At 43.0% G+C, this 144,179-nt stretch overlaps 1 protein-coding gene across 1 annotated transcript; it reads left to right on the top strand.

Moving 5' to 3' along the window:
- Positions 1-23,614: 23,614 nt before the first annotated feature.
- On the top strand, positions 23,615-143,481 carry atp6v0a1b (ATPase H+ transporting V0 subunit a1b). The gene is made up of 22 exons (XM_060900110.1): positions 23,615-23,661; positions 30,220-30,415; positions 45,646-45,724; positions 45,939-46,036; positions 46,200-46,328; positions 54,308-54,390; positions 56,680-56,806; positions 56,986-57,068; positions 67,989-68,082; positions 69,941-70,153; positions 88,924-89,074; positions 89,273-89,412; positions 89,741-89,901; positions 96,980-97,070; positions 97,175-97,293; positions 97,467-97,683; positions 100,145-100,252; positions 103,355-103,549; positions 130,891-130,908; positions 131,964-132,081; positions 132,160-132,331; positions 143,359-143,481. The coding sequence occupies exons 2-22, from the start codon at positions 30,299-30,301 to the stop codon at positions 143,450-143,452; spliced, it is 2,607 nt and encodes an 868-aa protein (XP_060756093.1). The 5' UTR covers positions 23,615-23,661; positions 30,220-30,298; the 3' UTR covers positions 143,453-143,481.
- The last annotated feature ends 698 nt before the right edge of the window (positions 143,482-144,179 follow it).

Genomic DNA, 144,179 nt, shown 5'->3' with positions numbered 1-144,179 from the left:
CCTGCATCCTCTGACCATTCCCCGGCGTCCTTGGTCCCACGTGGCAGTCGACTTCATCACGGGTCTCCCTGAGTCACAAGGTAATACTGTCATTTTGGTCATAGTAGACAGATTCTCTAAGGCCTGCCGCTTCATACCATTGTGCAAACTCCCTTCTGCCCTGGAAACTGCCAAACTCATGTTCACTCATGTCTTCCGAGTTTTTGGTCTCCCACAGGACATCGTTTCTGACCGGGGGCCCCAGTTCTCCTCCCGAGTGTGGCACGGGCTTTGCAAGGTCATCGGAGCCACTGCCAGCCTCTCCTCTGGGTTCCACCCACAGTCCAATGGCCAGACAGAGGGGCTCAACCAGGACCTGGAAGCCACCCTGCGAGGCCTGGCTATGGATAACCTGACATCGTGGAGCACCTGGCTGCCATGGGCAGAGTACGCCCACAACACCCTGCAGTCATCGCCACTGAGCTGTCGCCATTCCAGTGCCAATTCGGGTTCCAGCCACCTCTGTTCCTGGACCAGGAGGAGGATGCGGGGGTGCCCTCGGTCAACCAATATGTGAGACGGTGTTGCAAGACCTGGAGCAAGGTCAGGAAGACCCTCATCCAGACCTCCAGAACCAACCAGACTCAGGCCAACCGCCATAGAAGACCTGCCCTCGCTTTCCGCCCTGGGCAGCAGGTTTGGCTGTCCACCACGGACCTTCTGCTGCGGGTGGAGAACCGCAAGCTTGCTCCTCACTACATTGGCCCCTTCAAGGTGGTGCGCAGGGTGAACCCTGTCGCCTACCGGCTCCAGTTGCCCCGGACTCTGAGGATCAACCCCACATTCCATGTTTCCCTGTTGCGGCCCGTACTGACATCCATGTATGCCCCTGCCCCTAGGAATCCCCCACCCCCCCGCATCTTCCAGGGTCAGACTGTGTTCACCGTGCATCGCCTGCTTGACTTCCGCCGGGTCCGCGGCGGGCTTCAATACCTGGTAGATTGGGAGGGTTATGGCCCTGAGGAACACTGTTGGGTCCCCGCCCGGGACATTTTAGATAAAGGACTGTGCCAGGACTTCCATTCGGCCCATCCGGATCGCCCTGGGAATGTCAGGAGATGCTCCTGGGGGGGGGGGGGGGTCCTGTTAGGACTGGGATTGTTTTGGCCTCTAGAGGCCACTGTTATGTTTATCTTGTCATGTTTGTTTTGGCCTCTAGAGGCCGCCACTGTGTTTTGTGTTTGTCTTGATTGCCTGTTTCCTGCCCCGCCCTGTTCCTTAATTAATTTGTGTATAAATACCCCTCTGTTTGTTCCCTTGTCATGGAGTCTTTATGCTATGTTGTCTAGTGCTAGTTTCCTCTGTCCTACGTATCTTGCCTGTGCCCTTGTGTTTTTGATGTTTTTGCTTTCTTTGGACTTTGTATTTTTGATCTTCTGAGCATTCTGCATTTTTGCCTTTCCTTTTGTTTTTTGGGACTTTGAACCTTTGGATATTTTTATTTTTGGTCATCTTCTGAGCTTTTGGATTTTCTTTTGTTTTTTCCATTGGATTGTATATATTGTAAATAAACTGTTTTTTGATACTCTACCTATGCCTCATGCCTGTGTACTTGAGTCATCCCCCTGGTGGCCTAGTGGGGATTTGCTGGATTATCACACCAGTGACCTGGGTTCAAATCCCAGCAAAACCCTAACACCCCTGACCTAAACATCATTGAAAATCTGTGGATAGATCTCAAAAGAGCTAATAATCTTTCATTTCTTACCTGGGGGATTTTCACACATTTGTCCTTGCAAAAAGCTTCCAGTTCTACAAGTTTCTTGGGCTGTTTTGCATGCACTATGCAAAACAGCCCAAGAAACTTATAGAACTGGAAGCTTTTTGCAAGGACAAATGTGTGAAAATCCCCCAGGTAAGAAATGAAAGATTATTAGGTGGCTACAAAAAGTGTTTACAAGCTGTGATACTTGCCAAAGGGAGTGTTACTAGGTACTAACCATGCAGGGTGCCCAAACTTTTGCTTCGGGCCCTTTTCCTTTTTTTGTCATTTTGAAAATGTAAAAGATGAAAATAAAAAATTGTTTTTGCTTAAAATATAAAGGGAATGAGTCATCTTTAACTTTATGCCTTTTGGAGATCATTTCATCTTCAACTTGCTTAACTGTTCACAGTAACAGCAATTTTGACCAGGGGTGCCCAAACTTTTGCATACCACTGTATGTAATGTACACAAAAAAATAAGAATGGAACTTAAATAAGAGTAGTACTTCACCTGAAGTAGAAATATAAAATACTGGCAACTGAAATAGAAATATTTCACTAGGTAGAGAATTCACAGCATAACATAAATAGCAAGGATGGAATGTGTGTGTAAAGTAACCAGTAAATGACAAAAAAAAACAAAAAAACAAACCACAGACTATGAACATAATTGTACACAACAATTATGAGAGTGAGGCATTAATAAGAAAATACTTGCAAATGAAAGGATATTGCACCAAAATAATAATATTGTTGCACAACATAAGTAGATGATGGTGATGAGATGTGAATAAAGTGACAAAAAGATGATAGTGACATTGAGAAACAGTGCTACATTACACCAGGCTGTCACTGAAAAGTCTGGCAGCAGTTGGGATGAAAGACCTCTGGTAGCGTTCCTTCTTGCACTGTGGGTGTAGCAGTCTGCTGCTGAAGGAGCTGCTTAGAGTGCCAACAGTCTCGTGTAGGGGGTAAGAGGTGCTATCCATGATTGACATTAACTTAGCTAACATCCTCCTCTCACATACCTCTTCAATGGATTTCAGAAGGCAGTGCAGGACAGAGCTGGCCCTTTTCATCGGCTTGTTAAGCCTTTTCCTGTCCTCCTCAGAGCTTCCACATCCCCAACAGACCACAGCGAAGAAGATAGCAGATGCTACCACAGTGTCATAGAATATCCTCAACAGTGTCTTGCACAGTCTGAAGGACCTCAGTCTCCTCAGCAGGTGGAGACAACTTTAGCCCTTCTTGTATAAAGCATCTGTGTTAGTAGTCCAGTCCAGTCCATTTTATTAAGGTGAACACCCAGGTATTTATATTCCCTCGCAGTCTCAATGTCCGTACCCAGGATGTTCACTGATGCACTCTCTGGTGCTCTCCTGTGGAACTCAATCACCAACTCCCTTGTCTTCCTGGTGTTGATGTGGAGGTTGTTATTTCCACACCACTTGACTCCCCCCCCCCCCCCCCCCCCGGTATTCCTGTTCGTTCCCCTCTGACACACATCCAACAATGGCTGTATTGTTGGAGAACTTCTGGAGATGGCAGAGGTGTGTGTGTATCTGAAGTCCGAGGTATACAGGGTAGAGGAAGGGGGAGAGTACTGTACCCTGGGGGGGGCTCCTGTGCTGCAGACTACCATGTCAGACACACAGTCATGAAGTTGACATACTGTGGTTTGTTATTGAGGTAGTCTATGGTCCATACAGCCAGGTAACAGTCAACTCCAGCTCTTTCCAGTTTCCACCTGAGCAGAGATGGCTGAATCATGCTGAAAGCACTGGAGAAATAAAAAAAAACATGACCCTCACAGTGCTTCCAGTGTCCTCCAGGTGTAACAGGGATCTGTGCAGCATGTAGATAACAGCATCCTCCACACTGATGCCTGGTTGGGACATGAACTAAGGGGGTCCAATTCCGCACTCACGATGGGTCTGAGGTGGTTGAGGATGATCCTCTCCATAATCTTCATCAGGTGAGAGGTCAAGGCTACAGGTCTAAAGTGGTTTGGCTCCCTGGGGTGTGCAGTCTTTGGAACCGGAACCACATACTGTAGGAGGTTTTCCACAGGACAGGAACCCTTTTCAGACTGAGACTCAAGTTGAAGATGTGCAGAATCACTTCACAGAGCTGGTCTGCACAGGAACAGCAATGATAAAACACAGGTTCAGTCCAGTTCAAGAATTTCCAGCAAATGTTTATTTACATTATTATCCTTTTCAGGAGTTATTCTTCACATAAACAGATTCAAGAATGTTTAACAACAATGCTTTGTTGCAACTGACAAACTGGCAGAATCTGTTTCTCTGTGTGTCATACTGCTGCCTTTCTATAAGCTGTGGGGAGCAGAGCAAGAACGTGGATGGAAAATAAGTTCCTAACCTAAACATCAATTAAAAAAGAAATAAAATGAAGTTAACAAAATCACTACTTAAAGACAGTACCTGTTATCAGTTTTTTAACATGGGGATCAGTTCTCAAAACTGAGCCATCAGGACCGGAAGTATCAATACTTTATCCATCCATCCATCCTTAGTGTTCAGATTCCAGTAAGATGAAGGTCACCTTGTAATTATGAATGTGAACTGTGAAAATAGATAAATTTAATCTGAGCAAAAATTCATTGTAGGGTGGCACGGTGGTGTAGTGGTTAGCGCTGTCACCTCACAGCAAGAAGGTCCGGGTTCGAGCCCCGTGGCCGGCGAGGGCCTTTCTGTGCGGAGTTTGCATGTTCTCCCCGTGTCCGCGTGGGTTTCCTCCGGGTGCTCCGGTTTCCCCCACAGTCCAAAGACATGCAGGTCAGGTTAACTGGTGACTCTAAATTGACCGTAGGTGTGAATTGTTGTCTGTGTCTATGTGTCAGCCCTGTGATGACCTGGCGACTTGTCCAGGGTGTACCCCGCCTTTCGCCCGTAGTCAGCTGGGATAGGCTCCAGCTCGCCTGCGACCCTGTAGAACAGGATAAAGCGGCTAGAGATAATGAGATGAGATGAGATGAAAAATTCATTGTGGCAGCGGGGGCGTGGTCAAGCGTCGGTCTGTGACCGGAGGGCGGAGTCAGGGAAGGTAAGTGGCAGAATCACTGCACCTGATGTTGATTAACGTGTGTTTGTGTGTCTTCCCCAGTGACCACGCCCTATTTAAGGAGAGAGCGAGAGCAGAGGAGGAGCTCTCTCCCCAACCAGACACCTGATGTGTGTGCACGTGTCTGTGTGTGTACGAGAGTGTGCAAGAGACAACTGAAAAGTGTCAAAATAAAATAGAGTTACGAAACTCAGTTCTGGCCTGCCGTCTTCTGTGCTCCTCCCACTCCTACAAACTGCCACAGTGGTGCCGAAACCCGGGACTGGAGCGCAGAAGAAGAACAGCCCCATGGAGTCCTCCCCTTTCGCCGACCTGGTCCACGCCCTCGCCATGGCCCAGCAGAGCCAGCACCAGGCGCTAGTCGCCCTCCGGAAGGAGCAAGAGCAACGGTTCAAGGCTCTGGTGTTGGCACAGCAGGAAGATCGACAGGCGTTCCAGCACCTCCTCGTGTCGGCGGGGTCCACCACCTCCACCGCCGCGGGCCCTTCCCCCCTCACCCTAACAAAGATGGGCCCGCATGACGACCCCGAGGCCTTCCTCACGCTCTTCGAGCAGGTAGCAGAGGCCTCGGGCTGGCCGGTGGAACAGCGCACGGCGCGCCTCCTCCCCCTGCTAACGGGCGAGGTGCAGCTGGCTGCACTACAGCTCCCCACTGACCGCCGGCTGGTCTACGCGGACCTCCGCTGGGCCGTCCTCCAGCGTGTGGGGCGCACCCCTGAACAGCAGCGACAGCGCTTCTGCGCTCTGCGCTTAGAGGAAGTCGGCCGGCCGTTCGCGTTTGGCCAGCAACTCTGGGACGCCTGTTGGTGGTGGTTGAGGGCCGACAACCGCGATGCCGAGGGAATCATCGATCAGGTGATACTGGAGCAGTTCATCGCTCGCCTACCAGCAGGAACCGCAGAGTGTGTCCAGTGCCACTGCCCAGTGTCGCTGGATCAGGCCATCGAGCTGGCGGAGGACCATTTGGCAACTGTCCTGATGGCAGGACAGCAGACAACCTCTTCTTCCCTCTCCTCTCTCTATCTCTCCCCTCCTGTGTCTCGTCCTCGCCCCGTTCCCCCACCATGGAGGCGGGGTCCTGCGCTACTCCAGTCAGCCCGCCGCACCCACGGTGCCCTCCTGTTTCTCCCTTCTGTGTCTGTCTCTCCCCCCCCTCAGGTGAGTGAGCCCCAGAGCGCCAGTGCAGAGAGGAAGCCCGGGCCGGTTTACTGGCGCTGCAGGGAGCCGGGCCACCTCCAACAGCAGTGCTCGGCAATGGAGATGGGCACGGTGGTTCGGATCCCCGACGCGCCAGGAGCCGCCCTTGATCAGGCCAGAGTGTATAGCATACCGATGAGTGTCCAAGGGGATACATATCAGGCATTGGTGGACTCCGGCAGTAATCAGACCTCAATCCACCAAAGCCTGATGCAAAACGAGGCATTGGGGGAGCACAATTGGTGAAGGTATTGTGTGTGCATGGGGATGTTCACAACTACCCTTTAGTGTCGGTCCACATTCTTTTTCGAGGGGAAAAATTTAGAGTAAAGGTGGCGGTTAATCCTCGCCTTACCCACTCAATAATTTTGGGGACTGATTGGCTGGGATTTGGGGAATTAATGAGTAATTTAGTGAAGGGTGGGTCCTGCTGTAGTTCCGCAGGGGGAGGTCCCAGTGTCGCATTGGCGGGAGCAGCTGTCACAGAGCTGTCTACGTCATCTCCGCGTCAGAGTGAGGAGCCGCAGGCTCCTCCTCCTTCTATTAGGGAATCCCTTGCGGATTTCCCATTGGAGCAGTCGTGAGACGAGACTCTGTGGCATGCGTTTGGCCAAGTGAGAGTAATCGATGGTCAAACACTCCAGTCAAACGCCACCCCATCCTTCCCCTACTTCTCAATTATGAAGGATAGATTATACCGAGTGATGCAGGACACTCAGATTAAAGAACAAATCACGCAGCTTTTGATTCCAAAAAGCCGCCGGGAATTGGTATTCCAGGCGGCTCACTTTAATCCCATGGCTGGACACTTGGGGCAGGATAAAATACTAGCCCACATAATGGCCCGGTTCTATTGGCCAGGAATTCGCGGCGATGTCCTTAAGTGGTGTATGGCATGCCACGAATGCCAGTTAGTAAATCCAGCGGCCATTCCAAAAGTGCCTTTGCGCCCTCTCCCATTAATCGAGACCCTGTTCGAAAGGATTGGGATGGATCTCGTCAGGCCATTAGATCGGTCAACACGAGGGTATCACTTTATATTAGTTCTAGTAGACTATGCAACGCGATACCCGGAAGCAGTGCCTCTTTGCAATATCTCAGCACGCAGTATTGCGGAAGCACTCTTCCACGTCATCTCCCAAGTTGGAATCTCCAAAGAGATTCTGACTGATCAAGGCACCTCGTTTATGTCACGAACACTGAACGAACTGTATGGGTTATTAGGAATTAAGCCGATCTGCACCAGTGTTTATCACCCACAAACGGACGGTTTAGTCGAACGATTCAATCGCACCCTCAAAAATATAATTAAGAGATTCGTAAGCGAGGATGCATGTAATTGGGATAAATGGCTCGAACCCTTGTTATTTGCAGTGCGAGAGGTCCCACAAGCCTCCACGGGGTTCTCCCCGTTCAAATTGTTATATGGGCGTAAGCCGCGTGGCATTTTAGACGTGCTGCGAGAAAATTAGGAGGATGGACCTTCACCAAGTAAAAATGAGATTCAATACGTTATTGACCTGCGTGCAAAACTCCACACACTCACCCACCTAACCCAGGAGAATTTGCAGCAGGCTCAAGAATGGCAAACCTGCCTGTATGACAAGGGTATGTGCCTTAGGGAGTTCGTACTGGGAGATAAAGTAAGGGAAAGGGACATTGGCATCGCGTACCTCTCCGGTCCCCTGTGGAGACCACCTCTCCCTGGCCCAACTCGCGGAGGTTGCCCAGTTACAGACCGAATTTTTGGACGTGTTCTCACCCCTGCCCGGCCGCACCGACCTCATAGAGCACCACATTGAGACACCCCTGGGGGTGATAGTGCGCAGCCGCCCTTACCGGCTACCCGAACACAAGAAAAAAGTGGTTTGGGAAGAACTCAAGGCCATGCTCAAAATGGGCATCGTCGAGGAGTCCCACAGTGACTGGAGCAGCCTGGTGGTTTTGGTACCCAAGGCTGACGGGTCGGTCCAGTTCTGGGTTTGTGTCTGATTTGACTTCATTGATTGTGGGTTGACTCTCTTTAAAACAGGATAGGTGTTATAACTTATGCAACATACATGTACATGCATGCATTTTCACTGATATAATGTAAAAGGCTAATTAAATAACTGAGACAATCACATTCTGAAGCAAATTAAATAATCTTATACCGGTAACTTAAACACACAATACAAGTTACATGTATTAATTAGGGGTGAGACATTAACATGTTAATTAAGATGAATTAATTTCAAACAAATTAATTCGTTAAAAATATTAACGCATTTTATCGCAGTTTGCATGCCAAACAACCCGGAACCGTTGTTAAGGCCCGGTCCCACTGGCCGATGGACACAAAACGTATGCAAAAAGGACACAGCGGACGAGCAAAATTTCGGGGGTGACTCTATCCGTTTTCATCCGCTCCAGAAATGGACAAAATTGGTGAAAATTTGCGAAAACAGAACGGAAAAGAACGGACGTGGGTAGTATATAGCGGGGATGTTAAATGCATGTTCATAGGAAGCCTAGCGGATGGAAGCGGATGGAAGTGGATGACAGCTCCGAAGGGGTTACCGGTGATAACTGAGAAGCGGACGCATAGCGGATGAAGGGGATGCATCACGTACGCCTAACGGAAACAAAGGGGATGTTGCGCGGATGTATATTGGATGCAGACCGTTCACTGCACTAGGTGTCCTTCTACATACTCTAGACATACTCCAGACATCCTAAATATACGAGATACATCCCAGATATAAACGCTTTGTCCGTTTTGAATCTTTATATACGAGATGCATACGCTTACATCCTTTCTATTTCCGTGCTACTAACGATGAATAGACGTTTCATGTACCTTATCTTTCCTCCCTCTTTCCGTTTTCAGCTGCAGCGGATGTGAGTTGCGAGGATGCCCAGAGGATGCAGAGAGGATACAGCAGACGTTTAACGGATGATAACGGACATAGAACGTTTGTTGCTCGTATATGTCGCGGATTTACATCGTACACGGCGGAAAGTTCATCCGTTCTAAAAGTTTTGTGCAGCTCAAAACTTTTTGCGCGGATGAAATCACAGTGGATGGATGCTCGATGGATAGAGCGTATGAAGCACGTATACAATGAGTACACAACGGATGCATAGCGTTTTCCAACGGATGGCAAAGATTTTTTTACGTTTTACATCCTCTTTGCATCCGTAAGTGCAGTGGGACCGGGCCTTTAGTGCACCGTGTTATGGTGCGACAAATAACACGGTTCCAGTTACAGCAATGGAGCTTGAAAGCGTGCCGGGTCTGCTGGACGGTAAATTTATATTCAAAAAACGACCCAATGGAACTGTTGATAAAACCACAGTTTATTGCAAACTGTGCAGAAAGGAGTTTGCTTATCACAGAAGCTCGTCAACTTTACGGTACCATTTAAATGCCAAGCATGTCACCACGATTACTTAAACAGCTGCAGCTCGAGGTAGCAGTTCTGGTCAGCAGTGCAAACTCAAAGAAATGGCTGGATTCCAGAAGAAAATGAGCAGGGCAACGTCGGAAAATTTAACGAACACGCTGGCCAAGTGGATTGCCCTGAACTGCAGACCGCTATCGGTGGTAGAAGACAAGGGTCTACGAGATGTACTGCAGATTGCGGCGTGTGATCCATCATTTCAAATGCCGTGCAGAAGAACAATTTCCAACAAAATTGTGCAACTGTACGACAGTGAAAAGCAGACGAAGGTGGACGCTTTGGAGAAAGCTACATTCGTAGCTCTGACAGGGGATCATTGGACCTCTGTGAGTAATTCTAACTACCTTGGTGTTACTGCTCACTTTGTCTGTATCTCAGACAGTTCATGGCATCTGCAGTCTTTTGCCCTGACAGTGCAGAAGACTGAAACAAGGCACTGTGCTGAGCAATTTCTGTCTGTGGCAGAGGAATGGGGGATCCAACGAAAGGTCACCACGATTGGAACAGACAGTGCGCGGGCCATGATTGCAGCGGCACGACATCTCCCGTTCGAGCATATGCCGTGTGTTGCTCATATGTTGCAGAGAACAATTACTGTCAGCCTCGCAGACAGCGGTTTTAGTGATGCTTTAGCTAAGTGCTGCAAAATAGTGGGGCACTTCAAACACAGCCCTGCCAACACAAATGAGCTACATCAGGAGCAAACAAGACTGGGCCAAGAAAAAGAGTCATTTATACAGGATGTGCCTACAAGGTGGAATTCCACCTTGGACATGATATCTCGCCTTCTGAAGAATGAAGAGGCTGTTTTTGCTGCTTTAGGCAATTAAAACACAAGCTGGCCCTCTTAACTCCATCAGAGCTGGTGAAACTTCAGAAGTTGGCGACTGTCCTTGAGCCATGCAGGTAAATAAAACTATTTTAATGGGATTTGTTCTTTGTTACTGTTCTTTACAAAGGTCTGTATTTGACAATTATTCTGTAAATTAATGATTATTTATTTCCTGAACTGTCTACTACAGGTTTGTGACTGAGCTCCTTGGAGGTGAGACATATGTCTCATGTTCAGTGAGTTTACCTGCTCTCTGCCACCTGCACCACACCATGGGGGTCTCAGAAGATGACTCAACCTACATGGTAAAATTCAAGACGACCTTCACAAGGGACTTAGTCCAACGTGCAGCTACACTCAACCACGATTGGCTCAAGATGGCTACTGTGCTTGACCCGCGCTTTAAGGATTTAAAGTGTCTTGCAAGGGGGGAGCGAGAAGATGTTTGGAACAGCCTAGAGGCCTTGCTGCGGCAGCAGAGTAAAGAGGCTACCAAACAGGAGCCAGCAAAGAAAAAGAGCTACCTGCTGTCTTCACTGTCTTCTGACTCTGACTCAGATGATGAAGACCTGTGTAATAGGGCCCTGAGTTTGTACAGAGCAGAAGCCACCATCGACGAGATGGACTGCCCACTGCAGTGGTGGTCCAGGCGAGCACGGACCCACCCTCAGCTGTCTGTCCTTGCCAGCAAGTATTTGATTAGCCCTGCCACTTCTGTCCCATGTGAGAGGCTGTTCTCACTTGCAGGTCACATAGTAACAAAGAAAAGAGCTGCCTTGAACTCTGAAAATATGAACAGGCTAGTTTGTCTGAGTAACTGGCTGAAAGAGGAGAAAAAATAGAAATGGAGGTATTGTGAGGCAATTATTTTCTTTGTGCACTGTTGCTGTGCCCTGTTATGCACTTTTGTTGTGCACTGTTATGCACTGTTGTTGTGCACTTTTCTAAGATTTACACTATGTTAAGAAGTGAAGATATACATTACGTTCAGAAGGTAACTAAAATGGTTAGTAAAATGGCACTGAAACTTTAGTCTCTTCAATTTTGGACAGGGACCATACCTTTGTTTACTATTTTGAAATGAAATGCAATTTGTTTTTTCCAAGACACTTTTTAAAGCCACTTAAACCTTAGTCTCTTCAATTTTGGACAGAGACCTTACCTTTGTTTACTATTGCAAAATGAAATGCAATTTATTGTTTACAGCCATTAAATGAGCTTGAATCTAAAAATCATGTCTGTGTATTATTTGAACTCTTCACATATTATTTAGTTACATAAAATAAATGTTGCTTTTTGGGCAAATACGGTAGTGTGATTAATTGAGATTAATTAAGATTAATTAATTACAAAGCCTGTAATTAATTAGATTTTTTTTAATCTAGTCCCACCCCTAGTATTAATCTAAATGCAGGTAAACAACATGTTGTTTTTGTTGTTGTTTTTTATCCAAATGAGAGTTGGAGCTTACCTGTCTGTGTTCTTGCTTCTTGAAGGTCGATCTTGTAGCCGATTATTTTGAAACAGTCTGACTTTCAGTTGTTCATTCAGTTCTTCATTCATTCGCTTCTTCCATGTAAGGGCGAGATGGCAGCAATATCCAGTGGAGAAAATCAGACGGCTGCTACACTCATTCTCTCCATACAGAGTACTCCGCCATTACTGCTCAGCTCAGGCAATTACTAAAACCTGGGACAGAACGGGATGCCACCGGTTTTAGCAACAACCGTGGGGAGGTCACTGCCCAAGCGATATGTCCCATCCCGTTCCGTCCCAGGTTTTACCAACAACCCTCCACTCATGCTCCTGGAGAACTGGTGCAACTGAACTCACTTAAAAAAAAAACTTTCCTTTTCTTGTTTTCTTTTTCTTTAATTGTTGGTACTGCACCCTCTTTCAATATGGGCTTATAGCCAATGCTCCTCAACAGATCAGAGGTTTTGTACGAGTCTTCAGTAAAATGTGCAGAGCAGAGGAGAGACCACTTCGTAGGCACCCAATGTACCCGTGAACAACTCGCAAAACACGTCCAAATCTTTGCAGTTTGAACATTCTTGGGCCACGAATGCAACGTAAATCCACCTTCTGTCATTACTGCATCCGCCAAAAACACATCTACATGGCATGGCGATAAATTAGCTCAAAATGGAGGACTGGAGTTGCAGTCAGCTGTTAGATGAGACCGATAGACTTCCTGCTGTGACGTTATAGACATCAAGGTCATTCACTCAGACCGCTACCTATATAAATCACTTTAATCGTAAAAATTACGATATTAAATTTATTGTTAATGCTTAAAACTATTCCTGTGCCATTCTTGAGGTCTCAAGGCATTTATAAATGAAAGTGAGGCCATGGCTCTGTGTATATGCTTTAAGGCATGATCCATCATCAACCAATTTTTCCATACCATTCATGAACACTAAACTATTAAGTAACATTTTTTAGTTTTTTATAAACAGCAATATTGTGCATTTGTTTGGCTTTATGGACGGTTTTGTCATCCAATCCTGACAAATAAATATAGTGCAAAAAAAAGAAATTCATTTATTATTCAATAGTTGTTTTTTTCCAGTAAAGAATTTGATTCAACTATATGTAGCATCCAGTCCCCTCTGAAAGTATTAGAATGGCAAGGCAATTTTTTTATTTTTTTTTTGCCAGACACTAAAGGCATTTTGGTTTGAGATCAAATGATGAAGAGATGATAGATCAGGATTTCAGCTTTCATTTCCTGATAATTAGGTCTAGATGTGTTATACAACTTAGAACATGGTACCTTTGGTGGAGGTTTGAACCTTGCAGTCAACCAGAGCCTTTCTGTGTGGAATTTGCATGTTCTACCTGTCCCGGTGTGAATTTCCATTTCTTCTCACAGTCAAAAGACATGTGAATAAGGTCAACTACTCTAAATTGTCCATAAGTGTGAATGGTTGTTCATCTTTTTGTGTCATTCGTGGATCAATGGATGGATGGATGGAACACTTAATTATTTGGTTGCTCATTCCAGAAACAGGCATACAAGCCCAAGACATGACATTACCCCCCACTATACTTGACCATTGAGCTTGTATGTTTTGGATTATGAGCAGATCCTTTTTCCATATTGCAGCTCTTTAACCACTTTGGTAGAGCTTAATATTGGTTCCATAATTTATGGGATTCAATTTATATATATATATATATATATATATATATATATATATATATATATATATATATATATATATATATATATATATTAAAATCAGCAATTCTTATTGCTGATTAGTTTTTTGTATCTTGTGATATTTCTGCTCTTGAAATATCCTTTAAATGATGGCTTGTGATAACCTCACCCCTAGTGGAGTTTTTGCCCAGTGGAGGTTGTTGATGATGTAACTGACTGTTGTCAGTCAGGTGCTGTTGTTGGCTGACCTGTTCAGTGTCTGGTTTTTTAGCACACCAGAGATTTCTTTATTTTTCAGGAAATTCCAAATGGGCAAATTGGACCCAATATACCCGATGCTTGTGCAATGGATCTGACCAATTTTCACCCTTTTTCTTAGCTTTAAAATGGCATAATTTTCTCCCATAGAAAATCAAACAGGGCACACCTGGGTAAAAAAAAAAAAAAAAACACCTGTTACTCAAAAATCAAATTCAAATCAAATCATTTGTATAGCACTTTTAACAATAGACATTGTCATAAAAACTGTTCATGACAACTGCAGTCCTAAAGTTATCAAGGCAATTGTAGTCCTAAGCCATCATAACAAAACTGTAAGTGTCCAGAGCCATCTTCTAAGTGTATCTTTAGGCTGCCCATATGGGGCCATCCTTGACAGGAGTGAAGCGATGAGAACCATAGCCAGAAGTAGGGCATCAGGATGGATCAGGCAAGTCTGGAGAGCAGGAAAGGTATCACTGGTATACAGTGCATTGCAAAAGTATTCATCTCCCTTGGTGTTTGTCCTGGTTTATTGCATTACAAACTGGAATTAAAATGGATTTTTGGAGGGTTAGCACCATTTGATTTACACAATACGCCGACCACTTTAAAGATGCACATTGTTTTTTATTGTGACACAAACAATAATTAAGATGAAAAAAACAGAACTCTGGAGTGTGCATAAGTATTCACCCCTTTTGTATGAAACCCCTAAATAAGAGCTGGTCCAACCAATTCACTCACATAATTAGTTGATTAAGATTCACCTGTATGCAATCAGAGTGTCACATGATCTGTCACATGATGTCTGTATAAATCAACCTGTTCTGGAAGGACCCTGACTCTGCAACACTACTAAGCAAGCAACATGAGAACCAAGGAGCACTCCAAACAGGCCAGAGACAAACTTGTGGAGAAGTATAGATCAGGGTTGGGTTCTAAAAAAAAAATTCCAAACTTTGAATATCCCAGGGAGCACCATTAAATCCATTATAGCAAAATGGAAATAACATGGCACCACTAAAAACCTGACAAGAGAAGGCTGCCCACCAAAACTCACAGACCAGGCAAGGAGGGCATTAATCAGAGATGCAACAAAGACACCAAAGATAACAATGAAGGAGCTGCAAAGGTCCATAGCAGATATGGGAGTATCTGTCCATAGGACCACTTTAAGCTGTACACCCCACAGAGTGGGGCTTGATGGAAGATTGGCCAGAAAAAAGCCATTGCTGAAGAAAACACATTTGGACTTTGCCCAACAGCATGTGGCAGACTCCCCAAACTCATGGAAGAGCATTTTCTGGTCAAATAAGACAAAAACTGAACTTTTTGGCCATCATGGATAATGCCAAGTGTGGCGCAAACCCAACACCATGAGAACACCATCCCTGCAATGAAGCATGGTGGTGGCAGCATCATGCTGTGGGGATGTTTTTCATCTGCAGGGACAGGAAAGCTGGTTAGGACTGAAGGAAAGATGGATGGCACTAAATACAGGGCAATTCTGGGGGAAAACCTGTTTGAGTCAGCCAGAGGTTTGAGGCTGGGACGAAGGTTCACGGTCCAGCAGGACAATGACCCTAAACAAACTGCTAAAGCTACACTGGAGTGGTTTAAAGGGAAACATTTAAATGTCTTGGAATGGCCTAGTCAAAGCCCAGACCAGTTGAGAATCTGTCGCATAACTTGAAGATTGCTGTACACCAATGCAACCCATCTAACTTGAAGGAGCTGGAGCAGTTTTGCCTTGAGGAATGGGCAAAAATCCCAGTGGCTAGATGAGACATACTAAGCTAATAGAGACATACCCCAAAAGACTTGCAGCTGTAATTGTAGCAAAAGGTGGCTCTATAAAGTATTGACTTTGGGGATGAATATTTATGCACACTCCAGATTTCTGTTTTTTCATTTTAATTATTGTTTGTGTCAAAATAAAAAAAAAACAATGTGCATCTTTAAAGTGGTAGGCATGTTGTGTAAATCAAGTGGTGCTATCCCTCCAAAAATTAATTTTGATTCCAGCTTGTAATGTGACAAAACAGGACAAACACCAAGGAGGATGAATACTTTTGCAAGGCACTGTATCAGGAGTGATATATGTGACTTGCCAGAGAGAGAGAGAGAGAGAGAGAGAGACAGAGAGAGAAAGAAAGAAACACATTGTTAGGTATGCCCGTTTTCACCTAATGGTTAAGAACAATGTGCATTGTGCACTGAGTGCAAGCAGGGACTCTGGCAAGACTTACTATGACAGCATTACTAAAAGGGAGAGCAAGAAGTTAACACAAAGCAGGGACTCTGGCAAGACTTACTATGACAGCATTACTAAAAGGGAGAGCAAGAAGTTAACACAGACATGAAGGCACCCTGGGACATAAAGAGACCAGCCACTCCACCTTCAACAAATCTGGGTGAATGTTTGGGATTGGGAGGGGTGACAGCATCCATACATCCCACTTTACCAAAACAATCTATGCCCAAGGACCCTCCAGATCTGCTCCTTTACCTCATAAGAAGCTATTAACAAAAGGCTTGACTAGACAAATATGGTTTCAGTCTAGACTTAAACACCGAGACAGTGTCTGAGTTCTTAACACTACTTGGAATGTTGTTCCATAACTGTGGGACTTTGTAAGAGAAGGCTCTGCCCCCTTGCTGTAGCCTCCACTATTTGAAGTCCCAACAAATAGCCTGCACCTTTTTGTCTAAGTTTGCATGGCAGGTCATAAAAGACCAGAAGTTTGCTCAGGTACTCTGGTGCGAAACTGTTCAGTGCTTTATAGGTCAAGAGTAGTATTTTATAATCAATACAAAATTTGATTGTGAGCAATGCAAGTTTGATAGGATAGGGGTGATGTGGTCCCTGTTAGACATATGAAGTGGAGAGGAGTGGTGCTCAGGTAGGTGAGCCTTAGTGTTAGCTTTGGCTCTGTGATCATGCCTTCAAGTCATCACCCATTTGCTCTGCTGTGAGGACTCTAATGCAGGGGGTGTTAACTCCACCTAATGGCCCTTTTCCACTACCCTTTTTCGGCTCACTTCAGCTCGCTTCAGCTCACTTCAGCCCGACACGGCTCGCGTTTCGACTACCAAAAAACAGCACGACTTGGCTCGCTTCAGCCCTGCTTAGCCCCTAAAACTCGCACCGTTTTGGAGTGGGGCTGAAGCGAGCCAAAGCGAGCCGAGTGAGGCTGGGGGCGTGAGCAGACACTCCCCTGTGCACTGATTGGTGAGGAGGAGTGTCCTCACATGCCCACACACGCCCCGCGAGCACGCTGGGATCTGTAAACACCGCAAACCCGGAAGAAGAATAATTACGAATTACGAGAATTTCTGAAGCCTTATGCGCCTCGCCTCATCTATACGCTCTTGCCAGTATCTGTTGGCGTTGTCGGTGACTACAAGCCACAGCACCAAGACCAGCAACACTAACGACTCCATGTCCTCCATGTTTATTGTTTACTATTCGGGTCGTGAGACTACCGCTTAAAAGCTCACTGATGTCACTGTTTGCGCTGCTTAACGACATCACGTGACGTCCACCCACTTTCGCTAACTCCACCCAATGTGTCCACCCACTTCCAGCCAGCACGGTTCAGCGCGGTTGTAGTCAAAATGCAACTCCAACAGCCCCGCTCAGCTCAACTCAGCTCGACTCAGCACGGCACGGCTCAGCCGCGTTTGTAGTGGAAAAGCAGCATAAGGCATCCAGACATTCTCCTACAGAGGCTAAGCTGCTCTCACTGTCACTGACCCTCTCTAGAGTGTGGATGCACACCTTTAATTCTGCTATCTTCTTCATCAGAGAACTGACTAATATACATTTATCACAAATAAACTATTACTAATGACAGAGGAAGAATGACTAAACATCCTGCACTCAACACCCTGAATAAGCTGAACGTATTCCATGGTAAATGATTTACATACCTTAATTGAAGATTTGTTGATATTAAGGCAGATAATATCAGATGACAGTGAAAATTATTGATGAAAACAGATTGTAGTTTAAACGCTGACACTAATAAGAGGCTCGTGGCAAACAAGTCAAAAACAGGAATGTCCCTGAGGGTGGGTGGAACACTGAAGTGAAGACAAGCAGGTAGTGATGGTGAACTCAGTTTCTTTTTTGTTTTTATAATAGCTTTTCAGCTTCAACTTATGGTTTGCACAAGCATGCACACATGCTCCGGTCAGGAGACCACCAGCTCTCCACTCTCCCCCTCCTTATCAATGCTTTGCCATCACTGCAAAACACACACACACACACACACACACACACACACACACACACACACACACACACACACACACACACACACCAGTTAGCGACAGGTGTGATCACTTTGCCACTCACCTTCTCTGGCCTTGCCCTCCATTCACAAATTCCATTCTACATTTGCCTGACCACGGCCCCAGTGCCAAAAGGAACTACATCATAGTCACATGTTCCAGTATTTCTGATCATTTAAAATATGAGTAGGTTCAAACAAAAGGTGACATTTTCTAAATTGTTTAACACATATATAATCAGGAGATGGAAGCTGAAATTCTGATCTATCATCTCATGTTCATCTTTTTATAGCAAAAGTGTATAGCTGAAAAGAAGATGAAGAAGAAAAAATTTCAGAGAGGGCTGTATGTGGAATAATTTGATCATTTCCAGAGCATTTGTCCATTCATATTATAATTTGCTATAGTGCAAAAGCATGAAATTATGAGTATTTGTGGAAATCTGTGCAAAAAATAAAATCATGTCAAGTTTGTGGGGAAAAAAATTAATACGATTTTCATTAACCATTTATGGTTAACCATGATGAATCTGTGTACCAAAATTATGCAGGTTGGCAAAATTCTTCCAAAGTTCAGATAGCAATACTGCAGTTCTTACTTGACTTTGAAAATAAAATACAATCCCGAATCAGAAAAAGTTAGGATGGTATGGAAAATGCAACAACAAAAAAAGAGAGAGAGAAAGCAGTGATTTCAAAATTTATTTTTGACTTGTATTTCATTGCAGACAATATAAACCCATGCAATTTCATGTTTTATCTGGTCAAGTTCATTTCATTCATGAATGTATAGTCATTCTGTCATTTTAGGTCTGCAACACATTCCAAAAAAAGTTGGGATTTAGGGCTAGTAATTAGGTAAAACAATTAAATAATGATGATTCAAAACAAGTGATGCAATAGGTGATTGTAATCATGATTTAGTACAAATTCAGTATCCAGGAAAGGCCTATTCATTGAGGAGCAAAGATGAGTTGAGCATCTGCAGTTTGTCAAAAACAAAATGCATGAGAAAATAATTGAAATGTTTAAAACAGTATTGCTCAAAAAAAGATATGTAGGGATTTGGATATTTCACCCTGTACAGTGCATAGCATCATTAAATAATTCAATGAATCTGGAGGAATTTCAGTGCATAAAGGACAAGCCTAAGTTGAACACCCATGATCTCTGATCCCTCAGAGATCCCGCATCAAGAGCCATCATTTCATCTATAGCTGATATAACCACATGGGCTCAGGATTACTTTTGAAAACCTTTGTCAGGCACTACAATACAGAGTTACATCCACAAATGCCAATTAAAACTTTACTGTGCAAAAAGGAAGCCTTATACTGTATTAACTGTGTCCAGAAGCACTGTCGACTTCTCTGCACTCTGTGGCATCTGGGATTTCCATCACATAAATGTGTTTTGTGGTCAGATGAATCAGTATTCCAGGTCTTTTTTTGGAAGAAATGGACACTATGTGCTCTGGACCAAAGACAAAGAGGACCATCCAGATTGTTACCAACAACAAGTCCAAAAGTCAGGGTCTGTCATAATAATAAATAATAATAAGTTAAATTTATATAGTGCCTTTCTCATACCCAAGGTTGCTTTACAATTATAAGAGGGGGGAATAAAAGTTCACTAAATAAAGGTCAGGATGCCATTTCAATGGTGTAGTAGCCACAGTCCCACCAAAAGGTGCACGAAAACAAGCACCACACCACCTGCACAGCCGTCCTGACACTGCCGGGCAACACCACCTGGAACACCATGCCATGGATCCACAAAGCGAGCAGAGAAGCACCTCCATGCAGAGCACTGGTATGTCCCAAACTGCCTGCACAGCTGCTGCGGTGTCACTGAGCAATATCACTCGGAACACCACGTCAAGCACAAAAGCACCGCCATACAGAGCGCTGGACAACCACGATGTCTATCATGGTATGGGGTTGTGTCCATGCCTTTGGGGTAGGTAACTTACACTTCTGTGCTTTAATGCAGAAAAGTACACTGAGATTTTGCAGCTTACATATGCTGCTTACAAGATGACACCTTTTCTAGGGATGCCCATGCATTTCAACAAGACAGTGGAAAACCACACATTACAAAGGCATGGCTGCAGAAGAAGAGGGTGCCTGTCTCATCTGTTCCCAATAGAGAATGTGTGGTGAATTTTGAAATGAAAAAATACGACAACCCCATATCGTTGCACACCTTAAGACATGTTTGCAGGAAGAATGGGACAAAACAACACCTGAAATGTTTCATCACTTGCTGTCTTCAGTCCATAAACCTCTTTTAAGTGTTGTGCAAAGGAATGTCAACATTGCAAAGTGGTAAATGCTTTACCGTCAAAACTTTTTTAAAAATGTGTTGCAAGAGTCAAAATTGAAGTGTTTATTTTGAAAATCAATCAATCAATCAATCAATCAATCAATCAATCAATCAATCAATCAATCAATCAATTCCTTAGGTAAAACATCAAATGATATGCTGTTGTATTTTTCTGAGTGCAATACAGGTCAAAGATTATTTACAAATGATTGTTTTCAATTTCAAAATATTATCCCAACTTTTTCTGATTTGGGGTTGTACAATGAACAGTTGCACTGAACATAATTAATCTCATCTCATCTCATTATCTCTAGCCGCTTTATCCTGTCCTACAGGGTTGCAGGCAAGCTGGAGCCTATCCCAGCTGACTACGGGCGAAAGGCGGGGTACACCCTGGACAAGTCGCCAGGTCATCACAGGGCTGACACGTAGATACAGACAACCATTCACACCTACGGTCAATTTAGAGCCACCAGTTAACCTAACCTGCATGTCTTTGGACTGTGGGGGAAACCGGAGCACCCGGAGGAAACCCACGCGGACACGGGGAGAACATGCAAACTCCGCACAAAAAGGCCCTCGCCGGCCATGGGGCTTGAACCCGGACCTTCTTGCTGTGAGGCGACAGTGCTAACCACTACACCACCGTGCCGCCCGCAACATAATTAATATAAACCCAAAATCAAACCTGAAATCCCAACCCCTTCTATGCACAGCATTTGCAAAGAAATCATATAAAAAAAGCTGAGTGTTTTGTTCATGATAGCAGAGCAGAGCCCCATACTTAAGAGAATATGGTAATGCATTGACTGAATTTTGATGGCTTTGACTGTATGATGTCTGTATGTACGTCTGTACATATGTATATTTGTATATATGAATGACAAACATGTACCACTGCAGGGTACCTGATTGTAAGTTCAAGGCAGTGTATCTCAAACATTTGACCACCAGACAACAAAATTTGTATATTTATTTTCTTAAGATAGATGGGTTTTTATCCAGTGTTTATTTTTAATTTGATTAAAAAAATAATGTGGGATTATTTACTAATAAACACTTGACCACCAGACAATGAAATCTGTATCTTTATTTACATAAGATAGATGGGTTTTTATCCAGTGGTTATTTTTAATTTGCCTTTTAAAAAATAATGTGGCATTATTTACTAACACATTTTACGGAAAATATAAAATTATAAAACTAATAAATCATATAAAACTAGTTAAAACAGTTTTATTAATCCATTAGCTTATTGGACAATTGATAGTTTCTGTCATATAATGGTGATAGACAGATGTAAATGCAGGAAGAGTATTATTGAAAGCACACTAGCAAACAGATCCAAAACATAGACAAAGGCAGAGTCGAAAAACAAGAGTGGTTGAGTGAGGCACAGACAGGATATCAGAGGTAATACAATACTCAAAGTCCAAAAACACAAACACGGTCAAAACCAGAAAAGCAATACAAAATACAAGGCTTTCGCAAAGTCTGTGTATTACTTAGAGTCCTTATATATATATATATATATATATATATATATATATATATGCTGCGATCACGCTTTAATCAGTAATGGGTGCTTGCTAATTAGTCCTAAGGGCGTGCCCACACTTTGCAATCTGTGGTTGCGCGCTCCCAGCTCCAAAGCGTGTGGACGTGAAAGATGTAACCAGACAACTGTCTGACATATCAAGTTTGATATTCAATCATAACTATATAGTAATGATGTAAAGTGAAAGCACTGGTTCACTGCTGTCCACCAGGCACCCAGCAGAGTCACACTATAATAAATATCATGGTATTGGTTCTGGTGCATGAAATGTGGTGTCAAAGAAAGGAATAAATATGTATTCATAACTGTGATGCATATCTCATAATTGGTATCACTGTCACAAGACAATGCAGCAATTTAGTGATGTGAAATGCACTACACGATTCAATGGTTTATGTGCTATAATATTATTATTCTATTCAGGTTGATTTTGTGCTTTTGCAAATATTTTACTCATCAGGAGGTCTGCTTTTAGGCAGTGCCTAAATATCTACACTACCGTTCAAAAGTTTGGGGTCACCCAGACAATTTTGTGTTTTCCATGAAAAGTCACACTTTTATTTACCACCATAAGTTGTAAAATGAATAGAAAATATAGTCAAGACATTTTTCTGGCCATTTTGAGCATTTAATCAACCCCACAAATGTGATGCTCCAGAAACTCAATCTGCTCAAAGGAAGGTCAGTTTTATAGCTTCTCTAAAGAGCTAAACTGTTTTCAGCTGTGCCAACATGATTGTACAAGGGTTTTCTAATCATCCATTAGCCTTCTGAGGCAATCAGCAAACACGTTGTACCATTAGAACACTGGAGTGATAGTTGCTGGAAATGGGCCTCTATACACCTATGTAGATATTGCACCAAAAACCAGACATTTGCAACTAGAATAGTCATTTACCACATTAGCAATGTCTCATCTCATTATCTCTAGCCGCTTTATCCTTCTACAGGGTCGCAGGCAAGCTGGAGCCTATCCCAGCTGACTATGGGCGAAAGGCAGGGTACACCCTGGACAAGTCGCCAGGTCATCACAGGGCTGACACATAGACACAGACAACCATTCACACTCACATTCACACCTACGGTCAATTTAGAGTCACCAGTTAACCTAACCTGCATGTCTTTGGACTGTGGGGGAAACCGGAGCACCCGGAGGAAACCCACGCGGACACGGGGAGAACATGCAAACTCCACACAGAAAGGCCCTCGCCAGCCCCGGGGCTCGAACCCAGGACCTTCTTGCTGTGAGGCGACAGCGCTAACCACTACACCACCGTGCCACATTAGCAATGTATAGAGTGTATTTCTGATTAGTTTAAAGTGATCTTCATTGAAAAGAACAGTGCTTTTCTTTCAAAAATAAGGACATTTCAAAGTGACCCCAAACTTCTGAACGGTAGTGTATATTAGTTTCATAGCTGGCTACAAAAAGGTCAAAAATCTGTTCTACAATAGTGCTATATCTGTCTCTTTTTCAAATGTCATCTTAGGCTATCCAGAAAAATAAAAAGAAGCAAGCAATGGACAATATCTGTGCAGCTTTCCATATTTATAAGAGGCAACAAACACCCTAATATAGGATATTTACAGAGCTAGAGAAACCCCACACAGTCATCAGTGGTGCAATTCTGACTGACAATAATCTGATCACGTGGTTAACGTTTACCAAACTAGTGACGTCACCATCATCTGTTCACTAAGGAGTAGGGAGCAGCCAGACAAGCGGTGCAGGATTGAACACAGCCTCCATAAGGGTAAGCAAATTTATATTGGTAAAATAAGCAGCTAAGCCGGATTACCACTTAGTCAAAGCAATAAACATCAATGTCTCTTGTGTGATGCATTTCACCGTTCACTCCCATCATCCTGAGCTAGCAATGTACATATCTACATCAGAGAGGACCGCTACATTGTGAAATCTGAGCTGTGATTCCGGCTGAATAAGCTTAAATTAGTTGTTGAAGTGAGCATTTTTATTCTTGCTTTCAAATCGAATGGTATATTTGCATAAACTGTTTGTATCGCATTGTCATCTTTGGTATCCTCTTTCATGTTTTTTTCCCCTTTTTTATTGATGTGCATAATTGAATAGAATTGATGTCTATAATAGACATAGGCTACTTTATATTCTACAACAGTGATATTCAGAATTTCATTACTTGGCTTGTATTTTCAGGAAAGCGGCTCTGAGCAATGGCGTCCTTGGAGCATCAAGGACGCTGTGTCTCAGAGGAGGATGCTGCGTCTTTGTGCTTGGATTATGGCTTTAACATGATACGCTATATTCTGTAGCTGTCTATTTTTTCGTTGTTTGACGATTGTCAAAAATATGAGCACTGATGTTTCATAAGAGCAGGTCTCATTTTTATGAAATTCTGACGATTATTTGTCATATACATAGGCCTAATTGGAACTATTTAATTGTCTTTGCTGTTATGCTTTTGTAATTGTAGTATAGTGATGTACATACATAATTGATCAACAGTTTAATTTAATTACCGTTTGGTATATAACAAAGCAAATAACTAATACATTTAATATTACATAAATGTAACGCGGCGGTGTAGTGGTTAGTGCTGTCGCCTCACAGCCAGAAGGTCCTGGGTTCGAGCCCAGTGGCTGACGAGGGCCTTTCTGTGTGGAGTTTGCACGTCTGTGTGAATTTTCCCCACAGTCCAAAGGCATGAAGGTTAGGCTAATTGGCGACTCTAGATTGACCGTGAGTGTGAATGGTTGTGTGTCTCTATGTGTCAGCCCTGTGATGACCTGGCGACTTGTCCAGGGTGTACCCTGCCTCTTGCCCATAGTCAGCTGGGATAGGCTCCAGCTTGCCTGCGACCCTGTAGGACAGGATAAGCAGCTACAGATAATGGATGGATGGATGGATAAATGTAAAGCAAAACACACACAAAGATCTCCTACAAAGTATTCATACACCCCACCCCCGGTGATTATTTTTCTTTTTACTGTGTTGCAATATCAGATTTAAATATACTAGACTAGTGCAGGGCGGCACGGTAATGTAGTGGTTAGCACTGTCACCTCACAGCAAGAAGGTCCTGGGTTCGAGCCCAGCGGCTGACAAAGGCCTTTCTGTGTGGAGTTTGCATGCTTTCCCCGTGTCCGTGTGGGTTTCCTGCGGGTGCTCCGGTTTCCCCCACAGTCCAAAGGCATGCAGGTTAGGTTAATTGGTGTCTCTAAATTGACCGTCGGTGTGAATGTGAGTGTGAATGGTTGTCTGTGTGTCAGCCCTGCGATGACCTGACAACTTGTCCAGGGTGTACCCTGCCTTTCGCCCGTAGTTAGCTGGGATAGGCTTCAGCTTGCCTGCGACCCTGTAGGACAGGATAAGCGGCTACAGATGATGGATGGATGGATAGACTAGTGCATCTCAAAATATTGGAATATTGTGAAAAAGTTCCTTTTTTTCACAATTTAATTCCAAAAGGTAAACTTTCATATATTCTCTATTCCTTACATGTAAAATGAAATATTTCAAGGCTTTTTTTGTTTTAATTTTGATGATTATGACTTATAGGTCATGAAAGTCAGAAATCCAGTATCTCAAAATATTAGAATATTTCATTTCGAGTTTGAGTAAAACGGTATAAATACCATGCATCTCTCAGTCTAGTTTAGTACATGCGGTCACACTCATGGGAAAGACTGCTGATGATCATCAATATCCTCCACAAGGAGGGTAAGCCACAGAAGGTCATTGCTGAAAGGCTGGCTGGCTGGAGAAGGTGCACATGCAACAGGGATAATGCAGCCTTGAGAGGATTGTCAAGAAAATTCAATTCAAGAACTGGGTAGAGTTTCACAAGGAGTGAACTGAAGCTGATGTCAGTCCATCGAGAGCCACCATGCACAGATACCTTCAGGAAAGGGGCTATAACTGTCACACTCCTAATATCAAGCCACTCCTAAATCAGAGACATCAGCAGCATCTTACCTGAACTAAGGAGAGAAAGAACTGGACTGTTGCTCAGTGGTCCAAAGTCCTCTTTTCAGATGAAAGTAAAGTTTGCATTTCTTTTGGAAACCAAGGTCCTAGAGTCAGGAGGAAGAGTGGAGAGGCACAGAATCCAAGGTGTTTGAAGTCCAGTGTGAAGTTTCCACAGTCTGTGATGATTTGGAGTGCCATGTCATCTGCTGGTGTTGATTCACTGTGTTTTATCAAGTCCACTGAGCAACAGTCCGGTTGTTTCTCTCCTTAGTCCAGTGCTAGAGATGGTATTTCACTACGCACTCATACATTTTTGCAAAATGTTTGTTGGATGTGAGATGCCTCTGATGTTGGAATAACCCTGTGGCTAAATCCAGGATTCCTGTTTAAGGCCATATCATCACACTTGTGAATCAGTTGATTGACCTTGCAGTGTTCCATGAAGGGGAACCACCTCAATGATCCTTCCTGTGCACAGTGTCTGCCTTGTGTTATTACCTGAACCAGACATCACCAATTCAATCATCAGATCAGCTGTTGGCATGACACCAGGTGTTCCCCTGGCCAGTGGCCATGGCCAGTGCATAGCCAGCCAATCAATTAGGCCAGGCATCAGGCTCCTGATATGTCATTCTATGTGAAGCATGGGCAGTACTCATAGGTGTGTTGCTCTAGGATGTCTGTGCCACTGCTAACTTTGTATCACCATGCGCCCATTCCAAGTTCTGTATGATCAATATTGCCCCTCTCAGTGGAGGGAGCGTGGCGATCATATCCAAATGTCCTTCCACTCGGTCTTAGGGTGAGTTGGTTCCTAATTACATATAGCTTAGCTTATCCAGGTATTAAAACACTTTCCCCTGATAGTTAGGAGGGGGGAATACAAGATAACCACCAGGGTTTCCCATCCCTGTCACTTGAAACCAGCATGAACTCGTCACAGCATGGTGAGAAGGTTCCAGGGCATCACGGTCTTTGATCAGTGTATTTTTTTTTTTAAAGAATATGTGACTTTATGGTAAAGTCTTGGCACCTGTCTGCACATGTACAAAAAGGTGTCCAGGTGTAAAAACACCTCCTGTCAATTATCTGGTGTTCATAGAACCACAGTAAAATACTAGCCCAATGATTTGGGCTTTAAATACACTTAAATAAAATTAACTGTCAGCATGTTTTCTTTACAGGGAAGTGTATCAAATTAACAAAAACACTGCCATTATTTTATGAATTTGACATTTCCAAATGGTAAATTAAAAGCATGTTAAAATACCCTGCATCCTGCACACAGTACAATTTCCTGACCTCAGTTTAGTATCTCATATCCTCATTAATTTGTGCTTAAGTTGTGCCAACAAGCATGCACTGTAAAAAAATATAATGCAGATGGATCATGTTCTGTTTAATAACTTTATGAATAATAAGCACAGAAGTTAAAATAAATTTGCAATAATTAATATGATAATTACAACTAATAATATTCATGCAGCAAGATATAAGCAATATACTAGATTCCTATAAAATTTATTTCAATACATGCCATTTTCTTATTCATATATCATTTTATTATATAGACACGTGTTTTACTGGGAAATATGCCACTCATATTTTTCATACAAACTACATCTGGGATTTTGAGTAACCTATTTAAGTTATTCCACGAAATCGAGTCATACATGAGCTGATAGCCGACGAGGCACGTAACGCCGAGTTGCTATAAGCCATGTATGATGAGATTGAGTGGAATAATTGTTGTATTCTATCCACATTTACTGAATTTTGAGAAACAGAGCATTTTTATTTTTTGCACATTTGATAAATAACAACTTTATACAAAATGTCCGACAAAATCATTTCTGCTTAGAATGTAAACAAACCAGCGAAATGACAGTAGCAATTTGTGGAAAATGCTATAATAATAATTCTTGAAAAAAAAGATACATTCTTACTTTCATTACATATTTTGTTGCTTTTTTTGTAGTTTTTGGGGTCTTTATTGAGTAGAATTTTTTTGTTCTCGGTTGGTTCAACAACATGCTCTGCCATTTTGTTTTTCTGTACTCATGGTATATTAGCTGATAGCCTAATAGTAGATTAGTCAATCAGAGCACACGGTTGCTCATATCCAGCGAATGTGGATAGGGTAATTTCCAATATCCTCACTCGTGAGTATATCGATGAATTGTTTTAAGTTTGCATACTTTTTGTTTGTGAATGTATCTATATAATAAAAAGAAAATCACACAGTGGCTTGAAGATATGAAGTTTATCTTCTTGTGTTGAAAAACTTGTATTTTTCATATGAAATACATCCTGGACCTGAGTGACCTATTTTCCAATATCCTCACTTTGATGATGTCACTCCTAGTGTTTTCCTGCTGACTTAATGCACGTTGTCAAAATGGCAAACCAGTTCAAAATTAAAATTCTTTTGAATAACTTGCGTATTTTTTGTGGATGTGTCTATATAGTAAAAAATATTACATGGTGGTGTGACAATATGAAGTTTATCTTCTCGTGTTGAAAAATATTTCACTCATTCATTATGCTTACTTATGAAATACACTACCCTGCCAAAAAAAAAAAAAGTCATACACACTGATATTTGGTTGGACTGCCTTTAGCTTTGATTACAGCATGCATTTGCTGTAGCATTGTTTCGATAAACTTATGCAATGTCACAACATTTATTTCAGTCCAGAGTTGTGTCAACTTTTCACTGAGATCATGTGTTGCGGATGGGAGAGTTGAGCCACTGCATAAGTCTTCTCCAGCACATCCCAAAGATTCTCAGTGGGGTTAAGTTCGGGTCTCTGTGGCAGCCAATTGATGTGTGAAAATGATTCCTCATACTTCCTGAACCACTCTTTTCCAGTCTTGGCCCTGATTTTATGCCCATGCCATCAGGGAAGAAAAAAATCCATTGATGTGATAACCTGGTCATTGAGTACATTCAGGTCATCAGCTGACTTCATTTTATTGCTCCATAATGTTGATGAGCCTCAACTTGACCAACTGAAGCAACCCTAGATCATAATATTGCCTCCAGAGGCTTGTACAGTGGCCACTATGCATGATGGATGCATTGTTTCATGTGCTTTCCTTCTTACCTTGACACACCCATCACTCAGGGATAGGGTAAATCTGGACTTGTCAAACCACAGGACATTTTTCCATTGCTCCAGAGTCCAGCCTTTATGCTCCCTAGCAAATTGTAGCCTTTTCTCCTGATTAGTCGCACTAACAAGTGGTTTTCTTATGACCACAGCTTTTTAGTACCAATCCTGTGAGTTCTCATCACATGATTACGAGTGTGGAAATGCACTTAATTTCACTATTAAACATAGCCATGAGTTCTGTTTTTTTTTTTTTGTTTGTTTGTTTTTAATTAATGATTCGACTTCATAGTCAGTCAGGATCTTTTTCCAACCACATTTTTTTTCCAGGAAGTTGATGGTTCACCACTATCCTTACAGGTTTTAATAATGCATTGGAGAGTTCTTAACCCAATTCCAGTCATTTCAGCAATCTTCTTAGTTGTTTTCTTTGCTTGATGCAGGCCAATAATTTGACCCTTCTGAAACACCATAACATCATCTCCATGAGCATATGATAAGTCTTCCAACATGTTTGTTTAAGAAATGAGAAGCTACTCACTGCATCAGTTAGGGCGAAAGGAATTGTTGCCAGCTGAAACACATTAATCACTGCAGTAATTATCTAATCAAGGGCTCTTACGTATTTGCTTATTTAAATCCAAATGGTGACTTTTTCTTTTTGGCCGGGCAGTGTATGCTCACTACTTGAAGATAAACCTCATATCTTCACACCACCATGTAATATCATCTATGTATTCATCTTTTTTGCTTTTCATTTTTAAAATTGCCGCTTGCTTTTATATTACTTTATAATGACTTTGACAGCAAAGTGGGAAAATGCTATTTCTGTGTTCAGTCTGCATTTACTGTCCCTGATTATTTTTTTTTTTCAGGCTTAAAGGTGAGTGGTTGATTTTAAAGATAGTAGTCTAGATGCTGTAGAAACCCCCCATTAGATTAGATTCAACTTTGTCATTTTGCAGAGTATAGGTACAAAACCAATTAAATGCAGTCATCTTGGACACTGAGAAAAATCTGTCAGCCTCGAAGGCATGAACTGCCTTCAGATGACAAAAAATGACTTTGGTAGGTGCTTAACCCATGTTTGAATATGTGTAATTTGAGAAAAATACCCAGTTGGATTCCCCTCATAGCCGATGGATGAGCCAATGCTGTTTGATACTGCATACACCTAAATTAATGACAAAGTTCATGTATTTTATCATTATCATGATTACTACTACCAAGCAATGTGTCTTTTCCCCCAGGCTTTCTCCTCTGTGTTAGCAGTAAGCTCTGGAGCCTTATTTCTTCCTGCTGTGTTAACTGTGTGCACAGTGGAGCATAATGGGAGAGCTATTCCGTAGTGAGGAGATGACCCTAGCCCAGCTCTTCCTGCAGTCGGAGGCTGCATATTGTTGTGTCAGTGAACTGGGGGAGCTGGGAATGGTACAGTTCAGAGATGTGAGTATTCAGTTATTTTAGTAGAGGATGATGAAAAGTGCTCATTGTTTATTGTTGAAATGTAATTAGATATGCACTTCCTGAGGAAAATATTGTGCTTGCAAGGACATGAAGGAATGAATTAAGATTCATTTTCAAGAAAAAAAAACCTTAAAAAAAATAGATTCAACAGCTCTGTTAAGCATAAGAAGTGAAATTATGCCAAATTACTCTTCAACAACTGTATGCTATAAAGCCAAACAATACTGAATATGTTAAGAGGATCTTCAGCATAAGGGTCTTTTTAAAAATTTCATTAGAGTTTTTATTTTTACATCTATATTATCCAAATTAAGTTATGCACTGAATAATGGATGAGATGGCAGTGTTCGCCATGTGGGGCCATCCTCAGCAGAAGCAAGCAATTTTCAGGTAAAAAAAAAAAACTTCCAAGTAGAAGTAGAGCATCAGGATGGCTCATGCAGGAATGGAGGACAGACCGAAGTCTAAATATAGCAGCAAGGAGCAATCAAGGGGACCAAGCACTTTCTGTCCCCATCCCATAAAGCCAGACAAAACCCAAAAAATAAATTCCTTTATACTAACAAATAATAATCACACATGTTCAATGTAATACTCTTGTAGGAAGAGAGGTGGGACACTGAAGCACTTGGACAGGAGGGCTTGGTACTTTGGCACCTTTTATTATAGCTTTTCAGCTTTCAAATGGGAAAAATAAAGGTTCACTCTCTCACACACGAACAAAGCACGGTGCACAGGGAAGCTCCCCCTTCCTTCTCTCCTCTCCACCCTTTTATTTGCTCTCTGTCACTGGGAAAACATACACACACACACACACACACACACACACACACACACAGTACATTAATTACACGCAGGTGCAATCACTCTGCCACTCACCTTCACTGGCTTTGCTCTCCATTCACAAACCAGCGCTTGACCACGCCCCTGCTGCCACATTTGATTATTCACTTGTTAGTGTGCTTGTTCAAGCTTGCCAAAGGCAAGCACACTATTGTTCTTAAGTTTACTTATTCTGCCTTATTCCGACATGTTTTGGATCCACTACTCCTCCTAGGGCGTTTGAGATAGAGACACCGTTCCAACTCTGAGACGTCTGGCCCGAAGTGGTGTAGTGTGCTTATATACAGCTTTTGGATCAACGCACCCATTCTCTTGTTCTTGTCGTTTTTCTTTTGTTTTTTTCCCATAGAGAATGAATAGGGCTCATGAATCGAATCGTCCTACTCTGACACGCTCCATCGCAGATGCACCAAACCTCATGTGATACTTCAGGCCAACTCCCCCAACACATACATGCAATCGGTTCTGACCCACACTCATATTTTTCCTTTCTTTTTGCTCATCCCTTTTTCCTCCATAGGCTTGCATTGATTTTTGGCCCCATTGAAAATGAATGGTGTTTCAGGAGAAAAACTTTCACTCTCCATCAATTTTTTTTTTTTAACCAAGTGAACAAACTTCAAGAAACTTCACTTGATGCCTCAGGCCAAGTCCCCTCATCTGAGACCTGCACTCGTCTTTTCCTTGGTTTTCATGCATCTCTTTTTACCTCCATAGGCTTCCATTGATTTTTGGCTCCATTCAAATGAATGGAGTTTTGCTCAGTAACACTTCACCACACATCCACCAAACTTCATATGGTACCTCAGGCCAAATCACCCATCACACACATGATTTTGGTTCTGACCCGCACTTGTCTTTGTCTTGCCTTTCATCCGTCCGTTTTTTTTCTCCATTTTGCCGCTAATCAATGGAAGCTTGACTGAGTCCTTTCTCCCTTCCCCCATAGGTAATAATGCATTTGGCAAGGATCTGCTCATTTGAGACTTTGACAGCAAATCAACTTCAACTCAATGGCCACTTTATTAGGAATACTTCTACGCACACACGATAGCAATTAGCATATAAGCATTCACGTGTTACATGCTAGCTGTTAGCATGTTACCCATTACAATATCATGCCTGCTGTTAGCTCGCGAGTTGTTAGCATGTTCACCATTAGCATGTTATCATGAGAGCTGTTAACATGTTAGGATTAGCATGGTAGCATGCAGAGTTCACATGTTTGCTGTTAGCGAGTTCGCCTGAGCATGTTAGCTGTTAGCATGTCACCCTCAGTGTGTTAGCATGCTAAAATTTAACATACTAGCCATTAGCATGTTAGCTGTTAGCATGATAGCTGTCAGCATATTAGCCTTAGTGTTAGAATTTTAACAAATAGCATGTTAATCATGGTTAGAATGCTAGCTGTTAGCATGTATCTATTAGCATGTTAGCATTAATGTGTTAACATGTTAGCTTTTAGCATGTTAGTATGTTAACTGTTAGCATGTTAGCATGCTAGTTGTTAGCATGTTGGCATGCTAGCTTTTAGCATGCTAGCATGATGGCTGTTCTGCTACAGCTCAGCAAGCACACTTTGCATTTTCTCTGCGGAAATGCAGTCTACAGTGCCTTGAAAAAGTATTCATACCCCTTGAACTTTTTCACATTTTTCCACCTTACAACCACGAACTTAAGTTTTTTTTATTGAGATTTTATGTGATGGACCAACACAGAGTAGCACATAATTGTGAAATGAAACGAAAATGATAAATGGTCTTCAAAATTTTAAACAAATCTGAAAAATGTGATGTGCATTACTATTCAGCCCCCTGTACTCTGATACCTCTATATACAATCCAGTGCAATCAATTGCCTTCAGAAGTCATCTAATTAGTTAATAGTCCTACTGTGTGTAATTTACTCTCAGCATAAATACACTTGTTCTGTGAAGGGCTCAGTGGTTTGTTAGAGAACACTGAAGAACAAACAGCATTATGAAGACCAAATAACTCACCAGACAGGTCAGGGATAAAGTTCTGGAGAAGTTTAAAGCAGGGTTAGGTTATTAAAAAAATATCCCAAGCTCTGAACATCTCAAGAAGCACTGTTCAATCCATCATTCAAAAATGGAAAAAGTATGGCACAACTGCAAACCTACCAAGACATGGCCGTCCACCTAAACTGACAGAGCGAGCAAGAAGAGCACTGGTCAGAGAAGCAGCCAAGAGGCCCATGATCACTCTAGAGGAGCTGCAGAAATCCACAGCTCAGGTGGGAGAATCTGTGCACAGGACAACTATAAGTCGTACACTCCACAAATCTGGCCTTTTTGGAAGAGTGACAAGAAGAAAGCCATTGTTGAAAGGCAGGCATAAGAAGTCCTGTTTGCAGTTTGCCAGAAGCCATGTAGGGGACACAGCAAACATGTGGAAGAAGGTGCTTTGGTCAGATGAGACCAAAGTTGAACTTTTTGGCCTAAATGCTATGTGTGGCAGAAAACTAACACTGCTCATCACCCTGCACACACCATCCCCACTGTGAAACATGGTGGTGGCAGCATCATGCTATGGGGATGCTTTTCTTCAGCAGGGACAGGGAAGCTGGTCAGAGTTGATGGGAAGATGGATGGAGCTAAATACAGGGCAATCCTGGAAGAAAACCTGTTGGAGGCTGCAAAAGACTTGAGACTGCGAAGGAGATTCACCTTCCAGCAAGACAATGACCCTAAACATACAGCCAGAGCTCCAATGGAATGGTTTAGATCAAAGAATATTCATGTGTTAGAATGGCCCAGTCAAAGTCCAGACCTAAATCCCATTGAGCATCTGTGGCAAGACTTGAAAATTGCTGTTCACAGACGCTCTCCAGCCAATCTGGCTGAGCTTGAGCTATTTTGCAAAGAAGAATGGGCAAAAATTTCAGTGTCTAGATGTGCAAAGCTGGTAGAGACAGACCACAAAAGACTTGCAGCTGTAATTGCAGCAAAAGGTGGCTCTACAAAGTATTGACGCGGGGGCTGAATACTAATGCACATCACATTTTTCAGATTTTTATTTGTTTAAAATTTTGAAGACCATTTATCATTTTTGTTTCACTTCACAATTATGTGCTACTCTGTGTTGGTCTATCACATAAAATCTCGATAAAAAACTTTTAAGTTCGTGGTTGTAAGGTGGAAAAATGTGAAAAAGTTCAAGGGGTATGAATACTTTTTCAAGGCACTGTAGTTCATATTTGTACCTGTACAGGATTTTAACTAGACCAAAATATCAGTGTAGTGGCACCAGTCATAACAGCCAGAGGTGTGGGGGGCTGCCTTAGGGCTCTGAAAGCTCACAGGTTTTACATGCTCAGAGATGCATTCCAGTGCATTTCCTAGCACTCTGAAAGTCACTTTTTTTTTTTTTGTAATATTAATGAGATTTTTTTTTGCCAAAAGTTGCTGTGATTGAAGACTTATTATAATTAATATCCAACCATATTGGTGACGTATTTGTGGAATAAGAATAAAACAACCACGTGTCAGCTTTTTCAGCTTCAGCCATTCAATTACAATATATGACTATCCAGATCTAACCCAGGGACTGGTACATATGTGCATGGCACATAAGTGCCTCTTAACACAGATGACACTTTACCGTGAACACAGCACAAGGAAGGAGGTAAACCGGATTAGCATGATTAGTGATGATCTTCACACGGAAATACTCAGGCAGCTATGCACTGGGTGACTATGGGTGGTAAAAGAGAGCAACTGGACTTGCTTGAAGATTCTTGAAGACGTTTCACCTCTCATCCGAAAGGCTTCTTCAGTTCTGTCTGACTGGTAGGGAGTATCAGGTATTTATCCTCTCATGGATAAATGCTTTCTTTTTTTACAAAAAGAAAGTTGTTAGTTGCCTGCAACAACTAGAAAAGGACCAAGCCATCAACCGATCTCTGTACTACAGATTGTACCCCGGGGAAGCCGTTCCTCTCATATACGGACTCCCCAAGATTCACAAGGAAGGAGCTCCACTCAGACCTATCATCAGCAGTATAAACTCTGTCACCTATAACATTGCCAAACACCTAGCCACCATCCTGGCTCCTCTTGTTGGGAATACGCTACATCACGTCAAAAACTCCCAAGATTTTGCTACTAAAGTTGCAGACCTCAAACTAGACTTAGATGAAACCATGGTTTCTTATGATGTCACTTCTCTTTTCACCTGCATTCCCACCACAGAAGCAGTTGAATCTATTAGAAAACGACTCCTTCAAGACAACACCTTACTGGATAGAACGAACCTCACCATGGACCAGATTTGCACCCTGCTTGACCTTTGCCTGACTACCACTTATTTCCAGTTTAATGAAAGTTTCTACAGACAGAAGCATGGATGTGCCATGGGCTCACCGGTGTCCCCTATTGTGGCCAATCTTTACATGGAGGAAGTGGAACATAAAGCTTTGACCACTTTTTCAGGAGTTGCTTCCAGCCACTGGTTCAGATACGTGGATGACACCTGGGTTAAAATCAAAGCCCATGAAGTGGAAGCCTTCTCTAAACACATCAATGCAGTGGATATCAACATCAGTTTCACTCGGGAGGATGTAAGTGGGAATAATCTAGCCTTCTTGGATTGTGATGTACACGTTAGACAAGACAGAAGCCTTAGCATCGAGGTCTACCGGAAACCCACACACACGGACCAGTACCTACTCTTCGATTCTCACCACCCACTGGAACACAAATTGGGGGTCATTAGGACCTTGCAACACAGGGCTCAGAACATCCCTACAACGGTAGAGGGAAAAGAGAAGGAGCAGAATCACATCAGGAAAGCACTTCAGAACTGTGGGTATCCCAACTGGTCTTTCTTCAAGAGCAGGAAAAGGAACATAACGGACAAGGAGGATAACAGGAACAAACGCAAGAACATTGTCATTCCCTACATTTCTGGTCTATCTGAGAAACTCAGGAGGATCTTCTACAAACACAACATTCCGGTACGTTTCAGACCTAGTAACACCCTGAAGCAGAAATTGGTCCACCCTAAGGACAGAATACCCAGACATAAACAGGACAACGTGGTGTATGCAATTCAGTGCAGTGAGCAATGCACGGACTCGTATATTGGTGAAACCAAGCAACCGCTTCACAGGCGTATGGCTCAACACAGGAGAGCCAGTTCCTCAGGCCAGGACTCTGCTGTCTACCTTCATCTTAACAACAAAGGACACTCGTTTCAGGATTCCAACGTACGCATTTTAGGCTACGTTTCCATTAGACCGTATCTGTCTCGTTTTCTTCGCGGATGCACTGTCCGTTTACATTAAACCGCTGGGAAACGGGAATCCGCCAGCGTCCACGTATTCAATCCAGATCGTGTCGGCTCCGGTGCTGTGTAAACATTCAGAATACGTGGATACGCTGTGCTGAGCTCTAGCTGGCGTCTCATTGGACAACGTCACTGTGACATCCACCTTCCTGATTCGCTGGTGTTGGTCATGTGACGCGACTGCTGAAAAACGGCGCGGACTTCCGCCTTGTATCACCTTTCATTAAAGAGTATAAAAGTATGAAAATACTGCAAATACTGATGCAAATACTGCCCATTGTGTAGTTATGATTGTCTTTAGGCTTGCCATCCTTCCACTTGCAAGTAGTAAGTGATATGCGCTGGGATCACACACAGCGGCTCAGTCCCGAATCGTGGCTTGTGCACTTCACTCGCGCGCTGTGTGAGCTGCGCAGGGCCGGAGTGCGCACCCTCCAGAGGGCACTCGCTGTTCAGGGCGGAGTGATTTGGAGCGCAGGATGCCTGCGGAGCCGAGCGTATCCGTGTATTGGTGTTGCTGTGTGCACGCAAATCGTGTATTGGCGTTGCTGTGTGCACACTAATCATTTTAAAAACGTTAATCTGATGATCTGCTGATACGGTCTAATGTAAACATGGGCTTAGCCAGAGAGGATCGTTGGTATGAGCAAGGAGTTAAAGAAGCCATTTTTGTCAACCTGGAACGGCCATCACTGAACAGAGGTGGGGGTCTAAGACATAATTTATCAGCCACCTACAATGCAGTCCTTGGCACACTTCCCAGACAACTGAATGCACACCAAAACCCAGCTGTTTTCAGTGGCTCACAGGAGGACAGAGAGAATCAGCATTCCATTGATCACCTTAACGGGCAATCCATTGATCACCCTAACGACTCTCGAGGCCATTCACATTCAGCCCCCAGTGACCCACACCAACAGGATGACTCAACGACACCTTAGATGAGCTTTTCATCCATGAGAGGATAAATACCTGATACTCCCTACCAGTCAGACAGAACTGAAGAAGCCTTTCGGATGAGAGGTGAAACGTCTTCAAGCAAGTCCAGTTGCTCTCTTTTACCACCCATAGTTACTATGACCTGGATGACTGAGAATATTCACATATGCACTGGGTGCTTATGTGGATGAGGAGTGGAGTATGTCCGAATGTAGAACATTTGCATGGCAGTGCGCCGTTGCTGCTGCATAGGAATAACGAGAAAATTAAACAAAAGACCACATTTTCAAGATTGACGCGTCTTTTTATTCGTGTAGGGGCAACTTTTCCAGGCATGTCAGCAATATTGTGGGCATAGCAGTAAGGAAACATTGCATATCGGCCCAATATGCTGAAAAAGCCTAGATGGAACCTTGCTGTATACAAATTTTATATTAAAAGAAAAACATTGTCCCTGGGTGCTGCCATCTTACTCTCTCGCCAAGGTTCAAATATTGCACTCTGAGTACAAATTATGTAAGAGAATCCAAGATTGTGGCATAACTTCTATGCCATATGACTTACCGAGGTTGAGATCTATTGGATATATTGCTTCTACATTATTGTAAACCACCCTAAAGATGCCCGAATGTCAAGCATTTGGCTGTAAAAATAAGCCTGATCAATAAAGGCATAAATACACACACGTGTGAGCAGAGGCTGTTTTGCTGCCTATAAATGGTCTTCAGTGAGTTTTTTTTTTTTCCCCCCCATTATGTTTAAATGACATGCTTTTGTTTTTATTCACTGAGAAAAGTGATCTTTTTAGACAGCAAGAATTGCATTGCTATGACAACGGATATTGTTCACTCGTATCAGTGTCAGTACTGTGCATGCATTATCCAGCCAAGTTAGATTTTCACTTCAGAAAAGTGAAGACTTGATTTTGTATATTTTATTGCCAGTAAGTTACAGAATTTATTAGAAAATTAGAATTAGAAGCCCTTTTTGTCACACATACATTACAGCACAGTGAAATTCTTTTTTGCATTTAAGCCATCTGAAGCAGTGAACACGCACACATACCCAGAGCAGTGAGGAGCTGCCTGGGGATTTAGAAGCCTTTATTTGATGGCTCTGTATTAAGGTAAATGGTGTACTAGTGTGTTGGTTACATGACAAGTGGATATCCAGTTTCAGTGCAACTGGCCACACCCAGGGAAGCCTATTCTTAACAATATCGTAACTTTTAAAATGGATACATTTGTTTGTAAGGGGTGGGGGTTTTTTGGTAAAAAACATGCAGGGAGTACATCAGGGCACTTGCCATGATTGGCAAATGGAAGTGGTTAAGTTTTGTTTGGCTTTAACTGTCAGAAATGACAAGCTGAGGAAGTGAGGACCCAAGAGCAGACTCAAGACAGGCAGTGTACAAAAAGAAACTTCTTTAATGAAGTACGGGGCAGAGGTACAATAGGGCTCAGGCAAAGTCAGTGGTCAAAGAATGGGCCAAGGAGGTCAAAACCCAGAAGAGCAGGCAGGCATGGTCAGGGACAAAAATCTTCACAAAAACTGAAGAAAAACAGGGACAAGGGAAACCCAGGCAGAGGAAGCAAAAACACAATCCAAAGGAACAGGCAAGTAAAACAGGGGCAAAAATTGGACAGAACACTAGACAGACACACACAAAAAAAAAACAAGAGGTCATAATACCAAAAGGGCTGTAGCGAGGCAAGGAAAGTCTGCAAGAGACAGTCTGGCAACTGGAGTAGTTCCAAACAGCTCTTAAGAAGGCCCTGGCTGATGGGAGAGGAGTGGTAGCAGGTGTGGGATTGCTGCTTCAGGGAAGATGGCCTCTAGCAGGGCAGGACTGAATTTTTGTCCCGGATCCGGCATGGAAGTCACACAAACTCAGACATGGATGAACTGGACCGGACTGTGACAGTACCCCCCCCCCCCCCAACAGGCGCCTCCAGGCATCTTAGGAAGCGCCTCAGAGTGGTGTTGGTGGAAGTCCGTGATGAGGGTGGGATCCATAATTAACCTGGCAGGAACCTAGCTCTTCTCCTCAGGACCATACCCCTCCCAATTAACCAGGTACTGGAATCCTCTGCCTCAGCATCGTACCTTCAGCAACCCCCTGACCATGAAGACCTCACCATCTATGAACCTGGGAGGAGGAGAGGGTTTTGAGGGTGGGGACAGGGAACTGGAGTTTGACTTGGGAGACATGGAAATTTGGGTGAATATAGCACATGGTTACAGGCAGAGACAGACAGTCTTACAGAGCAGGGATTAAAATTACCTTGGAGATGGGGAAAGGCCCAATGAACCTGGGAGCCAATTTGATCATCTTGAGGGGCAGGTGGCAAGTGGAGAGCATCACCCGCTGCCCCACCCGATAGATGGGAGCTGTTGAGCATGTTTGTCGGCTTGCTCTTTAAACATCTTGACAGAATGTAGGAGCTTTTTCCTGGTCAATGCCCATGTTCTCCTGCAGCAGTGCACAAACACCTGGGCCGAGGGCACGGCGATGACTTCTTGGATGGGGAAGTGTGGTGGCTGGTAACCCAGAGAGCACTGGAAGGGGGAAAGACCTGTAGCAGAGGTGGGTAAGGAATTGTGAGCGTACTCTATCCAAGGAAGGGTCTTGCTCCAGGAGGCCGCATACTTGGACACCATGCACCCAGGGGCCACTTCCAGCTCCTGGTTGGCCTGTTCCATCTGTCCATTGGTCTGAGGGTGGAAACCTGAAAACAGACTGCGAGAAGCACCAATGAGTTTACAGAAAGCATTCCAGAATTGGGCAGAGAACTGGGGTCTGTGGTCTGATACAATGTCTGAGGGGAGTCTGTGTAGATGAAAAACATGGAATATCAGCAATTCGGTGGCCTCTTTGGTGGTGGGAAGCTTGGGCAGAGGGATAAAATGAACAGCTTTAGAAAAATGGTCTACAACAGTGAGGATACAAGTATTGCCACTTGAATTAGGGAGTCCTGTGATGAAATCCAGGGCTGTGTCTGACCAGGGCTGGTGGGGAACAGGGAGGGGTCGCAGCAGGCCAGCAGGGGGTCTGTTGCCAGTCTTGTTCCTGGCGCAGATGTTGCAAGCTGCCACAAACCTCTGGACGTCCTTCTTGATGGATGGTCACCAAAAACATTGTCGGATGAGTGCCAGAGTCCAGGCTGCTCCTGGGTGGCATGCCATTCTGGAACCATGACCCCACTGCAACACCTGTGCCCACACAGAAACAAAAAGATGGTTAGGAGGTGCATTACTGGGCCCTGGGTCTTGCTCATGGGCCTTCTGGACCAGGGTTTCCACTTCTAACAGAGCTGCCCCCACCAGGCACCATGGAGGAAGGATGGTCTCAGGGGAAGTCGATTCCTCCTGGAGGGGAGAGAACATTCTGGACAAGGCATCAGGCTTACCATTCTTGGAGCCTGGGTGGAAGGAAAGTGTGAACTTGAAGGGAGAAAAGAGACCATCGGGCCTGGCGAGAATTGAGGCGCTTGGTAGTCCTGAGGTATTTGAGGTTCTTGTGATCTGTCCATATGATGAAGGGGAGGTCTGACCCCTCCAACTAATGTCTCCATTCTTCCAAGGCCAGTTTTATGGCCAACAGTTCCCTATTGCCAACGTCGTGGTTTCTCTCAGGGGGGGAAAGCTGACGAGAGAAGGAGTAAGGATGAAGCTTGTTGTCACTAGCCGATCTTTGGGACAATAAGGCTCTGACCCTTGACTCTGAAGCATCGATCTCAACCACGCACTGCTGGGACAGATCTGGAATGGGGAGTATGGGTGCTGATGTGAACCTTTGTTTGAGCTCGGAGAACACCTTCTCAGCCCCTTCCCCCCAGCTGAAAGGGACCTTGGTGGAAGTTGGAGTCATGAGGGGCCCAGCCACCGTACTAAAGTTCCTGATGAATCGCCTGTAGAAACTCGCAAACCCAAGAAACCACTGGAGTTCTCACCGAGAGGATGGGGTGGGCCAGTCAGCAACTGCCTTGAGTTTCAGGGGGTCCATCTGAATCTGTACAGGGAGATAATGAAACCCAGAAAGGAGACCGCTTCTATGGAACTCGCATTTCTTGGCCTTAACAAAGTATTTTCTAGGAGTTGTTGAAGGACCTGCCTGATGTGGATGCAGTGTTCATCAATGGAGCAGGAAAATATCAATATATCATCCAGATAAACAAAAAGGTTAAGGTAGTCCCTCAGGACATCATTAACGAGGGCCTGGAAAACCACAGAAGCATTAATCAAGCCGAATGGGACCACGAGATATTCGTAGTGGCCCGTGGGGGTGTTGAATGCCATCTTCCATTTGTCCCCTTCCCTGATCCTCACAAGGTGGTAAGCATTGCACAGGTCTAGCTTGGTGAAAATCTGGGCTCCCTGGAGTAACTCAAATGCCGTGGTCATGAGAGGTAGGGGGTAACTGTTCTTGATGGTGATATCATTTAGCCCTCGGTAATCAATGCAAGGGCACAAGGATTTGTCGTCTTTCTCCACAAAAAAGAATCCTGCCCTTGCAGGAGAAGAGGAGGAACGAATAATTCCAGCTGCTAAGGACTAGGTGATTGTATTTGTCCATGGCTTGCCTTTCAGAAGGAGAGAGAGAGAAAAAAAAAAGTCACCCCTTAGTGGTGCAGTCCCAGGGAGAAGGTCAATGCCACAGTCATAGGGCCTATGGGGAGAAAGAGAAACAGCTTGAGACTTGCTGAACACAGGTTAAGTCATTATACTCGGGAGGCACGTTAGAGAGGTCAGGATATTCACTAATGGTGGGCTGGAGCAGCTCGGCATGAGGGGAAGGCAGATCTCAGGCATGACGATAAACAGAATTGACTCAATCCTAAAATGGTGGTGTTAATCCAGTTGACATGGGGGTTATGTAGAGATAGCCAGGGCAGACCAAGAACTATGGGCACATGGGGATTGCTCATGATAAACTGGATGGATTCAGACTGGTTGCCAGAAATTCTTAAGGTGACTGGGGCTGTTTTATGGGTGATAGTGGTCAGACCAGTACCATTAAGGGTCAAGATGGGTTCAGAGCCAGTAGGGGAATCCCTAGGCGCTTGGCGGTGGTCGAGCAGAACAGGTTTCTGTCAGTCCCTGAATCAATGAGTGCCTGGAGGTCATGGGGCTGATTGCCATGGATAATGACCACTGGGAGTAGCAGTCAGTCGGTAGGGGGCTGATTCTGGACATTGCCCACCAGGGCCCCTAAACTCACTGGTGGGCTCTTCCTTTTAAAGGGCAAGATTGGCAGAAATGCCCCAGCTGTCTGCAATAAAAACATGTCCTCATATCCCGACGGTGCGGTCGTTCCTCAGGTGAGATGCGGACTTGGTCTACCTGCATTGGCTCAGCGGAAGGAATGGGAGGCTGAGGGGGAGCAAGACTAGTCCAAGTTCTTTCTTTCACCCGTTGTCTGATCCGGGAGTCAATACACCTGGCGAGGTCCATGAGACTGGGGAGATCAGGTGGCAGTTCTCACAAGACCAGTTCATCCTTGATGGAGTCTGACAGCCCGTTCAAAAATGCATCAAACAAGGCACTCTCATTCCAGCCACAAGATGCCACCAAAGTGTGAAACTCAATTGCATAGTCAAAAGCAGACCAGGCACCCTGCCACAGCCCCATGATCTCTCTTGTTGCCTCTCTGCCAGACAGAGAGCGGTCAAAGGTTCACCTCATCTCCTCTGTGAAATTCTTGAAGCTGGCACAGCATGGTGCATTGATGTCCCACATAGCTGTTCCCCACTACCTAACTTTGCCAGTGAGGAGAATGATGGTGTAGGCCATTCGGGAACGCTCTGTGGGGAAGGCCAGTGGTTGAAGCTCAAGGGTTAGCGAGCATCGAGATAAGAATGATCAGCAGGTACCTGGTTCTCTGTCGTATGGCTGTGGGGCGGGAAGTCTTGGCTCCCTGAAGAGGGCTGGAGCAGGAGGAATGGTAGGCAGAGGGCGTTGTGTAGGAGCAGATGTTACCTGAAGCTGTTGTAGCTGAATGTCAAGAAGATTGAGAGTGTTAGAGATGGTGACAAGGTTTTGGTTCACCTGTTGGATGTCCTGTTGGTGGGTCCCAAGGAGAGCTCCCTGCTTTTGCACTGCTGCTCTTAGCTGGGCGAAATCTGCTTAGTCCATGTCGGCCAGACTGTGCTGTCAAATGGTGAGCTGAGGTGAAGTGAAGTGAGGACCCAAGAGCAGACTCAAGACAGGCTGTGCACAAAAAGAAACTTCTTTAACGAAGTATAAGGCAGAGGTACAATAGGGCTCAGGAAAAATCAGTGGTCAAAGAACAGGCCGAGGTCAAAACACAAGAGCAGGCAGGCATGGTCAGGGACAACAACGGGACAGAAAAATCTTCACAAAAACTGAAGAAAACAGGGACAAGGGAAACCCAGGCAGAGGAAGCAAAAATACAATCCAAAGGAACAGGCAGGTAAAACAGAGGCAAAAACTGGACAGAAAACTAGACCAAAAAAACCCCCACAGAACAATACAGGTGGGGGGAAATCAAGAAGCCACAATACCAAAGGGCTGTAGCGAGGCAAGGAAAGTCTGCAAGAGACAGTCTGGCAACTGGAGTAGCTCCAAACAGCTCTTAAGAAGGCTCTGGCTGATGGGAGAGGAGTGGTAGCAGGTGTGGGAGTGCCGCTTCAGGGAAGATGGCCTCCAGCAGGGCAGGACTGAATTCCTGTCCCGGATCCAGCCTGGAGCCGGCATAGAAGTCCCACAAACTCAGGCATGGATGGACTGGACCGGACTGTGACATTGACAGTGGAGGAAGACAGTTTAAAAGTTATGTGCAGTTTAACTAACTTCTGAGTTATAGCCCCCAAGAGGGGTTTTTGACAGTCTTTGAGTACTTTAGGACATGGTCATTTACTCATCAACAAAATTTGATCAAAATATGTTACAATATTGCTGATATATGCCCTCACTTCCCATTTGTCAAGTTCACCATCAGATTCATTTTAGCATTACAAAAAAACCATCCATCATATAAAAAAAATCTGAAAAAAACCCTTTGTTTGGGTTTGGTTGACAAAATGTGTTCTAGAAGGAGCAAATAGGACAAACCTCACAGCCGATGTGGAGTTTGCATGTTCTCCCTGTGCCTATGTGGGTTTCCTCCGGGTATTCCAGTTTTCTCCCACAGTCCAAAAACATGGATTAGGTCGATTGGCTACTCTAAATTGCCCATAGGTGTGAATGGTCCTTTGTCTCTGTTTTAGCCTTGCGATAGATTGGCAACCTGTCCAGGGTGTACCCCACCTCCTGAAGTTAGCTGGGATTGGTTCCATCTTACCCCGCAACCCTGGCAGATAAGCAGCATAGATAATAGCTGGATGGCTGGAAGAAGCAAATAAACAGTTTTATTAAAATTCAAAATGGCCAAGTACCCATTTGAGAAATCCTAAATTCCTGAGATCACCAACACTCTGAACTTTTAAGGGAATCAATAGAAATAGTAATCTTGATTTGATGTTGAGCAGGTCAAAAGTTATGAGCAGTTTTACAAATTTGCAAATTATAGTGCCACTGAAAGTTAATTTAGAGAATTTGGAGATCCTTATGATGAGGTATTTTGGTTATCTAAAAAGCTTGGTTATATCACACAGTTGCTGACATATATATTATTGTAAACATACTGTATATCCAAACATGTATCCAAATTTGCCCTGTTGGTGGCACACCAAAATTGCTGTGAAGGTAACTGAGCTTGCCCTCTATCACTGTGCCAAATTTCATAAATTGTGTATGAAGCATTCTGTGTGCTGCTGTAGACTACTATACTATACTATCCACCAAGAGGCAGCAGCGAGGAAACCTTGTACAAAGACGTACTATACTATAATAATAATAGAAGAAGAAGAAGAAAACATAAAATCACTACACACCTTCGGTGCTTGTCCCCCTGCTGCTGCTGCTACTACTACTACTACTACTAATAATAATAATAATAATAATATTTGAATATTATTTACTTGCAAGTACAGTAATAAAATTAATTTTATTAAAAAGTATTTTAATACAATGCTTGCCTTGAAAGTATGAGTCTCTTCAGTTCTCTGCTTGCCTTGAAAATAAAGTAACTAACCATGCTATCAACCCCTTTTGTAGCTCAACCCTGATGTGAATGTGTTCCAAAGGAAGTTTGTGAATGAAGTGAGGCGTTGTGAGGAGATGGATAGAAAGCTGCGTGAGTCACACACTTTTAATAACAATCCAAAGGAATTTTTGTAACAGTGAAAACTGGTTCTCTTTAAAGGAAATGTGTGTCATTCATTTTGAATAGTCTAATGTCTGGATATTCACACTTGGTTTTGAGGTGGACATAAAGACTTTTTAAGAAATGATAAGTTTGAGTGCCTGTCTTAAAGAGTTACAGAACATGCTGGTGTCATTTTCCACAGGGTTTGTGGAGAAGGAGATTAAGAAAGCAAACATCCCTACTGTGGACACTGGTGAAAATCCAGAAGTACCATTTCCACGAGACATGATTGATCTAGAGGTCAGTGTTTATTTAAATTTTCAACTTTATTATATCCTGTGGGTATAAATATTTGAACATACCAAGAAGATTTATATTTATAATTAAAATCAGCTATGACAGTGGTTTTTGGGTATACCAATCAGTCTTCCAATTTTTTTGCATTTTCAATTTGGATTTACAGGCAACTTTTGAGAAACTGGAGAATGAACTGAAGGAAATCAATACCAACCAAGAAGCCCTGAAGAAGAATTTCTTGGAGCTGACTGAGTTAAAGCACATCTTAAGACGTACCCAGCAGTTCTTTGATGAGGTCTGGTCTTTGATTATTAGACCTGTTCAAATATTGATTTAACACTAGTGTAGATTATAGGAAAGATATGCATTGGTGATGCTCACATGCACTTTATTTTAAACAAAATATTTTAATTGAACATCAAGTAGTCTGAGTGTGTGTCATGATCTGATATGCATAAAAGCCTAGTATAGCTACTATTGCCTATTTTGCATGAAAAAGATCAGGTAATGATGACCTGTGAGTTATTAGTAGCATGATATTGTTGCTTAGTAAACATATTCACATGCTGTAAGCTACACAAGTGACTGGCTTCACTGAGTCGTGCAAATGTTAAAGTTTAAATCCAATGGAAATTAGTCAATAGCAAACATTTTTCTTTCTGAAAAAAAAGGACAAACCATAATGTTCATGTTTCCCAAACTGTTTCCACATTCATTTTTACTTTCCCCTTTTCTTTGAAGTTTGTGCGCATATCATTTAAAGCTGTTTTTCAGCATTTTTCAGTCTGAGAGGAACAGACTTTCAGTCCAGACCACCAAGATGGGTTCCACCCGAAATAGTAGAGTTGACCTGGTTGCTTATTTCCTTGCAGAATACTAATATACAGTCATGTGAAAAAATAAGTACATCCCATGGAAATTGTAGACTTAAACAAGTAAACATTTCACCCTTTTGATACAGTGCCTACAGATAAAGGTGATACTTTTTCAATAATTTTTTCAACAAAAATATCAATAGACATAATATTCTTCTGCGGAGAAATTAAGTCCATCCTTGGCTTCAGAAGTTAGTATTGTGCCCTTTAACAGAAATAACTTCTTGTAGGCGTTTTGCATAATTGCCCACCCGTCTCTGACATTGGCTTGCTGAAATGTTTGACCACTTTTCCATGCAAAACTCCTTCAGGTGCAAGATGTTTGAGGATTTTCTTGCATATCCTGCCCTTTTCAAATTTCCTCACAACATTTCAGTGGGATTCAAATCTCGGCTTTGAATAGGCCATTCCATAACCCTCTATTTCTTCTTTCTGAGCCATTCCTTGGTGTATTTGCAAGTGTGCTTAGGGTCATGTTGAAAGGTCCACCTCTGGTTCAGCTTCAACTTTTGAACAGATGGCCTCCCATTATCTTCAAGCACTCTTTGATATGATTCAGAATTCATAGCTGAATCAATGAAAGTAAGCTTCCCAGTCCCTGAGGCAGCGAAACAACTCCAAACCAGAACATTTCCACCACTATGCTTCACAGTTGGTATGAGGTTCTTGTCCTGAAAAGCTGTCTTTGGTTTGCACCACACATGTACTCTTACTGTAGCCAAACAACTCTACCTTTGTTTCATCTGTGCAGAGCATGTTATTTCACAAAGCCTGGTCTTTGCCTATATGTTAATTGGCAAACTGTAGTCTTGATTTAACATTCCTTTTGGACAGCAAATACTTTTTCCTGGCACACTTCCCACGCAGGTCAAATTTGTCCAATCTCTTTCTGTGTGTATGTATATATATATATATATATATATATATATATATATATATATATATATATATATATATATATACTTTCATACCAGGTGTTGCAAAAGGTACCTGCAGATCCAGTGATGAAATTTGGGGTTCTTGAAGACTTCTTTTAGCATCAAACGGTCTGCTGTTGGGCTGAATTTGCTGCAATGGCCAGTCCTGAATAAATTAGCAGTTGTTTGAAATCTACACCACTTGTCAATTTCAAGAGAGATGGATTTCTTAAAAGAGAAAATACCCAGCCACTGGGGTTGCACAAGCCAGAGTATACTTAGTGCCAGTCCCAAGCCCAGATATTTTTGGGAAGATTGCATCAGGAAGGGCACCTGGTGTAAAAACCTAATCCAAATCAAATATGGAGATCATAAATTGGGAAGGATGATCCACTGGTGCGACCCCTAATGGGAACAGCTAAAAGAAGATTTCTTAAGAGAGAGATTTTCAAAAGCTCTTTGGATCATTATCTTTGTGGAAAAAAATCCACTTCTGTTGCCTGAATAATTTCTTCAGTGATTTTCAGCAAGTTTGCATCCAAGAAATGCTATAGGAAAAACAGCCCTAGCCATCTTCATGCTTTATAATACCCTGAGTGCAGTTGTTTGGAATTCTTCTCTTGGCTTTCTCACACAATCTGGTGATCTAATGGTGTACTACCAGATCCATCCAAGTTTTCAAAATTTCACCCTTGTGTTCTTATTCTTGAAGCTAATGAATGGCTTTTGACGCATTACCCTCCCTCTGTACCCATGCTTGATAGATAGATAGATAGATAGATAGATAGATAGATAGATAGATAGATAGATAGATAGATTATTTATCCCCAAGGGGAAATTCAAATATCCAGCAGCTCATTCAGAAAACAATCATTCCACCAGTCATAACCATAAAACTAAATAAATAGAACAATTAAATCATGATTTTAAAAAGGGGGATTAAAAAAACCCATAATAAATAAATAAAAAGTGCAAGATGGGGGAGGGGATCAGAGGGCATTAAAAAGTATAATTGCAGTGGGGACAAAGGACCTCCTAAACTGCTCAGATCTACAGTGCAACGAGAGGATCTGCCTGCCACTGTTGATCCTCTGCCCAACAAGGAGGCTATGGAGAGGGTGTCTGCTGTTGTCCATTATAGCTTTCAGTTTGTTCAATATACCCCTCTCCACCACAGTTCTAAGTGAGTCCGGCCTCCTGCCAAGCACCGAGCTGGCTTTTTTCACCAGCTTGTCCAGCCACTTGGTGTTTTTGTCCGTCAGACTACACCCCAACACACAGCAGCATAAAAGAGAACACTGGCTACCACAGTGTGATAAAGTATATGCAGTGTCTCATCACACACATCAAATGACCTCAGCCTCCACAGGAAGAAGAGGCAGCTCTGCCCCTTCCTGTAGAGAGCATCAGTGTTCAGGGACCAGTCCAGCTTGTCATCCAATAGGACCCCCAGGTATTTGTAGGAGTGCACCACCTCAGTTTCCTGTCCTTTTAGTGAGACTGGCAGACAGGGTGGCCTACATCTTCTGAAATCCACCACTACCTCCTTGGTTTTAGAGGTATTAAGGTGGCAACAGCTCCTATTACACCAATCCCTGAAGGCCTCCACAGGGTCCCTATGTTCCTGTCCACTCCTGATACTTGCCACAATAGCTGGATCATCAGAGTATTTTTGCATGTGGCAGGATTTTGAGCTGTATTTAAAGTCTGCCGTGTAGAATGTAAACAGGAATGGTGCTAAGATGGTTCCTTGTGGGGCCCCTGTGCTGCACCTCAACATGCCAGAGACACAGTTCCCCAGCCTGACAAACTGAGGTCATTCTGTCAGGTAGTCTGTTACCTAGGACATCAGGAGGGGGATCCAAACCCATCTCCTCCAATTTGTCTCTCAGTATGAGGAGCTGGATTGTATTAAAATCACTTGAGAAATCAAAAAAATAAACTTGTCACATAGCATCCTGGCTCCTCCAGGTATGTGTAGGTCCTGTGCAGCATATAAATGCACTTGTTGATCCTCTTTCAAATAATTTGTGCTGTAGTGTCTGATAATTTTCATTGATATCTGAAGCAATCTTTGCTGCTGTTTCTTGCCTGATTTTACCCACAATTATCTTGGCCAGTCTGGTTTTTATGGGTCTGTCTGTGCATTCTGTTTTCTTTCATTCATTAACAAACAGATTATTTTAGACCTTTTCTCAAAAGTTACTTTTCTCTTGGTCATTTGCCATACAATTACTTTTAACAACTGGTTCTAAAGTAATTTAAAGAGGATGTATTTAGTCTGTCTAATACATGTGCCCCTGGCAAAGTAACGATTTGGTGGTGTTCATCACATTTAACTATAGATGAACTGTGACAACCAGAATCTTAAGTGTCCACATTTTGAACAATATATCTATTATTTTTATATTTTTAATTATAACAATCATTTCTTGGGTGAAATTTTTTTTATTGAGAAGTCTTTGTGGTATCTTTTCTTTAAAATAAATGACAGTTTCAGGGCTGAACGATATGGACAGAATTTCATATCTCGATATTCATGCCAGATATCTCGATATCGATACGATATGACTACGGGTTCGGTGAAAACCAAGCATTTTTCAGAAAAATAAAAACATCATAATACAAAAAAATGTGGAAAGTGCAGTTTTATTTTTAAGAACTCACTGCCAGTCATCAACATTAACATAAATTACGAACAAATAAATTACAAATCAAACATTTTACTGCAGCTCTGCTTTAACAATAAATAACAAATGCATCCGTATTTGTTATTTATTGTATGCTCCCCAGGGAAGAAGGATGTCTGCAGACAGCGGGTCTTGAGTTCGAAGTTTGTTGTAATAAAATGGACCGTTAAACTGATGTAAGATTCAGTTGTCCGGCTCGACCTGTCTGTCTGTGGGTGTGGCGAAATGATCGATTTCACGGAGCTCGGATTCAACATTCATTTTACAATCATTATAGAGTTTCGGAATCGCTACTTGATTAAAATGTGTTCGGGATGGTATTTTATAATGCTTGTCCAGCGTCCGAACCATTTTTTAAAGCCCTCTTTCGAGACTGTGTACACAGGTACCATGTCTTTTGCAATGTGTTATGTTATAGCGTCTGTAATTTCTTTGTCTGGTGGACGTCGACTCGTACGGTGTAATGCTACTGAACGCATCAGCAATCAAACTTTTCTTTGGCTTATTTTGGGATGACTGAGAAGTCACCGGTGTTTCTCTCATTGTCATACACTCTTCGTGCAGCACGCGATGGTGTTGTTTCAGGTGGTGAAACAGGTTTGTTGTGCTACCTTGCTTCGTTGCAATTTTTGCTAAGCACGACCTGCACAACACCTCACTCTGGTTAACATCGTCCTTTCTGAATCCAAAATACCTCCAAATAATGGAGGATGATTTATGTTTTGGCACCAAGTCAGATTCTGCACCGCTACCGGCCGCATTATCTTCCGCACTCATTTATTTATTTATTTTCTTTCCTTCCTTCCTTCCTTCCTTCCTTCCTTCCTTCCTTCCTTCCTTCCTTCCTTCCTTCCTTCCTTCCTTCCCCACTGCATCTGTAGTGTGCGCGCATCGGTCTCTGTCTCCCTCACTCCCACCCTCATATGTTTGTCATTGCTTGGCTTCAGCTGTCGATCCACAGCAAGCATGAAATAAGGTTTGTGGTTGGCTGGCCTTAGCGGTGCATTCAAGGGCAATCGTAAAAATCATGTTTGTTGTGACTTCCAGAGCTGTACATGCAGGGCAAGCGCGGGGAGGGGAAATCTATATCGTCGATATCGTTGCTTTTTCGATATTATCTTGAATGTTCATATCTAGATATAGATACGATAACGATATATCGTTCAGCCCTACGTAGTTTGACATGTTTTCTAATGAAGTGAAATCCATACACTTGTAAATGTGGCTTTTGTGTCCAAATATTTTTTGTATATGGAAATACAGTATAATGATATATGAAAATATTTCTATAATAATATATGCAAATATTGCTGTCTCTTCATCACCTTACTCTGGTGTGGCATGGCTACAGCAAGAAGATCAGCAACCAGCAGATACAGCAGAGAAGCTGGCAGGGAGCATGTGCCAAATGTGAAAGCTGTTGACAGAAAAACATCATGTTGAAGTACAGAGCCTTGTACAGCCACCTTGGATACAAAGATAGCACGTCAGAGTCTATCAGTGACTGCTTCTTATTCTATGAACTTGAGACCCACTTCAGCAGAAAGTGCAGATAGCTTGCCAAAGAAGGACACTGAAGATTGAAGTGAAAAGCAAGAGCACCATTATAGCACTGAATGCTTTACAGGTGTAATGGCTATCTGTCCATCCATTATCTATACTGCTTATCCATTAGGGTTGCAGAGGAAGCTGGGTAAACCCTGGACAGGTCGGCAATCTAACACGGAGGTGAATAACCATTCACACTCATTCACATCTATGAGCAATTTAAAGTAGCCAGTTAAACTAATTCACATGTCTTTGGACTGTGGGAGGAAACCCAGAACCTTCTTGCTGCAAGGTGACAGTGCTAACCACTGCACCACCATGCTAGTCAAGTTATGGCTATCTTGGCAAAATTAAAGTTTGGTCTTTCATTTGCCCATGTGAGTGTTGGGTGTGATGTCTTGCGGCAAGCCTATACCTGAGGAATCAACAAGAAGGTGGTTCATTTACTTTGAACCACCCATAGTTAAGCAGAAGTCAATCAATGTGTCAATCACTGTGGTTCACAATTGGACAAATCAATGGCTGTATGCCTTCCCGCTGCTCTGTCTGTTATGGATGGCACGGCAATGCGTTCAAAAGCCCAAACCCAATGTTGCTGAAAGCTCCATTCTTCATGAATAGACAAAGGTTCCACTTTTTGTTAATGTTAGACCTCACTCACAACCCGCCGTAAGTGTTTTGGACATGCACGGGTCGCAGGGTTTGGTAGCTCGCAGCCATGCCGCAGGGCTGCAGTGAACCTGGGAGAAAGTTTGGGGGAGGAGTATGGGCAAAGTACTTGTCAAGTACAGGTTGCATGCCTGACTTCCTCGAGGTGTGGGAAAAATTGTGCCATTAATCCATGAAAAGCATATGTCTGACGCACATGATCAATGAGTGTGGAGTGTGTGACTTGTGTTTTACCAGTTTCCTGTGCTAGGAGTACAGGCTGCGCTTGTGAAGCATGTGTGACACACGTGATTAGCACGTGATAATCACTCATGACTTGCATGTGATGCAAGCCAGGAGTGGGTATAAAACCAGCATGTCTGCAGCATTCTGCATCTGTCTTTTGGCTGAAGAACAATATCGCTTTGTGCTGCTCCTCAGCTTCTATCATCTACCTATAAGGGTCGAACTCCCTCAGTCGTTGTGGTGGTATAGCGACAGCCATCTTCTTCCCTTCTACAATGCTACATGTTACATGATTGGTTCCTCCCCAACATATATACCCAGAGTCTTGCCCCGCTTGTCACGTGTGGGTCGCATGCGCTGCGTGCGGGTCGCATGCGATGCATGCACGCCACACATAGGGGTAGAAAGTGAGATGTACTTCTGTCTTGGTGGCCGCACAAATAGCAAGTGTGGAGTACTTGCGGAGTACTTCTGAGGCATGTCACTCGTACAATGACCATGTGTCACTCGTGTGCCTTACTGTCATCGCAAAGCCCCTACTAGCCGTGCTGCTGACTTGGTTCAGGCTTACAAAAGGAGTACGGGTCCAGTACGTAGTGTATGCATCCTTGATTTTTCGCAAGACCCGTAGAATTTACATGTGCAGGACCAAAAGTCTCCACGGCCAGTCTGCAACCTTCTACGGCGCTGAACACACGCAAGTGTCGCGCAAGTCTCAAACATGGTTTTGCCAAATTCTTTACCGTAGACCACTTGCAGTAGTACGTACAGCAGGTTGTAAGTAAGCATTTACTGACAGGCCCTCCTCACCCACTACCCATTAGATGAGAGATACAGTAATCTCCCAGATGAATAATGGTGTGGAGAATGTTTTCTTGGCACAATTTGGGATTGTTAATACCAGTCAGTCATCACTTTAATGCCACAGCGTATTTAAGTATTGTTGCTGACCATGCGCATCAATTCATGGTCACAATTTAACCATCTTCTCTGGTGATAATGCACCATGTCACAAAGCAAAATTAATTTCAAATGAGTTTCATGAACATGAGAATGTGTTCAGTGTTTTTCAGTGGCCTTCCCAGTCACTAGATCTGAATCCAGTAGAACACCTTTAGGATGTGGTAGAATGGGAGATTTGCAGTATGAAAGTGCACGTGAAAAATATGCATGAATTGTAGTCATGTCAACATGGACCAGATTATCAAAGGAATGTTTCCAAAATCTTGTAGAATCCATGCCATGAAGAATTGAGGCTGTTTTGAGAGTAAAGGGAAGCCCCACCCAGTATTGGTATAACGTTTAAAATAAAATGTCAGTGAGTGTTTATTTTGAGATGTTTATTACTAGATGGAAGACCCTAACTTGCTGGAGGAGACTTCATCTCTTTTGGATCCCACTGAGGCTGGGAGAGGGGCCCCACTGCGGCTTGGGTGAGTCTTCTTTAAAGCTAGGGTAGGTCATTTTTGAGAAGCAATCAAGAGTAAGCTAGATTTTTAAAGTATCTAACCAAAAAAAAAATCCCACCTCTCCCTTCAGTCCTCACTCCAAAGCGACTCCTCCAAAACACTTGAGCTGTCTGATTACTGCTGGAGGATGAGTCCACAAGAGGAGAGCATTGGTGGAGGAGAGAAGCGCACCCTTGTCATAGCCAATTAACTCGTGTCTCATTCATATATAACAAAAGACCTAACATTATCATAATGAATGTAAACAATGAACATGGCTATTGTTAGTACTCATAGCTGTCAACCAGCCCACTAACTTTAGAATATGTCTGCCTAGCCTTGTGGAAGACTATGGTCATGTGTAATGAGTTAATGGACAGAGTACATGCAGGTGGGTAGGTAGACAGGCAGATAGGCCATCCAGTAATTTCATTCAGACTCGGCATTTTTCAGCCCCGCAACTACTAACACCATCTCCAGAAAAGTTGGGATATCTTCCAAAATGCAATTAAAACAAACATATGTGATTTGTTAATTCGTGTGAACCTTTATTAAACTGACAAAAAATACGTACAAAGAAAAGATTTTCAGTAGTTTTACTGACCGACTTAATTGTATTTTATAAATATAAACAAAGTTAGAATTTGATGCCTGCAACACACTCAAAATAAGTTGGACAGATACTAAATAAGACTGAAAAGTTTATAGGATATTTAAGTAACACCATTTTAGAAGATTCCACAATAAGCAGGTTAATTGGTAACATGATTGGGTATAAAAGGAGCATGCACCAAAGGCTCAGTCTTTGCAAGAAAGGATGGGTTGTGGTTTACCTAAATTTGTGAGAAAGAATTGTTAGTCAATTCAAAAAGAATATTTCTCAACACAAGATTTTAGGTTTTTCAAAATCTACAGTACATAATATGAAAAGATTCAGGGAATTTGGAGATATCTCTGTGCATAAAGGGCAAGGTCAGAAACCACTGTTCAGTGTGTGTGACCTTCGAGTCCTCAGGCGGTACTGCCTGAGAAACTGTTATGCTAATGTGATAAATATAGCCACAAGAGTTATTTGGAAAACTCTTGTCACTTAACACAGTCCATCACTGCATTCAGAAATGCAACCTGAAAGTGTATTATGCAAGGAGGAAGCCATTCATCAATTTTATGCAGAAACGCTGCTGATTTCTTTGGGCATGAACTCCTCTCAGATGGACCAAAGACAGTGGAAATGTATGCTGTGGTCAGATGAGTCCACATTTCAGCTTGTTTTCGGGAAAAGTGGATGTCAAGTTTTCTGTGCCAAAGGTAAACATGACCATCCAGTTTGTTATCAGAGAAAGGTGCAAAAGCCAGCACCTTTTGATGGTATGAGGGTGGATCAGTGCCCACAGCATGGGTGAGCTACATGCGTGTGAAGGTACCATTGATATATTTGGGCACATATTGAGATTTTAGAGAGACATATTCATCAAGGCAACATTTCTTCCCAGGAAGTCCATTCTTATTCCAGCAGGACAATGCCCGGCCTCATTCTGCATGGGCTACAACAGCGTGGCTTCGTCAACACTCTGTGTGTGCGCGCGCGTGCTTGACAAGCCTGCTACCAGTCCAGATCTGTCTCCTATTGAGAATATATGGTGCATTATGAAGAGGAGAATTAGACAGTGGTGACCACAGACTGTTAAGCAGCTGAAGTCTTGTAGTAAGCAAGAACGAACAACAATTCCAACTGCAAAACTGCAACAGTTAGTATCCTCAGATTCCATGTGATTTAAAAAGTTATTATTAAAAGGAAAGGTAATCCAATATAACAGTAATAATGCCTCTGTCCCAACTTTTTTTGAGTGTGTTGCAGGCATCAAATTCTAACTTCGTTTATATTTACAAAATAAAAATAAGTTGGTCGGTAAAACTATTGAAAACCTTTTCTTTGTACTTTTGTCAGTCAAATACAGGTTCACATGTATTAACAAATCACAGATTTTTGTTTTTATTGCATTTTGGAAAATATCCCAACTTTTCTGGAAATGGGGTCAGTATCTCAGATGACAGTTTTTTTTAATTTTCTTTTTATTGCCAGAGGATTTTGATTTAATCATTGCTGTCGGGATATAAAGAGAATTTCAAGAAATATAACAAAAATGGTTCTAAAAAATTACTGATGCTAGTTTATTGTATAGTGTGCCAAAGTCATTGTACCTAATATCATTCCTTCCTAATTTCTTATCAACAATTTATCAGAATATTGTATAATGCAGATTGACTCTGCAGGTTTGTTGCTGGTGTAATAAGCCGTGAACGGATACCCACTTTTGAGCGGATGCTTTGGCGGGTTTGCCGTGGCAATGTGTTTTTACGACTGGCTGAGATTGAGGACCCCCTTGAGGACCCCACAACAGTGAGCACTAATGCTTCATTCAGTCATTCATTCATACTTTTGTTTCTTTGCACTAATGTTCTTATATATAAACACTAAATCTATTTTGGATGCTCATTATGACCACTTGTTTTGTACTAGAATACTTAATAATCTGATGAAACTATAAAACATAGAGGTGTAATTTATTTGTCTTACAGGGAGATCAAGTTCATAAGTCAGTATTTATCATCTTTTTCCAAGGGGACCAATTGAAAAACCGTGTGAAGAAGATCTGTGAAGGGTAGGTAACCATTTTTCCAGATAGCCAGGATTATGTATTTATTGATATTTAATACAGATGTGTTTTTTAAACATATTTAGATACCAGTAGAATCACTTTCAATCTTCTTTTAAGGTTTGTCATCTTAGAGTTTATCCTTTGTACTGTGATTCTGGAGTTTGCCAAATAGGGTAAAAATATAATTCTTAATAATTCAAGCTGGGCTTCCAGAAGAAATGTTATGAATGGACTATGTACCTTCAATAGCTGAGAATAAGAAGTAATTCCATACAACTGAATTACTGCAAATTTTGTTGTCAGTCCAGCTTGAACCAAGGTTGTAAATGATTAAGGTGAAAGAGCAACTCCAGCAAATTATGAAACATTTAACAAAAAGCTCGATCTAAACTACCTTACCTATCTCATACCTTGATAATTTCTGACTTAACAACAGTAACTACCATTAGAGGAGTACCTTGATGTCTATGTGACCCTAGTGAAAGAAAACAAAAAATCATAGCTTGTAAATGTACTGTTTTAGAGGCTAGGCAGTAGCAGAAGGTTTATTTTTACACTACAAATGAGAAAACATTGAATTTTTCAAATTCTTCTGCAGTAGTGAAAAACGACAATGTATTTGTCTTAATTGGGTCTTGTGTCAAAAGTTCTGTACGTGTGAAGATACAGTATGTTTCGAACTCCTCAATTCTGACTTTTTAGAGAACCTGGAAATAGTAAATTTTAGCACTGAATGTCAAGTAAAACTTTTTCAGATACATTTGACATCAACTAAAGTACAACACCAAGCAACAAAGGTTAATCATTCCTGAAACTCCATCATAATCCTTATTTGTTATGTGTCTCAAGCTTTTTAATTCAAACTAACCATGATGAGTTCTTTAAATTCACACTGCTCACATTGTCATAATAATTCAGAGGAACATCTTTCAGTCCTGTCTTACTGTGACTGAGTAAATATGTAGTATTGTGCATATCATCTGTGGACCATCAGATTATTACAAACATGCTTCACCACTGTATACAATAAAAAAAAATAATGAAAGCTTTGTATGCAGGAAGCTGCTTTCTCCGCATTGAATTTAAAAGGAATGTTTATTAATTAATGTTTACACAGTGGGTGTTATGCAGATAACAGCCAAAGACTTGCTGTTGTTAAAGTCAAACCAAAATCAAAAAATAAACACCGTTTGCCGATCATGGCAACTGTCCTGATGTGCCCCCCACATGTTCAAATTAAAAATAAAACTTAACAACTTATCCATTTTAAAAGTTATGAAATTCCTAAAAATCGGCTTACCTGGGCGCAGCCATTTGCACTGAAACCGGATGTCCGCTTGTGATGTATTAAGCACGCTAGTACGCCATTTCACTTAGTAATGCAGAGCCATCAAATAAAGGCTTCTAATTCTACTAAAAAAAACCCTCCTCAGATGCTGGAGCACAATGCTGTGTGTGTGTGTGTGTGTGTGTGTGTGTGTGTTCTCACTGCTTCAGATGGGTTAAATGCAGAGAAAGCATTTCACTGTGCTGTAATGTATGTGACAAGTAAATGCTTCTAATTCTAAAAATCTAATCAGAAATTTTCTGTAACCGTGTGATATTTACTTGCACCAAAATATGTGAATCAACAAACTTCACTTTTATGAAGTGTAAATCTAACTCAGCTACAGTGTCTTGCAAAAGTATTCATCCCCTTGGTGTTTTGTCCTGTTTTGTTGCATTACAAGCTGGAATTAAAACAGATTTTTGGAGGGTTGGCACCATTTGATTTACACATGCCTACCACTTTAAAGGTGAAATTTGTTGTTTTATTATGACACAAATAATAATTAAGATGAAAAAAACAGAAATCTGGAGTGTACATATTCACCCCCTTTCATATGAAGCTCCTAAATAAGAGCTGGTCCAATCAATTCACTTCATAAGTCACATAATTAGTTGATTAAGACCCACCTGTGTGCAAAGTGTCACATGATCTGTCACATAATGTCTGTATAAATCAACCTGTTCTGGAAGGACCCTGACTCTGCAACACTACTAAGCAAGCAACATGAAAATTAAGAAGCACTCCATACAGGTCAGAGACAAAGTTGTGAAGAAGTATAGATCAGGGTTGGGTTATAAAAAAAAAAAATCCCACGGAGCACCGTTATATAATCCGTTATAGCTAAATGGAAAGAATATAGCACCACTACAAACCTGACAAGAGAAGGCCATCCACCAGTACTCTCAGAACAGGCAAAGAGGGCATTAATCAGAGATGCAAAAAAGACACCAAAGATAACACTGAAGGAGCTGCAAAGAGCCACAGCGGAGATGGGAGTATCTGACCATAGGATCACTTTAAGCCATACACTCAAAAGAGTGGGGCTTTATGGAAGACTGGACAGAAAAAAGAAAACAATAAGAAAACACATTTGGAATTTGCCCAACAGCACGTGGCAGACTCCCCAAACACATGGAAGAAGATTCTCTGGTCAAATGAGGCTAAAATTGAACTTTTTGGCCATCATGGGAAACGCCATTGTAGGACTCCCTATGTGTGGGTGGAGCACAGAGGACGGCAGGACAGAGACCAGATTCCAAAATAGCGTTTTATTGCTAGACTTTTCAGCTAAACAATCATTCATTCAAACAGCCAGACAGACACACACAACCGGCGTCTGGTTCAGGGCAGAGCTCCCTCCGCTCTCACTCTCCCTCCTCATATAGGGCGCGGTCACTGGGAAGACACACAAACATGTTAATTGCTCTCAGGTGAAGTGATTCTGCCACTTACCTTCCCTGACTCCACCCTCCTGTCACAGACCGGCGCTTGACCACGCCCCCGCTCCCACATACCCCCACCGCCCGACTCAGGCCGGGCGCCCGTCTGGCCTGCAGCCGACTCCCCCCCCCCCCCCCTTGACGGGAGAGGAAGTCCGCCACGACCATCTGCGCCCCCGGCCTGTGGACCACCTTGAAGTTGAAGGGTTGGAGTGCCAGATACCAACGGGTGATCCGCGCGTTGGCATCCTTCATACAGTGGAGCCACTGGAGGGGCGCGTGGTCCGAACAGAGGGTGAAAGGGCGCCCCAGCAGGTAGTACCGGAGGGCGAGGACCGCCCACTTGATCACCAGGCACTCCTTCTCAATCGTGCTGTATCGCCCCTCACGCACTGACAGCTTCCGACTGATGTAAAGGACCGGGCGGTCCTCCCCCTCCACCTGCTGGGACAAAACGGCCCCCAGCCCTCTGTCCGACGCATCCGTCTGAAACATAAAAGGGAGAGAGAAGTCAGGGGAGTGTAAAAGTGGCCCCCCACACAGTGCAGCCTTTACCTCAGAGAAAGCCCGCTGACACTGCTCCGTCCACTGGACCGGATCTGGCGCTCCCTTTTTAGTGAGGTCAGTCAGCGGGCTGGTGACGTCCGAATAATTAGGTATAAACCTACGATAGTAGCCAGCCAGCCCCAGGAACTGTCTCACCCCCTTTTTGGTCTTGGGCCTCGGGCAGGCCGCAATCGCTGCTGTCTTATTAATTTGGGGACGCACCTGCCCATTGCCCAAGTGGAAGCCCAGATACCGTACTTCCACCCGCCCAATCTCACACTTCTTTGGGTTGGCAGTGAGTCCCGCCCGCCTCAACGACCTAAGGACGGCCCTCAGGTGTTGCAGGTGCCGCTGCCAGTCATTACTATAAATGATAATATCGTCCAAATACGCGGCCGCATAGGTGGCGTGGGGCCGGAGGACCCTGTCCATCAGCCGCTGAAACGTAGCGGGTGCCCCAAACAGCCCAAATGGAAGTGTGACGAACTGGTGTAAGCCAAACGGTGTGGAAAAGGCTGTTTTCTCCCGGGATAAAGGAGTCAAGGGGATCTGCCAATATCCCTTCGTCAAATCCAGTGTCGAGTAAAAGCGAGCCTTGCCTAGTCGATCGAGCAGCTCATCAATACGAGGCATTGGGTACGCGTCGAATTTAGACACCGCATTGACTTTTCTATAGTCCACACAGAACCGGACCGAGCTGTCGGCCTTGGGAACCAAGACCACCGGGCTGCTCCAGTCACTGTGGGACTCCTCGACGATGCCCATTTCGAGCATGGCCTGAAGTTCTTCCCGAACCACTTTTTTTTTTTGTGTGTTCGGGTAGCCTGTAAGGGCGGCTACGCACTACCACCCCCGGGGGCGTCTCTATGTGGTGTTCTATGAGATTAGTGCGACCGGGCAGGGGCGAGAACACGTCCGAAAACTCGGCCTGCAACTGGGTGACCTCCGTGAGTTGGGTCGGGGAGAGGTGGTCTCCACAGGGGACCGGAGAGGTACGGGATGCCAATGTCCCTTTTTGAACCTCCGGCCCCAGCTCCGCCTTCTCCGGAACTACCGACACCAACGCCACGGGGACCTCCTCGTTCCAGAGTTTCAGCAGATTGAGGTGGTAGATCTGTAGCGCCCCACCCCATCTGTTCGCCTCACCTCATAGTCGACGTCCCCGACTCGCCGTGTGACCTCAAAGGGCCCTTGCCACTTGGCGATCAATTTGGAGCTCGACGTGGGCAGCAGTACGAGTACTTTATCTCCCGGTGTGAACTCTCTAAGGCGCGTACCCTTGTTGTACAGGCGGGCTTGCCGTTCCTGGGCCTGCCGCAAATTCTCCTGAGTTAGGTGGGTGAGCGTGTGGAGCTTTGCGCGCAGGTCCATAACGTACTGAATTTCATTCTTACTTTGTGAAGGTCCCTCCTCCCAATTTTCCCGCAGCACGTCCAGGATGCCGCGCGGCTTACACCCATATAACAATTCGAACGGGGAGAACCCCGTGGAGGCTTGGGGGACCTCTCGCACTGAGAACAGCAAGGGTTCGAGGCACTTATCCCAATTACGTGCGTCCTCACTTACGAATTTTTTAATAATATTTTTGAGGGTGCGGTTGAACCGTTCCACTAAACCGTCTGTTTGTGGGTGATATACGCTGGTGCGGATCGGCTTAATCCCCAATAACCCATACAGTTCGCGCAGTGTTCGTGACATAAACGTAGTGCCTTGGTCAGTCAGAATCTCTTTCGGGATTCCAACTCGGGAGATGACACGGAAGAGCGCCTCTGGAATACTACGTGCTGAGATATTGCGCAGAGGCACTGCTTCCGGGTATCGCGTTGCATAGTCCACCAGAACTAATATAAAGCGGTACCCTCGTGCTGACCGATCTAATGGCCCGACGAGATCCATCCCAATTCTCTCAAACGGGGTCTCGATTAACGGTAGAGGGCGCAAAGGCGCTTTTGGAATGGCCACTGGGTTTACTAACTGGCATTCGCGGCATGCCGTACACCACCTACGGACATCGCCGCGAATCCCCGGCCAATAGAATCGGGCCATTATTCGGGCTAGTGTTTTATCCTGCCCCAAGTGTCCAGCCATGGGATTAAAGTGAGCCGCCTGGAATACCAATTCCCGGCGGCTCTTTGGGATCAAAAGCTGCGTGACTCGCTCTTTAGTTTGAGTGTCCTGCGTCACTCGGTATAATCTATCCTTCAAAATCGCGAAGTAGGGGAAGGACGGGGTGGCGTTCGGCGGGAGCATTTGACCATCGATTACTCTCACTTGGTCAAACGCATGCCGCAGAGTCTCGTCTCGCGACTGCTCTAATGGGAAATCCGCGAGGGATTCCCCAATAGAGAGAGGAGGAGCCGGCGGCTCCTCGCTCTGACGCGGAGATGACGTAGACGGCTCTGTGACAGCTGCTCCCGCCAAAGCGACACCGGGACCTCCCCCTGTCAAATGGCAGGACCCACTCTCTACTAGGCGCGTCATTAACCCCCGAAATCCCGGCCAATCCGTCCCCAAAATTAAAGAGTGGGTTAGGCGAGGATTAACCGCCGCCTTCACTATAAATTTTTCCCCTCTGAAAATAATGTGGACCGACACCAAAGGGTAGCTGTGAACATCCCCGTGCACACACACAACCTTCACCCCTTGTGCTCCCCCCAATGCCTCGTTTTGAACCAGGCTTTGGCGAATCGAGGTCTGATTACAACCAGAATCCACCAACGCCTGATATGTAGCCCCTTGGATACTCACCGGTATGCGATACGCTCCGGCCCGATCGAGGGCGGCCTCTGGCGCGTCGGGGATCCGAACCACCGCGCCCACTTCCATTGCTGTGCACTGCTGTTGAAGGTGGCCCGGTTCCCCGCAGCGCCAGCAAACCGGCCCGGGCTTTCCCTCTGCACCGGTGATCTGGGGCTCACTCACCTGAGGTGGGGGAGAGACAGACACAGAAGGGAGAAACGGGAGGGCACCGCGGGTGCGGCGGGCCGGCTGGGGTGGTGCCGGTCCCTGCCTCCGCGGTGGGGGAATGGGGCGAGGACGGGACACAGGAGGAGGGAGGGAGAGAGAGAGAGAGAGGAGAGAAGAGATGATGTCATCTGCTGTCCTGCCGCCGGGACAGCCGCCAGATGATCCTTTGCCAGCTCGACTGCCTGATCCAGCGATGCCGGGCGGTGGCACTGGACCCACTCCGCGGTTCCTGCTGGTAAGCGGGCGACGAACTGTTCCAGTACCACCTGGTCGACGATTCCCTCGGCGTCGCGATCGCTGGCCCTCAGCCACCGCCAGCAGGCGTCCCGGAGCTGCTGGCCGAACGCGAACGGCCGGCCGACTTCCTCCAATCGCAGCGCGCGGAAGCGCTGGCGCTGTTGTTCCTGTGTGCGCCCCACGCGCTGGAGGACGGCCCTGCGGAGGTCCGCGTAGGCCAGCCGGCGGTCGGCGGGGAGCTGTAGCGCGGCCAGCTGTGCCTCTCCCGTGAGCAGGGGGAGGAGGCGTGCCGCGCGCTGCTCCATCGGCCACCCCGAGGCATCGGCGACCTGTTCGAACAACGTGAGGAACGCCTCGGGGTCGTCCTGCGGGCCCATCTTGGTGACAGTGAGGGGAGACGGGCCCGCGGCCGGAGCGCTGGTGGGCCCCGCCGACGCGAGGAGATGCCGGAACGCCTTGCGATCTTCTTGCTGGGCCAGCACCAGGGCTTCGAAGCGCCGTTCTTGTTCCTTTCGGAGTGTGATGAGCGCCTGGTGCTGGCTTTGCTGAGCCGTGGCGAGGGCGTGGACCAGGTCGGTGAACGGGGAGGATTCCATGGGGCCGCTGGGTTGGTGCTCCACTTTCCCGGGTTTTGGCACCACTGTAGGACTCCCTATGTGTGGGTGGAGCACAGAGGACGGCAGGACAGAGACCAGATTCCAAAATAGCGTTTTATTGCTAGACTTTTCAGCTAAACAATCATTCATTCAAACAGCCAGACAGACACACACAACCGGCGTCTGGTTCAGGGCAGAGCTCCCTCCGCTCTCACTCTCCCTCCTCATATAGGGCGCGGTCACTGGGAAGACACACAAACACGTTAATTGCTCTCAGGTGAAGTGATTCTGCCACTTACCTTCCCTGACTCCACCCTCCTGTCACAGACCGGCGCTTGACCACGCCCCCGCTGCCACAGCCATGTATGGGGCAAACCCAACACCCTGAGAACACCATTCCTACATTGAAGCATGCTGGTGGCAGCATCATGCTGCGGGGATATTTTTCATCTGCAGGGACAGGAAAGCTGGTCAGGACTGAAGGAAAGATGAATGGCACTAAATACATGGCAAATCTGGAGGAAAACCTGTTTGACTTGGCCAGAGGTTTGAGACTGGGATGAAGGTTCATGTTCCAGCAGGACAATGACCCTAAACATACTGCTAAAGCTACGCTGGAGTGGTGTAAAGGGAAACATTTAAATGTCTTGGAATGGCCTAATCAAAGCCCAGACCTCAATCTAATTGAGATTCTGTGGCATAACTTAAAGGGGGGGGGGGTGAATACCTATGCACACTCCAGATTTCAATTTTTTCATCTTAATTATTGTTTGTGTCACAATAAAACAACTATTTTCTCCTTTAAATTTGTAGGCATGTTGTGTAAATCAAATGGTGCTAACCCTTCAAAAATCAATTTTAATTCCAGCTTTTAATGCGACAAAACAGGACAAAACACCAAGGGGATGAATACTTTTGCAAGACACTGTAAATAACACATGCACAATACTGACACAAATACTAGTAAACAATGGATGTTGTCAGCAGCACAATTATCGCCATCCAAAAAAGATTGCTTCTCTCAGTGAATAAAAACAAACAAAAGCATATCACACAAAAATACAAGGACAATTTTAATAAAAAAAAAATTATATATATATATATATATATATATATATATATATATATATATATATATATATATATAACACACACACACAAAAAAAAAGAAACACCATTGTGAGTAGCTGGTGATGGAGAGTTTATAGATAGCAAAAGCTCCCAAAGGCTGGGTATGTGTCTGCTCGCTGTTTGTGTGTGTGTATGTGTTCACTGTTTCAATGATTGGGCTTATTTTTACACCCAAACACTTTACACTCGGGCATCTTGAGGGTTATCTACAACCATTTTGAAGTGATGCATCCACTAGATCTCATCCTCGGTAAGCCATGTGGCATGTAAGTTATGTCACAATCTCAGATTCTTTCATGTAATTTGAACTTCGGAGAGAGTGAGAACGCAGTGCCCATGGAAGTTATATTTTAAAAGAAAAACAATCTGGACACAGTATACAGGTACAAATATGAACAAGTGAACACTCAAACATGTCTTATATGGATATTATCTGTCAGTATAAAGGAGGGGGTTTTTTTTGGGGGGGGGGTTGCTTGGCTTTAAAGGGATAGTTTGGGATTTTTGACATGAATCTGTATGGCATCCCCATCAATAGTGTCGTGTAAACACACTGACTTACCCCTGACAGCATCCTGTGAGTCCAGTTCTTGTCCAGTTTTGGTCCAGACGAAAGTACTCCGGCAAGTTTGTTGGGGTCACGAAAGTAAAACGTTTTTCGTCTCAAAACAGTATGTGTTCAAAAGAGTGATATATTTGCATCACAAAACCGTTGCTAAATAAAAAGTCAGACCTCGAAATTGCTTGGCACTATTTTCTCTCCCTTGGTATCACTGCGCGCTGTCATGTTGACATCTGCACAGGAATCAACACCTTTCCCACTGTTTGGCAGTGATTAGGAGTTCAGATCAGCGGCGCTAACAAGCTAATTTGAGAGCAAGAACAGCGACAAATTTATCATCTTCTATAACCTATACAATAATATATTTGTGAAAATGGTGCGCACTTGCGACTATCCAGGCTGTAGCAACAAAGATGTGGCTGAATCTCCGCACACATTTCACCGTCGTAGTCAGACATGTTTGTCGCTAACTTTGCTAGCAGTAAACAATGTAGTGATGTGTCGGTCGCGAACGATCCGGTTCAAAGAGCCGGCTCTTTGAAGTGAACGACGGGAGCCGGCTCTTCGGTGGGAGCCGAGTTGGGGAGCCGAATTAGTTTTTTGTCCTTAGGTGCCTCAGAGAGAGAGAGAGAGAGAGACAGAGTTCAGCTCAGCTGAAGGATGACTGTCTATTTGACAACCATGATCGTTGTTTTGTTGCCGTGAATTCCTAAAGCTCATGATATAAATTGTCGCTCATAAATTGACAGGTTCGGTCGGCAACCGCCTTGGCATGGCCAGATTAATCTGCGGTATACAACAAGACAGCAGTCATTATAACAGGAGCATATTTGCTGTTCCAGCGGCTTCTCATTACTGGTGGAGCAGAGTGCGGCACTTTTTTCTCTTTTTACATGCGCTCAAGGTGCCACATATTTTGTTGCACATTGTTCTGTGTTTGTTAAAATAATTTCCAACTTTGCTTCATAGTTTCTTAGGCCTGATTTATACTTCATAATTTATTTTGTGGCATTTTGTTCAAGGTCGAGTGTGAAATAAAGCCATAAAGGATAAACAGTTGATGTCTTCTGTGTATTTTATATTGGTAATATAACACAGTTTTGCATTATGTTTGTGAGAAAATAATTTATTAATTGGTAAGTAAGTTTTATTTCTATAGCTAGAACATTGTTACACTGCTATACTTTACAAAGCTTTACAATGGCTACAAAAACTAAAAAATAAAATGGAAAACATCCTATTGATAAAATATAAATAATAATGTAATTAATTAACTAGTTAATTGCAGCAATTAAATCAAAAATAAAATCTCATGAGCCGTTTGGGAGCCGAAAGAGCCGGCTCCTTATAGTAAGAAGAGCCAAAAGAGCCGGCTCCCGAAAAAGAGCCGAAATTCCCATCACTAAAACAATGAAACAGCCGTAGCTGTCACCTGGCGGCAGCGCGCAGTGATAAGAAGGGAGAGAAAATAGTGCCAAGCGATTTCGAGGTCTGACTTTTTATTTGGCAACGGTTTTGTGATGCAAATATATCACTCTTTTGAACACGTACTGTTTTGAGACGAAAAACGTTTTACTTTCGTGACCCCAACAAACTTGCCAGACTACTTTCGTCTGGACCAAAACTGGACAAGAACTGGACTCACAGGATGCTGTCAGGGGTAAGTCAGTGTGTTTGCACGACACTATTGATGGGGATGCCATACAGATTCATGTCAAAAATCCCGAACTATCCTTTTAAGCTTTGTTGTGGTTACTAACAAAATATAATATAAAGATAGCCTTCTAGGGGTTAAAGGACTTATGACGGAGTTTTTGTGTTGTGAAAATGTCCATAATATAAATATCCATCTTCTACCAAAAAGTAAATGACATTGATTGTCTTTCTGTGGTTGACCCTTCTCTGTAGTTATGTTAAATTGTGTAGTGGGTGGTGATACAGAGGCATTTGAAAATGGGGGAATGACAGCAGGGAAAAAGGCTCCTGGAGTTGGTCTTTAAGACTAAAACAGAGATTTCATTGCATTTGTGTGTGTCCTTTCTTATTAAATGTTCTACACGTATATGTATTACTTACTACTATCCTTCACCTACCTTTTAATCATGAATTTGTCAGGTTCCGTGCATCCCTGTACCCTTGTCCTGAAACCCCACAGGAGAGAAAAGAGATGGCAGCTGGTGTCAGCACCCGCATTGATGACCTGCAGATGGTATATCTAATTTCTAGGCATCAATTTTTTTTTTTTTAATTTGAACTTTTATAAAACCAAATTAACAGTTGCACCAACTGGACATAATGGTGTGTTCAGACCGAAAGTGTTGAAGCAAAAACTTGCTTCAAAATTTGTTCTGTCTGTTCTGCCAACCATGCTGTCGAATTTAGTGGATGTATATGAAATGGGCAGCTGCAAGTTTGTTCAGAATGCTTGGTCTTGCAGACTTTATTTAAAGGGGCCACAATGCAAACAGACTTTTCCATCAGTATCTTTGTGCTGACTGACCACAAGTAGGGTGTTAGTTAACCTCATGAAATATTTTAAATGTGAAGATAAGAAATTGATTGATGAAGGAAAATAATGAACAATTATGATATGTTTGGTAGAAACATACTGATTGGTTGCCACCAAACTGTATCATAGCTCATTATCATAAAGTTGCCCTGTACTTCAACTTTAGTTTAACACCCCCACCGCCTAAGACGTGCCACCAATGGTCATACAGTAAGTCCATCCATCTATCCATCCATTATCTAGCCGCTTATCCTGTCCTACAGGGTCGCAGGCAAGACGGAGCCTATCCCAGCTGACTATGGGCGAGAGGTGGGGTACACCCTGGACAAGTCGCCAGGTCATCTCAGGGCTGACACATAGACACAGACAACCATTCACATTCACACCTACGGTCAATTTGGAGTCACCAGTTAGCCTAACCTGCATGTCTTTGGGCTGTGGGGGAAACCGGAGCACCCGGAGGAAACCCATACAGACATGAGAACATGCAAACTCCACACAGAAAGGCCCTCGTCGACCACTGGGCTCGAACCCAGGACCTTCTTGCTGTGAGGCGACAGTGCTAGCCACTACACCACCGTGCCAACCTGCTTGATCCATCCTGGTGCCCTGTGTCTGGTTGGAGTCTCATCGCATCGCTCCTGTGGAGGATGGCCCCATGAGGACAGTTGAAAGTCACACCTGGAGGACGCTCTGGACTCTTACAGTAATGCTTTTATGGCTGAGGACTACAGTTGACTTGCTAACTTTAGGACTGCAGTTGTCATGAACAGTTTTGCACTCAAGTTTCCATCAATGAAGAGTTACAACATCAACGAAACTGACTTCATATTAAAACTGTTAATGTTATAGTCATGCTGTCTGTTGTTGTCCAAATGAGGCTGGGTTCCCTTTTGAGTCTGGTTCCTCTCGAGGTTTCTTCCTCATGTCATCTGAGGGAGCTTTTCCTTGCCACCGTCACCACAGGCTTGCTCATTGGGGATAGATTAGGGATAAAATTAGCTCATGTTTTAAGTCGTTCAAATTCCGTAAAGCTGCTTTGCGACAATGTTTATTGTTAAAAGCGCTATACAAATAAACTTGACTTGACTTGATAAGTCAAGTCAGTTTATTTGTATAGCGCTTTTAATAACAGACATTGTTGCAAAGCAGCTTTACAGAAAAATAAATACTTTAAACATATGAACTAATTTGATCCCTAAAAAAAAGTTATCACTTTTGGTCTGAAGGCACCATAAGTCATCATGGAAAGTCAGTTCTAAACCATACATTGAGAATAGTTTAAAACAAGGTATGTTGTACTTAAAAGCAAGCATAATGATCTTAGATCAAAACTTTGAGGCACAGAGTGACATATTATTTCACCTGCCAATTAGAATCAGAGTCTAACATAAGCAGGGAATATTACACCCATGATTGAAACACATGGAAGTATATTTTATGTGGGGTAGTGGTTAGCGCTGTCGCCTCACAGCAAGAAGGTTCTGGGTTCAAGGCCAAATTTGCTATGCACTGCTGTGCTGGATCTGACACAAATGTTATGTGTTGTTTAATTCAGGTGCTGAATCAAACAGAGGATCATCGGCAGAGGGTTCTTCAGGCTGCTGCTAAAACTCTGCGTGTGTGGTTCATCAAAGTGAGGAAGATGAAGGCCATCTACCACACACTTAACCTCTGCAATATTGATGTCACTCAGAAATGTTTGATTGCAGAAGTGTGGTGCCCTGTCTCTGACCTGGACTCTATACAGTTTGCCCTACGGAGGGGCACGGTGAGGAAAAAACTCAAATTGGTGTTCATATTCAGCTGCTAGTGTTCACATTCAGCTGCTATACATTTATATTTTTCCTAAGCACGAAATATTCTAAGTTAAATGTGCAGGGTGAGACATGGTTAAAAAGGGTTAATAACAATGATTGATTAGGAATTATTTGTTTAAGACAGGTATAGCAGAGAAAGAGAGAGTTTGCTGTGTTAAGTTTTAATCCTCAGTTTTGTGATACAAATAAGATTCGCCCCCTGATTTACTGAGGCAGGTGCAGACCAGGTAGCTTTAAAAATAATTACATACATTCCCTTCTGCTATATCCATTTTGAAGGTGAAGTATTTTGTCATGTAATTGAAGTGAATGGATGGTTGTAATCACTGGAAGAGTGGTTATTTAAAAACAGGCAGGCAAACAGCACAAAAACACAGGACAAAAGCTGAGTCGTGGTATGGGCAAGGGGTGAGCCAGGCACAGACAAAATAACAAAGCCAATGTCCAAATTACAAAAGCGAGTCAAAACCCGAGAAGCAATACAGAGATACAAGGCTTGGTAATGTGAGACACTAGGTACAGCACGTATACTTCACAAAGTCTGTGTGTTGTGAGAGTCCTTACAAGTGTGCGCTGTGATTGTACTCTAATCCGGAACAGGTGTATGGTAATTATTTTTAATGGTGCTGCATGTGTGTATGTGAGTAGTGCTGGGCAGGAAATAATGTGATTTTAAATAACCCTGTTTTTCCTTTAGTAAATTAGGCACAAGGAGCTATTATAATAATTACAATAAACCTATCCTTTATTTTTGCGCTCTCTGTGTCATGTAATATGGGCAACAGATGGATGTAAGTGCTGAAAGAGTTTATTGAAACACACTGGCAAACAGAACCAAAATGTTGGGCAAAAGCAGAGTCGAGAAACAGGCAATGCTCAAGTAAGGTGCAGACAAGGTATCAGAGGTAAAGATGAAGGGCAGACTCCAGGTACACAAAGTCCAAAACCAGAATCCATAGAGCAATAATAAAGGCTTGGTAATGTCAGACACAAGGTACAGAGCGTATACTTTGCAAAGTCTGTGTGTTACTGAGAGTCCTTATAAGCACGAGTAATGATAGCATTCTGATTATGAACAGGTGCATGGCAATTAGTCCTAATAAGTTTGAGGTGTGGCACTGCATGCAAGTTGCTGTCTAAGGCATGCGCTGCGCCCTCCAAGTGCCAGTGCGTGCAGACATGACACTCTGGCTGACACTCCTTAAAATACGTATTCATCGGTTCTATAGTCCACCTGATTCCCAGGGAAATCCTGGCAAAAAAAGCAATAAATTGGAAATATGTAATAAATATGTTGTTACAGCAGAAACACTGGAGTTATTGTGGGTGTAGCTGCTGTCATTGTGACCCAAGGGGTGGGGGAATCATGATGCTGGGCTCAACATCATGATGACTTGTCCATTGGCCCAACCCTATTACCAGACCTGCCAACCTTTACAAATTTTGCATGGGAGCTGTGCAATTTAACATCAGAAAATGCTAGTATTAGAAAGTAAAGTGTTAATGTTTAGGTACACTACATTATGGGTAGGGGCGGCACGGTGGTGTAGTGGTTAGCGCTGTCGCCTCACAGCAAGAAGGTCCTGGGTTCGAGCCCCGGGGCCGGCGAGGGCCTTTCTGTGTGGGGTTTGCATGTTCTCCCCTTGTCCGTGTGGGTTTCCTCCGGGTGCTCCGGTTTCCCCCACAGTCCAAAGACATGCAGGTTAGGTTAACTGGTGACTCTAAATTGACCGTAGGTGTGAATGTGAGTGTGAATGGTTGTCTGTGTCTATGTGTCAGCCCTGTGATGACCTGGCGACTTGTCCAGGGTGTACCCTGCCTTTCGCCCGTAGTCAGCTGGGATAGTCAGCTCCAGCTTGCCTGTGACCCTGTAGAACAGGATAAAGCGGCTAGAGATAATGAGATGAGATGAGGCATTATGGGTACTGTAGTTTTGAGGTTGGGGCTATGAGTGTGTTTGAGCTACAGGTAGACAGTATTTCTCCCTTTTTTGGTGCTTTAGTCTCCTTTTTTGTCTGTGACAGTAAACTGGGTTCAAGGTACTGACTGCAAAGTTGAATTCTGGGCAAAATGTTCTATTTCTATTGCTCTTGGAGTTTTGAGATGTTTCGCTGTGTGTTTTGCCGAGATAAAATGTGTCCCACATTTTACGATTCCGGAGATTGCCGAAGCAAGTGAGCAACAATATCACGTGACCTTTGTGGGGCGTGTTTGACCTACTTTTAACCAAAACAAGTTGGCATGGGCAAACATGGCGGACTCTGCTCTCCTGCCAGCTAAAAGCCAAGTCGTCAAGTTTATTTGTATAGCGCTTTTAACAACAGACATTGTCGCAAAGCAGCTTTACAGAAAATCAAAGACTTTAAACATGGGCTAATTTTATCCCCAGTGAGCAAGCTTGTGGTGATGGTGGCAAGGTAAATCTCCCTCAGACAACATGAGGAAGAAACCTTGAGAGGAACCAGACTCAAAAGGAAACCCGTCTTCATTTGAGTGATAACAGATAGCATGATTATAAATAATTTGCTTCGATTACAATGTCCTATATCGTCACAAAGTATAACTGTATAACCAGGAAAATCATTATAGTTCAAACGTGAAGTCTGTTTCGTTGAAGTTATAAACTGTTCATTGATGGAAACTGCAAAAATGTCCATGATAACTGCAGTCCTAAAGTTAGCAAGTTTACTGTAGTCCTCAGCCATAAATGCATTACTGTAAGTGTCCAGAGCCATCTTCCAAGTGTGACTTTAGACTGTCCGTATGGGGCCATCCTCCACATGAGCAATGTGATGAGACTCTAGCCAAATGTAGGGTATCAGGATGGATCAGGCGAGTCCGAGGAGCAGAAGAGGACAGCATCACTGGTGTCTCAGGATCAATATGTAACTCAAAAGAGAGGGACAGACAGAGGGAAGAAATGGGGGAACACAGGTTGTTAGGCATGCCCAATGTCACCTAATGAATAAGAACAGTATATATTTTGCACTGAATGCAAGCAGGGACTCTGGCAAGACTAACTATGACAGCATAACTAAAAGGGAGAGCCAGAAGACATGAGGGAGCCCTGGGACATAAAGCAGCCAGCCACTACACCATCAACAAACCCGAGTGAACGTGTGTGTGTGTGTGTGTGTGTGTGTGTGTGTGTGTGTGTGTGTGTGAGGGAGGGACAGCATCCATATATCCCAGTTTACCAAAACACTCTATGCCTGAGGTCCCTCCAGATTTATTCCTTTACCTAATAAAAACTATTAACAAAAGGCTTGAATAAAAAGGCATGTTTTCAGCTGAGACTTAAACACTGAGATTGTGTCTGAGTCCCAAACACTACTTGGAAGGCTGTTCCATAACTGCGGGGTTTTGTAAGAAAAGGCTCTGCCCCCTGATGTAGCCTTCACTATACAGTGGTGCTTGAAAGTTTGTGAACCCTTTAGAATTTTCTAGATTTCTGCATAAATATGACCTAAAACATCAGATGTTCACACAAGTCCTAAAAGTAGATAAAGAGAACCCAGTTAAACAAATGAGACAAAAATATGATACTTGGTAATTTATTTCTTGAGGAAAATGATCCAATATTACATATCTGTGAGTAGCAAAAGTATGTGAACCTTTGCTTTCAGTATCTGGTGTGACCCCCTTGTGCAGCAATAACTGCAACTAAACGTTTCCGGTAACTGTTGATCAGTCCTGCACACCGGCTTGGAGGAATTTTAGCCTATTCTTCTGTACAGAACAGCTTCAACTCTGGGATGTTGGCGGGTTTCCTCACATGAACTGCTCGCTTCAGGTCCTTCCACAACATTTTGAATGAATTTAAGGTCAGGACTTTGACTTGGCCATTCCAAAACATTACCTTTATCCTTCTTTAACCATTCTTTGGTAGAACGACTTGTGTTCTTAGGGTCGTTGTCTTGCTGCATGACCCACCTTCTCTTGAGATTCAGTTCGTGGACAGATGTCCTGACATTTTCCTTTAGAATTCGCTGGTATAATTCAGAATTCATTGTTCCCTCAATGATGGTAAGCCTTCCTGGCCCAGATGCAGCAAAACAGGCCCAAACCATGATACTACCACCACCACGTTTCACAGATGGGATAAGGTTCTTACGTTAGAATGCAGTGTTTTCCTTTCTCCAAACATAACACTTCTCATTTAAAGCAAAAAGTTCTATTTTGGTCTCATCCATCCACAAAACATTTTTCCAATAGCCTTCTGGCTTGTCCATGTGATCTTTAGCAAACTGCAGATGAGCAGCAATGTTCTTTTTGGAGAGCAGTGGCTTTCTCCTTGCAACCCTGCCATGCAAACCATTGTTGTTCAGTGTTCTCCTGATGGTGGACTCACGAACATTAACATTAGCCAGTGTGAGAGAGGCCTTCAGTTGCTTAGAAGTTACCCTGAGGTCCTTTGTGACCTCTCCAACTATTACACGTCTTGCTCTTGGAGTGATCTTTGTTGATTTGACCACTCCTGGGGAGGGTAACAATGGTCTTGAATTTCCTCCATTTGCAAACAATCTGTCTGACTGTGGATTTGTGGAGTCCAAACTCTTTAAAGATGGTTTTGTAACCTTTTCCAGCCTGATGAGCATCAACAACGCTTTTTCTGAGGTCCTCAGAAATCTCCTTTGTTCATGCCATGATACGCTTCCACAAACAGGTGTTGTGAAGATCAGACTTTGATAGATCCCTGTTCTTTAAATAAAGCAGGGTGCCCACTCACACCTGATTGTCATCCCATTGATTGAAAACACCTGACTCTAATTTCACCTTCAAATTAACTGCTAATCGTAGAGGTTCACATACTTTTGCCACTCACAGATATGCAATATTGGATCATTTTCCTCAATAAATAAATGACCAAGTATCATATTTTTGACTCATTTGTTTAACTGGGTTCTCTTTATCTACTTTTAGGACTTGTGTGAAAATCTGATGATGTTTTAGGTTATATTTATGCAGAAATCTAGAAAATTCTAAAGGGTTCACAAACTTTCAAGCATCACTGTATGAGGTACCAGCAGATAGCCTGCACCTTTTGATCTAAGTAGGTGTGGTGGGTCATAAAGGACCAGAAATTTGCTCAGGTACTGTGGTGCAAGACCATTCAGTGATTTAAAGGTCAATAGTAGTATTTTATAAACAATACAGAATTTGATTGGGAGCCAATGCAATGCGGATAAGATGGGGTGATGTGGTCATATCTTCTAGTTCTAGTAAGGACTCTTACTGCTGCATTTTGAACTAACTGGAGCTTGTTTATGCACTTATTGGAACATCCTGACAGTAAGGCATTACAATAATCCAACCTAGAGGCATGAACTAGTTTTTCTGCATCATGTAGTAACATTATATTTCTCATCTTAGCAATATTTCTGAGATGAAAGAAAGCTGTCCTCATAATGTGATCGATATGAGTTTCAAACTAAAGACAATGAATACACCGAGGTCTTTTACTGCTTTATGTGAATAAGTAGAAAGGCCATCCAGAGTTACTATGTAATCAGAAAACCTACTTCTAGCTGCATGTGGTCCTAGTACAAGTACTTCTGTCTTGTCAGAGTTAAGTACAAGGAAGTTAATAAGCATGCGGTGTCTATTGTCCTTTAGATTCAAGATTCAAAGATTTTTTATTGTCAATTCACTATATATCCAGGACATATAGGAGAATCAAAATGCCATTTCTCTCTCACCTTACTTGTAAAAACAGATTTAAAAAAATGTATATTAAGAAAAACAATATCAATATTTATAAATATAGATAATATAGTTAAAAATACACTCTAAAATCCAACAATGTACAAAATAGCAGTAGTGCAAATACAGTACAATATCTATAATGGAGAAGGTGTTTAGAAGAGTAGCTTATGAGGTGTATATGAGCAGTAGTGCAAATGAGCAATAGCAGCAGATACAACAGTAATGCAAATGATTGTAGTGTGATGTGCAACGAATGAGAGTTTCTTGTGTGAATGAATGTGTTACAGACCAAGGGTAGGAGGTAAGTAGTAGACAGAGTTCAGCATCCTGACAGCCTGGTGGATGAAGCTATTCAGTAATCTTGTGAAGCAGGCCCGGAGGCTCCGGTAACTTTTCCCTGAGGGCAGGAGGCTGAAGAGTGAGTGTGAAGGGTGGGAGGTGTCACCAGCGATGCTGATGGCTCTGTGGGTGAGACGGGAGTGATAGATGTCCGTAAGGGAGAGCTGAGGGGTACCATTGATCTTGCTGGCTGTGTTCCCTATGCGTTGCAGAGTCTTCCAGCAGGAGGCACTGCAGTCTCCGTACCACGCAGTGATGCAGTGAGTGAGGACACTCTCAATGGTGCCCCTGTAGAAAAAGCACATGATGGGGGGTGGGACTCATGCAATCCTCAGTTTGCGGAGGAAGTAGAGGCGAGTTTGAGCCTTCTTGGCCAGCGATGCAGTGTTGTTGGACCAGGAGAGGTCCTCAGCGATGTGCACCCCTAGGAATTTGGTGCTGCTCACCCTCTCCACTGCAGCACCATCGATGGTCAGAGGGGAATGCTGTGAGTGACATGTTCTGAAGTCGACCACAATCTCTTTGGTCTTCCCCACATTCAGGAAGAGATTGTTGTCTTTACTCCACTGGGACCAGTTGGCTCACCTCATTCCTTTTGTTGGCTTCATCATTGTTAGTGATGAGGCCCACCACAGTCATGTCATCTGCAAACCTGATGATGTGGTTAGTGCTGTAGATTGGTACACAGTCATGGGTCAGCAGGGTGAAGAGAAGCGGGCTGAGCACACACCCTTGTGGGGCCCCTGTGCTCAGCATGATGGTCCTGGAGGTGTTACTGCTGACCCAAATGTTCTGTGGCCTCCCTGTAAGAAAGTCCAGCACCTAGTTACAAAGAGAGGTGTTGAGTCCCAAATGTCCGAGTTTTTGTATTAGATGCTGGGGAATGATTGTGTTGAATGCTGAACTGTAATCCAAGAACAGCATTTGCACATAGGTGTTCTTTGAGTCCAGGTGAGTGAGGGCTGGGTGTACAGCAGCAAAGATAGCATCCTCTATGGACCTGTTTGACCTATATGCAAACTGGAATGAGTCATGAGGGGGAAGTGCACTTCATGGTGATGGAAGTCAGTGCCACGGGCCGATAGTCATTATAGCTAGATGGGAGGGGCTTCTTTGGCACTGGTATTATGGTTATAGCTTTGAAACACGTGGGGACAACAGCTTGGTTCAGGGAGATGTTAAAGATGTCAGCGAGGACATCCTTGAGCTTCATGGCACAGTCCTTCAAAACATAACCAGGTATGTTGTCTGGTCCAGCTGCCTTATGTGGGTTGATTCTGGAGAGGGTCCTCTCCACGCTGGCTGGAGCCAGACATACAGCCTGCTCATCCAGGGGAGGAGTGGTCTTCTGTGTTGGTGTGTTTTGTGTTTCAAAGCGTCCAGAGAAGTCATTTTGGCAGTTTAGCAATGTGATGTCACTCTCACAGGTCTGTGGTGGGGTTTTGTAGTTTGTAAGGGTTTGAATGCTATGCCAGAGAGACTGTGCATCTCTAGTGCTGAAGTGTCCAGATATTTTCTTGCTGTACTAATGTTTTGCCTCTCTGATGCCGTGGGACAGGTTGGCTCTGGCTGTTGCTAGACCTGCGGTATCACCGGCCCTCAAAGCTGCGTCCTGAGCCTGCAGGAGCCTGTGAACCTCTCCTGTCAGCCAAGGCTTCTGGTTAGCACAAACAGTGATTATTTTGCAGTGAGTGACCTCATCAGTGCATTTAGCGATGCATGCTGTGACGGCCTCGGTGTATTCCTTTAAGTCTATATGGTCATTGTAAGCGGCTGCTTCTTTGAAAATGTCCCATTGTGTAGTGCTAAAACAGTCTTTTAAAGCATAGGAGGCCCCCTCTGGCCACACACGTACCTCCTTTTGTGTTGGTCTGATGGCTCTCACTCTGGGTCTATATGCAGGTCTCAGCATGATGGTGATGTGATCAGAGAGACCCAGGTGGGGGAGGGGGGAGGCCTTGTAAGCTCCTTTGTGGGTTGTGTACACCAAGTCCAGTAAGTTGTCACCTCTTGTTGGAAAGTCCACATGTTGATGTAAATTGGGCAGTAAAACCTTTAAATCTGCATGATTTAAGTCTCCTGCTGTGATGAGGAATCCTTCTGGGTGCACTGTCTGTTGTTCACTGATGGCCTGGTAGAGTTCATTGAGTGCCTCGCTCCTAACGTTGGTGTTAGTGGTGGAAGGGATGTAAACAGCGACAAGCAGAATCGATGTCAACTCCCTCGGTAGGTAGAAGGGTCGGCACTTGATGATGATAAACTCCGCCAGTGGAGAACAGTGTTTGTGCACAACAGTAGCATTCCAGCACCAAGCATCGCTGATGTAAACACACACTCCCGCCATGAGTCTTGCCTCCTTCCATAAAGGCTTGGTCAGCGCAGTAGCATGTTAGCCCAGCTAGCTGGATAGCAGAGTCCAGGATGTTGTTATTCAGCCAGGATTCTGTAAAGATGAAAACCCAGCAATCCCTCACATCACATAGCGTAGATCTCATGCGTTCCATGCAGCCTATTTTGTTGTCTAGTGAGCTTACATTGGCCAGAATGAGGGATGGTATCACGGGTCTGTGCGGGCTAGCGGCAAGTCTAGCCCGGATGCCTCCGCGCTTGCCACGCTTCTGTTTTCTCTCACACCACTTCCGGCACCTGTGGCTACCTCCGCTGATGGATGGCTCAAAAACTGATGTCAAAAGCGGTGTTTATTACAAAATTCAATTCAAAGGTAAATACGGTTACAAAATGCATCTTTGAAGAACTAAAAGCCTTTTACTGCAACCTTAAACTATAAAAATACGTGACATTTTGGCACCATAAACACTGGGACACCCTTCAAACACCGTAAGAGCTTGGTGACCCTATCAGCAAGGTGCGCTATCATTTAAACGTTAAACGCTAATGCACAGCTTTGCCCTAATAAGTCTAATTTTTCTTCCTCTAAAGTGCACATATCAAAATAAGAGTCTCTGTTGCAATACACATTAAATCGATAAAAGTCCTTCTTGAAAGTGCATTAATGTTCTTCAATACTTCAATAAAGTCCTTTTCTATATCTTATAGGTTCAAATGAACAAACTCAAAAGTGTAATTGACAGGGTCATCTACAGCACCTCCCCTCTGGGCAAGACACAGCAGGCGGGTCCGGTGATGTAGTAGTCCGGCAGAGAAGACCCAAGCCTCGAAGTTCCTCTCTGACTTTCTGGTCCAAGACGAGATGTTTGGTCATATTTCCTATAGCTAGAAGGCAGTGGCGACAGTATCTTATGACCAACATTGTCAGTGCACTACTCGCACATGTACGTAGACATAAAGCACAGAGACGTACACTAGAACACGCACTTTTAGACACTAAGCTCAGAGAGAGAGGGGCCGCTGCGTCCGTATGCGCCGTCATCTTGAAAACATTTTTTACACATTCCTTGATTTTATTAAGCTGGTGTCTCTCATCTGGCTTTGCAGAAACATACAACTGTGTGTCATCAGCAAAACAGTGGAAACTAATACCATGCTTATGAATAATATCACCCGGAGGTAACATATATAAAGGAAAAATAGCAGTGTGCCTAAGACAGAACCTTGTGGCACACCAAACTTTACCTCAGTATGTCTCGAAAAATCACCATTTGCATCAACAAATGGATAGCGATCAGCCAAATAAGACCTGAGCCAGGAGAGGGCACCTGATCAAAGTGGGAAATTTACACCCTTCCTCACTTGATCTGATAGGTTGAGTTGAAATCAAGTTAATCAAAGTCCTAGCTCCAGGTGGCTTTCCTTATTATGATTTTTTATCAATGTTTGAGAAATGGGTATTCTGAGAGCACCCATAGAAGATTGTTAATCAATCCAAAATCTTGTCAAAAATTGCCTTATCAAATACCAATATGTAACCCTGGGTACACTGTTAATAAATTTACAGTACTCAATATGAACCAGTATCAGAAGATTTTAAGAACACCTCGGAGCCCTAGAGATGAATAGCAACGTTGAGAGTCACACACAGGAATGAATTTGAATAAATATGTCTATTATCACACAGTAGCAACCACTTGGCTATTAGCCTTTTACCAAAATAAATAATAAACCAATGAAAATAGTGTGCACAAAAAGAAAAAAACAAACAAACAAAAACTTTTGGTCCCTGAGTCAGTCCTTGAGCTCTAGCTTCAGTTTTATCATTGGGGCCCAGTAAATTTGTGTCAATGCCAATGTTGTCCAACCACACCATGGAGCGAGGGAAGGAAAGAAAATCCATCTTCAATTGAATCAGCCTGGCTCACCGTCCAGTTAACAGGAATTTACTCTTCACAAAACCTTTGTCCTGTTGTGGACTCCAAGGGTCTATGCTGAACTCCTACTTCAGCGGACTGGTGAAGATACCTCCTTGGTATTGAACTCAACAGCAGATCAGCCATATAAAAAACCCCTGATCTATCAGACAGGTCACATCCATAAAATTACATTAAAGCATTCACTCATATTTGCTATATCTAGCTCCTTATTCAATGTGAAACATCACCAGCATAAATATAACCTATAATTGGCATAACACTCTGAAATTATCTCTGTCGTACAACAAATTGATATCTGTGGCAGCGGGGGCATGGCCAAGTGGCAGTTTGTGAATGGAGGGTGGGGTCGGGGAAGGTGAGTGGCCAAGTCATTCCACCTGTTGTCAATTAATGTGTTTGTGTGTGTGGGGGGGGGTGTTTGTTGCAGTAATGGTGGAGCATAAAAGGAGTGGGAGAGCAGAGAAGACAGCCCAGGACCAGAACACGACTGTGTGTGTGTGTGTGTGTGTGTGTGTGTCCCCTAGAGTTGAGCAAAGTGAAGCTGAAAAGCTTAAATAAATGTGTGTGTGTGAACATTATCTCCCACCTGCTGTACTTCTGTACTCCACCCACATCAGGGAAACCGTTACAGTGGTGCCAAAACCCAGGAGTACCGAAGGGAACCAGCCCCATGGAGTCCTCACCGTTCAAGGACCTCATCCATGCCCTTGCTACTGCACAGCAGAACCAGCATCAAGTGCTGACCACCCTCTGGATGGAACAGGAACAATGCTTCGAAGCCTTGGTGCTGGCACAGCAGGAAGCTCACCAGGCATTCTGGCACCTGCTCATGTCGGCGGGGTCCTTGACCGCCACTGCAGTGGACCCTCCCCACCTCACCCTTACGAAGATGGGCCCGTATGACAATCCAGAAGCCTTCCTAGCGTTCTTTGAGCAAGTGGCCGAAGTGTGGGGGTGGCCAGTTGAGCAGCGCATAGCGCGCCTACTTCTGCTGTTGACTGACTAGGCACAGCTTGCCATGCTGCAGCTCCCCGCTGACAGCCGGCTCATATACACTGACTTGAAGCGAGCTGTCCAACAGTGTGTTGGCCACTCCCCAGAACAACAGTATCAGTGCTTCTGGATGCTGAAGTTGGAGGAGGTCAGCTGGCCGTTCACATTCAGCCAACAGCTCCGGAATGCCTGCCGGCTGTGGCTGAGGGTGGATGATCACGATGCCGAGGGAATCATCGACCTGGTGACACTGGAGCAGTTCATCGCGTGACTTCCAGGAGGAACGGTGGAGTGGGTCTAGTGTCCTCGCCCGGCGTCAATGGAACAAGCCATCGAACTGGCAGCGGACTACCTGGCAGTGGTTCCAATGGCAGGAGGACGTGTCGCCTCTTCTCCTTTTTTCTCTCCTTCCCTCTCCCTCTCTTCTTCCCTTCCCCACCCTGTTCCCCCACCTCAGAGGCGTGGGCCAGCTCCCCCCAGCTGGCCCGATGCACCTGTGGCATCCTCCCATTTTTCCCTTCTGTGTCTGTGTCTTCTCCCCCTCAGGTGAGTGATGCCCATAACATTGGTGCAGAGGGGAAGCCTGGGCCGGTGTGCTGGTGCTGCGGGGAGCCAGGACATCTTCAGAATCAGTGCTCCGCGATGGAGGTGGGAGTGGTGGTTCGGATCCTTGATGTGCCAGAGACCGTCCTTGATCAGGCCGGAGCGTATCGTATACTGGAAAGTGTGCAAGGAGATACGTATCATGCATTGGTGGATTCTGGCTGTAATCAGACCTCAATCCACCAAAGCCTGGTGCAAGGTGAGGCATTGGAGACAGCACAAGTGGTGAAGGTGTTGTGTGTGCACGGGGATGTTCACAACTACCCATTAGTGTCTGTCCATATTCTATTTTGGGGAGAAAAGCATAGAATAAAGGCGGCGGTTAATCCTTGTCTCACCCACTCGTTGATTTTGGGGACTGATTGGCCAGAGTTCAAAGAATTGATGGAACACATAGTAAGAGGTGGGTCCTGCATTAGTACGTCACGGGAAGATCCTAGTGTGGCATTGACTGGGGAAGCTGTCACAGAGCCATCTATGTCAGCACCGCGTCAGGGCGATATGAGGAGTGAGGAGCAGCTCACCCCTCCTCCTTCTCTCAGGGATTCCCTTGAGGATTTCCCGTTAGAGCAGTCATGAGACGAGACTCTGCATCATGCATTTGACCAAGTGAGAGTAATCGATGGTCAAACTCTCCAGCCAAGCGTGACACCGGCCTTCCCATATTTCGCTATTATTAAGGACAGGCTGTACTGAGTAACGCAGGACACTCAAACCAGTGAACAAATAACCCAGTTGTTAATCCCAAAGAGCCATCGGGAACTCGTATTCCATGCGGCTCACTTTAATCCCATGGTCGGACACTTAGGGCAGGATAAAACACTAGCCCAAAATGGTTCTATTGGCCAGGGATTCGTGGGGACATCCGTCAGTGGTGTGCGGCATGCCGCGAATGTAAATTAGTAAATCCTGTGGCCACTCCAAAAGCACCTTTGCGCCCTCTCCCTCTAATTGAGACCCCTTTTGAGAGAATTGGTATGGATCTCGTTGGGCCATTGGATCGGTCAGCATGGGGATATCACTTTATTTTAGTTCTGAGGGACTATGCAACACCATGTCCAGAAGCGGTGCCTCTCCTCAATATCTCAGCATGCTGTATTGCAGAAGCACTCTTCCGTATTATCTCCCAGGTCAGGATTCCAAAAGAAATCCTGACGGACCAAGGCACTGCATTTATGTCACGCACACTGCGCGAACTGTATGGGTTATTGGGAATTAAGTCTATTCGCACCAGTACCTATCACCCACAAACAGATGGCTTAGTGGAACGGTTTAATCAGGCACTCAAAAATGTAATTTGGAAATTTGTAAGTGGGGATGCATGTAATTGGGATAAATGGCTTGAGCCTCTGTTATTTGCAATGAGAGAGATCCTGCAAGCCTCCACAGGTTTTTCAATGTTTGTTATTATATGGGTGTAAGCCATGTGGCATTTTGGATGTGCTATGAGAAAATTGAGAGGAGGGACCTTCACCTAGCAAGAACGAAATTTAGTACGTTCTTGACCTGTGCGCAAAAGTCCACACCCTCACGCACTTAACCCAGGAGAATTTACAGCAGGCACAAGAACGTCAAGTCTGGCTGTACAACAGGGGCACGTGCTTTAGAGAGTTCACACCAGGAGACAAAGTGCTTGTATTATTGCCCACATTGAGCTCCAAATTAATCGCCAAGTGACAAGGGCCCTTCGAGGTCACACGGCGAGTCAATGACATTGACTATGAGGTAAGGCGAATGGATAGGGATGGGGCACTGCAAATTTACCACCTCAACCTGTTAAAACGTTGGAACAAGGGGGCCCTCATGGAGTTGGCGACGGTAGTTCTAGAGAAGGCGGAGCTGTGGCCAGAGGTAAAAAAAAAATTTCAAGCTACCTTTGTGGAGACCACCTCAAACTGGTCTAACTCACGGAGGTGGCTAAGTTACAGAAGGAATTTTCCGATGTGTTCTTGCCCCTTCCCGGCCACACCTGCCTCATAGAACACCACATTGAGACGCCCCTGGAGGTGGTAGTGCGTAGCTGCCCTTACCACTTGCCTGAACACACACAAAAAAAAAGGTGGTTCGGGATGAACTCAAGACCATGCTCGAAATGGGCATAATCGAGGAGTTCCAAAGTGACTGGAGCAGCCCGGTGGTCCTGGTTCCCAAGACCAACAGGTTGGTCCAGTTCTGTGTGGACTACAGAAAGGTCAACATGGTGTCTAAATTTGACGCATACCCAGTGCCTCGCATTGATGAGTTGCTCAATCGATTAGGCACTGCTCACTTTTATTCGACACTGGATCTAACAAAGGGATATTGGCAGATCCCCTTGACTCCTCTATCCCGAGAGAAAGCGGCCTTTTCCACACCGTTTGGGTTACACCAATTTGTCACGCTTCCTTTGGATTATTTGGGGCTCCCACTACATTCCAGCAGCTCATGGACAAGATCTTCCACCCTCACGCCGCCTACGCGGTAGCGTACCTCAGTGGCATCATTATTTATAACAATGATTGGCCGCCGCACCTGGAACACCTTAGGGCCATCCTAAAGTTGCTGAGGCGTGCAGGTCTCGCAGCTAACCTGAAAAAGTGTGCAACTGGGTGGGTGGAAGTATGGTATCTGGGTTTCCACTTGGGTCATGGGCAAGTGCATCCCAAAATTAACAAGACTGCAGCGATTGCTGCCTACCCGAGGCCCAAGACCAAAAAGGGGGTGAGACAGTCCCTGGGGCTGGCTGGCTACTATCATAGGTTCATACCTAATTATTCGGATGTCACCAGCCCACTAACTGATCTCACTAAAAAGGGAGCACCAGATCCGGTCCAGTGGACGGAGCAATGCCAACAGGCTTTCACTAAAGTAAAAACTGCACTGTGTGGGGGGGCATTTTTACACTCCTCTGGCTTCTTTCTCCCCTTTCTTTTACAGATGGATGCATCAGACAGGGGGCCGGGGGCCGTTCTGCCCCAGAAGGTGGAGGGCAAGGAGCGTCCCGTGCTGTACATCAGCTGCAAGCTCTCAATGCATGAAAGCAAGTACAGCACTATCAAAAAAGAGTGTCTGGCCATCAAATGGGTGGTCCTCACCCTCTGATACTACTTGTTGGGGCACCCTTTCACCCTCTGTTCAGACCACATGCCTCTCCAGTGGCTTCACCGCATGAAGGATGCCAACGCGCAGATCACCCATTGGTATCTCGCCCTCCAGCCGTTTAAATTCTAAGTGGTCCACAGGCCGGGGGCACAGATGGTGGTGGCAGACTTCCTGCCCCGTCGGGGAGTCCACTGCAGGCCGGACGGCTTCCCGGCCTGAGTTGGGCGGTTGGGGTACATGGCAGTGGGGGTGTGGCCAAGTGGCAGTTTGTGAATGGAGGGCGGGGTCAGGGAAGGTAAGTGGCCAAGTCATTACACCTGTTGTCAATTAGTGTGTGTGTGTGTGTGTGTGTGTGTGTGTGTCTCTAACTTAGTGTAACATATTTCATTACAATAATGTAAACATTACTCTGATTACTGCTTTAAACAACCTTAAATTAAAGGTTTAAACTTCACATTTAATAAACCTCATCACATAAGGCACAAAACGTATATTTATACACATTAACAGTGAACTGCTAGAGTTTCACTGAATACAGAATTATGTCAACAGTTTACAGCAAATAACAATGGTGAGTTTGACCGCCCTTTTTTTTATCCTTCTTTTAACAGCCAGCAGGTCTCTCTGTTCTCCCCATCGCTACATCATGCTAACCGGTTAATGTAAACTCAGTGGAAATTTACATTGCATTAGCTTAACAGCTAGCAGATTTCACTCACCTGTTTTTCTTAACGATTTACACATTTAACACTTTATTCACACTCACCGCTGAGCAGACCGAATTAGCCTGTCACTCATTGGACCTTACACAGCCAATTTCCAAGATCTTTACATGCTGTCACACACTTCTTCGGCAGTATAAAAAGTTTGAATCAGTGCAGCTTCTTCAATGTATTCTTTCTAGCAAAATGGCGATTTTTAATTTTATCTAGTAGTGGATGGTACAATGATTATAAACGCTAACAGAATCAGTACATCCCAGTTGTCACTGTAGTCATATAGTAACTATAATCACCCTTGTAATAATAATTTCAATAAACAGGTAATGTTCAGTTCCCTCTTCATTTATTCTCTATTTAAAAGGCACAACTGAGTCACACAGGTTGATAAGTGTGTAACACAGTGGCAATTTTATCCAAAATGTTTTTTTCTGCCTTAGTCAATTTATTTCCATTTCGCATGCATGCAGCTGTTGTAAAATTCAGTGTGTGTGTTTTCAGGCTTGGCTCCTCTCATCTCTTCTCATCTTGTTTTTGGGCTTAGCTCCTCTCGTTGTATTCTCTTTAACCACTCATTTCCTCTTGTTCTTGAATTTGCTTCTCTTTGTTAACATTTTTCTTGATAGTGGGGAGATGGTAATACCTTCTATTTGAACAATTTGAACAACCAAAAACAGTGCAAAAATGAGCCATATTGAAGACAGATTAAGCCTTGCTTACATGAAAGACAGTGTCTGTTTGACCCCCAGGTGAAATTATTACATGATGCTTGATGTCATGCACAAGGGGTCTGTAACATTATTATTCTGACAGCTTTAGGAAGCCTGGGCTACAATTAGTTGCTTTATATTAAATGGAGGGCTCATGATCTATCTGCCTTTAGCCCCTAAGGCAGAAAAAAACCAAGGGCCAGGCAAAGAAAAGACTGCTGTTTTTCCTGTCTCTTTCTTTGTGTGATTATTGAAGTCTTAGCTTGTGTTCATGTCTGTTAAGTCTAAGCCTTTATTCCTGTTATTTCCCAAGCCATTTTGTTTCCCTGTTTCTGAGCTTCCTGGTTCTAACCTCTGCCTGTTTTTGGGTTCATGGTCATGACTATGCCTTGTTTGTGTCTGCCTACCTATGAATCAACTCATGACTTGAATTTTGAAAATGACATTTGGACTGCCCTTAATAAAATAAATGCATTTCTCAAGGAATTCCTTCCTGCCTCTCAGCATCTCACTTCATGTTACACTGATTGAGACATTTGCTTTATCAGCCTTATGTGGTGAGAAAGATTGAAATCAAGATCACATCAGATCATAATCCACTTTCCCAGCAGACACTGTAATGCACTTCAAAGCTCTCAACTTTGGATTGATCTTTCTTTCCTTAGCTGTAGGTAGCCTGCTGAATACTTTCCTTTTATTGGCTTTTTATTGGCACTCAAATCTGCACTCATTTCTGGTGGATCTGGAGCCAAACCCCACGGACACTTAAATGTATTGTTTATAAAATACTACTATTGACCTTTTAAAGCACTGAATGGTCTCGGGCCACAGTACCTGAGCAATCTTCTGGTTCTTTATGACCCGCCACGTCTACTTGGATCAAAAGGTGCAGGCTATTTGCTGGTACCTCGTATAGTGAAGGCTACATCAGGGGGCAGAGCCTTTTCTTACAAAGCCCCACAGTTATGGAACAGCCTTCCAAGTAGTGTTTGGGAATCAGACACAGTCTCAGCATTTAAGTCTAGGCTGAAAACATATCTGTTTAGTCAAGCCTTTTGTTAATGGTGTTTATGAGGTAAAGGAGTAGATCTGGAGGGTCCTCAGACATAGTGTTTGGTAAACTGGAATGTATGGATGCTGTCAGTTCCCCACTCACTTGCTCACTCGAGTTTGTTGATGGTGTAGTGGCTGCTGCTTATGTCCCGGGGCGCTCTCATGCCTGTGTTACCTTCTGGCTCTCCCATTTGTTTTGCCGGAGTCCCTGCTTGCGCTCAGTGCAAAAAGTATACTGTTCCTACTCATCAGGTAATATTTGACATGCCTAACAACCTGTCCCCCCGGTCTGTCCCTCTGAGTTATATGTCAATCCTGAGATCGAGATACTGACCTCCTTCTGCTCCTCAGACCTGCCTAATCCATCCTGATGCCCTATGTCTGGCTGGAGTCTCATCACATCACTCCTGTGGAGGATGGCCCCATGTGGACAATTGACAGTCACACCTGGAAGATGCTCTGGATGCTTATAGTAATGCTTTTATGGCTGAGGACTACAGTTGACTTGCCAACTTTAGGACTGCAGTTGTCATGAACAGTTTTGCACTCAAGTTTCCATCAATGAAGAGTTATCACATCAACGAAACAGAATTCATGTTAAAAATGTTATAATCAAGTTGTCTGTTATCATCCAAATAAGGATGAGTTCCCTTTTGAGTCTGGTTCCTCTCGAGGTTTCTTCCTCATATCGTCTGAGGGAGTTTTTCCTTGCCACTGTCACCACAGGCTTGCTCATGGGGGATAGATTAGGGATAAAATTAGCTTATGTTTAAAGTAATTAAAATTCTGTAAAGCTGCTTTGTGATAATGTCTATTGTTAAAAGTGCTATAAAAATAAATTTGACTTGACTGTGCACAGGGCAGGAGAATTCACACACACGGGCAATTTAGCACAGCCAGTCTGCCTACCTGTACGTTTTTGGACAGTACAAGGAAATTGGAGAACCCAGAGGAAACCCATGCAAGCATGGGGAAAACATGCAAAACCCTACACAGACAGTAAACCAAGCTCAGGATCGAACCATGATCCCTGAGCTATGACATTACCCAATTTACCACCATGCTTCCCCAGGAACAATGTGTCCTACATTAAAAAAATAAAAATAAAAAATACACAGAATACTGGAAAGGGGAATTTTAAATGAATGAAGCATTACATGTATCCTTTATTATCAGTGGATTAAATCTTGTATGTTGTGTTTAAGTACCTCTGTTATTAACCTTGCAGGAAAGGAGTGGATCCACTGTTCCTTCAATCTTGAACAGAATGCAGACCAAACAGACTCCGCCCACCTACAACAAGACAAACAAATTCACTTCTGGCTTCCAGAACATTGTGGATGCTTATGGAATTGGAACCTACAGAGAGATTAACCCAGGCAATATGCAAATATTGATATTAAAAGTATTTGTTGCAAAGTTGGTCAAAACTTTTGTTTTAATCAGTTTATCAGGGATTCTCTTATATCAAGATATTACAAAACAGCCACTTACTCAAAGCCAGAAATTAAACTGAAGAAATGACTAATTCTATTTAGATTGGCCTGACCTTGTATTATGTTTTTTTTGTGCTGTAGCACCCTACACCATCATCACCTTTCCTTTTCTGTTTGCTGTGATGTTTGGGGACATGGGTCATGGTGTGCTGATGACCTGTGCCGCCCTCTACCTTGTCATCAGAGAAAGTCGTCTGCTTGCACAGAAGCGTGACAATGAGGTTTGAATTCATAGCTCAATTATTATTATTGATTCTCTCTGCATTATCATCTTTTTATAAGCTTAGAGTGTTATTTTAATAATGCAGGATTTTACTTTTTTAGTTAATTTTAGGAACATTTCTAATTGGTTTGTTTATGCTGATTAATGTATTCATTATTATAAGTTTCTGTTTGCATTACTGTATATTGCATAGTTATATAGTTTGTGCCTATTAACTAGCTGAAGATATGTTTGATACTACTAAACATCTCAAATCTTATCTAACTAAAACTGACTCTCTACCTCTGTTTCTTTCATTCTGTCCTGCTTTCCATGCATGTCTGTAGATGTTCAACATGGTATTCGCAGGCCGGTACATAATCCTTTTAATGGGTATATTTTCCATCTACACTGGAATGATCTACAATGACTGCTTCTCCAAATCCCTCAACATGTTTGGCTCTGGGTGGAGCATCAAGCCCATGTTTGGCTACAAAGGAAACTGGTCGTAAGTTTATCAGTAAGCAGTAGTGTTAGACTGAAGGATATCGACACTTAATTAGAAATATTGTCAGCAGTCAGAAATTTAAGTTGCTAATTCATGAAACTTCTAGCAACCTTTTACGCATCAGACTGTGAGGACAGATTGATTGGCTTTCTTGTCAGACTTCTTGAAACACAAGTTGATAGAAATGCTCATTATTACTATTCTAATAAAATATACTATATGGCCAAAAGTTTATGGACTTGACCATCACAGCCATACGATATATGGACCTTCCCCAAACTGTTGCCACAAAGTTAGAATCACACAACTGTATAGGATGTCTTAATATACAGTGTTGCTTGAAAGTTTGTGAACCCTTCAGAATTTTCTATATTTCTGCATAAGTATGACTTAAAACATCATCAGATTTTCACACAAGTCCTAAAAGTAGATAAAGAGAGCCCAGTTAAACAAATGAGACAAAATATTATACTTGGTCATTTATTTCTTGAGGAAAATGATCCAATATTACATATCTGTGAGTGGCAAAAGTATGTGAACCTTTGCTTTCAGTATCTGGTGTGACCCCCTTGTGCAGCAATAACTGCAACTAAACGTTTCCGGTAACTGTTGATCAGTCCTGCACACCGGCTTGGAGGAATTTTAGCCTATTCTTCTGTACAGAACAGCTTCAACTCTGGGATGTTGGTGGGTTTCCTCACATGAACTGCTCGCTTCAGGTCCTTCCACAACATTTTGAATGAATTTAAGGTCAGGACTTTGACTTGGCCATTCCAAAACATTAACTTTATTCTTCTTTAACCATTCTTTGGTAGAACAACTTGTGTGCTTGGGTTGTTGTCTTGCTGCATGACCCACCTTCTCTTGAGATTCAGTTCATGGACAGATGTCCTGACATTTTCCTTTAGAATTTGCTGGTATAATTCAGAATTCATTGTTCCATCAATGATGGCAAGCCGTCCTGGCCCAGATGCAGCAAAACAGGCCCAAACCATGATATTACTACCACCATGTTTCACAGATGGGATAAGGTTCTTGTGCTGGAATGCAGTGTTTTCCTTTCTCCAAACATAACACTTCTCATTTAAAGCAAAAAGTTCTATTTTGGTCTCATCCATCCACAAAACATTTTTTCCAATAGCCTTCTGGCTTGTCCATGTGATCTTTAGCAAACTGCAGATGAGCAGTAATATTCTTTTTGGAGAGCAGTGGCTTTCTCCTTGCAACCCTGCCATGCACACCATTGTTGTTCAGTGTTCTCTTGATGGTGGACTCATGAATATTAACATTAGCCAATGTGAGAGAGGCCTTCAGTTGCTTAGAAGTTACCCTGGGGTCCTTTGTGACCTCCCCGACTATTACACGCCTTGCTCTTGGAGTTATCTTTGTTAGTCGACCACTCCTGGGGAGGGTAACAATGGTCTTGAATTTCCTCCATTTGTACACAATCTGTCTGACTGTGGATTGGTGGAGTCCAAACTCTTTAGAGATGGTTTTGTAACCTTTTCCAGCCTGATGAGCATCAACAATGCTTTTTCTGAGGTCCTCAGAAATCTCCTTTGTTCGTACCATGATACACTTCCACAAACATGTGTTGTGAAGATCAGACTTTGATACAGTAGATCCCTGTTCTTTAAATAAAACAGGGTGCCCACTCACACTTGATTGTCATCCCACTGATTGAAAACACCTGACTCTAATTTCACCTTCAAATTAACTGCTAATCCTAGAGGTTCACATACTTTTGCCACTCACAGATATGTAATACTGGATCATTTTCCTCAATAAATAAATGACCAAGTATAATATTTTTGTCTCATTTGTTTAACTGGGTTCTCTTTATCTATTTTTAGGATTTGTGTGAAAATCTGACGATGTTTTAGGTCATATTTATGTAGAAATATAGAAAATTCTGAAGGGTTCACAAACTTTCGAGCACCACTGTACAATAGTATTTTAATTTCCCTTCACTAGAACTAATGGGCCCAAACATGTTCCAGCGTGACGATGCCCCTATGCAAAAAAAAAAAATGAGGTACATAAAGACTTGGTTTACCGAGGTTGGTGTGGAAGAACCTGAGTGGCCTGCAGAGAGCCCTGATGTCAACTTCAACAAAATAGACTTCATGTTAAAACTATAATGAATTTCCTGGTTATACAATTGCACTTTTTCACCATGTAGGACACACTTGAGCAAGGCACATAACCCTCAATTGCTCCCCAGGCTGCTCTGGGTATGTTGTACCGTACGTCACTCTGGATAAGTGTGTCTGCTTAATGCCATGAATGTAATGTAACTTCTAGAAGCAAGTTATTTATAATCGCACTATCTGTTATCACCCAAATGAGGATGGGTTCACTTTTGAGTCTGGTTACTCTCAAGGTTTATTCCTCATCTCATCCCAGGGAGTTTTCCTTTGCCACCATCACCACAGGCTTGCTCATTATGGTTAAAAAGGGATAAATTTGAGTACATATGTTTAAAATGTTTAAATTTTCTGTAAAGCTGCTTTGCAACAATATCTACTGTTAAAAGTACTATACAAATAAATTGACTTGACCATCCAGACCGTTACCAGCAACAAGTATGAAAGCCAAAGTTTGTCATGGTAAGAGGTCGTGTTAGTGCCCCTGGCAAAGGTAACTAACACTTCTGTGATGGCAGAAAAGTACACTGAGATTTTGGAACAACATATGCTGTCTTCAAGACAACTTTTCCAGGGATATTTCAGCAAGACGATAAAAAAAAAAAAATTTCTGCACAAAGGCATGGCTGTCTCCTCAGTCCCCAGTAGGGAATGTGTGGCAAATTTTGAAATGAAAAAAAAAAAACCGACAACAATGACCCATATTGTTGCCCACCTTAGCATCTGTTTCAAGGTGTTACATCCTCCAATCATGTGTGCTTGGAGCAGTGCATGCCTCAAAGACAATTGCTTACACCTGTCCCAGATTAAAGTGCAATCAGTGTGTGCATATAAGGACGCTGAAAACTCACACAGGTTACGAAGTGTTGAGTTGATTGTTGCCATTACCAAGCCGTGTTGTATTGTCTTCCTGGTTCTTGTCTCACAGTCTGTGTTTTCATATTCTGTTTATGTCTTGCCTAGTATAATCTGTTTGTGCCTCACTTGACCCGTTGCCTGATTACGTTGATAATTCTGCCTAGCATATTGGATTGTATGCCTGATCGTTACTTTCATAATAAACACTCACTTCTGCACTTACATCTGTCTCCACTCTACTCAACTGCTACTGACAGAATACTTCACCAAAACATGGATGTAGCAAAAGAGAGCAGGCACACCTCTCAACGCCATGCCAGGATTTCAGTTCCTCAGCCTGGATCGGTGATTTTTCTGCAGCGGTTAGTGTTGAACATACCGGCCCCATGTGATGGGGTGGAGTATTCCCCAACCGGGTTCCTGTTACAATGTGCACTTTTTTTTTAAATTCAGTCCTGGTGAGCCCAAGCCTTCAGAGCATGTCTGGGTGGGTTGCATGATATACTGGTTTACTGGGTGAACACAATGATGGGCTGAGTACCTGCTCAGAGTCAAACATCCATGCCTCAGATACTCCAAGTCATTTGATGCTATGCTCATGCACCTGTTCCAGGCTCTAGGGAAGGAGGATCCCTGAGAATTTTTCTTTTTGGGGGGAGGGGGGCTAAGAGTCCAGAGGCTGATGCAGTGGCAGAGGAGGGTGGCCATAGCTCCAGAGCTCCCTCCAGAGGCCAACACAGGGGCAGAGGAGGCCGTCACCCCAGAGCTCCCTCCAGAGGCCGACGCAGAGGAGGAGGCTGTTACTCCAGAGCTCCTTCCAGAGGCTGACACAGTGGAAGAGGAGAAGGCTGTCACCCCAGAGCTCCCTTCAGAGGCCGTTGCAGTGGCAGAAGAGGAGGCTGTTGCTCCTGAGCTCCCTGCAGAGGCCAACGCAGCGGCAGAAGAGGAGGCCTTCACTCCAGAGCTCCCTCCAGAGGTTGACACAGTGGCAAAAGAGGAGGTCTTCACTTCAGAGCCAGCACCAGAGGCCAACAAGGCAGTCCTTGCTCCACTGCCAGCACCCGATTCAGTGGCAGAGACCAGCAAGGTGCTCTCTGTTCCACTGGCTGCTCCACTGCTAGCTCCAGGGCCAGCACCAGAAGCTGACAGGGCAGCCTCTGCTCCAGTGCCAGCTCTAGAGGCCAACAGGGTGGTCTCAGCTCCAGATTTCAGGGAGAACAAGCTCTTTGTCATGCCATCTGGCTTTGAGGACATCATTGTTCCGCTGCCTGGCTTAAAAGATGTTGTCCCTCCACTGCCTAGCTTCGAGGACGTCGTCCCTCCACCACCTGGCTTCGAGGATATTGTTGCTCCACCGCCTGGCTTTGAGGACATCATCGCTCCACTGCCTGGCTTCAGTGTGGATGAGCTCCTCACCCCACCGCCTGGCTTTGAAAACATCATTGCCTCACCACCTGGTTTCAGCTTGAAAAAGGTCACTTCAGCACCTGGCTCCAGCTTAGACAAGCTCTTTGCTCCACCGCTGGGCATTGAGAACATTGTCACCCCACCACCAGGCTTCAGCAAGGATGAGAATGTTGCTCAAACAAAGCTGATGCCTGTTCAATGCTGACGCCAGAGTCCATGCCCATGCTTGAGACCATGTCCAAGTCCATACCTACACCTGAACTCAAGTCCATGCTGAGCCAGGAGCCCAAGCCCATGTCGATGGCCTGTCCAAAGTTCAAGTCCTGTTCAGAGCCCACTTCCTGTCCAGAGCCTGAGCCCATATCTTGACTGGAACCCAAGCCTCCGTCCATTTCCTTGTCCTTATTCAAGGCCCAACACAAGCCCAAGCCCCCACCTAGACCCATATTCCAGTAATACATCCCTCCTGAGCCAGAGCAGAGTGCTGATGGCATGGCATCCAGTGCCAGGTCTTCTTCATTGGGGTCATCCAAGAGGGGTTTTAGCTCCCGGAGGGAGCTCTTTGGGGGGTGTTCTGTCACATCCACATGCATTTGCACGCACATCTGACTTCCACTCACACGTGTTCAGAGCAGCTTGCACCTCAAAGACCAAGTGTCCCAGATTAAAGCACAATCAGCACGCGCATATTAGGATGCTGAGAATTCACACAGGTTGCAAAGTATTGTGTTGACTGTCACCATTACCAGCCACATTGTTGTATTTTTGTCCTGGTGTTTTTTTTTGTTTGTTTGTTTTTTGTTTTTTACACTCATGTTCTGACTCATTTTCTGTGTTTTCGGATTCTGTTTTTGTCTTGCTTAGCATAGTATGTTTGTGCCTCGCTCGACCCTTTGCCTGTTTACTGTTGATGATTCTGCCTGCTGTATTGGATTGTTTGCCTGCATGCTTTTAATAAACTCTTCTGCACATACATATCTGTACTCCAGCCCATTACTGACAGCAGGAAGAATGGGCCAAACTAACATCCGATGATGTTAGGTGTCACTTGGTGTTATCAGTCCCTAAATATCCTTTAAGTGCTGAAGAATGGCAACATTATAAAGTTGTAAATGCTTTACTGTCCCAACCTTTTTTTTAATGTGTTGCAATAATTAAAATTGAAATAAGTGATTTATTTTGAAAAAACAAAAACAAAACAATAAAATCATGAGGTAAAACCTCAAATAATATGGTGTTTTATTGTTTTGTGTGCAATACTGGTCAAAGATTATTTACAAATCATTGTTTTCTGTTTTAATTTCGATACACTGTCCTAATTTTTTCTGATTTGGGGTTGTCGATGATGAAGTTTCAAAGTCAGGGCACCGCATAAAATGTAGTGGCTGAACAAATGTCATTAGCACTAATTAGAGTGCTGTGTCCTTATAAGACCAAAATGAGATTTTCTGGCCATTTACACCATCACCATGTTGAGCAATAAATGGGGGCTTCATACAAGAATACTCTGGTGTTGTGTGTTCACAGGTAAAATATAGCTGCTTAGCTCTCAGACACGCATAGCTCTACAATGGTGCATAGCAGAGGATCACCACTACATTCAAGGTCATTTTGCTGGCTTTTTTCTGCTTGCCATTCTATTATGTGATATCAGTGAGACACAGTGAAACTCACTGGTCAAGTAGTCATTTTTGTATGTGACATTTTGCAAGAATCAGGATGGATTAATTTATTTTTTCATCATACGAATTTCATTCTTGGTGTGTAAAGACTAACAAGAACACATGTATTTAATGACCTGCCAAGGTGGAGCAGGGTTCAGCCTTGTAAGCACTGTGAATGTTGTTATATACAAGGTCTTGAATGTTTTGCAGCTTGAATGGGCTGTAAAATCAACATGCTGATTAGAATTTTAGCAGCACTGATTTCAGGTCCATGTGGTTAAAGTCCCTGGCAACAATTAAAAATCTGCCAGTGCACTGTCTGTAGGTTATTGATACCTTCATAGAGTTCATTTAGCATTTACTTACTGCCACTACCACAGTGAGAACAGTGGTGAACTCTCTGAAGAGGTAGTATGGCTGGCACTTTATAGTCATAAACTTCACCAGCATCAAACTCTAGTTTGAGACCACTACAGCATTCCTGCACCATTTTTTGTTTGTGTAAAAACACAGACCACCACCACAAGTCTTACCAGACAGTGCTGCTATCCTGTTGGAGCAATGTGTTGTTAGCCTGGCTAGCTGCATCCAGAATGCTGTTGTTGAGCCATGTTTCCTTCAGGACAAAAACACAGCAGTCCCTGAGTTCATATTGGAGAGGAGAATAGATGGTAGATCCTGGAGGCTAGGGTTAGTCTTTAACCTAGCACAGATGCCTGCTTGCTCTCTACCCCCACAGCCTGGTTTGTATAGTAGCGTGAGGTCACGTGTTATGTCACCATCTTGACCAAAAAAAAAAAAGGACTAAATGGACACATTCGCACAGCCATATTCCCAATCTAGTGGAAAGCTTTCCCAGAAGAACGGCGGTTATCAAGCACAAACTTTTGGTCACATAGTGCAGACAGGCTATAGTTTGGTGAAGAAATGAATTTGCTACCTCTACTTTTAGTTAACAAGTCAGAGGTAATTAATGCATAATTGTCACTTTTCTGTGTATAGGTTTGAGACTCTTTACGGAAATCCAGTACTGCAACTTGACCCAGTTGTACCAGGAGTATTTAGTGGGCCATATCCTCTGGGTATTGACCCTGTAAGCCACAGAAACACAGCAAAAACACTATTTTGTACCACCACTAAACACAGAGTGAAGGGTTGAGCATCAGTCTAATTCTTTCTGTGGGTCTTCTCTGCTAGATCTGGAACATTGCCACAAACAAGCTAACCTTCCTGAACTCATTCAAAATGAAGATGTCAGTCATTCTAGGAGTGATTCACATGTTGTTTGGAGTCACACTTTCTCTCTTCAATCATCTGTGAGTATAGTGTGTGTGTGTGTGTGTGTGTGAGAGAGAGAGAGAGAGAGAGAGAGAGATTCCTTCCATTCTTATAATCCTCATTGTATTTTCTAAGGACAGCAGTAGGTTATATAACCATTTTACTACATTGATTATAATGTCTGTTTGAATGTTGCTCTGTGTGTTCCTAGGTACTTTAAAAAGCCTCTGAACATCTTCCTGGGTTTTATCCCTGAAATTGTGTTTATGAGCTGCCTGTTTGGCTATTTGATCTTGCTGATCTTCTATAAGTGGACAGCCTATGATGGAACCACTTCTAAAGATGCTCCAAGCCTCCTTATTGCCTTCATCAACATGTGTCTTTTTAACTACAATGATCCAACTAATAAAGCCTTGTACAGAGGACAGGTGAAAAATACTTTCATACACAATTCATACATCTGATCCCTTCATCCCTTTACTTTCACTTGCAAATGCCCGTAAATGGCAAAGTTACAGTGGCCCTCAGTTATGAAATTAACATACAATAGAAAAAGAGGAATATGGTCATTTCCACTCAAAGCTCAGCATCCAACAATGTGGACATGAGCAGAGGCTGCAATCAAATCTCACATCAAGTCTCACCTCAAGTGCACAAGTTTCAAGTCTGTGTGGACATGTGGTGCAGTACAGTACAGTAAATCTGGCTGAGCGGAGAATTGTTTTTAGACCATATATTCTGATTGGCATATACATATGTAGCCACATATTCATTGTTTAAAAATGTGTAGTGTATAGCAAAATATTATATTTTGTAAAGGCCTACACTGACTGTGTCATATGTCCCTAACATGGGTTAAATAGGTATTTTCAAATTGTTTGTAATTTAATGGGGCTATTTTAATGGAAGATTAAGTTCTTTCATTTTCAACCTACTTCACTTTCAATTTTAATTATTTAATTTTACCTAAAAAAAAAGTATGCAAACCAGTTGCTTTCAAAAGCTAAGGAGAGTGGAATGTAAATTGTATGTTGTACTACCAAATGCTTATTTATTTGCTATTACAACATAAAATTCCTATTCCAGTTTATTTAGTTTGTGAAGGCATTCGGTTTGCATTTTTTTTTCAGTCAGGTTAGCTTTTAGAATTTAGTGTTATTAGGCTAGGCTACTGGTGACAAATACAAATTAAACAATAATTTCAAGGGTTTGGCTAACAGATTTACACTGTCATAGGTTAGATGCTTATTCAGTCATCTATTTAAACAAGAACTTTGGCAGTCCTCAAATCTAGGCAATGGCACATCTAGCTCTGTTAGAAGACCTCAATGTTAGATGTCCATAAGACATAAGAAGGTTTTTTTGGGAGCACAGGAATTTCTATTTATTTATTTATGCATGCATGTATGCATGCCTATGAAGTCACTTTCATCTCCCAAGGCATCCACAGTGGTGGTGTGATAGCATGGGGGTGGAGGACACATGCTTCCTCTCTCAGCTTGCAGGTGCCTGACTTTGTGGGGTAGCCCCAGACAGGTTTGTCTAGCTGAAGGCTGAACACCACTGGTTCCTGGCTCTGATTGATCTGAAACATCACTAGCATGAGGAAATACAGAAACTCCACAACTGTATAATTTTTGGTGGCGAGTTTGAGATCTGACCTTTTTCCTTTGCCTACATGTAAAGACTTATGATATAAGCTATTATATTAGAAAACTATTATATACAGTATATAGGCTACATATATCATGGGTGTGGTGGCATGGTGGTGTAGTGGTTAGCACTGTCACCTCACAGCAAGAAGGTCCTGGGTTCGAGCCCAGTGGCCAGTGAGGGCCTTTCTGTGTGCAGTTTGCATGTTCTCCCCATATCTGCGCGAGTTTCTTCCGGGTGCTCCAGTTTCCTCCACAGTCCAAAGACATGCAGGTTAGACTAATTGGTGGCTCTAAATTGACCATAGGTGTGAATGTGAGTGTGACTGGTTGTTTTTCTCTGTGTCAGCCCTGCGATGACCTGGCGACTTGTCCAGGGTGTACCCCACCTCTCACCCATAGTCAGCTGGGATAGGCTCCAGCTTGCCTGTGACCCTGTAGAACGGGATAAGCGGCTACAGATAATGGATGGATATCATGGGTGTATAAATCAAATATTAAAATATCAGCTGGTGTTTGATTGTCGACGGCAACACTGTTGACCACAGCAGTCATTTCTTTCCATATTGCATTTTCTGACTTTCTATGGCACTACTTTCCAGGCTGCTAAATAGAAATACAGTATATTGTCCAATTGAACTTGCAATGTTAGAGCATCTATTTTAAGGTCAGAGTAGTTTCTCTTCTTGTCTGTATTATGAATTTCCATGTCGTAAAGTCTAGGGACATGGCCTCTAAACTGAGAATATTTAGGGGCTTGATGTTTAAATGACGATGCTTTTCAGCCATCATATTTATCAACGTCTGATAATATTTAGGCTGTGATTGGCACAGACACGAAAGTTTTATGAATCACATGTGAACCCTGTCACATGATGGTTTCTACACTCAGATCTACAATGGTTTCTATATTAGATTGATAAATGAGAGCCAGTTTTTCTACAAAATTTATTTACAATTTGTTTCTTACTTATATAGTATATTGCACCCATTAATGGCTTCCACAGCTTGGGTTCTTAGATCCATGTCAGTGCAGCAGCTGTGTTACCATGCTATCACTAGTCTTGTTGGTAATCTCAATGCTGAGATGTAAAATTAAGAGTACAAGGCTATTTTTTGCCAAAAGCATGCAATAGAAATATGTATTAAAGACAAATGTTTGATTAATAAGTTCTCATGTACCCCCATGGTGCATATCTCATACATCTGGCAATATATTACTTGTCATTTTCTTTAGATGGGTATCCAGTCTCTGTTGGTGGTTATTGCTATGAGCTGTGTTCCTTGTATGTTGGTGGTGAAGACCATGGTGCTCCGTCGTCAGCACCTGTGGAAAAAGCACTTGGTATGTTTACATCCTCCAGTGTCCTTTCAGGCCTTGTGTTGGTATTAAACTCAGTTTTGCTCCAGGGAACAAATAAATTTAGATCAGTAAATACCTAATTTTGTTAGTATTCTGGATAAGACAGAATATTCAAATTTCACTCATACTATGTATGTAGTTTATATAGAGGGTGCAACTTAAGGACTAAAGAATTCCACAACAGTGTGTAATTGTTTTCTTCAGAATTTCTGTAGTAGCTACTCTCACTAAAGTCCATCTGAGGTTAAAATTATTACAATAGTGTTGTGAAGAGGCATTGTGAAAAAAAAACTGTCCTGATTTCTTCTATATTTTGGTCACATTTAATTATTTCAGATCTTCAAGCAAAATTTAATATAAGACAAAGAATTTTTTGTAATAAATTTTTTATTTACAAAAAAAGGGTTAGCCTTTAGCCTAGCCCAGAGGCCAGCTTACTTGGCACACTTCTGCTTCCTTGCATGCTGATTCCATGTCACACACAGTGGAAGCGGTGGATGTAATTGTCTGAGTTTTATTCAAAAATAAACATAAAACACACTTCAGGAACAAGGAACAAAACTGAGACTTACCAAGAACAAAAAGATCTGAGAAAAACCAGGAAACAAGACCATCACAGCAAGGGTGAAAGTTAACAAAAACAACAACAAACGTGAGACAAGCATAATGAAACAAAGGCTTTTTATACACCTATAATACACATTTACACCCAAACACACACAATACACTAACTGTGGACAGCTGTGCTTAATCACTAATGTGCGTATCTGCAGCAGCTATGTCCACAAGCTGCTGGGGGTTTAGGGTTCAGCCCTGATGCCAGCATGCCACAGTGAATTTTGGGAAACCAAATTTGGCTGTGAAACCTGGAAGTGTCGTCCCGTTATAATTTTATAAAAATACAAAATGCAGAATTTCATTTATTGATGAAAAAAGTTATCCATCACATTATTTTGCCCTGTGGGAAAAAATAATTCTCGCCTTACTCAATCAACCAGTTAACCAAATTTAATAGATAATTGGGTTCAGTTAGATTAGACACCATCAGGCTTGCCAATTGTTACCATTGCTAACCAAGAGGAACATAAAGGCTCATTTCACAGTTGCCAAAAACACTTCTATGATCCCCAAACCTTTTGGACTGATTATTCGAAAATAGAACTTTTCGGAAGACATGGGTCCTCTTACAACTGGCTTAAAGCTAAGACAGTTTTAAACAGTAAGAAAATCATACCAACAGTCAAACATGGTGGTGGTAGTGTGATGATGTGGGAAAACTTTGCCGCTTCAGGGCCCGGGTGACTTGCCATAACTGATGAAACCATGAATTCTGCTCTCTACCAGAAAATACTGAAGGAGAATATTCAGTCTTCAGTTCATTATCTGAAGCTCATGCAAAATTTGGTCTATTATCTGAAGCTCATGCACAATGTGTCACAATCCAAAACAGATGAGCAAGTCCACCTATGAATGGTTCAAAAGAAACTTAAGTAAGGTTTTGAAGTGGTATAGTCACAGTTCTGATCATGATCAGAACTTTGCTCAAAAGCTCTCTAGTGTGGCTGAATTAAAGTGGGCAAAAATTCTTCAACAGCAGTGTGAAAAACTGAGCTCCAGTTGTCTGAATTGTTTGGTGGTGAAACCAATTCAATTTATTTGTTTAGTCCTTTTAACAATGGACATTGTCACAAAAAAAACTTTACAGAAATATATAATTCCTGGAAGGAGGCATGGTGGTGCAGTGGTTAGCACTGTCGCCTCACAGCAAGAAGGGCTTGGGTTCGACCCTCACGGCTGACTGAGGCCTTTCTGTGCAGAGTTTGCATGTTCTCCCTGTGTTGCTGTTGGTTTCTTCCAGGTGCTCCAGTTTCCTCCCACTGTCCGAAAACATGCAGATTAGTTCAACTGGCTACTTTGAATTGCCCATAAGTGTGAGTGTAAATGGTTGTTCATCTCTATGTAAGCCCTGCAATAGTTTGGCGATCTGCCCAGGGTGTACCCTGCCTCTTGCCCAAAGTCAGCTGGGATTGGCTCCAACTTACTCTGCAATGGGAAAGTGGTACAGTTAATGGATGTATAATTTCCAGATATAAATTTTGCATATATTAATATATTAACTTATACCTAATGAGCAAGCCAAAGGCAAGGAAAATCAAGAGTCAAGAACCAGACTCAAAAGGGATAGTGCGATTATAAATAACTCGCTCCTCTAACGATATGCTATATATTCAAAGTGCAATTGTGTAACCAGGAAATTCATTGCAGTTTCAACATGAAGTTTATTTTGTTGAATTGTTCACTGATGGAGACTTGAGTGCAAGACTGTTCGTAGCAATTGCAGTTGTATAGTTATCATGGTAATTGTAGGCATAAGCCATCAGTATGTTGTAGTCCAGAGCCATCTTCATGGTTTCTAAGTGCATCTTTAGGCTGTTCATATGGGGCCATCCTCAGCAGAAGCAAGGTGATGAGAATTCCAACCAGAAGGAAGTCATCAGGATGGATCAGGCTGGTTTGGAGAGCAGAAGTGGTCAGGAGCACTAGTATCTCAGGAGTAGCATGCGTAGCTCAACACACACAGAGAGAGAGAGAGAGAGAGAGAGAGAGAGAGAGAGCACAGTATTAGGTATGTGCATCATCACATAAGGATTAAGAATGGTGTATGTTGTGTGCTGAGTGCAAGCAGGGGCTCCAGCAAGACTAGCTCTGACAGCATAATTCAAAGGGAGAGCAAGAAGATAGCACAGACACAAAGTGGCCAACCACTCCACCATCAACACCCAGTTATTAGGTTGTCTGATGTTACATTTTGTATGAGGGCAAATGTACAAAAATAGACAAATATACAAAAACAGAGGAAATCAGGATGGGGCAAATATTTTTTCACACTGTAAAATAAGCTAGAGCACACCCTACCTGAACACCCAAACAACCATATAACTCCTCCTGTGTACAGGTCATGTAAAATACACAGTATTATGAGACGGGTAGCTATCCTATACACAGGTACACCCATTCATACACACCACGAAGAGCATGTGGCATGCTGTGAGCCATTCAGATTTTGTTGGGTTTTGTATTTAGTCCCAGATGAGGGAGACAAGCCCTGCTCAGAAAGTAGAAACTTTAGAGCAAGCAAGCACCAGCTCATCCACCGGACTCACTCAACAGGGCACACAGAAGTTTGGGGGAGTCCGGGTCGGGAACGGACCCACTGAGGATGAGGCTGAGATCATTGAGCACGACCAGCTATCCCAGCATTCTGATGACGCAGATGAGGTGGGTGGAACTTGTGGCTGCTGCTAAGTCATAATAATGCCTGAACTGGTGTACTACTCCATAATACAGAGCATTTCAACCTCAGTGATATTTTTAGTTTAGTAGTTTGTCTGTTTCAAATCAGACAACAGCTTTTCAAAAATCTGGATATGGAGAATTTTGGGCATTTTTGGTGTATTTTTTTTTTTATGCTAATCTTCTGCATTAAAATTTTAACCAGAAACAACTAGATTTAAAATATCCTGGTACTTAGCAGAATTCCTGATGCCATCAGGCTTCCCAAGGACCTTTGGACAAATAACTGCAAAATAACCCCAATACAATGGTACAGTCATTTATACACCACCGTATTTGCAGTTAGAGTATTTAGCAGACCATCTTATTTTTAGTGATTTATTGAAGTGCTTTGTAGTTTATAAAACACATCTTAGTTCACTGGGTCAGGAACTAAGACAGTCAAGCAAAATATCATTTTACAGATGGTATTCTTGTATGAAGCCCCCATTTATTTCTAAACATGGTGATGGTGTGCGTGAGCAGTAAATCTAATTTTGTTCTTAAATGGGCACAGCACTCTAATTAGTGCTAATGATGCTTGTTCAGTAACTACATTTTATGGGGTGCCCTGATTTTGAAACTTCATCATCTACAACCCCAAATCAGAAATGGTATGTTGAAATTGGAATTTAAACTGAAAACATTGATTTGTAAATAATCTTTAACCTATATTACATGCAAAACAATGCAACAACATATTGTTAGATGTTTTACCTCAAATATTTTATTTATGTGGTGGTTTTTGTTTGTTTGTTTCAAAATAAACACATTTCAATTTTGATTCTTACAACACATTTAAAAAAAAGTTGGGACAGTAAAACATTTGCCACTTTTAGGATTAGGGTGCATCTAGAAATGTGTTTGTGGTGGTGATTCAGATACAACCCTGTAGTATGTCCCTGAGGTGGGTGGAATATTGAAGCGCAGACAGGGGGTAATGGTGTTAAACTCTGGCTTTTTTTATTCTCACGTTTGCTTTTAAGCTTAACGTTACAGCTTTTGGCACACGTGTGCGCACACGCGCTCTGGTCAGGAAAACTCCATCTCCTCGCTCTCCCCCCTGTTTTGACTGCTCTGTCATTACTGTTGACAATACACACACACACACACACACACACACACACACACACACACACACACACACACACATATATCAATTGACAACAGGTGCACTCAGTTTGCCACTCACCTTCCCTGGTCCTGCCATCATTTCACAAACCAATGCTTGACCACACCCCTGCTGCCACATACCCCCACCACCTGACTCAGGCCGGGGAGCTGTCTAGCTTGCAGCTGCACACCCCCCCCCCCCAATGGGAAAGGAAGTCTGGCACCACCATATGCACTCCTGGCCTGTGGACCACCTCTAATTTAAAAGGCTGGAGGGCTAGATACCAACGGGTGATCCAGGTGATGTGGTGGAGCCAGTGTAGCGGGGCATGATCTGAACAGAGGGTGAAAGGGCACCCCAGCAGGTAGTACCGGAGGGTCAGGACTGCCCACTTGATGGCCAGGCATTCTCTCAATGGTGCTGTACTTACTTTCTCTCAATGAGAGCTTGCGGTTGATGTACAGCACCAGACGTTCCTCACCCTCCCGGGACAGAACAGCCCCATCCCTCTGTTCAATGTATTTGTCTGTAAAATAAAAGGGAGAGAGAAGTCAGGGGATTGTAAAAGTGGCCCCCCACAGAGTGCAGCTTTTACTCTAATGAAGACCTGTTGGCACTGCTCTGTCCACTGGACCGGATCTGGTGCTCCATTTTTAGTGAGGTCAGTGGGCTGGGGATGTCTGAATAGTTAAATATGAACCTGCGATAGTAGCCAGCCAGCCCCAGGAACTGTCTCACCCCCTTTTTGGTCTTGGACCTCAGGCAGGCCACAATTGTTGCGGTCTTGTCAATTTGGGGACGGCACCTGCCCATGACCCAAGTGGAAACCCAGATACCGTACTTCCACCCACCCAATCACACACTTTTTCAGGTTAGCTGTGAGGCCTGCATGCCTCAGCAACCCCAGGACAGCCCTCAGGTCTTTTAGGTGACACCGTGTGGACATTTCTGTCATCCACACAGAACCGGACTGACCCGTTGGTCTTGGGGACCAAGATCACTGGGCTGCTCCAATCACTGTGGGATTCCTCGATTATTCCCATTTCAAACATGGCCTTGAGTTCATCCTGAACAACTGCTTTCTTGTATTTGGGCAAGCGGTATGGGTGGCTACGGACCACCACCCGGGGGTGTCTCAATGTGGTGTTTTATGAGGTGAGTGCAGCTGAGAAGGGGTGAGAACACATTGGAAAACTCCACTTGCAACATGGCAGCCCCCATGAGTTGGGCCGGTGAGAGGTGGTCTCCACAGGGGACCGGAGTGGCTCAAGTGGTCACTTTTTTGTTTTTACCTCTGGCCCCAGCACTGCCCTCTCCAGAACTACCAATACCAATGCCACTGGGACCCCTCATTCAAAGGTTTTAGTAGGTTGAGGCGCTATATTTGTAGCACCCCACCCCTATCTGTTCACCTCAGCTCATAGTCGACATCCCCGATTTGCCATCTGACCCCAAAGGCCACTTGCCCCTTAACAATTCATTTTGTGCTTGAAGTGGGCAATAATAGGAGCACTATCTCCCAGTGTGAATCCTCTAAGGCATGCACCCTTTTTGTACAGCTGGGCTTGATGTTCTTGTGCCTGCTGTAAATTCTCCTAGGTTAAGTGACTGAGGGGGTGGAGCTTTGTGTGCAGCTTTGAGCTTTGTTTTTACTGTTTGAAGGTCACTCCTCCCAATTTTCCCACAGCAGATCCAAAATGCCATGAGGCTTATGCCCATATAATAATTTGGACAGGGAAAATCCCATGGAGGCTTGTGGGACCTCTCGTACTGCAAATAACAGGGGCTTGAGCCATTTATCCCAATTACATGCGTCTTTGCTTACAAACTTCCGAAATAAGTTAAGAGTTTGATTAATCATTCTACCAAGCCATCTGTCTCTGGGTGATTTAATGCTGGTGTGGATGGATTTAATCCCCAATAACTCATAAAGCTTGCAAAGTGTGCATGATATGAATGTAGTGCCTTGGTCAATCAGGATTTCCTTGGAAATCCCAACTCGGGAGATCAGTGGCTTTGCCACATTGCATGTGAAAATGTTACACAGTGGGACTACTTCTGGGTATCGCATTGCATAGTCCACTAGGACTAAAATAAAGCGATATCCTCGTGCCGACCGATTCAATGGCCCAACAAGATCCATACCAATTCTTTCAAAGGGGGTCTCAATTGAGGGCAGAGGGCACAAGGGTGGTTTTGGAGTAGCTGCTGGATTCACCAGCTGGCATTTGCAGCATGCTGCACACTACCTGTGGACACCCCTGCGAATTCCTGGCCAATAGAACCAAGCCATTATTTGGGCTAGTGTCTTATCCTGACCTAACTGTCCAGCTATAGGGTTAATGTGAGTTGCATGGAATACGAGTTCCCTGCGGCTCTTTGGGATTAACAATTGGGTTATTTACTCAGGTTTGAGTGTCTTGCGTCACTTGGTATAACCTGTCCTTAATAATTGCAAAGTATGGGAAGGAGTGTGTTGCATTTGGCTGGAGAGTCTGATCATTGACTACTCTCACTTGGTCAAAAGCATGACGCAGAGTCTTGTCTCACATTTGTTGTAAAAGGAAATTCCCAAGGGAATCACCGAGAGCGAGAGGAGGGATGGGCCGCTCCCCTCTCCTTGTATCGCTCTGATGCCATGTTGACATGGATGGCTCTGAGATAGCTTCCCCAGTCAATGCCACACCGGAATCCCTTCATGATGTGTTACTGCAGGACCTGTCCACTACTACACATTCCATCAAACCTTTCCACCCAGGCCAATCTGTCCTCAGAATTAGTGCGGCGAGGTGTAGGCTAACCGCCACCTCTACACTATGTCTTTTCTCCCCGAAATAGAATGTGGATGGACACTAGCAGATATTCGTGAGCATCCCCACGTACACACAAACCTTCGCCACTTGTGCTCCTCCCAATGGCTCACCTTGAAGCAGGCTTTGGTGGATTGAGGCCTGATTACAGCCAGAATCCACCAGCACATATGTATCCCCTTGAATACTCACCTGTATGCGATACGCTCCAGTCTGATCAAGGGCAGTCTCTGGAGTGTCAGGGATCCGGACCCAAGCTCCCACTTCCATCTCAGAGCATTGGCCCTGGAGATGCTTGGGTTCCCCACAGTGCCAGCATACTGGCCTAGGCCTCACCTCTGCACCTGCATTTTGGGGATCACTAACCTGAGGGGAGAGGACATAGACACAGAAGGGAAAAAAGGGTAGGGGGCACCATGGGCTCGGCGAGTTGGCTGCAGGAGGGTTGGCCCCTGTTTCTATGGTGGGGGTACAGGATGGGGCAGGAAGAGGAGAGGGAGAAGAGAGAAAAGGCAAGATGTCTGCCTACCACTGGAACCACTGCCAAATGTTCCTCTGCCAACTTGATTGCACGATCCTGCATTGCTGCCAGGCAGTGGCACTGGACCCATTCTGCTGTCCCTTCTGGCAGCCACGTGATAAACTGCTCCAGTGCCACCACATTGATGATGCCTTTGGTGTCACAGTCTTCCATCCTCAGCCACCGCCAGCAGGTGTCCTGTAGTTGTTGGCTGAAAGCGAATGGCCAGCTGACTTCCTCCAGTGTCAGCATGTGAAAGCACTGGTGGTGGTGTTCCAGGGAATGGCCAACATGCTGCAAGATGGCTTGCTTCAAGTCGGTGAAGTTGAGCCAACTGTCGATGGGGAGCTGTTGTGCTGCGAACTGGGCTTCTCTAGACAGGAGCAGCAGCAGATGAGCCACGCGTTGCTCGACCAGCCACCTCCATGCCTCTGCCGCTTGTTTGAATAGTGCGATGAAGGCACATGGGTCATCGTGTGGTCCCATGTTCACTAGGGTGACATGGGGAGGGTCTGTAGCTGTAATGGTTGAGGACCCCACTGACATGAGCAAGTGCCAGAACACCTGGCAGTCTTGCTGTTGGGCCAGCAGCAAGGCTTCAAAGTGCTGATCTTGTTCCTTGTGGAGGGCAATCAGTGCTTGGTGCTGGCTTTGTTGGATGGCAGCGAGGGCATGGATGAGGTCTTTGAGTGGGGAGAACTCCATGGGTGGTCCCCTTCAGTATTCCCAGCTTTTGGCACCACTGTAGTATGTCCCTGAGGTGAGTGGAATACTGAAGCGCAGACAGGTGGGTAAGGATGTTAAACTCTGGCTTTTTATTCTCACTTTTGCTTTTCAGCTTAATGTTCAAGTTTTTGCCACATAGGCACACATGCTCTTTTCGGGAAAACTCCATCTCCTCGCTCTCCCCCCTCCTTTTCACCGCTTTGTCATTACTGTTGAAAAGTCACACAAACACACATCAGTTGACAACAGGTGCACTCAGTTTGCCACTCACCTTCCCTGGCTCCACCCTTGATTCACAAACTGACACTTGACCATGTCCCCACTGCCACAAACCCCAATTCCACAAAAGTTGGGATGCTGCATAAACTGTAAATAAAAACAGAATGTGATAATTTGCAAATCATGGTAACCCTATATTTTATTGAAAATAGTATAAAGACAACATATCAAATGTTGAAACTGATTTTTTTTTTTTAAATACATGCTCATTTTGAAATTGATGTCAGCAACACATTTCAAAAAAGTTGAGACAGGGGCGTGTTTACCACTGTGTTGCATCACATCTACTTTTAACAATACTCTGTAAATGTTTGGGAACTGAGGAGACCAGTTGTTGGAGTTTTGAAAGAGAAATGTTGTCCCATTCTCGCCTGATATACAATTTCAGTTGCCCAACAGTTTGGGGTCTCCTTTGTCATATTTTGCACTTCATAATGCACCAAATGTTTTAAATGGGAAACAGGCTTGGACTGCAGGCATGCTAGTTTAGCACCTGGACTCTTACTATGGAGCCATGTACTTTTAATATGTGCAGAAAGCAATTGTCTTGCTAAAAGAAGGAAGGCCTTCCCTGAAAAGATTTCTCTGAATGGCAGCATATTGCTCTGAAACGTGTATATATCATTCAGCATGAATGATGCCTTCCCAGATGTACAAGCTACCCATGTCGTGCGCTAATGCGCCCTCATACAATCATAGATGCTGGCTTTTGAACTGTGCACTAATAAGCCGGATGGTCCCTCTCCCTCTTTTGCCTGGAGGACATGGTGTCCAGGATTTTGAAAAAGAATTTCTACTTTTGATTCATCAGACTTTGGAACAATTTTCCACTCCGCCTCAATCCATCATTAAAGAGCTCAGGCCCAGAGAAGGTGGTGGTGTTTCTGGATATTGTTTATATTTTGTTTTAACTTGCATTTGTGGATGCAGTAATGAACTGTTTTCATAGATGATGTTTTTCTGAAGCGTTCCTGAGCCTATACAGTGATTTCCATGACAGACACGTGTCTGCTTTTAATGTGGTGTCACCTGAGGACCTGAAGATCACAGGCATCCAATGTCAGTTTTCAGCCTTTTCTCTTGCATACAGAGATTTCTCCAGATTCTCTGAATCTTTTCATAATATGTACCACAGATTATGTGATCCCAAAATTCTTTGCAATTTTATATTGAGGAATATTATTCTTAAATTGTTGCAATTTTTTGCCTATGCAGTCTTTCACAGAGCGGTGAACCCCTCCCCATCTTTACTTCTGAGAGAATCAGCCTTTCTGGGACGCTTTTTTTTGTACCCAATCATGTTACTGACCTATTACCAATTAACCAAATGAGGTTTTGTTTGTTTGTTTGTTTGTTTGTTTGTTTGTTTGTTTGTTTGTTTGTTTGTGTTTTTTTTAGCATTACACAACTTTTTTATACTTTTGTTGCCCCGTCCCAACTTTTCTGAAATGTGTTGCTGACATAAAAGAATAAATAAATAAAATAAAATAAATTAGCAGATATTTTTCAAAAAACAATAAAATTTCTCAGCAGGGGCAGATCCAGGAGAATGGGGGGGGCATCAACCCAGTAAGGCCGGGTGTCCAGGGGCCTGAAGCTCAGTTTTTAAATGCCCAGAGATGCATTTTGAGCTGTCAGAGACATGTTGAAATGAAATCTTGTCTTACAAAATTTCTTGTTTTTGAAGCTGCACAATGACAGCTTCAAAAACAAAAACTTCCAATGTGTGGGAGCATTTCACACTGAACTCTGAAAAACAAGGTTGTGAATTGCACAATTTGTAAAGCTGACCTTAGCTAGCACAGAAGCACATCCACTATGTTGGAGTATCTGAAGAGGAAGCACATCAGCTCACTGTATGAAAAAGATTCATCTCGGGAAGTTAGTCAGCTAGCTAGTCAACTACTGTTAAAAGCCGTCTTACTTCATGTTATGAGCTGTAATATGTTTTTTTTTAACTTGAAGTGCATATTCTCTTAAATTGTTAATTGAGTTGGAACAGAGGAGCAAGTAACAACTTATTATTCACAATGAATCTGTTTGCATTCCATTTGTTAGCATGCAGTAAGCCGTTTGCTGGCAAAAACAACTACAAGCTGAATTGCTGCTACTGTTTCTATCCTGTCTTACTGTTCATTGTATCAATTATCACCATTTGCCATAGATCAACTCAATTTTAACGAACTAAGTTGTCTTAGAAGTGCAGGGAAAGGCCTACTGGCAATTTTAAACAACATATTTGTGTACAAATTGAAATATTCTATCCTTAAGCTTTGTCATGTTCACCTTTCATCTGTATAAACATTATCTGGTATCAAGAAATGCAAACATTTACATTGGCTGTTAAAATATTTTCATTTATTGGTTTAAAGGTCATAGGCAACGGTTTTCAATTTATGCACATTTGAAACTTTAGATGTTTAAAAACCCTCTGTAATTTTCTTCTGGTCCCAAGAAGTATTCTTAATAAGTAATAATTAAAATAAGTTAGCGCGGATTGCGACGAATTTCTGTTCGGCGATTTTCGTGACCACTCGGCGCATGACGTTATTCAAGACAAACAAACCGCTTGAGTTGAGTCCACTTCCATTTACTTGTATTGCCGTTCGGCTTGAGTGCAGACATGCATTCAGGAATTTCCAAAGAAAAACCATGCCTTATTGTTGTGCAGTGAACTGTAACAACGGGACCGGTTCAGGAAGAAGTTTTTACCTTTTACCGAGAGGGGAGAAGAGGCAGAGAGAGTGGATTGGCTTTTTCCGGAAGAGAAGAAGAGGCGGCGTGACTGGGTTGGCTTTTTCCGAAAGCGGAAAAGAGGCGGCGCGAGTGGGTTGGCTTTTTCCGAAAGCAGAAAAGAGGCCAAGCGAGTGGGTTGGCTTTTTCCGAAAAAGGAGAAGAGGTGGAGCGAGTGGGTTGGCTTTTTCCGAAAGAGGAGATGAGGCGGAGTGAGCGGGTTGGCTTTTTCTGAAAGAGGAGACGAGGCGGAGAGAGTGGATTGTGCGTGTGAAGCCAGAGGGTTGGCTTCTTCCGAAAGAGGAGAAGAGGCGGAGAGAGTGGATTTTGCGCATGAAACAAAATCAAGCAGTCAAAGAAGAAACAGACCAGCAATGCTCAAGCAAAAAGGAAAAGATTGGAGGTAAACATTTTTACTTTTGCTTGCAATTGACAAGTCAAGAATCCTGAGGGATCCTGTACAATCATTGTGGAAATGAGACAAAAGGGATATTTCCTCACTTAGAGTAGGCTATAAATAGTGTAGGTGCAATAGGCTTATCAAATCAGTCTCATGTAAAAAGGGATCAGTCTCATAAATTCATTAATCATTAATTCAAGTGTCTAATAGTTTATAGCTAAACTATTAAAATCAGTGGAATAACTTGGTGGTGATGTTGCTGTAGTTTTAGTGAGTATTGTAGCTCTAATGTAATACGTCTACTCTAGATCTATAACATTCATATAACCACCAAATGGGCGAAGGCAGTTAGAATACTTGTTTGGCAGAGGTTGGCACTCTGTGAATGTTGTAGCAATACAACCCCGATTCCAAAAAAGTTGGGACAAAGTACAAATTGTAAATAAAAACAGAATGCAATGATGTGGAAGTTTCAAAATTCCATATTTTATTCAGAATAGAACATAGATGACATATCAAACATTTAAACTGAGAAAATGTATCATTTAAAGAGAAAAATTAGGTGATTTTAAATTTCATGACAACAACACATCTCAAAAAAGTTGGGACAAGACCATGTTTACCACTGTGAGACATTCCCTTTTCTCTTTACAACAGTCTGTAAACGTCTGGGGACTGAGGAGACAAGTTGCTCAAGTTTAGGGATAGGAATGTTAACCCATTCTTGTCTAATGTAGGATTCTAGTTGCTCAACTGTCTTGGGCCTTTTTTGTTGTATCTTCTGTTTTATGATGCGCCAAATGTTTCTATGGGTGAAAGATCTGGACTGCAGGCTGGCCAGTTCAGTACCCGGACCCTTCTTCTACGCAGCCATGATGCTGTAATTGATGCAGTATGTGGTTTGGCATTGTCATGTTGGAAAATGCAAGGTCTTCCCTGAAAGAGACGTCATCTGGATGGGAGCATATGTTGCTCTAGAACCTGGATATACCTTTCAGCATCGATGGTGTCTTTCCACATGTGTAAGCTGCCCATGTCACATGCACTAATGCAACCCCATACCATCAGAGATGCAGGCTTCTGAACTGAGCGCTGAAAACAACTTGGGTCGTCCTTCTCCTCTTTAGTCCGAATGACACGGCGTCCCTGATTTCCATAAAGAACTTCAAATTTTGATTCGTCTGACCACAGAACAGTTTTCCACTTTGCCACAGTCCATTTTAAATGAGCCTTGGCCCAGAGAAGACATCTGTGCTTCTGGATCATGTTTAGATACAGCTTCTTCTTTGAACTATAGAGTTTTAGCTGGCAACGGCGGATGGCACGGTGAATTGTGTTCACAGATAATGTTCTCTGGAAATATTCCTGAGCCCATTTTGTGATTTCCAATACAGAAGCATGTTTGTATGTGATGCAGTGCCGTCTAAGGGCCCGAAGATCACGGGCACCCCGTATGGTTTTCCGGCCTTGACCCTTACGCACAGAGATTCTTCCAGATTCTCTGAATCTTTTGATGATATTATGCACTGTAGATGATATGTTCGGACTCTTTGCAATTTTACACTGTCGAACTCCTTTCTGATATTGCTCCACTATTTGTTGGCGCAGAATTAGGGGGATTGGTGATCCTCTTCCCATCTTTACTTCTGAGAGCCGCTGCCACTCCAAGATGCTCTTTTTATACCCAGTCATGTTAATGAACTATTGCCAATTGACCTAATGAGTTGCAATTTGGTCCTCCAGCTGTTCCTTTTTTGTACCTTTAACTTTTCCAGCCTCTTATTGCCCCTGTCCCAACTTTTTTGAGATGTGTTGCTGTCATGAAATTTCAAATGAGCCAATATTTGGCATGAAATTTCAAAATGTCTCACTTTTGACATTTGATATGTTGTCTATGTTCTATTGTGAATACAATATCAGTTTTTGAGATTTGTAAATTATTGCATTCCGTTTTTATTTACAATTTGTACTTTGTCCCAACTTTTTTGGAATCAGGGTTGTAGATAGGACACAGTTTATTCCAAAGATACCATTTATTGAAATAGCTGACATGAATTAGCAAACTAATACTGATCAGATATAGCAACAATAGCAGCCAAGGCATAATTCAATATAAATGGTGATACAATGTATACAAATAAGAATCAGTAGTGTATATGATAACTAAGGCACTAATGGTGATCAGAAGCAATAAGCTATATGCCAGTGTTACAGTGTAGGGGCGAGTGGATGTTAAAATGTGATAGGGAAAATCACGTGTTTGTGTGTCTGTGTGTGTGTGTGTGTGTGTATGGAATGCGAATGGAATGTGCGAGCCTTGTGCTAGGCCTCGCCTAGAGGGGGATGGTCAACAAGAAGAGCGCGCAAAGGAGAGACACAAAGGATCTGTAGTTTAAAAACTAGTCTCAGCTAGGCCTTAAAGGAACAGTCCACCGTACTTCCATAATGAAATATGCTCTTATCTGAATTGAGACGAGCTGCTCCGTACCTGTCCGAGCTTTGCGCGACCTCCCAGTCAGTCAGACGCAGTCAGACGCGCTGTCACTCCTGTTAGCAATGTAGCTAGGCTCAGTATGGCCAATGGTATTTTTGGGGGCTGTAGTTAGATGCGACCAAACTCTTCCGCGTTTTTCCTGTTTACATAGGTTTATATGACCAGTGATATGAAACAAGTTCAGTTACACAAATTGAAACGTAGTGATTTTCTTTGCTATGGAAAGTCCGCACTATAATGACAGGCGTACTAACACCTTCTGCGCGCTTCGGCAGCGCATTGATATCTGAGCTCCGTATCAATGCGCTGCCGAAGCGCGCAGAAGGTGTTAGTACGCCTGTCATTATAGTGCGGACTTTCCATAGCATAGAAAATCGCTACGTTTCAATTTGTGTAACTGAACATTTTTCATGTCACTGGTCATATAAACCTATGTAAACAGGAAAAACTGTTTACTGATATCTGATAACTGATATCTGAAGGCCACTGTGAATTCTGGGAAGTGGAGTCTTGAGTGCAAGCAGGACGCTATAGTTAAAGCAAGATGGCGGAAAGCAGGTCACGCCGCTTGGCAGGTGCTGCGGACTTGCTGCTGAAACCGCCGAAAATAACCACGACTAGACCTACTATATTACAAAGTTGGGTTTTTATCGTGTTTTTACTTTTGCTATCTATAAGACACTGCTTTCGTGCCGATGGCTATAACCATGATGGCTATCGTTCAGTTTGGAATAGTCAACTGCTACTTTTCACAAAAGTTTTGGACAACGGGCAAGCTAAAACTCCCCCAACAAAGGAGAACAAGGAGAACAAGTTTGTACCAGCAAACTTATGTCGGGATTTTGTTCGAATGTCACTAATGCTATTGTTAGCTGGTGATATAGAGTTAAATCCCGGCCCTCAGCCCAAGTATGAAAACATCTTACAGCAAAATCAGCGTGATAACATCCTGCAGCTGATTCAGCAAGCTCAGACCCCAAGGCAAACAACAACAATCTGCCTCCCGTGTACCTTTAGTGGAGATGCGTCGAAGGTGTGCAGTGGATTAGCAATTCCAGGTGGGCTAGCAGCGGGGCCATCTCGCGTGGTGTTGGCCCAATCTTTGGGGCCGCCAGCGATTATAGCTGCAGAAACCTCTCTGCCACCAGCGACTGCAGCGACTGCAGCGACTCGTCCAACGTGTGAGAGTGGGGACGCACTGGGGCTCCACGGCGGACCTGCGGTTTCGGGAGCGCAAGCAGCTTTGGCGGACCTTCGTTTTATCGACCTGACAACTACTATCCTGAATCGGCGAGCGCGGCTAGCTCCGCGTAATGATGTGGGTCAAGCTGGAGAGGCTAGCCGGGAAGTGGCCTCGAGTGACTCACGAACCTCATCATACATCAACGTAACATCAGAGACATTATCACCTGGGACTGTTAATAAGTTGGGTGAGTTTTTGCCCTTGACTATCACAAACCGAAAACAAATTAATAAGGCCATTGGTAAACATCGCAAATATAAGTTCTTTCAAACTCTTAACCACGCCAGAGTTATGTGGGATCAAAAAGCCAAACCAAAGGGCTTGCTTGGCGGTCATCTGAATATTAGAAGTATTTTATCAAAGTGTGATCAAGTTCAACATCTACTTGTTGAGTCGAACTTAGACTTTTTATGTATATCTGAAACATGGCTTCATGCCAACTCTCCCATGGGTGGGTTATATGTACCAGGTTATAATATTTTTAGGAAAGATCGGTCTGAGGGTAGGGGAGGAGGGGTGATGTTCTATATCAAGGATCATTTAAAATGTGAACAGATTCACTGGTCATGTATAAATGATCTGGAATGTCTAGGTGTTAATATAACACTGTCCCCACAAATGTCCTTTATCCTAATTGGGATTTATAGACCTCCATCAGCCTCCAGTATTTTCTATGAGCAATTACAGGCTGTTCTCAAAGAATGTAATTTTAAGAAAGAGATTATTTTACTTGGAGACTTTAATGTAAATTGGAATGAAAAGAAAAATAGGAAACAACTTCAGTCACTAATAGAGAGTTTTGATCTCTCACAACTCATCAAGGACTCCACTAGAATAAGTAGCTCATCAAACACATGCATAGATTTGGTTTTTAGCAATAAGGGAGAAAGAATACAAAAAATATATAATATGGTCACAGGTCTATCTGATCATAATCTTATACTCTTCTCAAGAAAACTGTCTAAAAATAGGTTTACTAATGCCTGTAGAAAAAACACAGAACAGCTAAGGATACCGAAGGGTGAAATGAATAACCTGGAAAATGCCATTAATCAAATAAATTGGTCTGATCATCTTATTCATGAACATGTTGATGACAACTGTAACACATTCATGACTGTTGTTCAACAAACCATGAATGGTTTCATGAAAAAGATGAAACTGAGACCAAGAAAAAGTAATCATCTCCCATGGTTAAATAGCGAAATATGGTCTCTGATGAAACAGCGAGATCATGCACTTAAGATTGCTTTAAAGACAAAAATGATACATAATAGACAAATATTCACCTCTCTCAGAAATAAAGTTATTAAAGAAATTAGAAATGCAAAGGCAATTTTTTTCATAAATGCAATAAGTAATGCGAAAGGCAATGCAAAGGAGATTTGGATAAATATAAAGAAACTAACAGGACATAATGCTGCACATAAAGACATAAGGGAGCTGCAGCTAAATGATAGCCTAGTTCAAGACTCACATGAGATTGCAACAGCTTTAAATACGTATTTCATTGATTCTGTAAAGAACTTGACTCATAAATTACATTATATAGCACAACCACATATGGTAGTAAATACTGCAACTGCAGTTTTTAATTTAAAGGAAGTGTCTCAAACAGAGGTTGACAGAATTATTTGTGGTTTCAAGAATTCCAGAGCCAAAGATGCATATCAAATGGACACAATGTTACTTAAAACTTTTAAAACACCTTTCATTGTACCAATTACTAGTATTATTAATCAATCAATAAATGAAGGTGTTTTTCCTACTCATTGGAAATCTGCAGTCATTACACCAATTTTTAAATCTGGAGACCCTGCAATAGTAAGTAACTATAGACCAATAAGTATTCTTCCAGTGGTCTCTAAAATAGCTGAAAAATTAGTGGCTGAACAGCTTATTAAGTATTTAAACAATAGTCCATATAATTTAAATAAAATGCAATTTGGCTTTAGGAAAAATCACTCTACAGAGACGGCTATTTGCTATCTTCTGGAAAATATGAAATTAAAATTAGATACAGGGGGGGTCATAGGAGCTGTTTTTCTTGATTTGCGGAAGGCATTTGATACCGTAAATCATGACATTTTAATGACCAAGTTATCTCATTTTAATTTTTCTTTAAATTCAATGCAATGGATAAAGTCATACATCACACAGAGAAAACAGTGCGTTAAAGTACACAACACTACATCCACAATTCTAGAAAGTTCATTTGGTGTTCCTCAAGGTTCAGTTTTGGGACCATTGTTATTTAGTTTGTACATTAATGATCTTCCAAATAACTGTGCACCAAATGTTTTCTGTCAAATGTATGCAGATGATGTAATTGTGTATGTACATGCAAAAACAAAACATCAAGCGGCACAACATCTATCTGCTGCTATGTCTAATGTATCAAGCTGGTTGCAAAATTCTCATTTACAACTAAATGTTTCAAAGACTGTATGTATGTTTTTTTCAAATAGAGCAAGTGCTAATATAACTCCAGATGTATTTGTGCAGGGAACAAGACTTGTGGTTGTACAAGAATTTAAATATCTTGGAATCACAATAGATTCACAGTTGCATTTTAAACATCAGGTAAAAAGAATCATGAATAAATTAAAATTTAATCTTTCCAACTTCAGATTTATTAGAAATAATTTAACTGTTGATTCATCTAAATTATTCCTGAATGCAATGATATTGTCACATATTACATATTGTATAACAAGCTGGACAATGGCCTGTAAATCCACACTAAAGCCTATTGAGAGGGCATACAAGCAGTCTTTGAAAGTCTTGGATAAAAGATCCAACACCTATCATCATTGTGCTATCCTGAGGAAATATGAACTTCTGAGTTGGGACAATATAATTAAATATTCAGACTGTATTCTAGTATATAAGGTTTTCAATGGTTTAGCTCCACCACCATTGAATAACTTTATAAAGAAGAATATAAATAGGACAACCAGAGCAGGGTCTAGAGGTGACTGTGTAGTCCCATTTAGAAAAAGTGCCTTTGGGCAGTCAGTATTTTCATACAGAGCATCTCATACATGGAACACCATACCAAATGAAATAAGAGACATGCCCACCCTTGCTTCTTTTTCTATACATTTAAAAAAATGGCTACTGGAGAACCAAATCTGCACTCATATTATAACCTAATGTAAGTGATTGTAGTAGAGTGTGTGATTATGTGTTGAAGTGTATGTGTTCTTTATGTAGTGTATATGGTTGTTACAGTGTTTGGGGTTGTTGTTGGGCTGTACTTTGGGGATGTTGCTGGTATCAAACTATTTATACATAAATCTTATGAGTAAATACTTTAAGTAATGCACACAATATACATCCAAATACATGTTAATTAGTGCTTTAACATCTGTACATTTACTTTGGTGCAAGAAATAGGCCAAAGGCAAAGCATGTAACATCAGCTTGTTTTTGACATTGCATATTGCATTTTAACATCTAAAGCATTTTTGCACTGAAGCATAGCACTTTAACATGCTTGGACTTTAGCATTTAAGCACTTTATGATTGTCTATATTCTGGATTTTTACCTGACCTTATTTATATGTCTGTGTATACTGTATTGACCTGTTGATCAAAAGTTGCACTCAAGCACTTTAATGCCTGGACACTATTATTATCATTATTTACCTTATTTTTATTATTATTATTATTATTATTTTTATTTTTATTATTTTTATTATTCCAAAGATCAACCTGCCACAGGGACTAAAGATGCAAATTAGCCGTTGGCTATAATCTTGCGTATTTACATGTAAATGTTTTTATTAATATGCATTGTCCCTGTTAAAAGAAAAAAAAAAAAAACGCGGAAGAGTTTGGTCGCATCTAACTACAGCCCCAAAAAATACCATTGGCCATACTGAGCCTAGCTACATTGCTAACAGGAGTGACAGCGCGTCTGACTGCGTCTGACTGACTGGGAGGTCGCGCAAAGCTCGGAGAGGTACGGAGCAGCTCGTCTCAATTCAGATAAGAGCATATTTCATTATGGAAGTACGGTGGACTGTTCCTTTAACTACTCCTGAAATCCCAATGTTGAGGGGTGTTGAGGAGGGAGTTAAAAAGAGGGAGAGAGCGTGAACATGCACGATCTAACTAAATACAGATAGTAAACAAAGTAAATCAAACAACACGTGGTCTAAGACCGACTTTCGTGTGAATCAAAATGCGTACATTTAAACCATAAATGAATTCAAATAAACGACACTCTTCACATTAACTAGCCACAACTAAGACTAACAATTGCCCAGATGCCAGCCTTACTTGAGATCGCTCTTGCTTGGCGACTGAAAAAAAAAAAGGGGGGAAAAAAAAATCTATTTTTATACTGTTTCTTATGTGACCTGCCCTATGATGTGTATCAGTATGAGTTTGGTATGAGAGTATGGTGTGAGTGAGTGTATGAATGTATACGTCTGTGCACCAAAAGGAGTAGCACTTTAAATTTCGTTGTGACAATGTCTTACAATGTTTTACAATGACAAATAAATGATTCTGATTCTGAAAGTGCACCGTCTGTTATCCGAAGACAGCGCGGAGCGCAGGTCCAGGGAGAAAACAGTTCTGTTCCTTTCACTTCTACAGCTCGTCAGCTGAAGATCTTCGGTGTCCAGTCGGTTGTCCGATGAGCTGGAAGGAATCTTGTTTGTAGTTCGTTGACGCTGAGAAAGGGGAAAGGGATCTGGTCGCCTTTTCTCTTTGAAATACTGCGTGGGCTGCAGTAACTAACCGGTTCAGTTATTATTACAACTATGCAAAGATCAAATACATTGAACTTTGGCTAAAGGTCCGGTATCAACAGCTCGTTCTTTGTTCTCCTGTAGCACAGATGCAATGACGTCTCTCTTTCACGCATGGAAACCCACCGCCAGAGAGAAAGAATTTCAATTCCGCCACAGGTTTAAAGCACAGTCATGACATCACTGTATTTGGTATCCGGTATCATCTCTGTATCCAGTACCATTACAGGGAGTCAGAAGAATGGGCGGAGATAGAACATGGCATCGAGTACAGGGATTGGTGTGTTCAATGCTGTACAGTGAAAGGGGGAAGATGGTTACTATGGCTACGGATTGGCAGCCCCCCTACAATAGTATAATACCACGGATGGCAGGCTAATCTGGCCTACTGGCGCACTGTCAAGTAATCGTTACCTATATCCACTAGGGAGGGCGGTTTAATTATTCTTCAAAAGGGCTCTTATTTAGTATTACGACAAAAGTAGGAATTTATCATAATTACCAGGATAAATTGTCTGGGCGCGAGTCTTGCTGAGGTCTGGCGTCACCGCGATCAGAGTCGGACGAGTTGCTGTCTGATTCCGAGGCTACATGGTCGAACCAGTGAGCCACATTCACCGATTGCTTCACAACAGCCATAGGTTCATACATATATGGTTTCACCTCTTGATATTCAATTTGGAGAGTTCCTACTTCAAAATCGCTATCGCTTTCAGACATTTTACACAACCACTCTTGACCAAAGTCCGTACACGTGTGGTCGGTTCGCAAGTAAACACAGAACTGCTCCCAGTCTGTTTGCCTTAAATGACATCACGACGACTGTCCCCTGGCGGTGAAAGTGCGCACAAGTGAGATGTAAACAAACCTTCGGAAATTGGGCAAAACAGTACATTTTAACCGTTTTATTCAATTTTAGGGTGCAAATTAGATAGTAGGAAGATTGAATTCACTTTTTGGGTCATTCTTCTAGACAATAAAGTTGATATTCTACGTTTCACCTCCGACCATTGCCTATGACCGTTTTAAGCTTTTTAAACCAACTCTGTATCCAGTTTCTCGCACTGCCATTCAATTCCACTGCCACTTCCTGGTTCCAAGGGAAACCGGGTGGCTGTACCACTACAGGTGTGTTTTGCGGTATGGTCCATTTTGACAGTTTTTGTTTTTTTTTAATGTCAATGGTAAATATGGGTATTTTTCAGCAGGAAAGTGCATTAAAAGATTGAATTTTTGAATGAAGTATTCATCTTTATTTGTCTTCATTGTTAGCACATACTGTACATAAAACAACCTTAAGCTAAATTTAAATACTGATAGCTAAATAAGTTATTTGGTAATTAGGTGATACATAATCCAAATAATCGATTATTCGTTTCAATAATCAATAGATTATTCAACTATCAAGAGTCATTTGTTGCAGCCCTAATTTGTTGCCAGCTTGATAATACTCTTACACCTAGAGGTCTAACCTAGAAACGGGTGCAAAGGCATTTTCGCTTCTATACACCAATATGTGGGGTGTCAATCAGCAGAACGTCAAGTTATGTTAAATGTAGGGGAATAAGTTAAATTACATGTGGGAGTACTTGGATCACAACATTTGGACAGACATGGCTCCATAAGATTATGACAAGTTTTGATGTTAACCCAACTGGCAAATCCACAAGGAGATGCTTTGATTAATCTGGAACAGCTATGGCAGAGTGGAAGTTTATCTGTGTGCAAACAGACAACTCATTTCCCAATGTGGTTCATGGACAGGGCAGAGACATTGGCACATGATTGGTCAAATTAACAGCCTTCCTAGCACTGCCACTGTTATGGATGATAGTGCAGTACATCACTGTCGGTGATGGTCTCATTCTAGCCAAATCACAACCAATAATTCTATTAAAAAAAAAACCTAGACACACAAGGACAGCTCTTCGCAGAAGCTGTTTCTGCATTTATTCGAAGGTCACAAAGACAAGCTTCAAAGCTTGAGCTACATTCCTATCATGCTTGCTCCAAACTGAGCAACTCCAAGTGAGATATACAGTGCCCTCCACAATTATTGGCACCCCTTGTAAAGATCAGTAAACAGGATTAGAAAGAAATCCACCATTTGTTTAAGTAGCATCATCTCACACTGGAAAAAAATGAGGAAAAAAACAACCTTTAATCAAAATAAATTTATTTAAAAAAACCAAATCACTCCTCAAGAAATAATTATTTTCAACAAAAACACATGTGCCACTATTATTGCACCCCTGCATTTAATACTTTGTACAACCTCCGTTTACCAATAAAACAGCACTGAGTCTTCTCCTATAACATTTTATAAGGTTGGAGAATACAGAGCAGGACATCTGAGACCATTCCTGTTTACAGAATCTCTCCAGATCATCCAGGGTCCTAGGCCCTCTCTTGTGCACTTTCAGCTCACCCCACGGGTTTTCAATGGGGTTCAGGTCAGGGGACTGAGATGGTCATGGCAGTAGCTTGATTCTATGGTCAGCTAGCCATTTTTGTTGTTGTTGATTTGGACACACTTCAGATCCTTGTCCTGCTGGAAGACCCAGTGATTACCCAATTTTCATTTCCTGGCAGAGGCAGCCAGATTTTGATTTAAAATGTCCTGGTATTTTATGAGGTCCATGATGCTATGTACCCTAACAAGGCTTCCAGGGCCTTTGGAGGAAACACCACCACACAACGTCACAGAACCTCCACTACATTTTACAGTTGGGATAAGGTTCTTTTCATTGTAGCCATCCTTCTTTTTACCCCAAACCCACCGTGAGTGTTTATTGCCAAAAAGCTAAATTTTTGCTTCATCAGACCATATAACATGGTTCCAGCAAAGTTGTAGTAGCTTTTTGCAAGCTCCAGGCACTTATGTTTGTGGTTAACTGACAGCAAAAGCTTTTTTCTCTCATACCTTCCAAATAATCCGTTGGCATGGAGGTAGCATCTGATGATGGTTTTGGAAGCTTGGTAACCCCAAGATTTTACTTTTTTCTTGTATTTACCCAACAGTGATCCTTGGGGATATTTGTGTGTCTCTTACCATCCTCCTCACTGTATGTGAGGAGGAAAGTAAACTTGCAGGCAAGTTTGTAACAGTTCCAGTTGATGTCCACTTTTTTTTTTTTTATTGTTGCCCTAATAATAGAAATGGACATCTTCAGGCAAGTAGCTATTTTTTAATAACCATTCTCTGACTTATGAAGGTCAACACCCTTCTCCGTCATTTTGTTTGTGTGCTGTTGACAGATGACTAAGGGAATTTGTCCTCTTTGTCTTCTGGTATTTGTACTCCAGTTAATCAGGAAGTCATGGGTTACAACTTGAAAGTTCCTACACAATTCCATCAACTCAAATATGTACAATTTGAATGGGAGACATGCTTCAGTTACATTGTATTCATCATCATTTCCAGGGGTGCCAATAATAGTGGCACATGTGTTTTTGTTGAAAATAATTATTTCTTAATGAGGGATTTTTTTTTCTGGATAAATTTATTTCAGTTAAAGGTTGGATTTTTAATTTTTCAGTGTGAGATGAAACTACTTCAGCAAAAGTTTGTTTACTAATCTTTAGAAGGAGTGCCAGTAATTGTGGTGGACACTGTATATATGGGCAGGAAAAGATAATGTTTACTGTTGTGTTATTTCAAAATAAACAGTAATAAGGGGAGGGGGCCTCATGGGGAAAAAGTTTGAGTACCACTGCGCTACATAAAATGGTCAGTTATTACTTGGTTATTAAATGGTTATTACTTTTATAATGCATGAAGCCAAATTACTCAGCTGTATGTCTTCAGAAAGTCATTGTTAATTCTCAGGAAAAATTGACATTTTAATGATTGTGACATTTTAAAGTTTGTCATTTTAATTTCTTATTGTAATTCTAAACTAAAAAGGGGATATTCTGTGAGACTCACTATCTAATTAGATTTATTTAATTAGACTGATTATGAGACTGAGTAAATAAATTTACAATTAAGCACCTACACTAATAAATATGTGGACATTGATAAAGTTATTGTTGTTTTCATTGTCTGCCACAGTATATTTGCGTTAAAATTAAATAATGAATGAGCTCAAAGTACAGACATTTAAACTAGGTGAACTGTGTAGGAATTACAGCACATTTTATGTGTGGTTCCCTTCCCCCCCTTAAGGGACCAATAGTAATTGGATAATTGGCTGCTCAGCTGATCCATGGACAGGTGTGTGTTATTCCTTTATTATTTCACTTACAATGAAGCAGATAAAAGCCAGCATCAAGCAGGCCCTGACATGGAAACCCCAAAGGAAGAGAAAGAGTGGCCAACCAAGAAATACCTGGCAGAGAGACCTCCAAGCAGACATCAAGAGTTTGGACATCACCTGGAGCCAACTGGAGGCAAAGGCATGGAATAGAGTGCTCTGGAGTATGCTTATTGATGGCCTGTAGTCCAACAGGGGTAAAGGGCCAAAGAAAGAAAGTAAATATATTTGTCAGAAAGTATGTGAACCTTTGCATTCAGTAACTGCCCCCTTGAGCAACTGGTGAGGAACTGGTGATCAATCCTGACAAAAGGTGGAAAGAATTTTGGCCCATTCCTGCTTACAAAACTGTTTCAACCCAGTGATGTTGGTAGCTTCCTTGCATGAACTGCTCTTTTTAGGTCCTGGCACATCATGTCTGTTAAGTTAAGGTCTTGACTTGCCATTGCAGAATGTTCAATTTCTTCTGCTTTAACCATTTCTTTATAGACTAAGAGCTTACACTAGGAATAATTACTTTGTACCATTCCTGAAAGCGCTTGTCCTCTGTCCCTACTTCCTCACTGGCTTGCGCTCACATTGCACTTTTTGTTCCAGTCCCAAGTACGCTTATATAATCACAATGAAGCTTTACTTACCTACTACAATTTACATTCATCAATAAGGTGAAAACAGAGTTTGCATGTTCTCCCCGTGTCTGCATGGGTTTCCTCCAGGTGCTCCGGTTTCCCCAACAGTCCAAAGACATGCAGGTTAGGTTAACCGGTGACTCTAAATTGACCATGGGTGTGAATGTGAGTGTGAATGGTTGTCTGTGTCTGTGTCGGCCCTGTGATGACCTGGCGACTTGTCCAGGGTGTACCCTGCCTTTCGCCCGTAGTCAGCTGGGATAGGCTCCAGCTTGCCTGCGACCCTGTAGAACAGGATAAAGCGGCTAGAGATAATGAGATGAGATGAATCAGGTGAGAACCAGACCCATTATTAGCCCAAATATTCTCCAGTGAAATGAAAAGTGCCCACTATAGCATTCGCATTCCATGCGGTTAGCGAACACACTGCATGTGCTCAAGTGCACCTCTTCAAACGGTCCAAATGAACCATACCTAACCATGGTACGTAGCGATCACAGTAGTCAATCAAACCGGACTTTGGGGGTCAAATGTGCTCAGGTATGGTACAGCTCACCTAATGTGAGTATATCCTTGCTTATGTGGTCTTGAGCAAACTTCAGACAGGCAGCAGCGTTCTTTTTGGAGAGGAGTGACTTCCTCCTTGCTGTTCTGCCACGCACGCCATTCTTGTTCAGTATTTGCCTGATGGTGGACTCATGAACATTGACATTACTCAGTGCTAGAGTGGCCTGTAAGTCCTTAGATCCCATGTGTCAAACTCAAGGCCCGCGGGCCATTTAAGGCCCGCCAAACAATTATATCCGGCCCGCGAGACCATTTTACATTATCGTTATTAATGGCCCGGTGATATGATGCGCTGATAACACACAAACTGCATGTCCCATAATGCAGCGCACCAACATTCCCGCGTTATTCAAGTCAAGCGTCTGTTACTGTCTCTATGGTTACTGTCTGTAAAGCTAGCCTTTGACAATGGCGAAAAGAAAAGTTGATTCAGAAAATAGAGCCTTTCAAAACAGATGGGAGTCTGAGTATATGTTTACTGACATTGTTGTAAAGAACACAGCGTTTCTTGGTGTATGAGGCAGTGATATGCTGTCAACTCACCGGTGCAGTTCTCCTGCATCTTTACTCGCATCCTTCCCACGAGCCCACTTTTTTCACCGCACATTGCCGGTGCTCCATCGGTTGTAAGTCCAACAAGTTTGTCCCAGGGAAGTTTCATTTCTCGTCCCGCAACACTGTGCAGTCTTTCCCCTTACTGTCCATGAACTGACAAATGTCCTCTGTATGATAAGGAATGTCGGTAAACGCTGAATCAATTTCTCGCAGGAAAGACTGAAACTGCCGGTGGTTCAAACCTTTAGCTCGAATGAAGTTCATGGTTTGTGTTACAGTGCTCATCACTTCTTCCATTTTTAACACTGTAAAGTTCCATTGTAAATCAGAAATTATTGTAAATTTAATTAAAGTGTTAAAAATGGAAGAAGTGATGAGCACTGTAACACAAACCATGAACTTCATTCGAGCTAAAGGTTTGAACCACTGGCAGTTTCAGTCTTTCCTGCGAGAAATTGATTCAGCGTTTACCGACATTCCTTATCATACAGAGGACATTTGTCAGTTCATGGACAGTAAGGGGAAAGACTGCACAGTGTTGCGGGACGAGAAATGGAAATGCGAGTTGGCGTTTCTAGCTGACATAACGGGCCATCTCAACGACTTGAACCTAATGCTCCAGGGACGTGATCGCATTATAATTGACATGTATGATGCTGTGAAGGCATTTCAAGTGAAGCTGCTCTTATGGGAGACACAGATGCAGCAGTGCAACTTGCCTCATTTTCCCTGTTGCCAAGTGCTGTTGTCGAACCAAGTTGGTGCGTCGATATTCCCTAATGCGCACTTTGCTGATAAGCTGAGCGCACTGCGCACTGAGTTCTCGCGGAGCTTTCGAGACTTCGAAGCACAAAAAAGCAACTTCGAGCTACTTCGCAACCCATTTGCCGTCGACGTGGCAACTGCACAGATTCAGATGGAGCTGATAGAGCTGCAGTGTAATGGGACACTAAAGGCTAAATACGAGACTGCAGGGCCTGTACAATTTATTCACTCCATTCCTGAAACAATGCCTCAGCTCCGTCTACATGTGGCTTGAACCCTGTGCATGTTTGGCAGCACATATCTCTGTGAGAAGTTGTTCTCAGTGATGAAAATTAACAAATCGGCACACCGAAGTCGTCTCACTGATGAACACCTACAGTCCATGTTGAGAATCTCCACAATACAGAGCCTTACACCAAACCTGAACGAAATTGTTAGCAAGAAGAGATGCCAAGTATCCGGCTCTGACAAAACAGCATAAGAGCAAAGACAACTGAATGTTAAAACTGAAAAGTGAATGTAAAGCACACATTTTATTTATTTTTCAGGGCTTTTGGACCATGCTCATGTTTTGATTTTGTATTGTTTAACATTTTTATGGAGAGCAGAAATATTTAAAGATATTTGAAGTTTATTTTTCTAAAATGGTGATTTTGAGGGAAATGGAAATTCTGATTTAATTTTTTTTAATAGTGGAAATGCACAATTTTGATTTAATTTTTCCATGTTTTTGCAGCATTTTCATAGTTGTAACTTTTATAATTTTGACAAGAAATATATTTCGAGAGCAAAGTATTTAAGTTGAATAAAGTTTAAGTTTATTGTGAAATAATATTCCTGTCTGCTCAGAACATACTTATTTTTAGTGCGTTCAATAAATGTTTATCCTGTTCGGCCCGCGACCTAAAGTATGCTTTGAATTTTGGCCCCTGGTGCAATTGAGTTTGACACCCCTGCCTTAGATATTACCCTGGGATTCTTTGTGACTTGCCATAATATTATTGAATGTGCCCTTGGAATGACTTTTTTGCTAGATGACAACTTCTTGGGACAGTAACAGTGGTGTTAAATTACTATTCTTATGTCATCTGCCCACAGTGGATTGGTGGAGGCAAGCTCTTAAATTTTTTTTAAACTTTTTCCAGCCTGGTGAGCATTGATTAGCTCTCTTTCTGTGGTCTTCAGCAATATCCTTTGATCAAGGCATAGCACACTTCTATAAACCTGTGCGGTGAAAACCAGATTTTGATTTTGAAGACCCAAGTTTGCGTTCTTGAAACATGGGAGGGCCCGATAAACTCTCACCTGATTGTCATCCGTTTGATTTAAAACACCCTAACTGCAATTACTCCTTTAAATACACACATTCCTAGAAGTTCACATACATATTCTGACAAAGATATTAAAAAATTTTGCGGCATTTGGTTTGATTGGGTTCTTTTTATCTAGTTTTAGGATTTGGATGAAGATATGATGATATTTCAGGTCAAATTTATGCAACATACAGAAAATTGTAAGGGGTTCACAAACTTTTTAAAGAAGCAATGTATGCCTACCTCTTGGAGTGTGTTCTTGATCTGGACAACTGTTGTGAAGATTTTCTTCACCAGGAGAGAATTCTTGTGTCATCCACCAATTGTTTTCTGTGGTCCTTTGGACCTTTTAGGACTTCTGAGCTTACTAGTGCTTTCTTTCTTTTTAAGAATGTACCAAATACCGTAGGTGATTTGGGCACACCTAATGGTTTTGCTATCTCTCAGATGGGTTTTTGATTTTTCAGGCTGAAGATGCCTTGGTTCACTGATCGTGACAGCACATTAGACTTGTTATTGAAAGTTAATAGCAACAGATTCTAAATGCATATGCCGCACCTGAAGTCAACTCTAACTTTTATCTGCATATTTGTAATTAAAATAATATGGGAATAACATGTTTAGCCATGGAACAACTATGCAGCCAACTTTTTTTTTTTTTTTCTTGGGGGGGGACCACATATTATATTTTTGTAATTCGTACAACATTCACCCAATTTGGATTGAAATGCCCTCAAATTAAAGTTGAAAATTTGCCATTTGAGTTTATATTCATTATTGAATTTCAACTCCAATATACTGTGATACGCATTATAACAGTAACTGTCAATCCGTGTCAGCATTTCTGTCAGCCCCCTGAAGTTTTCTTCATTACTAATAACAATCGAATGCAAGCCTTTCATATTAATATTCTGAACTTTTACTCAGCCAAGCAAGGTGCAAAAAATTATGTAGATGCAGGTACAGATACAAAAGCTTCAGTTAATATCCATATCAAAATTTGAAAAATGTTATTTCAGTGACTGTGGCATGGCTGTTGGTTCCAGATGGGCTGGTTTGAGCAGTTTAGAAATTCCTGATCTCCTGGGGCTTTCATAGTCAATCTTTTACATAGAATAATATAACAAGTAAAAATCCAGTGAGCAGACTGGCCAGACTGACAAGAAGGTTACAGTAACTGGGACAACCACTCTTTACAACTGTGGTCAGCAGAAAAGCATCTCAGAATGCACAACACATTGATACTTGAGAACGAACGAGGTGCAACTGCAGAAGACCATATCAGATTCCTCTCCTGTCAGCTAAGAACAGTAATTTGAGGCTACAGTGGGCACAGGCCCGCCTAAACTGGACAGGTGAAGCTTAAACAAAACCCATCTAGTCTTTTGCCAGTCTTCAGCTGTCTGGTTTTGGTGAATGTGTGTCCATGATAACCTCAGATTCCTGTTCTTGGCTGACAGGAGAGGAACCCAATACTCAAACAAGCCCATTTGGTACTAACAACCATGCCATGGCTAAAGTCACAGAGATCACATTTTTCCACATTCTGATCTTTGATGTGAACATTAACTGAAGCTAGTGTGAATGGTTGTCTGTGTCTATGTGTCAGCCCTGTGATGACCTGGCGACTTGTCCAGGGTGTACCCCGCCTTTCGCCCGTAGTCAGCTGGGATAGGCTCCAGCTTGCCTGCGACCCTGTAGAACAGGATAAAGCGGCTAGAGATAATGAGATGAGATTAACTGAAGCTCTTCACCTGTATCTGCATGATTTTATGCATCCTACTGCTGCCATATGATTGGCAAATTAATAACTGCATAAATGAAAAGGTGTACAGATGTAAAAGTGACCGGTGAACTTTTGATTTTATATATAAAAAAAGAATGTATGAATAATGTACTATCCACAACAATGGGGGGGGGGATTAATTAATTAATTAATTAATTAATTAATTAATTAAATAAATAAATAAATAAATAATTAATAATACCACCAGGAATTTGGTCACAAAGTTGACAACCCCACTCATAGTAGTTTTATCAATTTTGAAATTTGGGTTTCTAAAATACTTGAATCATTTCCATTTCTATTCATTTTCTATCATTTTCCATTTCTATTCAAGCACTCAGAGGAAGAGCCGGTAAGAGAGAGAATGTATGTGTGTGTGTGTGTGTGTGTGTGTGCGCGCGCACGCATGCATGTGTATACACTTGCATGCCTGCATGAGTATAATTTCTTGTTTGACAATTTTGCATAATTGATGAGAGATGTGCATATATAACCTAATTTAACAAATTTTCTTGGTTAACCAGAGTAGAGATTATATGCGATAGCCTAACTTTCTTCACTCTGATATCCTACTTTACAGAAATCCTATACATGGGTACATTAAATTATAAAAAAGTGCATGTGGGTTATTCATTGGTAAGGGAGGACTGCTTTTTTTTCTGTTTGCTGTGGAAGTTAGTTTAGGAAGGAGAGTGTTAACGGGTTTTCTATGACAACTATTATTTACACAAGAAATTACTCGTTGTCAGAATGCAGGCACTCACAGATGTAAGTGCAGGCGAGAGCGGGGATGCAAACAAGGAAGCGTAGTCAAATCAGTAAGCAAAATCGTAGTCAGAAAGCATTCAGGGCAAACAGAATAGTAGAGAGCAGACTAGAGTTAAATGGGTAAACGTAGCAAAGGTTCAGGAAACTAGAGACAGGCAGACAAGAAAGGCTGAGTATGACTGGGTAAACACAGAACGATACTTCGCACTGAAGGTGTGCGAGGGAGAGGCTTAAGTAGCACTGCTGATTAACAGTTAATGACAGTCGGCTGAACTTAAGAGGAAGACGGGGCACTGTGAACTTTGGGCGTTGTAATCTTGGGAAGCCATGTTTGTCGTTCAGTTAGTCTCAACTCACAACGCCACTACTGACGCTCATTGTAGCTTACTCAATGAGAGGATACGATGTAGAAAATTATGGTCAGGTCTAGCATGCTCAATTCTTCATAAATGAGTAGAATATTATTTGAGAACAATATCCGTCCTTAAATCATAGGGGGTTCATATATAATCGTGTGTGTGTGTGTATGCGCGTGCATGAGTGTATTATAATATGTATTAAAAAGAGCATGGATTCTAGAATTGGTGAATCTGTATATTACCTGTAATGCCCAATAATGGGTACTCTCCCTCTCGGCAGTTTAACTTTGGGGATGTAGCAGTCCACCAGGCCATCCACACCATTGAATACTGTCTTGGTTGTATTTCCAACACTGCTTCCTACTTGCGTCTCTGGGCTCTTAGCCTGGCCCATGCACGTGAGTACTCACAAACATGCACACGCACCTCATAAATGCAAGCATATATACAGGCATTCAGTTCTCTCTCCCCCACAGAACTGTCGGAGGTGCTATGGGGAATGGTGATGCACATGGGCCTGGCCTCCGCAAGTGGTGGTGGATTCTTCAGCTTGTCTGTTATTTTCCCAGCCTTTGCAACACTTACAGTGTGTATTTTGCTTGTGATGGAGGGCCTGTCTGCATTCCTACATGCTCTGCGACTGCACTGGTATGTCACACATTCCAAGACATAAGTGCGTATGTAACCCTCTTTCTCCCTGGTGCTATAAGGTACTCAAGAGTCACACTCTATATAAATACACACACATCTTCATATAAAATGTCAGAATCCTGGGTTCCTAGCTGTTGATGATGAGCTGGATGGATTTCCTGTCTACCACTACAGGGATTCCCTTAGAAAAACTGGAAAGCGTATTGGGGTGAGGGGCCTTGGGGCATGTGCCCCATAACATTTTGAAATATTAGGGTTCATTTCGTGGCTTCTGGTGACATCTACAGCTGATTTTTACCAGTTCAACATTTTGGGCAGAAGGCTATATTTTACTTATAATTTTATTGAATTCCCACCCTAAAAACAAAACAAAGGAAAAAAAGTCAATACAATAGAGACTGCAGTTTATTTCACATCAAACAAAGTGAATGGTGATGTAATATGGCACAAGTTGTTCAAAATACTGATCATTAAATTTTGGCAATAGTGCGGACGGCATATTGAGATGTTGAATAAAAATGAGCCACGCCCAACCAGTTGAGCAGTTAAATCAATACAAGGCACTGGATATGCATTGAATTTAGACACCGCATTGACCTTTCAATAGTCCACACAGAACCGGACTGACTAATCAGTCTTGGGGACCAAAACCACCGGGCTGCTCCAGTTGCTGTGCAGCTCCTTAATTATCTCCATTTCAAGCATGGCCTTGAGTTCATCCCGAACCACAGTTTTCTTGTGTTTGGGTAAGCAATAGGGGCAGCTACGCTCCACCACTCCTGGGGTGTCTCAGTGTGGTGTTCTATGAGGTGAGTGCGACCTGGAAGAAGTGAGAACACGTCAAACAACTCTGTTTGCAACGTGGCAACCTCTGCAACTTGGGACAGTGAGAGGTGACCTCCACAGGGGACCGGGGTGGATTGCACAGTGGCTTTCATTTTTACCTCCAGCCCCAGCTCCTCCATCTATGGAACTACCATTGCCAATGTCACGGGGACCCCTCATATCCATAGTTTGAGCATATTGAGGTGGCATATCTCCCATACCCTGCCTCTATCCATTCGCACCACCTTATAGTCGACATCCCCAACTCACCATGTGACCTCAAAGGACCCTTGCCACTTGGCAAGTAATTTAGAGCTTAATTTGGGCAATAATACAAGAACTTTATCCTCCAGTGTGAATTCCCAAAAGGCATGCACCCCTGTTGTATAGCCAGGACTGACGCTCTTGCACCTGCCACAATTTTTTTTTTTCTCCGTGCTCTCACGGAAGGCGGTCGCATTCCTCTGCTCCCCTCTCCTCTCCCTTTTTTCCCTGCTTGTGTTCCTTTGTCTTGTCTCGTCTGTTTATACTTTTGAGAGAGAATCTCTGCACTGCTCTCTAAACTAAAAAAATCATGGAATTGATAAACTGGTCTCCTAACAAAATTGACAGTTTCTCAACGAGAAGCCTGGGTTCGGGGGAACCCACCTGTCCTGTCAGAACGTTTTTCTGTGGAGGACATTGAAGACATCTACCTATTCGGCACCATGATTATAGGATTTTGCTGATTGGATTAGGCATTGCCCTGGTTTATTGAGGAAATCAGACAATGGTGACAGCTGTTCAAAGCCCCATAAAGCTGCCCGACATGATTGAAGCGGTGGGCAGAGCTGTCCGCACTCAGACTGTGGCTATTCAGAACTTGAACCGCAACATGGATGACATCATGGAGAAGCTTTCGGCTTTGCAAAGGAAATGGATTGATTCGGAGACCAGAATGGACAGACAGAGTGGTTGTGTAAAAGAATGCGTCTGCTCGCCCCAAGACCAAATAATCCCAATCTTATCTGCTTTCAGATCCCTCAGACAGCACTGGCCTTGGCCAAGGCCGTTGCTGGGACATCTCCCCCTGAAGGTCACTGCTGTGAGACGCTCTCTTATTCCCCCATAAGATGAAGGTAGACAGCAGTCCTGGCCTGAGGAACTGGCTCTCCTGTGTTGAGCCATACGCCTGTGAAGCGGTTGTTTGGTTTCACCAATGTACGAGTCTGTGCATTGCTCACTGCACTGAATTGCATACACCACGTTGTCCTGTTTGTGTCTGGGTATTCTGTCCTTAGGGTGGACCAATTTCTGCTTCAGGGTGTTACTGGAGAGATTGTTACTGCAGAAATTGGTCCACCCTAAGGACAGAATACCCAGACACAAACAGGACAACGTGGTGTATGCAATTCAGTGCAGTGAGCAATGCACGGACTTGTATATTGGTGTAACCAAACAACCGCTTCACAGGCGTATGGCTCAACACAGGAGAGCCAGTTCCTCAGGCCAGGACTCTGCTGTCTACCTTCATCTTAACAACAAAGGACACTCATTTCAGGATTGCAACGTACGCATTTTAGCCAGAGAGGATCGTTGGTATGAGCGAGGAGTTAAAGAAGCCATTTTTGTCAACCTGGAACGGCCATCACTGAACAGAGGTGGGGGTCTAAGACATAATTTATCAGCCACCTACAATGCAGTCCTTGGCACACTTCCCAGACAACTGAATGCACACCAAAACCCAGCTGTTTTCAGTGGCTCACAGGAGGACAGAGAGAATCAGCATTCCATTGATCACCTTAACGGGCAATCCATTGATCATCCTAACGACTCTCGAGGCCATTCACATTCAGCCCCCAGTGACCCACACCAACAGGATGACTCAACGACACCTTAGATGAGCTTTTCATCCATGAGAGGATAAATACCTGATACTCCCTACCAGTCAGACAGAACTGAAGAAGCCTTTCGGATGAGAGGTGAAACGTCTTCAAGAATTTTCAAGCAAGTCCAGTTGCTCTCTTTTACCACCCACAGTTACTATGACCTGGATGACTGAGAATCTTCACAGACATCTTCCCCAGAGATCACCACACTGGGATCCCCCCGGGATGTGCTACTGCAGGACCTACCCACCAGTTCTTGCTCTGTTAAGCTCCGAAACTCCAGCCAATCCATTCCTAGAATTAGTAGGTGGGCAAGGCACTGGCTAACTGCTGCCTTGACACTATAATTTATTCCCCGAAGTTGGATTTTTACCGATACCTGCAGGTATTTGTGACTGTCCCCGTGCACACACCTGACCCTCACTGAATGTGCTGTATCCAATGCCTCACCTTGCACCAAGCTTTGGTGGATTGATGTTTGGTTACAGCCTGAATATGGCCCCTGCTTCCATGGTACAGGAAGGGGACAGAAGGAAGGGGCAGGACAAGAGGGTGAAGCAAGAAGAGGCAGGATATCTGCCTGCCACTGGAACCACCGCCAGATGGTCCTCAGCCAACTTGATCACGCAATCCAGTAATGCCCGGTGGTGGCACTGGACCCACTCCACTGCCCCTCTTAGTAGTCAAGGGATGAACTGTTCCAGTGCAACTGCTTTGATGAACCGCTTGATGTTGTGATCTTCTGCTCCCCTTGACATCACAATCTTCTGTCTCCAACCACTGCCAGCAGGTGTTCTGGAGCTGCTGGCTGTACGTGAATGGCCAGCCGACTTCCTCCAGGGTCAGTACATGGAAGTACTGATGGTGTTGCTCAGGTGTACGGCCAACTCATTGTAGGATAGTGCACTTGAGGTCTGCATACTCCTGCCTGTTGTCAGCGGCCAGCTGCTTGGCCACAAGCTGAGTTTTGCCAGCAAGGAGCAGCAGTAAGTGAGCCACTCGCTGCTCATCTGGACATCCCTATGCCTCTGTGGCTCACTCAAAGAGCACTAGGAAAGCCTCTGGGTTTTCATGCGACCCCATTTTTGTCAGGGTGACATGGGGAAGCGACTTGGTGGCTGGGGCACTTGCAAGCATGATGAGATGCAGGAGTGCCTTGCGGTCCTCCTGCTGGGCCTCAAAGTACCACTCCTCCTTGCTGCGCATAGCGACCAGTACCTGGTGCTTGTTCTGTTAGGCAGTGGTGAGGGCATGGATGAGGTCTTTAAATGGTGAGGACTTTATGATGGTGGTTTGCTTCAGTATCCCGGGTTTCAGCATTGGTGTAACACTTCCCTGATTGGGGTGGACACTGAAGCACTGGCACAGGTGAGTTCAGATGTCAACAGACACTTAATTCACACAGTTTTCTTTTTAGCAGTCAAACACTCAACATATACTTGCAACATGAACTTAGTCTGAAGCTTGGCTCAACTGCTCCTCTCCACTCTCTTCCCCCTTATTAGCCCTCAGCCATCACTGCAAGAGAGACACACACACACTATTAACACGGGTGTGTCCACTTTGCCACTCATGTTCCCCGGCCTTGCTGTCCATTCACAAACCGGCACTCAACCACGCCCCTGCTGCCACAATAGTATATGGTGTTACACTGTTAATATCAATTAACATATTATTCATATTAGAAAAGCATTCATAAAATAAGAGGCTTACACATAACCTTTGCACCTTAGGGTTAGGGCTAAAAAGTGACAAAAACTAATATACTGTTCATTTTGCAGTCTAAAGCAGTATTAACACTAAGATACTGCACAGAGTCTTCAGTTTGTTAAAGTTGGTAGGTTAGATATGTAATGCTTTAAGGTAGAATAAACTCATAAATGTTCTCACCCTCGGTCTTGAGGTAAACCTGCTTGGGTTTAAGGCAACCTGGACAGACCTGTTTACCATAATCTGTTCTCCCTAAGCAAAAGCACACAATGTACAAATAAGTGCCTGTTAACATTAAAAATATAGTATGATTACATGGATTCATGTAGCCAATATATGTAACTAAATCATGCAGAGTTTTGACTATGCTGAGCTGCATGCATAGTTCATATCACAATTATTGCTGATTGCTGAGTGGTAGAGCATAGAAATCCTGTACAGGTGTCATAGTTTGGACTTTTATTAAGCAGTCAGCACCCTTATAGCAACTATTAGGAGGATTCCTGAAAAGTGTTACTCATGTTCCTTTCTGAGACATGCATTATCATATCGCCATGAACAGAACTACCCACAAAATAAAGTTGAGAAGTTGAGAAGTGGACAATCATGAAGAGTGTACCTTTTAATAAAGGGAAGCCTGTGGGGGTAAAAATTGAAGACTGGGCATTAACTTTGTTACACTTAAAGTGGAAATTTAATAAATGATTTATTTTCCCTCTTCACATTTCCAAAAATATCTAGTCCTGTGTTATGGTAATCTGTAGGTGCACCTCATATTTCATCATATATGTATAGAAATGATATATACTGTGTAGATGTGGGTGTAAGTGTGCACCCATGAAATGCATGTTTACTAGTGCATCTCAAAACAATTAGAATATCGTGAAAAGTTTTGTAATTCAAAAAGATAAGCTTGCATATATTCTATATTCATTACACAAAGTGAAATATTTCAAGCCTTTTTTTGTTTTAATTTTGATGATTATGGCTTATAGCTCATGAAAACCCAAAATCCAGTATCTCAAATTATTATAATATTTCCTAAGATCAATCAAGAAAGGATTTACAATCCAGAAATGTCCAACTTCTGAAAAGCATGTTCATTTATATGCTCAATTCTTGGTTGGGGCTCCTTTACCACAAATTACTGCATCAGTGCGGCATGGCATGGAGGTGGTCAGCCTGTGGTACAGCTGAGGCATTACTGAAGCCCAAGTTGCTTTGATAATGGCCTTCAGCTCATCTGTAGTTTTGGGTTGTGTGTTTCTCTATGGGGTTCAGGTCAGGGAAGTTGGCTAGCCAATCAAGCACAGTAATATCATGGTCAGCAAACAATTTGGTAGTAGTTTTGGCACTGTGGGCAGATGCTAAGTCCTACTGGAAAAGGAAATTGGCATTTCCATAAAGCTTGTCAGCAGATAGAACCATGAAGTGCTCTAAAATCTCCTGTTAGATGGCTGTGTTGACTTCGGACTTGATAAAACACAGTGGACCAACACCAGCAGGTGACATGGCATCCCAAATCATCACAGACTGTGGAAACTCCCTACTGGACTTCAAACACCTTGGATTCTGTGCCTCTCCACTCTTCCTCCAGACTCTAGCACCTTGATTCCCAAATGAAATGCAAAATTTGCTTTCATCTGAAAAGAGGACTTTGGACCACTGAACAACAGTCCAGTTCTTTCTCTCTTTAGCCCAGGTAAGATACTTCCAATGTTGTCTCTGATTCAGGAGTGGTTTGATATTAGGAATGCAACAGTTGTAGCCCCTTTCCTGAAGACATCTGTGCATGTTGGCTCTTGATACACTGACACCAGCCTCAGTCCACTCCTTATGAAGCTCTCTCACTTCCAGGAGCGTACGTTGGTGCTGGCGTGTGGCTGCTGCTGCTCTCTGGTTTGCCTGTGTAGTTTCTGATTTTCTTTTTTGCCTATTGTCCATCTAAAGACTGTTGGAATTTACTTGTTCCTATGGATTACCTTTTTGCCTCATGGACATACAAGTACTGTTGGACTAAGCTGTAAGCTGTCGGGATCTGCTCCTTGGGTTTGTTGTCAACATCTCACCGGCCTAACTCGAGCCCTCTCTGCCGTGGTTACCACAGTCTTTTCTCGGTGCTCACGTGTGTAAGTTTCAGCTTTCTCACTGTTGTGCGCTGGGTTTCAGCCTCGTTTATTAGGGTTGGTAGCCCCCTGCCCTCTTAAACGAGTGCTAGTCTGTGCTTTCTGCTCGCAGCTGGCTTATCGAGGTTTTCTAACTTGGCTGTGCGTATTTGTTGACGAACCTGCCATTGCATCTGCTGCTAATGGGGAGTTAAAATGTGTCCCGTGCATATATTAGCCTCAGGGATTCACCACCTCATTGCCTTATGGACACTGTGGATTATTTGCACATGCGGTGCTTTTACTGCGTCGCGCTTAACCATGGATGCATCTTTCTCTGCTACTGAACTTCGTCAATTGAACTCACTGTCTTTTAGTTTTCCTGGTGGAATATACAAACTGTGTGCTAGCCTCGGCATAGCCCGTCAGCCCCACTATCTGCATCGGAGCTGTCGCTGCAATTCCTTCCATCAAGTCGATGTTCCTGAAGGCCGTATCCCAACTATCCTCTCTGCTCTGTCTATTCGTTGCTCGACTAGGCGACGTAAATTTGGTGGCAATGTCGTCAAAATCTCCTACTCTTGCCTTCTTCCCAGTCTATTGTGGCCCACATCCCGGTGCACTGGACCCCTCGCCTTGTAGCTAAGTCTCCCCGCTCCGGTGGAGTAAATGTGGCGAACTTCAGTCAGCTGGCGTTTAATAAGGCTGTGTTTCCTGTGTTGTCTGCACAACAAATACCTGTCAAATTAGCACTTTTAAATACCCGTTCCTTGGCTAATAAGACTTTCATTCTTAATGACATTGTTATTTCACATAAGCTGGACTTTCTATTTTTAACTGAAACCTGGGTTAATGTTGGAGATGTGTCTTCATTTGGTGATCTCTGCCCCCTGAATTTTGCTTTTCTGAACTCCCCTAGGGTGTCTGGATGTGGAGGTGGCTTAGCCACAGTTCACAACAACTCTTTCAAATGTAGACTTCTGCCAATTGATATGTACTCTACTTTTGAGGTACAACTTCTTGCCATTAATGCCCAGTGTCCTGTCCTCTGTGCCTTGATATACAGACCCCCCCCCCCCCAATCCTCTAGTAATTTTATCACAGAGTTTTCTGGTCTTCTCTGTCATATGGCCACTCACTCTGACAAATTACTCATTTTAGGGGATTTCAATATCCACATGTGTTGCCCAACCAAACCGATGGTAAATTAATTTTTAAGCCTTTTAGACTCCTTCAATTTAAGTCAAGCAGTCTCAGGCCCAACCCATCATAAGGGTCACACACTTGATTTAGTCCTATCCTCTGGCCTTCATATCAATAACATGACTATTTCTATCATCACTGTCTGATCACCTGCTGATCAAGTTTGAGTCTTCTTGGCTCAGCTCTCTCCCCACCCCTCCCCAACCGCACTCACACAAGATCTATAAATTCTTCCACTGCTGCTCATTTCTCCAACACATTTAGGAGCTTGCACCTCCCTCTTATCTCTGATGCTTTAGCCACCTGCTCTGACACAGAGGACCTAGCTTCACTCTTCACTTCATCATGCATAGACACTCTTAAACATGTAGCTCCTTTAAGAGTGAAGTGGGCCAAGGCCATCACTGTATCCTCTTGGCTAAATGACTCCACCCGTGCTCTATGACGTGCCTGCAGAAGGGCGGAGCGCAAGTGGAAAAAAGACCACCTTCAAATCTCTTATCTTCCTAGACCAACTTAAGCTCTACCAAATTTCTGTGAAAAAGGCTAAAGCTGAATTAATCAACAAACAAGCCAACAGACCAAGAGTTCTGTTTAAAACTATAAATTCTATTCTAAATCCAATTGCTGTTTCCACCACCTCCTCCCCAGAAATCTGTGAAGATTTTCTAAACTTCTTTATTAATAAGATCAATACAATCAGAGCTAACATTATACCTCCTAACTCTGCCCTTTCTGAGTCTCACACCTCGGCATGCCTTCTCCATCAGTTCTCACCTGTGTCTCCCTCCCAGCTGTCCGAGGTGGTCTCTCACCTGAAGCCTTCCTATTGTTCCTCTGATGCTATTCCATCTTGTCTTTTCAAAGGCATTTTTCCCTCATTTTTTCCCTATTATTCTTGCCATAATGAATAGCTCCTTACTTATCGGCGTTGTCCCCTCTGGCTTTAAGTGTGCTATTGTCCAACCTCTGTTAAAGCCCAACCTGGATCCCTCCGATCTAAAAAATTACAGGCCAATCTCCAAACTACCTTTTATCTCCAAGGTATTAGAAAAAGTGGTGTTTCAACAACTCTCATCCTACTTGAACAGTTTTAACATTTTAGACAAATTTCAGTCAGGTTTTAGAGCCTTGCATAGTACAGAATCTGCACTGTTAAAGGTCCACAATGACATTCTTCTCTGTGTTGACTCTGGTTCCTGTGCAATTCTCCTACTTCTAGATCTCAGTGCAGCTTTCAATACAATCAATTATAATATCTTGTTGAAGTGTTTGAAAGATGAGGTTGGTTTGTGAGACCAAGCTCTAGACTGGTTCACCTCTTATCTCAAAGATAGAACTTTCTCTGTTGAGCTGGGTAACCACTCGTCTTCCACTGCCCCCATTACCTGTGGTATCCCTCAAGGTTCTATTTTAGGCCCGTTATTATTCTCTTTGTACATGCTACCTCTAGGCTCCATACTCAATGAGTACAACATTCAATATCACTGCTATGCAGATGACACACAGCTGTATCTTCCTGTTACTCCTAGCAGCTCCTGTGCCTTGGATAAGCTATTTAGCTGCCTAGACAAAATAAAGTCCTGGATGTCTAGCAATTTCCTCCAGCTTAATGACAGCAAGACCGAAGTAATCTTGTTTGGCTCCCCAAGTGCAGTCTCAAACCTGAGTAATGCTCTTGGTCCCCTATCTGCTAATTTACACAGTGTGATCAGAAACCTTGGTGTCATGTTGGATAGCTCTTTGAATTTTAATAAACAAATCAATAATGTGGTCAAAGGCAGTTTTTATCAGCTGTGTTCAATAGCCAAACTTAAGCCCCTCCTATCTCATAATAATCTGGAAACTCTTATTCATGCTTTTATCTCCTCCTGACTTGACTACTGTAATTCACTTTACGCTGGTATTAGTCAGTCCAACATTTCCAGACTACAACTAGTTCAAAATGCAGCTGCTAGATTCTTAACAGGCACAAAGAAGAAAGACCACATCACTCCAGTTTTAGCCCGACTGCATTGGCTTCCTGTAAAGTACAGAATTGATTTTAAAATTCTACTGTTTGTTTTTAAAGCACTTAATGGTCTAGCTCCATCTTACATTACTGAGCTCTTACATCCACATTCCGCTTTTACATGTCTTAGGTCATCCTCACAGAATCTACTTGTTGTCCCTCGCACCCGCCTCAAGACCAGAGGGGACCGAGCTTTTTCTGTAGCTGCTCCCAGACTCTGGAACTTTCTCCCCCCTCATATCAAGTCATGTCCCACCATTTCTAGTTTTAAATTCTCTCTCAAGACCCATTTCCTCTCCCTTGCTTTTAACTCAGTTTGAGGCCCCTTTTATTTTCTTTTTATTGGGTTTTTTTGTGATTTTTCCTTTTTTACAACTTTGCACTGCTTTTATTATTTGTTATTGTACTATTATCATTGTTGTTATTATATATTCTCTTATGTATTTATTCCAGCTGTAATTCTGTGGTGCCTCAGCTCTGAGCTATAAGCCTAGCTAGGCTATGTTTTTAAGTTTATTACTAGCTATGCCTGTAAAGCACTTTGGGTCAACTCCTGTTGTTTTTTAAATGTGCTATATAAATAAATTGACTTGACTTGACTCCCAAGTTGTTGAATCAAATTTTCTTAACAATTCTCTCAAGGCTGTGGTCATCCCTGTTGCTTGTGCGCCTTTTCCAGCCAGCCTTTTCAGCAACGACCTTCTGTGGCTTACCCTCCTTGTGGAGGGTGTCGATGTTGATTGTCTTCTGGACAAATGTCAAGTTAGCAATCTTCCCCATGATTGTGGTTGCATGTATGGTACTGGACTAGACCGAGAGATACACGGTTGTGTTTTATTCAAATATATGAATAATGGTTATGTTTTATTCAAACTCAAAATGAATTTTTCTAATATTTTGAGATGGGTTTGTTTATTTATTGCATTGTAGACCATAATGATCAAAATAAAAATAGAAAAATGCTTGAAACATTTTAAGCTGTGTGTAATGAGTCTAGAGTATATTAAATTTTCACTTTCTCAAATAACTGATGGAAAATATTGAACTTTTTTATGATCTTCTAATTGTTTGAGGTGCACTAACATGAGCAGGCGTCTGCCCATTAAACTCTAAAAATGGCTAATGAAAGACTGCTTTTTTTTTTTTTATAAGGACAGCATACTGAGACTACACAGAGTACTACATACTCTAGCTACTGTGTTCATAAAAATTTAGTTTTGATTGTTTTATTGGGCACAATGTAAAAAAAAAAGTTTTTTACAGAATAAATTTGTCAAGAAACCTCTGTTTGTCCTCATTCAGGGTGGAATTCCAGAACAAGTTCTACACAGGCCAGGGCTTCAAGTTTGTGCCCTTCTCATTTGACAGCATCCTGGAGGGCCGCTTTGATGAGTAAAACCACTGTTCACACTCCCAACAGACTGCAAGCCTTCACAGTATTTTTTTGCATGGATCTGATCCTGACATTTTTGTGAATTGTGTATAAGCTGTAGCCTTTGACTTTCCAAATGGTCACGAGAAAGCCATTGTGTTGGGTATTTTATGTCTTGTTCTTAGCATATTTACATGCCAATAATGGTTTCTAAAAATCTCAGTGTTTGGTGTTTACTTAAGGCCCTTGAGTAAAATGTGTGATATGGTTAAAACACAGGTGACAGCAGTAGATGCAAGTCTGGTGTTGCAATACTTTGAACTACAATGTTTTGAGGTCATATCTTTGGGCCATATTCATAGTCTGTGGTTTAAGTGCAAAATTTACCTATATTTATGCAAGGAAAGTTACTCATATTCAGAGCCAAGTTACACAGCTGCTTTAAAATTGAATATTCTGGGATTCTCCTTCAGATTATTAAAATCATCTGCATGTAGTTCACATCTCTGAGCTACTTTTTTTCCTCTTGAGTACTAGTGTCTGATACAAGATAAGGTTTTTCAGTAGAGTCCTGACCACCATCATTAAATGCAAGCACTTGCCTTTCAGTCCCAAAATAATCAGGAATAGAAACTGTGAACTGGAGAATAAAATAGTATTTATTTCCTTTGCTGTCAAATGTAATATGTAACAAACAGAAGAGACCATTTTAAAAATGGATATGTAAACAAAAAGACTAATACAATGTGTG

Source organism: Neoarius graeffei, chromosome 19 (genome assembly GCF_027579695.1).
Source record: "Neoarius graeffei isolate fNeoGra1 chromosome 19, fNeoGra1.pri, whole genome shotgun sequence".
NCBI lineage: Eukaryota > Metazoa > Chordata > Actinopteri > Siluriformes > Ariidae > Neoarius > Neoarius graeffei.
Note: the sequence above shows the minus strand (reverse complement) of the source record. Positions and strands in the feature narration are given on the sequence as shown.

What these genes read in the sequence shown, in the direction of transcription:
- atp6v0a1b (XM_060900110.1), top strand. Translation starts at nt 30,299, where the DNA reads ATGGGAGAGCTATTCCGTAGTGAGGAGATGACCCTAGCCCAGCTCTTC. An exon ending in CTACAGAGAGATTAACCCAG is followed by an intron (nt 89,075 to 89,272) that starts GCAATATGCAAA and finishes TTTGTGCTGTAG; the next exon opens with CACCCTACACCATCATCACC. An exon ending in CATGCTCTGCGACTGCACTG is followed by an intron (nt 132,332 to 143,358) that starts GTATGTCACACA and finishes GTCCTCATTCAG; the next exon opens with GGTGGAATTCCAGAACAAGT.